Raw genomic sequence first — 144179 nt, 5'->3', positions numbered from 1 at the left:
TAATTTAGTAAACTATTTTAAATGTATATTTGTATAATTATATATATTCTAAGAAAATATTTAAATTATTTTGTACCTAATTAGAATTTATTTTAATTGAAGTTAAAATTAGTAAATTTTTGTATTTATTTTAACCAATATTTGATATGCAAATTAATAAAACTTTTGCAAACATTGGTATATCAATGAAATTTTTAGATTATAGAACTAATATGGAACTATGTGATTCCATTAGTTTACTAATAATATTTTATATTCACATAGGCTTTTATAAACAATTCAATAGAAAATTAAAAAATGCAAAATATTGCAATGTTGCATAAGTAAGCATAAGAAGTTAAAACAATGAAATACAATTTTATATGGAACTGAAACTCAAGAAATTTCATTGATATTTCTTGAAATTTACAAATTTACAAAATCGGGGGAAAACCCTAGACTCTAGAAGTACTCTACTATTTGTTGTAGAAACCACCAGAATTGACCATGGTTGCAAATTCTTGTAGCCAGTTGTTTCCATCTTCCACTTCATCCAGGAAAAACCATTTTTGAAGAAAATTCAACCCAATTCTTGCGCATTTCCTATGGTGTTGCGACTGCCCAGCAGTCAAGCCCAATAAAAATGGTTGTAGGACCACATTCTGGCCAGGTTCCAGAAGCTTGTGGACTTCACCCGCCCAAGGGATCCCCACTCCTGAAACTACATGAGCGACAATTTTAATGTCATCGCCCAAATATACTACTTTAAAAATCTTCCTCAGGAGCAGCAGAATTTTGACCCTCGCTTCTTTGAGGTCAAGCAAGGAGGCTAGAAATTGTGACGTAATGTCATTGTTGAGACGATATCGATTCTCCTTCTTCAAAAACTCACGCCCCAGAACCATTTTGACAACAGCAATAAAAAACTTCACACCAGAGCATGGAACAACCTCATTGCAAATTGACAAGAGGTTTTCCTCAGGAATGTGACCTAGAAAGGCCTTCTTCTCCTCTTCCAAAATGCATCTCAAGCGAATAGGGTTGTCCATCTTTACTGAAAAGTTCAAACTAACACCAAACAATTAACAAACAATTAACAAACTAGACCTATCGACTACCAAAAATGAGATGAGCAATGATGAAAGAATTAGCTCAAACGCTTATAAATAAGCTTGGCGGGCAGGGTGCCAGGGATTATTTGTTTGTTTTCGTCCGACTGCCAATTCAATTACATTAAATTAGCAAATATTCTCAAATCTTGAACATAATTGCAAGTACGTGCCGAAAAGGCCAATTATAATTAAACACTAATACCGTCCACTATCCTGTAATGCGTGTGAAGCCACATAATCGATGGAAAAGGCCAATTGTAATTAAGACTAATAGTAATAGTATTACTGCTAGTGGACTGTGGCATGTCCTGTAATACATGTGAAGCCGCTTTGTTGATGGAAAAGGCCAATTGTAAATTGTAATTAATAGTGACAAGACATCAATAAACTATCTCCTGCAACTTAAGTGATACACGCTGGATAGAAATGTTTCACCATTCCAGATACTAGCGAGAGAATGTCGCTATCACTGACATAGCATTTAATTCTTTCCAGGTGCACTGTACTCCGCATACAACTTACCTTGATACGTGTCAACATTTCGGTGACTACCTCGACAATTCTTCTTCCTTCAAGAAATCTTGGCCGAAATTAAACCTCAGCCATTGATCTTGGATCATCAGACGGTCTGAGTTCTCAAATAATACATTTAACATAATTACAGTGGTAGTGGCCAATAATTTATGTAAGAGTTTATGTTAGGTTAGGCTACTTATTTCCCATCTTTTGAAAATAGCCATACCAACTATAACTTTCTGAAAACCATTCGCCATAACAAATAAATTAATTCAATTATTTGGAAAATAATTTTGCCACCTTTTTATAAAAAAGGTATCGGTTATTAAAATATTCGCCAACCAATATCCATATTTCAAAACATAATTCGCCATCAATATTAATAATTTTATTAAAAACAAAAATTATAATCACCATTATTTTATAAAAATTGTCTAAACTATTAAAAAAATTGCCACCAAATATCCATCCATTGACGCATAATTCGCCAACACTATTAATTTTTTTTTCACCCAAATGACATGTGATTCGCCACAATTTTATAAATTTTGGGAGGGGGGGGGGGGGGGGGGGGGGTTCCTTAAAGTCATCCCTGCATACAACACATGCATTTCATTGTATGGGCTTGAATTATCTTGTACAAGGATGCACAAGTATCGTATTAGTCTGGAGAGGATTTATTCGATTAATGGCATTTGCTCATATAGGAGCCATCCTTGGCTCATATGAGGATTCAACCTACTTTTTTGTATGAAAAATAGTGGACATTTTCTTGCACTTTGAGGGATGTAATTTTTACTTTTGGATACCCTTTTGGGTCCCACATCTTCCTAGATCTTAATAGATCAAGTATCAAGTATATTTGGGAAAATTATCTTTGGGATTCCCATTGTGTTAATTGGAATGAACTTGTATATTTTAATCATTTAAGAATTTGTGAGTTGGGCTTAAAACTAATACTATAATGAATGTTAGCTTGTTTATAGGAATGAACATTGTATGTTTAATTCATGTCGTTGGAAATAAACATGTCAGAAAGTAGTGACACTTGGGGATCTTTGGTGGTTTCGTGTTCAATCTTTCATTGTGATCTTGTGTATTTGTATGCATGTTGTATCTTATTCTTATAAAAAAAAATTAGCCTTTGTTTATCCTTGTTTCTAAGGGTCTTTGAGAAAGGCATTACAATATCACTGACTAGAACATGTTTTGTGCACCTTTACCAATCATTGCAGCCCATGCAACACAAATTCTTGAACAAAGTGTTTGTTTATGTATCCATATTTTCATGTAAATGAAGCATTTCATGACACACCATCTTTGATCTATAAATAATTCTATAAAATAGTTCATACATTTTACCTATACATGTATGTTAGTCATGTTTTTGTAAAACCTTCAAAAGCATCTCAAAAACCTTGTTCGATATTTTCTGAGTGTCATAATTTGTTGCAAATATTACAAGCATTTCATTTGTGTACCTCTTTTATGCTACAAGAAATAAAGGAAGATGTTTTAGTTTATACTTTTACATGTTGGAAAAATCCCAAAGCTTATAGGAGAAAAATATTGATAACTTTAAAACTAATTGTTCTTTTGTCATGAAATTTTATTCAAACAATCAAAATATGATTGTGAGAAAAACCTAGAGAAAATGAACACCTCATAAACAGTAGAACCCCCAAATTTAAATGTTTATTAGAGCTAGGTTATGAAAAATATAACATTTCAAAAATTTTGATTTGTAACATCTCAAAATCCATGCACTATTTAAGGGGCCATGTTGCTTAGAGTATTGTATAAATTGGTTTGAGGAATATAGTTAAAATTTTCAAGATACAATTATAGTTTGCACTTTTCTTCATTTTGTCACCTCACTTTTAAGACTAAAGAATGCCCATTAATTCATGTTAACCCATAGATTTTAATGTTTACAACAAGTTAATACAATCCCAACAATGCTTGGGATGTTGGTTTGTCAACTAACTTAGACAAAAGATTGTGTATGTTAATTTGAGAATTTTCAAGTCATTTTTAAAAATAGGGTAACAAGATTTTTTTCCATGTAATGTAATATATAGTACACTACAACCTGAACAAACTAAACAAAAATATTGGATTTAACTTCCTTCTCCACCTTAGAGAGTTTAACCCCTAATAATTGAGAGGTTGAAGAGGCCTCATCTAAAGAGGAGGTATAACTCCAATTCAACTTGTTCAAAGGTCTAAAACACTAAGAAAACTACCTAAAAGAAATTACCTCAATAATTTGATATGTATTTTTTCTCTGAATACCAATAAGGATGAGATGAAACTTGTTGAAGAGGCATTAGATATGAATAATGCAAAATCTTAGAAAATTATTAGGAATAAAGAAATGGAGGCTATAAAAATTAATGATACGTGAGATCCAATACTATTGCTAAAGAACAAAAACATATTGGTTGCAAAAGGGCATTCACGGAAATGATTGGTTCAAACAAAGTCATTAAGAAGTACAAAGAAAAATTGGTTGTAGAAGGCTAGTCTGAGGTTGAGGGTGTTGATTATGGTGAGATATTTTCTCTTGTAGCAAAAATGGCATTAATCTAATTTGTACTTTCTAATGTCATTGATTTTGGTTTAGGGGTTGAGAAAATGGTTATGAAAACTACTTTCCTTCATAATGATTTGGAGGAGAACATGTCTATGACAGAACCAAAACATTAAAAGGTAAAATTAATTTGGTTTGTAAATTCAATAAATATTTGTATGGATTGAAACATAGTCCTAGATTATTTTATCAGAAATCTGATGTATATGTGGTGAGTTTGGAATTCAAGCATTCTAAATCACATCATTGTATTTATTATAGATTTGATGGTAATCATTTCTTATAGATTACATTATATGTTGATGATACATTATTCATTGGCGACGAGAAATGTATGATTTTAGAACTAAAGTATAATCTTGCAACTATCTTGGTGTCGATAAACATATTATTGGGATGAAAATTAGAAAAGGGAGAGAGAAACATCCATCATTAGGCCAAAGTAAGTATGTGAATTCAATTTTACACAAATTTCACATACATGTTGTAGACCACTATCAACTCCTTTAACAATTGGAACAAAGTTATTTGGTTCAAGTTGTCAAACACTCCATCAAAAATGAAACATGAGTAAAGTATATTAATAGAGTGCAGTTAGAAGTTTAATATGTGATATGGTCTACAATAGATTGGACATTTAAGAATTATTTTTAGATATATTTCTAATTCTACTAGATTTCATTAGGATGCAAGCAAAAGTGTCTTCATATATTTAAAATGTACCTCTGAGTATTTTTTGTGTTGTCATGGTAAATTGATAAGAGACAAGATTTCCCTTGATATTTAGAGTTATGTGGATTCAAGCTGGGTAGGTGATATTGATGGGGAAAACTCATCATTGTTGATGTCTTTATTGAAAAGTGCAATCAATTAGATGTAAACAAATCATGGTTTCTTTGTCTACCACTGAAATTAAGTTTATGGTAACTAGTCATGCTTCTAAATAATTCATTTTTCATTAGAGATTGCATTAAGATGTTGAAATAAAACAAAGTTTTGTGACATTTTATTTGACAATCGAAGTGCACTATGTCCAATGAAGAACCCAACCTTTCGTATCATACAATGATATTTAATATCAATTTTTTTTCAAAAATATGATCAAACATGGTATGGTGAAATCAACTAAAGTAGAGACTGGTGTTTTTCAACTATTGAACAACAAAAGCTCAATACCAAGATAATAATACTCACAAATCTAGGGACTAGCTACTTCCCATTAAAAATTATGTATGCATATTATTTGGATCCAACTTCAACAAAACCAGGACTGGTTTTCTACTCTCTAGGCTCTGCAGAACCAAGGTGTGTATACCTAGGGGATGATTCAAATGAATGGTGTTGTATGAGAATCATATTAGTTTCATTCTAATTCTCATCTTCTATCTCTAACATATACATAGTTTATCCATTCCTTGACATTTTCAGATGATATACATCCCTTATAAGTAGATTTGGTCACAATTATTCTCAGATTTGCAAATATTTCCAGCAATAGTAGCTAACTAAGGCTGAGAGATTGCATGCAAACAAGTGTTGAACATCTTTGAAACTCTTAAAACAGTAAAATAAAGTTGATTTTGATTTTAAGCTTGGTGCTTATTCATAATCTATCTATCTGTAGATTGGATTAACTAGATCAGTGCCTCTTCCATTGGGATTCAGAGTCTACTTCAATTTATAGATCTAATTGATTGCATTACAACCAATACTATCAACAATTCTTACTGGAATTCATTCTTATAAACATCCTTTCTATTACCATAGCAACCCTATCAAATTCACTAAAGCATTTACTTAATTCATTGAATCAATAGCAATAATGAATTGACATACAATCTAAGTGAATTGCATTCAATTGGACAAGTTTTGCTCACACAATATAAAAATAACCAGGTAATAACAATGGAGACAAAATTTAGCAAGAACAGATATGAGGACAATTCAATTTTGTATTAATCTCCTTTGAAGATTTGTATACAATTGTAATAAAACTTAGAATGACTCTAGAAAAGACATTAGACCCCTATAACATCAATATATTCTCAAGTATTTGCAGAGAGAATACATCATAAGTTTTGCACCAATAAACTAGACTGAACCATACTCAATATAAACCAAAATTGTATTAGAAATTGGACCCTTCTCTAGCCTTGGAATCTCACTTAAATAAAGTGAGACGCAACAAGCTTCAGGTATAGAGAACTGATAGATGTCAAATTGACAAGATATTTACATTTATCTATCACAAAAAGACAAAAATTGTATAATATAAATATTTGTATATCAGATTATTCCTTTGATAGGCCCCTCTTCTGTTACATTCTCAAATGCTATGAATCCCATAATTGGCCTTTAGTTATTCTGAGCCCTCAGCATGTGTAGCTATCAAATTCGCCAATGATGTGTTAAGCTATGATTCATGCAAATTCACCTCTACTCTAGCATTTCCACTTGCATCATCATGTACTACCAAGGTGACAGTTATATTTGGTTTCATTTCTGCCATATCATCCATTTGACCCAAGGTACTTTCCACATGAAATGGTTTCCCTTCTTTGTCTTCTTCTCTCTTCTAATCTTTTGCAGGTGTCTCAATGATCTGTATTTCATCATCATCACTCTCAACCTCTTCCCACTACTCATCAGAAGCAACATCAGCCATCCACTTGTCAAAGAGGGTGTCATCTGGCCAATTAAATTATAAAATATCTCTTTTCTTTTTTATCACATATTCTGCCTCTTTATCAATATTGATAAAATCTTTCTTTAGAGAATCAAAAAATAACTTGGCCTTCACTACTTCTTCTGTTGTGGCTGCCCACCATGCATGTCCCTTTTCATTTATGACTTTATTCATTCTTAAACAAAATAGATCATCTAATTCTTTAGCCCATTCATCTTTATTTTTCAATTTATTTTTCTTATCCAAAGCAAGTGGGAATAAATCAATTTTCTTACTCTTGTACTTATCCAAATAGTTAACAATTCTTCTTTGTAGCTCAACTCTCTTATCATCAAATTCTATGAGATCATGAGCAAGATCATAAGTTATTTTAATATGATCATGTGAAGACCTTATGATAAAGTAGCACAAGAATGTGATTTCCTTTCTTCTCTTACTCCACTTATTGACAATAAGTTTCAAGGCCTCGTCACTTGCTTTTATTTCATCCCACATGTTTATTACCTTTGCTAATTGATCATAAAACAATGGCCATTCAATTTTATCAACCAAATACATGAGATCCTTTCTCAGTTTGTCTTCATATTGCACATTTAGTTGTACATGTAAAGCCTACAATTTTCTCTTCTCTTCTCCAAAATCTTCAGTTGTGTAATATTGTGGCCTTTGTGGAGTTTTTGGTATTTCTATGAGAGGAGTGGATTTAAAAGGTTCCACTAGAGGGTGAGGATATGTAATCCTTGGCCTGGAAGATCTTCCCATTACCTTATTTTCAAGTTCAATTCTTTTATGAACCTCTTTATTAAATGCTTCCAAAACTCTCTCATACTTGGCTTGCAACTCCAATCTCTTATTCTCATCCTTCTCTGCAGTGGCCAAAGTCAATTGAGATGTCCCAACATTTAAATGTGCAGCCTCTACAGAAGTTGTATCCTCAACTCTTTTCACAATTAAGTTACCGATCAACCCAGTACTATCTCATTGTAGAGACATTGTTCTGGATGCTTTTTTGATGGACCAAATTACCAAAGCAGCTTGGTCTGTACTGAATTTAGCACTTGAGATCTCCTTTTTGTTTTGGTCCAATGTATCTAATTTATTGGAAATAGAATTAAAAATTAGGGTATCTGCTATATCCCAATTGGGAAGCAATAAAACACCTGATGCTCTCACCATTTATCTCCCTTCCTTAGGGATTAGGCTTTGAAACTCCTTTATCATCTCATCTTTTATTTGTGTCTAAATGGTTGCATCTTCAATCTCTAGATGCTCAACCTTCAATTTATTGCATCTTTCATCATCTTTGCCTATGTTTGTCCTCCATGCAAATTGGTGGAAGGCTTTGGAATTAACAAAACTATCATCTGACAAAAAATGATGACTAGCCTACTCTATCACAGGGTCTAGTTCCCTTCCCTTAAAATCTGCCACTATCAACTCAAGGCTTGGCATAAGGGGGCTCTTGGGGATTTCCCTCATCTAATTCTACCTGGGTAATAAAAATTCTTCCTTGGGACCCCAATTGTTCAATATATTCTCTAGTGAATTGTTCCTCTCCAATCCACAAAGGGGATTGTGTAGGTGAATATTCCTCAATGTGAGGACCTTTCTCTTTCATTACTTTTCGCCTCTTAGGAGAGGGCTCATCAAGTCTCTCTTCCAAGACAACACTAGTGGATTCTTCTATTTGTTTACCCTTATCAATAGTGGCCTTCTTATTTTGTATTAGAGTATAACCTGACCTCTTTTGGACAATAAAATGTCCTACCCCTACATTAGGAGTAAATGTCAATCTCCTCATAACCTCTTTTTCCTTGTTTGGGTATGTATTAATAAAAAATTTATTTTCCTCATTCATAGTTTCCATTATTTCAAGAAAAGTAATCATGAGTTTATTGATTCTATCTACATCTGTGTTGGCATTATCCAGAGGACTATAATCTCCATCAAAACAATGTATAAACTCCAAATCCCTTGAGAAAACCTTCCACTTTTCCTTCTTGGTTTCTTGCTCCTGCAAGGAGAACTCATTTCTTATTATATCCTCAAGGTAATATGGCTCATGTTTTATTTTGCCAAGCTTAGCTTTGTGCCTAAAAGTCAAGTCATAGAATCCCTTAGTGTCACAAAAATGGGAATGAGACACAACCATCTTATATTGGTCTAATATTTTGTTAAAGGATTGCCAACCACCTTTTGTAATCACAAATTGGTGGGTTGTAGTGCAAGTTGGGAAAATTGAGCCTCTACCCCTTTTCACCAGATAACTCTCATCCAATCCTCCTAACTACCACAAAATTTCAGCTACCCCTACCTTTAATGGCACCTGGTAGGGCAATACATGAGGGGTTCCTTTAAAACCATAAATCCTAAGAACAATGGAGACAGAGTATGTGATAATGTCTCCCCAATTATGTGATACTTTCAAACCAATAGGATTAGCCATGGGCTTGATAAGACTTACCAGTGCCTTAAGCACTCTAGGATTGCCACTTAATAAAAGGCACCTCAATTTTGAAACAAAGTACTTATCAAATTTGACAAAATTATCTTTTTTCGCATCCCATGTCATATTTGCACTCCATAACTGGACTGGCAATGCTTCTCCATCCTGTTCTCTATTTAACTTCATCTTCTTACCAAAATATATTACTCCTTTGAACAAAAACATATGCATTAGCAAATAATAGTGACCAAAAGTTTTCTCTACCTTGCCTTTTGCAATCCCAACCAGGCTTGTGTGAATTTCTTCTACTAAGTAGGAAGCAAAATAAAAAATAACATCAACACCAAAAGAAGAAATCTGAAAAATCATATACATAAAACTTATGGGCATAAAATCCTGTTCATCTTCACCAAAAACTCTACATAGAGTCCTGTATGCCTCCACAATCTGGATATTGAAATACCCCTTTTTGAAAGGTTCCCTAGAGGATGTTGTGATTGTTGGTAAAGTTCTAATTGTGCCTATATGTGCCCTCAATGCACCCTACCTAATTGCATCCTTCTTTGATATATATTCCTTTTCTAACCCTTGTAGGTCAATGGGCACATGATACTCTGTCAATGGATCTAGGCCAAATACCTCTCGAATTTCCTTAGGGATGATTGTGATCAGAATCTCACCATCAATTCTTCTCACTACTCTAATTGTTGAATCATAATTTTTTGCAACAGCCTCTAAGAGGTCATAATCCATAAAAACACTAGGAACTACTAACTTTCCTAAGTCAAAGTTCCAAATATTTGCATGTGGGGCAAATAAATTCCTTTTAGAAAACCATTTTTTAAAAAGTGAAAGCCCAGTTTGAGAATTCTTGGCATCCCTAACCCAATTCCCCTTATCATATAGCTCATCTGCAATCTTGAGTCTAGGGTTTAATGAGGTCAACTTTTTTACTTTAATAGTCTCATTTGTAGACTCAGGGAGTAATTCAAGAAGGTTGTCATGGATATTCTGGGCCAAATAGTCTTCTTGATTGGAGAAAACCTTCTTTCGAGGCATGACGAATATAACTTGTAGAAAACCAAAGTACTATAAAGAGTATAGAACATAGGGACTTACTTGATTTTTTGCTTGTTCTTCTCTATAACTTTGTGATGCTTTATGAACAAATGGAAATTGTCTCACGTTTTGATCAAGCCCAGCACAAATTCTCACTAATTTCTTCTCTGGAGGCCTAAAATCTTGTTCATGTGGGATGGAAATGGCAAGATTTTCTGTAATATACTCTATTTTTCACTCACACGCAAAGCTTTCATTCCTCATAAATGAACTGTAAGGGAAATAGAGTGGCACCACATTCTACATTCAAATTTGCATCGTCGATCTCAAAAAAATTGATGATCCAAGAGTGAAAATAGGGATGAATTGTCTTCCACTCGCCACATTGGAGGTCAATCCAGTGAAATTTCTCCACATGTGCTTTGCCTTCATTGCTGACATTATGAACTAGACCAACTAATCCTTGAGGACACATGTCGCCAAGTTGCTACATTGCTATGCATAAAAAGTGAGCATGTTGTCTATGCGACATAGTGACAACCATTGATTCCATCCCAATTTGATGACGAGCATTTGATTCATGGTTCAACACAACTGTGGTGGGTCCTTTTTTTGCTCCCTTTAGTCACTATGTTGCTACCCTTAAAAAGCGAGCAACTTCCCTTAGGGATGAAGCGATGATCGTTGATCTGATTTAATCGAATGATTACAGTCTCTCATCTGCTCTTCTAACTTGGGTGTGGGTCTGTGTCACTGATGACTTGGAAATATCATGTTGAACTAGCATATAATTTAATATTCTAATCCCTGTTATGACATCACACGATTGGGCCCTGTCATGTTTCACATTTTCAGGTTAGGCACTATGTCAATGCTGGTAGGGTGCAAGAACTTTTCAGTCACAACATAGCGACTTCTCGTGTTCTTGAAACTTATGGTGCATACATGTTTCCTTGTAGGATGCCAACGTGTCCAGGAGATTACGTGGCTCATTCCTGATGAGACAATTATTGGGACCCACCTTCTAAAATTACTGCCACAAAACCAATTCCTCTCAAGTCATTGTGTCGCTACTAGTGAGATTCATTATTTTTCCCGTCGTGACATAGTGACCTCATGAATACTATTTAGAATTTAGTGCTGGGAATTCCTCCATGTTTCCCTCATAATTGTTATGATCAATGCCTCTGATAGAGTAATAAATGTGCACGTCTATATTATCACTTGGGAACTTCACGGTGCCCGTCTTTTTTAAAATCTTGGCATCCTATCTATTCTTTGGTAAGGCATTATGTCGCTACTAGCAGGATGCGCTCTTTTTTCGATCACGGCATAGTGACCCATCAGGAAAACCAAATTTTGGTGATGCCAATTTGAATTTGCTCCAACTGGTCCCTTCTCTGGCATTGACAACTCTAACATCAATCACATCACCAAAATTTAGAGTAATTAAGAAAATTTGGCGCTAACTCTCCACTTTATGACACCGTCCTTCTATTTTGCAATAGTCACTATGTCACGTAGGTTAAAATCCTTGCACTTCCTTTAAGCGACATAATGACCACTATAGATCTTGCAAAGATTTGACAGTGTTGAAACTTTGGGAACATGAAATGGGAAAGTGGGACTTTAAACAAATCCAAAAGGAATATTCCAAATTCAAAAAAAATTGCTCCCAGTTAAAATTTAAAAAGCACAAGACTTGGGCATAAAGCTTAAGGCTTAATAGGGTTTCTCATAGGATTTTAAAAAAATTAAAATTGCAATAGCGAAAAATGAAAACCCTAGTAGGCAAGACACAAAAATTACTTTGATTTAATGCCTAGAACTAGGACAATCTTATTTTGTAAAAATTAGACAATAGAGACTTCGACAAATATTGCTCATTTCTCCACTTCCTTCAATATCACCAAGAAAATATACAACAAAGAATTTTATCCCTGCTTTTTGTCTTCACTCTCTCATCGACATTGTAATAACTTTTAAAACATACTAAGCTCAACCTGAGACTAGAAAAGAGAAGCCTTGAAATATAGCAAGGTCATGTTGCATGAAGCTACATAATGATTAGATATCATGTCGGGTTTAAAAAATGAACTGTGTTTGTATGTTTCCTTGTTGTCATTGATGGTTTTATTGTTATGTTCTATAGAAATTCTAGTTTATTGTAGATCATTTGATGGCTATTCTTAACAAGCCTCGTTGATATTTTCACATGATGTTAATGGATTGCTGACACGTGTTTTTTTTGTGTTGAGTCATGATATTTTTTTTAGTAGAATTTCATCACTTGTATGGCCATCAACTATAGAGAATGTTAAAAGATGTTATTGTAGGAAGTAATTATGAAGAGTGTTAGTTTTTTGTCCCTCTAAGTATGTTTCTATTTCTTAGTTAGATATGTGTTATGCTGGAAATTTTACTTGGTATCAGAGAAAAGGTTGCTAGGAAAAGAAGTGAGTTTTGATTTGCAGGTTTGATAGATTAGAGTTTGAAAGAATGAAGTTTTCAATCTTTTTTGTTATTATGTCATACGATTATTTTGAATGGAAGCCACCAATTCTTCATAGGCCCACACGAAGAGGCTTGTACTGAAAAGTTATGGAAAAAGAGGTTGGACCCGATTCTACATCAGAGTTAGGCCAAGATCATGCTCTCTTTGCATGGATCTTGTCTTCCTTTTCTCTTTAATGACACCTATTTTAGTGGACTTAGCATGTCTCTTGGTGTCAATGTTTCTTTTGCTTACATAGTTGAATAGATTTACAAATGATTCACACATGTATTTTCAATCATTAAATTATTCTTGCATGGTTGGGTAGTGTCGTTAGGGTCATGAGTACAAACTCGTGTGTCATTTGCATCCTTGAATGATAGATGTTTTTCCTTTTTTCCATCTATTCTTTGTTTGAGGGCGCTATGCAGATTACTATCTATTGTATCTTTGATTTGATTAGCAAATGTTTTGCCTTTGTTTTCCATCTGCTCATTGTTCAAGTAGTGTCCTTGGGGGCACTCATGCAGATTTCTCTTGGTCTTCACCTTGGTTTCAAACAAGGTTCTTCATTCAGCACTATAACGGTTATCATTTGATAGATGTCCACAATTTTCTCATCTCAAAGACTTTCCATTCCATCTATGTAGATTTTGAGGGGGGGTTTTAGTCGTGTTGAGTTTTCCCTCTTTCCTCCATTTTTCATTTGCTTATATTCTCCTTGGTTAGAATAAAGAGGGGATTGTTAGTTTGTGTGAAATTCCAATTAGTTCACATGAATAATTCCAACACTTTTTCTACCACCGATAAAGTGAAGTTTTTAGCAGTGATTTCAACGGTTGATTACTGTGCATGTAGTTTGCATGCTTTATTCAAGGTAGTTTAATTTGTATAAAAGCATGCTTAATGCTATTGTGATGCAATAAATCTTCTTATGGATTACAATGATATTTCTCCAAATTTTTGTTTTCTTTAATAATTGCTCTATTTTTTGTGCCTACAAGTATGTTTCTATTTCCTAGCTAGATCTTTGTTATGCTAGAAATTTTACAAAGAGGAATGTTATTATTTAGATGCAAATTTCACCATCTAACAAGTTTGGTTTGTGCTCAATTATATTTTGTTTGGTTGTATGTTCAAAAACTAGAAATGCAAATGTATACACCCACTCACTCATATCTGCACCACCATGTGTTTACTATTGCAACACCTTTTTTTAATGCTACTTGCAAAATAGTAGATACAACGTGTAAGATTTTCCATAACTCATAGTCAAAGGCCCAAAAAATGGAATTATTAAAATTAAAAAAAAGGTATTTGGAATGTACTGTATTATTGTTCGTATAGAATATATCTCTTTGTGATACGATTTGAGTTACAACCGAAAAAATAGATTAGAATAATTTTGGTTGTGCAACCTAAGGAGATCAATGGGAGCTACCTTGTGTAATTCAATCTCACAGTTAGAAAATTATACTTGAAGGTTGTTAACATTTTGAGAAAGGAGAAGCAATCACCTTCAATGAGTATTGAAGAGAATAAATGGAACTATGTTTCTTGCATGAGGACGTTCATCTTCATCTTGAGTACTTGATTTAGAAGATATAATCCACTGTAAAAAAAGTTCAAAATACATTTGTTGTTGACTAAGTCTTCTATGATTACTAGTTGATGTTTCCTTTACAAGATTTTATCTCATATATCATCAAAGGAGAGTTAATGGCTTGAGTCTATTTTTTGTGGGTTGTTTAAAAGAGATTGTTGTTTGTAGCCACGGTTGTGTAATGAGATGGAGCTTGTAGTTGTAAAGGTTGGAGCCTAAGTCTAGTTGTTGATATGAAAAGAGTTGTTGCTCTTTCTTGTATGGGGTTATAGGCCTTTTTTTACTAGCGGACTATGGTTTTTTTACTCTATTGGATTTTCCATGAGATAAAATTTTTCTCTGTGTCTCTAAGTTCTCTTTGTTATTTAGTCTTCTACAACAATTTTTTCAATTAGTGCAACTTACTCATTCGGCTCCTCCCCCTCTTAGTAAGTTTTTTCCATTCTTCAATTGGAATTAGAGTTGGTTCTCTCTTCAAAAGCTTAAAATTCTGAGAGTCAGTACATCACATGTCTCCATGTTTGCCTCAGAAGGTCTAGCTACATATCATGCTCCTATTTTTTATAGAAACAATTATGCCTTTTGAAGTGTTCGTATGAAAACCTAAATAATGTCTCTCGGTTTTGATGTTTATATGAGTATGGTCAATGAATAAATTGTTCTAGGTTGGCCCCCTACTAATGCTAATGGGAAAAAGGACATTGAAAATAATGCAAAATCCATTAATGCACTTTTATGCAATCTCTCAAAATTAAAATTTGTCAAAGTAATGCATTGTGATTCAGCCAAAGACATATAGGACATATTGTTCAATGCTCATCATGGTGATGATAAGGTTAGGAAGTCAAAAGTTCAAACACATAGAAATTTTTTTGAAGGCATTCATATGAAAGAAAATGAGAGCATTGTTGCCTATTTTCTAAGAGTTGATGAAATTGTGAATGCTTTGAAAGGACTTAGTGAGACAATTAATGAAAAGACCATTGTTCAAAAGATTCTATGCACTCTTCCTTTGAAATTTAATGTCAAAGTCTATGTTGTTGAAGAAATGTCAGATTTTGATACACTTATTGTGGATAGATGCACTACTATGATAATAGATAGCTTTTATTATTAGTTAATGGATATCTATTTGTAATCTATTGTAAATATTAGAATATATATAATATTTAGTTAGACTACCTTCTATCAGCTAGAATAGAAAGTTTCTATTTTTTGCGGTAGTTTCCTAAGGAAACATCATTTCATTCTTTTGTATATATTGATCTCTCGGTCTCTAACACTCTACTAATATTAAGCAAGTATTTTACCAATTACTTTGTAATATGGTATTAGAGCCAATACTTTAAATTTATTTGAAAAACTTATAATTTCTTTCAAAGTTATTCACTATAAAAATTTTAAAATTATTTCTGAGATTTTCTCTACAACTTGTCTAGGGTTTTCATTTTTGAGAAATTTGTTTGTACAAACCTACTTCCTAATACCTAGTTTCAGCTAGGATTTTTGGAGACAAGTGTCGACAAAATCATGAATTATTTTTTTGACCTGTGACTAGAAAATCTTCTACAACTCGCAGTCACTTGGTAACTAGAAAATTGCAACTTCTTCATCTACAAATTTGTAACTTATTTGGTTAATTTTTCTAAAAATCACAATACCCATCCAAAAATTGTGAGTTCCTAGAGTTGTCTTGTCTGGAATAGCTAGGGGGTCAATTTGACTAAAAATTGTGGCATCATTCAACTCACGCACATTCTTAGTAAGTGTCATTTTTTGGTCTTACATTTTTCACAGTTGTTTCTTCCAAACAGCACGCTTGTAACTACTTTTGTTTGTCAAAATATTCAACTCTTGTGACGTCTCTACAAGAAACAACCTTCTTTGTGAAAAAATCAACCGCTTGCTACCTAAAATCACCATTTTTCCTACAACTTTTTCCTTCCATGGCCGCTGACTAGGCTTTTGTTCAAAAACCCTAATTTTTAGGCTCAAGCTTGTTTTTCTAATTACAGATTCTTGGTGGGTTTTTTGAGATCTCAACTCGGTTGTTAGACTTTTCTAAGTGCCTCAATTTTTGATCCAACGAATCTAGATGTTGACAACATATTATTTCTGGGTTTTTCAAGCTCTCTTCTGGGTACCCCTTCAACTTTTTGGGTCTTCCATCTTTTTGCCTCGAAGTACATGCCTTCATAGATTTTCACATTTTTCACTAGCAAAAGTGATATGACATCTCTAACAAATATGATGCTCAAGGAAAATTCAAAATTTAATGGTTAGAATTATAGCACATAGAAGCAGTGGATACTAGCAATCTTGGAATATCATAATATTGATCTGATTGTTGTAGGTGTTACACAACATCTGACTGCAACTGGTACTGATAAGGATACATGGGATCTAAATAATTGGGAGGCAGTGATACTTCTCAAATTATTTGTAGCTGATGATCAACTCCCTCAGATTCCATTTGGCAAAATAGTTGTCGAGATATCAAAGAAACTTCATGAGAACTCAGACAAAAGCATAACCTTCTTTCTTAAGAACACTCTATTTTCTATTATCATGGATGAGCAAAAATCACTCCATGAACACCTGAATAGGATTCAAGAAATTTGTGATCAATTGCTTTCCGTTGGATGCAAGATGGAGGAAGAGGACATTATGTTCATAACCCTCAAAATTTTACTAGCCAAGTCCTATGAGCATTTTATCAAGATTCTCAACATCACTTCTATTGGTGTGGATTTGAAGTTCACCAATCTCTACACAATTCTACTTTAGCAAGATCGGTGGAAGAAACAATTTGGTAGCAATTCTAGCTTCAACTCCTCAGAGCAAGCCTTTGTTGGTAAATCCTTTCAAAAGGATAAAAGAAAGTTTTAGCAGTCTTCTTACTAGAAGTCTTCTGCACCGGCTTTAGAAGGCTCTAAGAAAAAGAACATTTAATGTAACTATTGCCAAAAGTTTGGTTACATGAAGGTTGAATGTCAAAAACACTTAGCTACACATTCTAAGCAATTTGGTTTGCAGCCCAAAGTGAACAATTCATAGCACACTGAGCAGAATGAGTCTTCTTTTTACGCCTTTATGGCTAAAAGACCTACATATCATGTGAAGTTGTTTGCCCAGTACATTGATTCAGGCACCTCTCGTTATTTCACCCACCGCAAAGACTAGTTCACTAAATTATTTAGATTCTATTATTTTTTTATGGTGGAGAAGAATACACCATTCCCAGCAAAAGAAACATTGAGATTTATTTTTTTGGGAGGAATCTCATTTTCCTCAATGTGTACCATGTTTTAGGGATGGAACTAAATCTACTCTTAGTCAGTTAGTTGTTGTGACATTCTCTAAAATTGGATGTCACCTTTAGTTCACATCAGTGCACCATCACTGATAAGGTGACTCATTTTATTATTGCAGTTGATCTTGAAGATCACGGTCATTTTTGACTTACTAATTCTTGTGTTTCTCAGGACTTAGCTATGGCTTCTTGGTAGTCTTCTATTAGCATACTTTGGCATCAGTTGTATGGGTACTTAAAATGTGCATTCTCTCACTCTCATCTTGCTCGAGAAGAGCTTGTCCTCAGATTGCCAGATATTCAGACTCAACAGCTTGGAGTTTGTGATGCATGGTAGGCTGGGAAGCAACATCGCACACCTTTCACCAATGACAATTCATGGAAAGCTTCTTGGGTGCTTCAACTTGTTCATGTTGATATCTATGGCCCTATAGCCACTTCTTTTGTTCTTGGCTCTAGGTATTTTCTTTTTTTTTGTTGATGATTTCAGTAGAAAAATATGGGTAAATTTTCTATAAAAAAATTAGATGCATTTACCATATTTAAGAAGTCTAAACCTTTAGTTGAAAAAGAGCCTGGGAAAGTTATTATTAATCTTATATCAGACAATGGGGGTTAATTTTTTCTAATGAATTCTCTAGCTTCTTTGATACTCATGGAATTAAACACCAGTTAACTACACCCTACACACCACAATAGAACAATGTAGTTGAACGTCAAGATAGTCCATGCTCAAACACATACATGTTTTGAAGAAGTTCTAGGCAGAAGCAGTTACCACTATAGTTTATCTTTTGAACCGATCACCCACAGTAGTAGTCAAAGGTAACACTCTGGATGAGGCCTAGTCAAGTCACAAGCCTAGAATCAGCCACCTAAAGGTTTTTGGCTCTCTTATTTTTGTATGGATCCCTAATGTGTCACACACGAAGTTAGATGCCAAGAGTCAAAAACTCATGCTTGTTGGATACATTAGTTTTCACAAAGCCTATAACTCGATTGACACTAAGACATCTCATCTCCTATACAGTCATGATGGAGTCATTGATGAGCAACGAGGATCATTCATGCATGTTTCTGATCTAGAAAACCATCCTATGTAGGCTCATGATTTGGGAGTTAGGCTTCCATTAGGTCCACCTAATGGGGGACTCTAGTAGCTTATGTAGCTCTAGTTATACCACTAATCCTTGTACAAAAACCTCCAGCTTCTCCTACAAGATCACTTGGATTTTTAAATGCTTCACCTGAGTTTGATCCAGATTCTTTTGATGAGGAACCTATTCATAGATAATATCCTGATACTAATGTAGGACATTCTCCTCTCCAGCCTAAGTGGTGGGCTAAGACACTTTTTGATCTTTGTAATGATGAGCTCATTGATGGGAGAACTACTCATAAAAAGAGAAAACTTGTAAAAAGTCCATTAACTTTTCTCTCATGGCCAAGATTAACAATGTGTTTTGTAGTGCCTCTCCCATTTGATTTGTATAAGTCATCCTGATGGATGAAACCTTGATGATCTTTCTTTTTGGGTGATCATGATTGGGACCATGAGTGGTCTACACCCTTGGGGTGATTTGACTTATATTGTTGCATTAGTTGGTGGCTATGCTTATGCCTGATTGATGAGATTATGATGTGTTAGAGGCTTTCACTAAGGTTTGTGTTAGTGGTTACCAGGATTGATGTAGTATCATGATGTTGTTTTGTGATTACCCTGAGATGTGTGCATTGATTGCATGGTTAATTGTTATCTTGTTGCACTTGACTAGGTTCTTGCAACAATGCTTACTCATGTATTGGACCATGTTAACTTATATTTTTGTGGTGCCTTTTTCCATTGTTGAGTAATTACTATTAATTCTATTATTGAATGCTTAATGAATTAGAGAACAAACTATCTATATAAGATTCATGAAATTATGTGCTACGGGTATTTACCTTGCTCATTTCAGTAATTTATGCAAAATGGACTATTTAAATGATTAGTTAGATAAAATAAAATTAAATGCTTTAATTACGTGATTTTGCATAAACATCGCTTCGGCTATTATTATTGTGCACCTACACTTGATTGGGTGTGTTTATTGTGTAGGACTTATATCCTTAGCAGTGGCATATGGAGTTAGTGATCAAGTCTTTCATGTTGAGCCAATATCATCCCTGTATGGGCAATGTATCTTTATTATTATTTTAACCCTTTCGTAATTGGTAAATCTGAATTCATTATGCATATGTGTCTAGACCCATGAGTATGTCTGTGCATTTAGGAATCCACAATGGTCATGGAAGTTATTTAATTAAATTATTTTTATTGGCTTAGAGAGATTTTATTATTTGATTGAATTATTTTAATTACTGACAGCTTTGTCATAGTTAAATTCCATTAAAGCGGAATTGCCCGATTTTGTCTAGGTTAAAAAGGGATTTAATTGAGCTAGTTATTTTCTTGTTTTAATATCTCACTTTTAAAATGAACATATATCCCAAAAAGGGAGTTCTTTTGGACTTCTCACTTTTAAATTTGAATTTGAAAGGACAAAACCTAAAACCCTCGTAAGGAGGAATTGTTCTTTTACTCATTGCAAGAGCTATGGGCATGGGACCGATGCAGGATTGATCTCATTGGATCTAGCTCAAGAAGACCTTGGTTTGCTGAGACTTTCAACATTTTTAGCATAGTAATTATTTTATCACAAACATTCCCATTTTTTCTCTTTTGGCTGTTAGGTAGGGCTCTTCTGTTTTTATGTCATAGCTATGTTTTTGAGTTTTTTTTTGGTACTAGTTTACTAGGAGACAATGAACTAGTGTTTCCCTTCGTTTCTATATGCTGGCTCTACCTGATTGGGTGGGTATGAGCATTTGTTTCCCTTCTGGAGTGGGGTTTGGGGATTTTGGACCGTTATGCTAGTCATTTTTGCATATGAACTCTGATCCCAAATTTTATTTGATATTTGGGGTTTTTATACTCAATTGTAAAAAGGGTTCTAATTTTGTTGATTTTCGTCAACGTCAAATTTTGGGCATTTCAACTTCACCTCATTTGCATGTCGCCCAATTTTCTTAGGTGTTTCTTGGCACAAATTTTGGTCATGGACTCAGATTATTCATGAGGAATCCATTCTGACCATATATGTATTCTTCTTGCATTGGGATTCATGTTGAATCCTTACTCCCAGCTATGTACTAGGTCGAGTGATTTTATAATTGGTAATTTTATTGTTTCTCATCCAACCCTTGTTGTTTATGATCTTTGTGTAGTTGGTGTACCCACACACAAGCACATGATAATGCACTTGTCAGGTTCTTGTGAAACCCGAACTCCTAGTTGCTTTCAATTGAGCTATGTTTATTGGGGTTGGGTTGGGAAACTACATTGCCTATGGGCACTCATCATGTGATGAGCATGGGTATGTAGGGTAGACAAGTGGAAGGGCTTCTCACATGACCTTGGGTCACGTTCCTAACAAGGTAAACATGAAGAAATTTTTATTAAGTGATAGCTAAATGAATTAATGGGTAATAAAACTAAGTTAATAAAAGAGAATACATGTACGAGTTGATCTGAGGGTGTGTGTTTGTATGCGTTTTCCAAGGGCAAGTGTGTGTACAAGTTTACTAAGGACACAGTGTGATGGCCTCCCGAGGGAGAGTTTCTACACGATGTTTAACTTGGGCTCCATGATGCCAAGCGATCTACTCTCCACTAAAGTCCTTACATAGTAGACTCATAGAGTGTCTGACAAGGCCCTGTTGTATTGCATTTTCTCATGATCTTGGTTCCAATCCTCTGTACTATTTGGTGTGACTGTTAGCCATGGATGATTGTATTGTGTGATTATAGTCAGATCACTATCTCCATCAATACAGTGGGAGTGGGCCTACGGGTTCCACGTGGTTGGGAGGTGTAGCTACCTATACCACTATTGGGGACTAGTGTACAGAGATGGTCTATTTCAAATCTAAGGCTGGTGTTGGATATTCACTTGGTACTTCGGTGTATCCAGAGTATGTTCTCTTGTGATTTATGGTTTATCTTGGGTGCATTGATGTCATGTTCTATATGATGTTTAGTAATTTTACTTTATGCATTCATTTATCACGATGTTGTATCATATTGTTGATGAGGTTTTTTACCACTGCTTTGGATTAGTGATATTATTGGTAGATTAGCGAGTTGTGCATACTTGTTCTTATGATGTTATTTGATGGTTATTGGTAAGAATGATTTCATGAGACAAATCAACCTATCTTGTTGGAAATTTGACGTTCATGCTTGGTGGTATGGTTAGGGCCTTTGAGATCTCGTGATGCCATTATGGTTGGGAGGAAATGAGCATAGTTGTTTTTTGTTTGGTGGCTTCATTTCTTGTGTTTTCCTTCTTGTGATAGTTGATTTAGGCACATGTATGTTCATTGTGATGTTTCTTTCTGCATGATTACATTTGATGCTATGAATTAGAGGTTGAGTTATTTGGTCTCATTTATGCTCTTGAGTGATCATTCCTCGGTTTACATGGATCTGGTACTCCCTAGTGTGGAGGTTTTATATTTTTATGCTTTGTATTCTTGCCTTGTTGATGTGTTGGTAGCATTTCTCACATGGGAAGGATAGTTTCTCGCATAAGAATGTATTTCCTCGTGCAAGAATGTATTACCTAATGCAAGCATACATTCTCTCATGCACTAGCATGTACTTCCTCATGCGGAGAAACAAAGTCTCGCACGAAGAAATGAAATCTCACATGAGCATGTGCATCTGATGGTGAAACTTGCGTGGTTCATTGGGAAAGCTCGTGTGGGAGAAAATCCTGACTCATGCAAGCATCTTGGTTGTTTCCTTGCATGGAAACCAGTGAGTGTTTGCACATTTTGAGGAGATGTAAAATATGGTTTTGATTACCCTTTTGGGTCCTGCATCTTCCCATATAAAAAAAAATTAGTTATAAGGTGAACAAAATATATCATTTTAGTTATACTTAAGATATATTTTAATACATGTGACAATTGATTTGAGATAGGTTCCAAACGTCTCTTAGTTAAGATAAATATTCTAGGAAATTTGAGGGATTCAGGAATTCAGACTTAGCCAAATTTTAGGATTTAACATTTATCTTTCAGCATGGTGTCCAATAGATGGGTGGTTATAGCTTTGTACCCTCGTCTTTTGTATTACCATTGTTGGTCTCTACTTAAATCTTGATTATATTATGATTAGTGGTGAACTTGTATGTCTAACCATGCTAGGAACTTTTACTTTGGGTTTTAGAAAGAACATACCCTTGGTATATTCTCATTATTTGTGTGATCTTTGGTTTTTAAGTTATGGATTTGTGCTTGGAGATCTTTGGAAGTGTTTGTAAGACTTTCATTGGTGTAGGTGAACATTTGAGTTTACCACATTCCCTATTCTTATTAGGTCTTGTTTAGATGTTTCATGCTTGCACTTAGTTACTTTATGTGGTTGTTAAGTAACTTATCTTAAGCAAAAAATTATTCAGTGCATTTTTATCCTTTTGTTCCAAGGATCTCTAGGTAGGGCATTACATGTTTGAACTTCAAACATATTTCAAGGCTAAATGAATTTCAGAGTGGGAATAGGCCACGACATCTGAACACCAGAGCCTATGAAGAATAACACTAGGGTCTTTTCGAATCTTCCCTAAGGAAGAAACTCATTGGCTGCAAATGAGTTTATAAAATCAAATACAAATATGATGGTTCTTTGGATAAGGACAAATCTCATTTAGTTGCAAAGGGTTTTTCTCAGCATCAAGGAATTGATTATGAGGAAACCTTTTCTCCTATTGCAAATATGAGCACAACCAAATTAATCCTAGCCAAACACATTCTGGTTGGAAGGTCCACCAGATGGATTTCAAGAGTGCTTTCTTGAATTGTGGTCTACATGATGTAGCCTTTTGGTTTCAAGGTTTCAAGTAAAGAGCATTAGGTTCTCAACTTAGTGAAAGCTCTTTATGGCTTCAAGTAGGCCCCTCGGGCATGGTATGTAAAAATTGAGAAATACCTCAGTGATCAAGGCTTCCAAAGGAGTTCTTCATACTCAAATTTGTACATCAAGACTACTGATAGTGACATCATCCTTCTGGTTATTTATGTGGATGATTTGATCATCATTAGTAGTTTGACATCTTTGATTCGAGGAATCAAGCAAAATTTACACAAATATGACTAACCCTGGGCTCATGCATTATTGCCTAGGTGTTGAGGTTTGGCAACAATCTTCTTGTATATTCATCTCTTAGTCCAAATATCTTAGGGCTTTGTTAGACAATTTATGTATGCAGGATTGCAAGCCTACATCTACACCCATGGAGAAAGGTCTCAAGTTATCAACCAAGTCTGATTCTCCTCTTGTTGATGATACTACACACAAGCAACTAGTAGGTAGCCTCATAAACCTCTATGCTACTGGGCCTAATATCAGCTTCGTAGTCAAGTACATCTCTCGCTTTACAACATCTCACAAAGTTGATCATTGGATGGCAGCAAAGTGTTGTTGGACTAACCACCACTATTCCCCTTCAAGATTCGTGACATGGCTTAACCGCCTCCTGTGTTCTATAAATCTAGTGGTTGTATCGGGCATTGAAAGGTCAATCTTTTGGTTGAAGGACAACTCTAGCTTGTAACAAGTGGTATCAAAGCTTGGTCATAGGTTCAAATCTCCTCAGGTAATGCTGAGGGGGGGATTGTTGGACTAATTGCCACCATTCCCCTTTGGGATTCATGACATGGCTTAATTGCCTCTTATGTTTTATAAGTCTAGTGGTTGTATTGAGCATTGACAGGTTGACCTTTTGGTGCAACAACAACTCTAGCTTGTAACAAGTGTGTGCTTTTTTATGTGAAGGGCACTTCAGATTATGGATTTTTTACTCTTAGAGTTCTAATCCTAGACTCGGTGGCTTCACAAATTCAAATTGGGTAGGTTATGTTGACAATAAAAAGTCCACTTATGGATATGTGTTTAGTTTGGCATTTGGTGTCGTCACAAGGACTAGTAAGAAGAAACATGGAATTTTTCTCTCCTCTACAAAGGCTAAATATAGAGGGATAATTAAGGTAGGTTGTGAAGTCTTTTGGCTTCATCGAATGCTTGGAGATATGCAAATGTCACCAATAGGACTGACAACTTTTTTTGTTGATAATGAAGGCATTATCAAATTAGAATGAAATCTAGTCTTCCATGAATGAACCAAGCATGTGGATGGTCATTGTCACTACATACGACAACTAGTTGAAAACAAGACAATAGAGTTGCAGTATGTTCCTACAATGGATCAGAGCACAGACATTCTCACCATGCCTCTTGCACTTGATAAGTGTTGATGTTTGGTAGCTTTAGTCGGATAAAACTATAGCTATATATAACTATATATGAGATATAATTACATATAAGTATATTTTATGAGAGAAATTAATATAATATATATAACTATGACTATATTTATTATTATATTAATTATCAAATTAAAGAATAGACATGTCCCATGAAGGGATGTGTCTCTTCTTAGTCTATGCTCATTATAAATAAGAGGTCATTGTCATTTGGAAAACACATAGCAAATATGATGGCAGTGCTTAGTATATTTGGAACATATCCAAAAAACTATATAATCACAAAAAGAAAAATGGCAAGTAGAGTAGATATCATTAATGTGAAAAATGTGAATTTTGCGATAAAAGACAAACGATTATGCGATCAAGGCTGGAAAGCTAGGAAGATAGGGTTTTTTGAGAAGAAATCAAAACCTAATGTTCATTCGATGCCGCATCCATTATCAGAATTTAGAAACCCTAGCAAGGAGAGGAAAAAGTTGGGGAGAATTCACACTAATGCACCCCCTTCAATAACAAACTCCCTACAAAGATCAATTACACAGTAGAAACAATGAACCCGTTTTTGGTCCTAGATGAGCAAAATGGACTGGGACATCTAGATGCGAAGTGGATAAATTTCAAAAATTCAAGAGCCACTCCAATAGAAATTTTGAAAAATAATGCAGAGAGGATAGGATTTAAGACTTTGACAATAGTAGATGGGAATGTCAACTCACGAGCCATTATGGTCTTGAATCAAGTATCTTCACTCCATTCTGAACTAGAGAAAATTAGTAAACTTATGGTAAAACCCCAAATTCCTGATTATGAATCTCCCAAACTGTTCAACTCCTTGGGTTTGCATAGTATTTTCCCTATCATTTTTTCTATGACAAGCCTTGAAAATCAAATCCAAATTTTTAATCTCACTAGATACACAGAACAAAATAAAAATGCTTTGTTTTCTCAATAGAGAGGTTTTCTATCTGAATCCTTCACGGATCCCCTGAATCTTTATAAAGATCAGCCTAGCAAGGTTGACATCACAACTCTCAATTCTCCCTTTGCTACACCTAAGACATATATTCCTCCTCCTCATAACTATGCTTCGAAATATCATGTTCATCTTGACATTCAGCCCCTCTCGGCTCCTAAACCCAATTCAACCAAATCTGAGGAAAAAATCCTTATTATTAGTAATCAAGATAGTGAAGACCATTGGTAGGAGTGTCAAAATGTTGGTTTATTTGCATTTTGGAATGGGCCAAAATCTAAAATGATCAATCTCATCAATTGGCTACAGGAATTTTGCAACAACCAGGTAAGTATCTCTCACCATTCTGATAGATTAGTATACATTCATTTTAGTGATGAATATGTGAAAAAAGACTTTCTCTTTGTCTCTAACTGTTATTTTAAAGGATATACTATGAAATTGTTTGAGTGGTTATGAGATTGTAAGGAAGAAATGTTAAACTTCTTGATCCCAAGTTGGATTTCCCTTCAATCACTCCCACCAAAACTATTGCATGTACAAGTTATCAAGAAAATAGGACTCTCAATTGGTGATTTGATTGGAATGGATGCATCTTTTAAATATTGCAATAACATCAAACTTTTGATCAAATGTAAGATAAATAATTTAGAATTCAAACCTATTAAAGTAATAACAAATAGAGATATCTATAATTTAAATTACCATAGATGTGAAGGTAAAATATTAGAGATAATTACACTAGACAATGAGAGGAAAATCTTCTTCAAGAAGTTGCAATTAACTACAGATCTTAAGAGTACATTCCCTATGATGAACATAAGGAATCAAAGAGAGTTTCAAAGGGATCTCATATATGAGAAAGGTCACCAGAAGATATGTTAGGATACAACAGGGAAAGTAGAGCTAGTATTTGAGAGTGGTGTAGTTAGAACCGATAAGACAACAAAGTCAAATCAATCAACAAAGATCAGAAGTAGCTCACCTCTAACTCCCAAGAAAGTTCAGAAGAAAGCATTAGAGATAACATACGAGGCTAAAAAGAGAGAATCTCAAAGCACAGAAGAGGAAAAACTCCCAATATCAGAGAACAACAAAGAAATTACTGATTTACAAAATATGGAGGATTTTATAGGAATCAGTCCTATTTTAAAAATATAGACTACTTGTGTAAATCAAAGCTCCAAAGAACTCATTAGAGAAAAAGGTAAAGTTACTCAAGATATGGCTAACATAAGGCAACAAGGAATTTTCATCAGCAACAAAAAAATTCAAGAAAAGATCAAAGAAAGTTAAAAAGGACAAGAACACAAGAATTATAAATGGGGGGGAGAAATCATCAGAAAAAAAAAGTCGAAACCTCAAGACAAAAAGCCATTGGATAACTTCATCATTAGTATTTAAGAAAGAGAAAACCACCTCCTATTTGTGGATAAAGTTCCAGAACATGGAAAGTTTAAGTATATAGAAGAGGAAATGGAAATCCCATAGGAAAAGATAGAAGAACTTGTGAAGGACAATAAACTGTTTCACCAAATTTTGGCAAACTCCATCCACAAGAGCATAATCCCTTGATCTTAATTCCAATGATCATAAGGCAAAGAGAAGTGACCAGAGCAAGAGAGAAAAAACCTTAACACAAGAATTTCAAGAATTTTTAAACAATGATTCAGCAATAGATGAAGACTTGGAAAGGGCAATTTCAAATGAGACTCAGAAAGATAATTTTGAAGTATTAACTGAGGAACTAATTCAAGTATTTAGCTTTGAGAATATAAATAAGAGTAGTGAGTCACGGAAAGAGGATCTATTGCGGTGAGTTTTAAAACTAGTTGGAGACAACTACACTTTTGAAGACTTAAAAAGAGATTTGCTAATTATTGAGGGTGAAGACAAAAACAACAAAGCCTTACAGACATCTGAAGATGCTCCAATGATGGCTCAAGGTAATGACTCTGAGGAGAGTGGCTTCAGGAAGTTACCATTAACAAATGATGACCTATAGAAGATCAGACAGTCCTTGTAGAACAAATATTACAAGAATTGGAAAATAAAGATAAAGATGAAAAAGAAGGAAAACAATATGAAATTACTTTAATTGCATAGGAGTACATAGAGCAGTTGGGTATTCAAATGAACCAAGAAGGGATAAATTCTCCCAAGTGTGGAAAATTAAAAGCTAAGAGAGGCAGGAAATCTCTTAAGGAACTCAAAGAAGCTGATGGGTAGGCAAAAGAGCAGTAAAAGATTAGTCAATTACTTAATCCAGGGAAGGGGAAGATTCTTCCCAAGGAAGTGTGAAGATCACTACTTGGAATGCTAGGGGCTTAAATGCCCCTAGTAAGAAACGATTACTAAAGAATAACCTAAAATAATTTGAATTTGAAATTATTAAACTACAAGAAACAAAAATGAATAAGGAAGAAGCAAACAAGCTAGAAAAGAAGTTAGGTAGTTGGAACATTAACTTTCGTGAATATAGAGGAGCCTCAGGAGGTTTAGGCATGATCTGGAATCCCAGGAAAGTTACTTTAAAATATTAAAATCAAACAATTCATGGATGAGCAACAAAGTCAAAAGCATCAAAACTAACGTACAATTCATTTTAGTAAATATTTATGGCCCAGTCTATAACATAGATAAAAAGCTCTTATCGGATGAAATTAACATATTTATCAATAATCACAGTAATGAACTTATCATCATGGGTGGTGATTTTAACACCATCTTAAATATAGATGAAAATTTTGGTGGTACCCAACAAACTTCCCAAGCTTCAAAAGATTTTAAAAACTAGTTTGACCTTAAGAACCTAATCAACATCCCGCTTAATAACAGGAAGTTCACATGAAATAATAAAAGGAAATATTTCTCTTATATAGCTGAGAAACTAGATAGATTTTTTCTCAAAGGAGAACTGAGTGAATTAAATCTCAATATCCAATCTTCAATTCTACCAATTGCAGGATCATACCACTATCATGTTAGAATTGAACTCTCTAAACCTTTTAAACCTTTTAGAAACCCTTTCAAGTGCGAAAAAATGTGGTTTTTAGACAAAAACTTTCTTGAACGTATTAAAGAATGGTGGAATCAAGGTAATTTTAAAGGTTTTAAAATGTACATTTTTGTCTCTAAAATGAAAATTCTTAAAGAAAACATACTTAAATGGAACAATGAACACTTTAATAATATATTTAAAGAAAAATTAGAGATAGAGGAAAGACTAAAAGAACTAAATTTAGAAGTAATTAAAAAGGGGATGAATAATGATAGTTTTTATCTAGGAAAAGAATTACTTGCCAAGCAAGAAAACATATTGGCAAAAGAAGTCATCTTTTGGAGGCAAAAGTCAAGGGAAAAATGGTTAGAAGAAAGAGACTGAAATACGAATTTTTTCCATAACTCCACCTTTCATAATAGAGCCAAAAGAAAAATATTAAAAATCAAAGATCCACTAGGTACTAACATTGAAAACCTAGACAAAATAGTTGAGATTTTTGTGAGTCACTTTCATAATTTATTAAACAACTATGATTGCTCAAATAGGGTAGCTCAAGCAAAAATGCTTGAAGCTATACCTAGAGTGGTTACATTAGAAGATAATAAAACATTAAACAAACCTATCTCCTTGGAAGAAGTCAGATTGGTGTTATTCAACATGAACCCTGACAATTCTCCAGGTCCAGACAGATTCCAGACATTCTTCTACCAAAAATGTTGGGACATTATTGGTGTTGATCTTTGGAAAGCCATTGAAGCATCAAGAAATGGTAGATCATTGTTGTCTGAAATCAATTACACCTTTCTCACCTTGATTCATAAAAAATATGATTCTGAAAACCTTAGGGATTTTAGACTTATAGCTCTATGCAATACTTTCTATAAAATCTTATTAAAAAAATTAGCAAATAGACTTAAACTGATTCTTCCCAAGATTATTTTAGAAGAACAAACTGACTTCGTTCCAGGTAAATTGATCCTAGATGGAATACTCATTATATAAAAAACATTACATTCAGCCAATAAGAATAAAGTGGCAAGCATGTTCATGAAATTGGATATCCAAAATGTATATGACATGGTTGACTAGAGGTTCTTATGTAAAATCATAGAAGCCTTTGGATTCTTGCACCAATGGATTAACTTCATCTATCGGTGTATTTCTGCTACTAAAATTTTAGTCCTTATTAATGGAACCCCTGAAGGATTCTTTGACACTTCAAGAGGTATTGGACAAGGAGATCCCCTATCTCCGTTCCTATATATTATCATGGCAGAAGCCTTTGGGAGAGTAATTACCAAGGCTCACAATGAGGGGAAAATAAATGGAATCACTATAACTGAAAATATCCCCAACATTACCCACCAATAATATGCAGATGATACCATTCTGTCAAGTGAAAGTACAACAAACAAGGCCCTAAACATTAGGTCTATCATTCAATAGTATATGGAAGTGTCAGGTCAAAAAGTGAATGCTAACAAATTTGAAATCTTTTTCACTAATACCAAATTTGAAATGAGCATAGATCTGTAGCATCATGGAGTATTAAAGGGGTACATTCCCATGTAAATACCTAGGAATCGAGTTAGAAAAAGGTAGTAAATCCAATAAAACATGAAAAAAGTATCTTGGATAGATTGGATACAAATGACTTACAAAAGCTGGTAAAGTTACCAAGATTGGATCAATGTTGTTTGCTATTCCTATGTATCTGCTCTCCTGCCTTCCTTTGTCTAAACATATTAATAAGAAGTTTGAGGCAAAACTTGGAAGCTTCCTTTGGAATGCTTGTGATGACTCAAAAAAATTGGCACTCATAAGATGGGATAACATATGTAAACCAAAGGAGTTTGGATGTTTAGGTATAAAAAACCTAAATTGGAAAAATGAAGCATTAGGGGCTAAACTTGCCTAGTGCGTTTTTTGCAGAAAGGGATCATAAATGGGCTAAAATTATGTATAAAAAATATCTTAATGCAATTGATCCCTATTCCATCTTTAGGATGAGGACCCTCCCTAAAGGATTTGAAAGCTAGAACTTTATAGTTAAAAGTTGAGCACTTATCAGTAAATATCTAACTTGGGATGTTGGAAAGGGTGATGAAGCCTTATTCTGGGAAGATTCATGGGATGGGTATCCCTCAATAGATAGCTTGGGGACCCCAGAAAGCATCAAAGAGAAATTAGTCAAATACTAGGGGTGCAAGGTCAGTGATTATAAAACCAAAATAACTATAAATGGAATCACAAGTTGGGAATGGAAATCTGTGGATAATATAAACATGGAACCATCAGCAAAAAAGGTATATAGAAAAATAATCCAGAGCAAGAAAACTAAGCAATTAGAAAGGAACGACAATCTCGTCTGGGTAGCATCAAAAGATAGCAGGTACAGTGTTAAAAATGGTTATAAAGCTCTCATTCACATCCAAAGATAGGAAGAAGTGGAAATCTCACTTAAAATCTGTTGGGATTTGTCTTGTTTGCCAAAGGTAGGTTTCTTTTTATGGCTAGCATTTCAGAATAGTATCCTAACTGCCGACAAACTCTACAAGTTGGGTATTGAGGGCCCATCAAGATGTGTGCTATGTAAACAAGATAACGAAGACACGGATCACATCTTATATAGATGCACATAGACACAATATTGTTGGGAGTGGCTCAGACAAATGCTAGGCTAGATCGCTCCCATGCCAAAATCCCTAGTTGGTTTTCTTAAGGGCTAGCCAACAGAGTAGTAAAGGTATCTATAGTAGGTTATGGAATATTTGCCCATCTATCCTCATGTGGGAGGTATGGAAAGAAAGAAATAGAAGAATACTTCGTGACCAGGATATGTAGCCAGATGACATTATCAAAAAAATTGAGGCATATATAGTTGAGACTTTAAACTCTAACCTTAGGAATACCCAGAAAGAAGAAGGATCATTCTCGAGCTGGGATGGGTCAATAAAAAAGAAATGGATAAACCTTATTAATCCTCCGCTTATTTATAAAAAGAATAATAAAGAGGTGAGGGAGAATTGCAGATGGATCCCTCCACCTATTGGGTGGACCAAGTTAAACTTTGACGGAGCTTCAAGAGGCAATCCTGTTTCTACAGGATTTTGATGTATCGTTAATAATGAGTCAGGCAAGTAAATTGCCAAAAGGGCTAAATCCATAGATCCAACAACTAACAATATGGCTAAAATAGAAGCCTTGTAAGAAGGTCTCCAAATTTGCCTAAATTTAGGCTTATCCAAGATTATCATTGAAGGATATTCACAGATTATACTAAATGCAATTAGGAAAAGATCGATGCCTAATTGGATCTTAAACTTGAAATTAGAAGAAGTTCTTAATATTCTAGACATTTTTCCAAAACTTCAGATTTGTCATATTTTTCGATAAGGTAACATACATGCAAAATTAGCTGGCGAATAAGGGGGTTGATGGCAAAAATATTTTAGTGTTCAATTATTGCTAGTCTTAATAGGAGCCCCTGGTTCTTATTCTATATATTAACACTTAATTGTAAGTATTCTAATCGACAACATACAATAGCTCTATCTATATCCGAATAATTAATCTAGATTAGCCTTGTAGAACAACTCAAGTTTTTTAAATAATATCCCCATCTTAAGTTAAACCATATATCCTAATAAAAACAACATATATACCTCTTAATTATGTGCTTATCTCCATGTATAATAATATAATCTCACTTATACAGCAAATATAGGGGAAGACAGAGAGTAATTAAGGTTTTGTCTAACAGGTAATAAAATTTTAATTTGAATATATAAAGTATTGCTAATTTAGAGGACTTTCTCATTAGGAGTGAAGTCTTGTTTATTATTATGAGAATGCCTATATAATATCAGTTGAATATACATCATTAGAACTAAAAATGTTCATTTTATTCCCCTATTAGCATCTAAAGTCGTCTATCTCTTCCCTGACATTACCATCATGGCGTGCCACTCAGCCCCATCATGTTTCATTTCATATTGGCATCATGAAAGTGACATCAGTTGATGTCGGCATAAATCTAGGCACTTCTAGTTCCTTCATTTGAAGATTTTGGCTTTTTATACCTATTTTTTTCCGTCCCTTTCAATCTGAGCTAGTTTTAACTTCATTATGGATACCAATATCAGTGTATTCCATGTATGGGAAGTGCAAACCATGGTGTTTCGTGACAATGTGAAACCTAATAGATGGAGCTGACTGTCAAAATCAGTGGATAACATGATGAGGATTGCTATGAGTCATGCCCTAGGAGAAGGTATTTTCAACTATGATTTCACATGGAGAACAAATAGTGACATTATAGGGGCATCCATAAGTTGTCTTGCCAGAGCCAAAGTAGAAAAATGGGCAATGATCAAACTTTGTCATAATATTTTTGATCTAGTTTGGTGCGTGGGATTGGAAGAAGCCATTATGAGTTTAGATGAGAAACATAGCACTACTCTTCTAGAAATGTACATGGCACATCCACCTGGGAGTTTTCATCTGGCAATTGTGCCCAGATGCCCGTTTCTAATTATTTAAGAGTATGTTGCCTTTAATCAAGTATGGCTGAAAATGGACACTAGCATCCAATGTCTCCTTAGATGGAGAGGGATCATAGAGGATGGAGGCAAGGCTTGGCTCAAAAACTACCTCGACATTTTTAAATCTTATATCCACCAAGGTGCGGAGCTAGAGAATCTGGAAGCACTGGAATTCTGCATCCCTAACATTGAAAAATAAAGTAGGGAAAACAACATCTTCGAATTTCTGCCTCAGTTCCATTTTGAAAATCCCAAGGACATTGCAAAAATTATTATGGTTTTCTGGAAAAAGTAGTTTGATACACATTGGAATTATGTGTGGATAACAAGTTTTTGTATTCCAGTAGTCGGGTTGAGGGATCCCTTGTTTTGTTTCCTCTATTTTACCCTTGGTCCCTTGTGTTTTGTTTTGGTCTTGTTTAGGTCCTTCTCGTCTCTTCCTTTCTACCTTGAAGGTGTTGTGTCTTAGAGATTGCCAGGTTGGTATGCCACGGGCAATCAATGAATGTATCTTAAGTTTTTTAATTTCGGAATAGTATTATCGATAGTATGCTTTGTATATAGTCTTTGAAATGTACTAAGGATAATATTAGATCTAATACAGGTTGTAGTTTGATATATCAAATTTTGACACCCATTCAAAAGAAGATTAGCAAGCTTGTCTTTATTGTTTAGTAGCTCAGGTTTCCCTAATCCAAATCTCTATAAATTCTTGATGATATTAACATATATTATGGTTTTTCTATATCAGTGGTGAGTTTAATTTTGCCCTTTTGCTTCTTCTGAATGGTGCAGTGTATCTGGACTGAATCTGCTTTGGACATATTCTCTTTTCTTAATAATTATGGGTTCTATGTTTAGTTGCAATAGTAGAAATGTTTTGTGAATGTAAGAGAACACCATTCTAATTATGATAGTAAATAAGAGCAATTTTGAATGACCTAAAGCATCCTAGAAGGGTAATTAGGATATCATTCAGAGCTATTCATAGATGCAATTCTAAAAATAACAAATTCTCAATATGGTGTTTAAGAAGGGCATTATTTAAATAAGTACGGGTAGGAATCTTAGTTCATATATGAAAGAATTAATTAATAAAAGTTTAGTGATTTCTAGATTAATATGTTAAAACCTGTTTTAGTAGGACTCAAAGTAATTAAAAATGTTTCTTTTTTGAATAAAGAATGTTAGGATCAAATTTATATTAGAAACAAATATTATGTCAAAATTAGAGAGATTAGCTTCTAATTGGATTTGATCTCAGTATTCTTGTCCCGCATGGAGAAACAAAGTATTTTAGTAATATCCTGCCACGAATTCAAGTTATCAAATGTTTTTAACTAATAGTATTAACACCTGCTTTAAGCTGTATAATTGAGTAGCAGGAGAGTAAGGTGCAAGCATCTCAGGCAGAATAGCTAAGAAGAGGTACCGACTAGGAGTACAAAGTTCCGGTCGAACCGGTCATCTCAGACATAGGATTATGATTGATTAGTATAGGAATAATTAAAGATTATAAAATTCAGAAAAGGATTCTTGTCCTTCTCCTTGTAATGATAATAAAACTTTGGAAAATGACAACTGGGGTATGCCCCTTTTAATAATGTAAAAATAAAGGACTATGGTCCCGGGCAAGACTGGAGGTTTTCTTCTTCGTTCTTTCCTACCAATGCCCGTTTGAACGGAGATAATCTATTATTATTATTATTATTATTTAATATAATCAAGGCTTTGGTCGTTTATTGATAAAAATAAATAAAAATTTGCAGCATATCTAAAAATAAACATGGTATCAGACCAAGTTCCTTACTAGGCTTGTGAGACCTTTAGAAATAATTTAAAATTATATTTAAAAAAGGACAATAGTGCAGTAGTTTGTAAAAAAATGGTATGAAAGAGGATCTACACCAAATAGATTTGTTTTAATACTCCTAGGAAGAATTTTTTCGATGCTATTGTTGGACACTCTTGCATTGTTATGTATGCAAAAATATAAGCCAAAGAGGTGTTGCTCTCTACACATAAAAGATATATTGTAATCAAATTATAGACAATGATCTAGCTCAAAATTATTAGAATTTGACTAACCACAAACCATAATCTCCAACATGCATACCGAGTACTTAGACAGGTCTCGGCAAAGTCTTAACATCAGCAGTAAGACATGATAATATTTCCAATGGTAATCTCCTTATCATCTGTAGTATAGAATCTATATAATACAAACAAATAAAGAAATGTAAGTTTGATAATTTAGTGTTGGTTAGTATGGTGCATATGTATCGATTTGAAAATGTCACTTGTAGAGGTGACATCGAACTATGTATTGAAGACAAACAATGTTTTTAACAATGGTTTGTATTAATTTAAATAGTAGAAAATTAGTCATTATTAAACTCAACGAACAATGTTAAAACATATGTTGCTAAAGATTTGTACAATCTAGTTGCATAAATAGTTCGAATAATATATGTAGTAGTTTCTAGTCTATTGTAACTTGATAGAAACTTTCCCAAAATACAATGTTATCTATTGTGCCTCATTTAATTGAATATAATGTTGTGGGATTGTAATGAGGGATTGTTTGTCTGATAAGGGAGTTATGCAAGTTGTAAAAGTGACAAAAAGACAAAAATAAATTCTTGTGAATTTTTTGTATGCACCAACTATAAGATAAGTAAAAGGTCAGAGATTGTCAAAGAAGATATGAGATACAAAGAATCATTAAAAGCAACAATACAAATAATCCAAAGTGTATGATAAAGTATTGGCGAAATAGATAATCTGAAATAGTGATTACGTTCAAGACATTGCCCATTACACAATCATATATTATGGTCAGACCTTTCTCAGCGATAATTGGTTCAAATGGTCGTCGTTCCACAATAGTGCCATGCATAGAGGCAATTTTATTATAAAATCATCACACGAGTAACGTGGGCAAGATTGGGAAAAAGAAAAGAACACACTAAAAATGGGATCTAAGTGTGGAAAACATAGAAAAGAGCCACAATTTCCACAGAAAGATGGGAAAGTGATGTTTAACGAGCTTTAGTATCATTGGGGAGTGGTCCACATGGAGTGACATGGCCTCACCCTTAAATGCTCAACCCCCATATGGATGTTAAATGAGATTGAGTAATATAAAAAGGAAAGTTTATATGTGGATCAAAATGTTGATATGGCATTTCAAACAAAATACCACCTACCCTTTTGGTTGGGCCTATTACAAAGGGACCCACAGGTAACCGGATGGGAAATGAACAACGTGGATTTAATATAAATTCCACCAAGTTACCTATCATATTAAAAGGTAGGTATATTATTTAAGTTTCTACTTTCACATTTGAAATATTTTATTTAAATTTCTTGTATAGATATACATGATAAGTATATATGGGATCATAAGGAATCCATTTTTTTTACATGTCAAAGAATTAAGAATTGTGAGGAGAATGTGTGTGCAGAATATTGGAGTGATTTTATTATTACTTATTATTCTTGACTATTATATGTTCCTTGATCTTTTCCTCTGAGAATGTTATTGGAGGAAAAGGATGACTAATATTCAGAGGGATCCTCAAACTTCTTCAAAGGTAAAGGGGTTCAGAAGATTGATGTTCAGAGGGAGTTTGATACATCAGTCTAAAGGAGCAGATAGAGGAAATGATTCAGTCAACCTTCGGTGATCTTGATCATATTGATTCAGACTGAGTAAAGCATGTTGAGATGGATTCTCCAGTGATCAATTGTAGCAGTGAAGAGGATTGTGTTGAATGAATATACCTTGTGACTATGTGATTTTAATGGGCCTACCCCCTGTGTACATCATGAGAAAGTGACGACTTCCAAATGATGTCACCTGTATTTGCAGAAGTTATTGAAAGTTGGCGATCTTACAATAACTTAATTTTCTATTATGATGGATATCTTAGGATGTCTATGCAGATCATGATAGATTATAACTTGCATGGTGGACATTTATATGGTAAGCATTATGAGAATGCGTGTGCACATACCTTATAAACATTTTTGAGTATATGGCGAATGTTATGCAAATTGATGTTCTAGAGGCCATTACATAGTATGTAGTGATTATTAAATGACTTGATATTCTAGAGGTCATTACTCACAGTATTTGGTGAATATCTTGCATCTCATTTTGGAGGTCATTATTCAAAGAGTATTTGGTGAATATCATATATTGTTATTCTAGAGACCAATACTCAAATGTGATATAAAAGTGGTAAATATCATATGTTGATATTTTGAAGACCATTGCCTCATTGAGTACATGGTGAATATCAAGTGTTGATATTCGTGAGACCATTACTTAGATTTTTGGTGAATATCATATATTGATATTTTGAAGGTCAATATTCATGAAATAAAATGTAATATCAAAATGGTAGAAATCTTCTGATTAAATATTCATTCATAAAGATTGTTAGTGGTGTAATATTTGTCTTGTGTTTATCCTCCCTAGCCAAGAGGGAGTGTTGATGTTTGGTAGCTTCAGTTGGATAAAACCACGGCAATATATAATTGTATATGAGATATAAGATTATTTTATGAGAAAAATTAAAATTAAAATTATATATATATAAAACTATGATTATATTTATTAGTATATTAATGATCAAATTAACAAATAGACATGTCCCATGAAGGGACATGTCTCTTCTTAGCCTTTGTTCATTATAAATAAGAGGTCGCTGCCATTTGGAAAACATGTATCAAATATTATGGCAACACTTAGTACATTTGCAGCAAATCCGAAAATCAACAATAAATTTTGTCAAATTCAGAGGAGAGCTTGGTGTTGTGGATAGATTAATCATTAAGGGAGGGTATTACGATAATAGATAGCTTATATTTTAGTTAATAGTTATCTATTTGTAATCTATTGTAAATATTAGAATATTTCTAATATTTAGTTATGTTGTAGATAATTGTTTGTTTTACATCAACTAGAATAGAAAGCTTCTATTCTTTACAGTTGTTTCTTAAGGAAACATTGTTTCATTCTTTTGTATATATTGACCTCTCAGTCTCTGTTAATATTAAGCAAGTATTTTACCAACTACTTTGTAATATTCACATCTTGATTGCATATGAAATGCAGACAAATGTTGAAAGGTCTTCAATAAAAGAAATTGCAATCAAGGCTACTAAGGGTGGAAACGATAAGGATAAAAACCAAGTAAAAGAAATTGCAATCAAGGCTACTAAGGGTGGAAAAGAGAAGGATAAAAACCAAGTAAAAGTTCAGGAGAAAATTCAAATTATAAAATTGCTTATCTTGTAAGGAAGTTAAAGAAAGCACCTAACAAACACAAAGGTAAGCCAACCTTAAAATATTTTAACTATAGTAAAATTAGTCACTTTGCTTCAAAATGTCCTTTGAGAAAGAACAATTGTGATGAAAAAAGCTCAAAGCTTAGAAGGTCAAGGAAATTTGTAAAAGGCAATAGAAAATCTCATAAGTTTGAGAAAAGTCTTTATCTAAAGGATGAAAATGGTACTATTTCTAGCATTGAGCATGATAATCAAAATGATGAAATTGTATTTATGGCTATAAATTATTTGAATTTTAAAGAGCATGTAGAATGTGGAGCTCCTAAGTTTGATGGTACAAACTTCATTCTTTGGAGTTATAGATTGCAGACTTGTATAAAATCACTTGGTTTTGATGTTTGGACTTGTGTTAGAGCTGATTATGTGTCTCTTATGAGGTCTTTAGATGATGCCAAAGAGAAGAAAGCCTTCGATAATAATGTGAAGGCAATGAGCACAATTCTATGTTGTTTAGGTTATTCTAAGCATGAGAAATATTTTGATTACTATACAACTAAAGAGATTTGGGAGCAACAACAAGCAACATATGCCAAAAACCTTGAGGATGACATTGTATGGATAAGGAGGACAATCAAATTGACAACCATGATGATGCAAATTAAAACAGTCAAGGACATGATAATGTGGAAGATGATGAAGTTGATTTAGAACTTGAATTAGTTGCGCCCCTTTTTGAAATTAAGAGACTTAAGAAGAAAATTGGAACCTTACTAAATTATTGCAAGTTGAAAGACCAGAAAAAAGGAAGACAACTATAGCCCTTTGTGAAGTTGAAACTTCTCGTTGAGATCTATTAGATTTCCACAATCCATACTAATGCTTTTAGATTTCTGGATTTGATTGCGTATAGTTTTTTTACATCAACGTTTCGGATCATACTACATGATCCATCATCAGGATGCTAGACAGAAAAGAACAAAAGATAGTAGACAACAGATCCATCAATCCTTAATATAGTAGACAGGAGATCAAAAATTTATAATGTTAAGAAGATTCAAGAGGATTTCGAGAATCAAAATAAGATGAAAGAAGAAAATATTGGTAAGTTTATAGTTGAAGTTGCCTCACTCAAGAATATTGGAAAATCCTCAACCTTATTTGGTCAAGAAGTAACAAATCCAAAAGAGTTGCATGTCTTTGGATAATCTTCTTGCATCTCAAAAGCAACCATTAGACAAATGCAGAATTGGACTAGAAGTTGGTCAATGTTCTATGTCACAAGGGATGGCACAATAGAATGCAAATGGAGAGCAGCCTCCTACCTCTAAGCAAAACTACATGAACAGGTCTAATACAACATTTTTTATGGATATATTTTTTTTGCAATTACTTTGGTTACAAAGCCACTAACTACATGTTTTTCCTCGAATAAAATTCCATTTCTCTAATAGGAGCATCTTTCAATCTTTTGGAAACTACAGTGTTATTATAGATGCAATAACTTTGGCCACACTACAAAATTTTGTAAGAGCAACATTGCAGGACTTTCTAACGATGAAGCTAAGAGCAAACCAAAAATTGTTGAAGTTTGCCAAAGAAATTATCAAGAGGTATCTCTTAAATCTTTAGTTGTGCAAATTACTCTTCTCGCGTGAAATAATAATGATTATTTGGTATGTTGATGGCTGCACTAAACACGTGGCTAGTGACTTAAGTAAATTCCATACGCTTTAGAAAATGAATGGTGTAAAGGTTAGATTTGGATGTAATTCATCTGCTGAAGTTGCTAGTATAGGTACTATTATGTTGAATAATAGCGAAACTAAAGTTGAGAATGTATATATATGTCAAATGTCTAAAACACAATTTACTAAGTGTGAGTCAGTTTTGTGATCAAGGATATGATCTTTCTTTTAATTCAAATTTTTGCACCTTTAGCAAAGGAGAAGAATTTATTGATAATGCCACAAGAGCAACAAATAGCTTGTATGTTTTTAATAGTACTAACAATTAAACTTCTTGTTTAAGTCAAGTTGATGAAGCATGGCTTCTGCACAAAAGACTTGAGGACATTAATTTTGAAATTTTGATTAAGCTCAGCAAGAAGGAAGTTGTTAAAGACATTCCTTTGTTGGAAATGTCAGCAAACATTACTCATAAAAACTGTCAAATGGGAATGCAAAAAATAACATCTTTCAAACTGAAGGAACATTCCAACTCCAAACCTCTCTACGGATCTATGTGAGCCAACTAGAACAACAAGTCTACAAGATGAAAGATATTTCATGTTGTTGATTGATGGTCCTTCATGTATGACTTGGATTGCTTTTCTAAAAGAAAAATCAGAAGCCCTTGATATGTTTAAAATTTTTAAAGTCTTGATTGAAAATGAAATTGATTCAAAAATTAAATGTTTTCATTCGGAAAACGGTGCTAAATTTACTTCTAATGAGTTTGTAACTTTTTGCGAGCAACATGAAATCAAAAGATAAGTTTCATCACAACAGAATAGTGTTGTAGAAAGAAAGAACAGTTCAAGAGATGTCACATATCATAATAAATAAAGGTAATATTAGTGACACTTTTTGGAGAGGAGCTGTACATATAGCTATATAAATTCAAAACATAAGTTTATTAAGAGACATGTATAGCAAGACATCTTATAAACTTTGGAATGGTAAACCAACAACGCTTAAATACTTTAAGAAAATCGATAATACTGTTATGTTAGAATAGATGATGGTAATCTAAGCAAGTTTGAATTTATGATCACATGGAGGTATTTTTTCGGCTACTCTTCTCAAAGAAAAGCTTTTAAATGTTAAAACAAAAGGCTGCATAAAACTGTAGAAAGTGTGAATGTGAAAGTTCATGAAGTTACTAATGAGTCTTGGGAGAATGTAAATGATAGCAATAATGGAAAAAGGAAGAGACCAACATTATTGTTCATCCTTCTACTCCATCAGCACAAGCTGGGACAACGAATAAAGATAAGAAAAACACTCACGAAAAGGCACTGTCATAAAGTGATAATAGTTATTCCTCCAATGAAGAAGTTGAGACTACAAACCAATCATCTAAGATGGAGTCACAAAATGAAATTGGTACAACTTCTTCTAAGAAGTCTAAATTTGTACAAAGAAATCATTCTATTGAACAAGTATTACCTGAAAATAGAACTAGAGCTACTAGAAAAAAAAATGTCAATTACTATGAAGATGATGATGTTTCTTTACTTTCTTTGTTTGAGCCTAAATGCTTTGAAGAGGCAGACAAAGATGAACATTGGATTGTTGTTATGGAAGAAGAGTTAGAATAGATTCAAAAGAGTAACACATGGGAAATTGTGCCTAGACCCAAGGACAAAAATGTTATTGGCACTAAATGGATCTATAGCAAGAAAGTAAATGAAGAATGACAAGTGATAAGGAATAAGGCACGTCTAGTTTGTAAAGGTTATGCTCGGATTGAAGGTGTGGATTATGATGAAACATTTACACCCAAGCAAGTTTAGAAGCTATTAAAATTTGCCTTACTTTTGTTTCATTTAAAGGATTCAAAGTTCACCAAATGGACATTAAATCAGCATTTTTGAATGGTGATCTAAATGAAGAAGTATATGTTGAGCAACCTAAAAGTTTTTCTTTTACTAACAACTTTGACCGTGTACAAGTAAAAGCGCTACATGGTCTTAAACAAACTTCAAAAACTTGGTATGACACATTGGATAAATATCTAAAACAACATGGTTTCAAAAAGGGCTATGTTGATAGCAATCTGTATGTAAAAGAAGGTGACATCATTCTCATTGTTGTTGTTTATGTGGATGATTTTAATTTTGGAAGTGATTGCATTAAAATGACAAAGGAGTTTGTTTCTAGTATGAAACAAGAATTTGAAATGTCTATGTTGGGGGTGTTTATCTTGTTTTATTAGGCTGCAAATTCATCAATCAGCAGATGGAATCTTTATTTCTCAATCAATCTATTAGAGAGCTGTTAAAAAAGTTCAAAATGGATGATTGTAATCCAATCAGCACTCCAATGGAAACCAATTGTAATCTAAGCAAAGAAGATCAATCTCCATGTGTTGATCAAACAATTTACAAATCTATGGTAGAAGTCTATTGTTTGTTATTGCTACTAGACATGACATAATGCAAGTTATTGGTTATGTTGCACAACAACCTATACTGATTCAGATTGGGGTGGATCAGTTGATGATAAGAAAAGTACAAGTGGCGGCGTATTTTTTTCTTGGTGGTTGTCTTTTTTTCTGGTTAAGCGATAAAAATCCTGCACTTCACTATCCACAACTAAAGTCAAGTATATAGCAGTCGTGTCATATTGCACTCGAGTAATTTATATGAAATGTATTTTGCTCGATTTTAAAGTTGAGTTTGTTGATCCCATTTCTATCTACTATGATAATAACAACATTAAAGGCATTTCCAAGAATTCAGTTATGCATTTATGAACTAAGCACAATCCAATCCGATCTCATTTTTTGAAAGAACAAGTTGTGTAGTAAGGAACAGGAGACTGATATATTCACTCAACCATTACCTTGGGAACACTTTGAATACTTCAGGAGCAGACTTGGTGTACTCCTACTTCACTAAGTTGGTTTTTTCAGTTGGGTGCTCAAATGTTTTATCCTCTACCCCGATGTTTCAGATTTGTATCAAATTAGCTTGGTGGTCATTGATGTCAAAGGGGGAGTAGTACTTTTCAGGGGGAGTTTATGCTTTGCTGAGTATTTCAAATTTGAGGTTGCCATCAATGAAAAATAGGGGGAGATTGTTGGTATTTTTCCTTGTGTCATTGATGGTTTTACCGTCATGTTTTGTGGAAATTCCAGTTCACTGCAGATCAGTTGATGACTAATCTTAACGAGCCTCTTGCCTCTTTGACATTTTCACATGACCCTAATAGATTGTTGGCACATGTGTTTTCATGTGCTCAAGTTTTACTGCTAAGTTCGATGTCATCACTTGTATGATCATTGGCTATAGAGAATGTTCAGAGGCATTACTGCAGGAAGTAATGATGAAGAGGTATGTTATTATTCAAACGTAGTTTTCACCAACTATTCGGCAGGCTGGGCTGGCATTCAAATATATTTTGATGTGTTGTATGTTCAAAAACCAGAAATGCTTGTCTGCACCTGCCATGTGTACACCAAAAAACACTCATGTTTGCACCCGCCATATGTTTAGTAATGTAACGTTTCTTTCTTTCCTTAGTAACCACAAGTAGGTGGGGTGTGGAAACAATAGTTTAAAAATAACATCGACATTGTTGGAGAGGAGAGAATCATGGTTATCTTTGGGAATATTACATACAGCAACATTAAAATGATGCAAAAAGCCCATTAAGATGAATAGTTGGGGTATTGACGGCATCTATCATTAACAAACTATAATGTTTGTTGTTGAGGTATTCATTACATCTATCATAAACAAAAAATTTATGTTTGTTTCAAGTAAGCAACGCGCTACCTGTTTGCGGGAGTTTTTTTCAGAAATCTGTGATTTGATTCCGACGCTGCTTGCAAACTGGCAGGTGTAGCATACAAGATTTGCCCATATTCAAAGGCCCAAAAAATGGAATCATTAAAAAAAAAAAACGCTATTTAGAATGTATCGTATTACTGGTTTTATAGAATATATCTCTGTGATAAGATTTGAGTTAGCACCCGGGAAAACAAAAAAAGATGTGGAATACTTAAGGTCTAGGTCATAAGGATCGAATTCAAGTTCAAGTTCATTGATCATAATTCAGACAAATTCTGCAATGGTAAAAATTTGAGAAATAAATCAACATTAAATTTATCTTAGATATAAATTTATCTATTTTAAATATAAGTAATATATCCACAAAATTGTCAAAATAGTTTCACGTTGCTAAATAATTAAACTAAATGCCTCAACATTATTGTTCAATATATTTAAATATCTTAAAATTTGGATGAAGTTCGTAAAGGGTTAAAATTCACTGAAATTTCATGGATAAAATTGACATATTTTGTGACTTAGCTTCAGGTTTGTGCAGCCTAAGGAGATCAACAGGCTACCTAGTGTTATTTGTTCTTGCAATTAGCAGATTATAGATGAAGGTTGTTAACGTTCTAAGAAACAAGAAGATGATCACCTTCAGTGAGTATTGAAGAGGAACTGTGTTGCTTGCATGAGGATGTTCTTCAGTTTGAGTTGATTCAGAAGATGTAATACATTAAAAAAGTTCAAAATACATTTGCTGCTGGACTAAGCTCTTCTGTGATTACTGGATGATGTTACTTTTCACAAGCTTTTATCTAATATATTGTTGTAGGAGAGTCTTAATGGCCTGAGTCTATTGTTTTGAGTGTTTCTTAAAAGACAATGTTGGTTGTAGCCAAAGCTGTGTAATGAGTTGGAGCTCATAGTTGTAAAGGTTCCACCTAAGTCTGGCTGCTGTGGTGGAAAGAGTTGTAGCTCTTTCTTGTAGAGGTTATAGTCCTTTTTCGTTTAGTAGTGGACTGTGGTTTTCTACCCTGTTGGATTTTCCACGATATAAATTTTGTGTCTGTGTCTCAAGTTCTTTTTGTGATTCAATCTTCTGCTGCATCATTTTAAATTAGTTCAGCTTACTGATTTACCCCCTCCCCCTCTCAGTGAGTCTGTTCGTTCTTCACTAGGGCTCAAGATTTAAAATAGTCCATAACCTGAGTTCAATACAGGCCAAATCTTTAAAATGTGCATTTCTATCTTACAAGATGGCCATTTGGCTAAATTGTGGGCCCATAAAATAACTGTTTTTGTGGTTTACTAACAAAGTAACATTTTTCAACAAGCCCATCGTATTGACTCCATTTCCAAGTTTCATCGTTACTACCATGTCCCTTAAAAATCCCAATGCCCCTGGTAGATATGACTAAGGCATATCACCCACGTGATGTTGTAATGGGTATGCTAAGCCAAGCTGGCTTGTCTTTCTGCATGCCATGTCAGCGTTATCAGTCATCGAGCCAATGTTTAATATTTCAGAGGTTTGTACAACACCGTGTATTCCAACTCCTATTCTTAATATTTCAAATTAGATTTGCATGTCTCCCAAATAAAGTCCACTATTTTAGGGCTAGCATATGGGTAACTCTCAACATTAGGGTTCCTTTGGCGCCAAGTGCAAATACAAATTTTGTGATATTTTGTTGTACTTCTAGTTTATTATTTAGGCAATCATAGTGGGCACCTACATTAGCATTGTGAATCTGAGTGAGTGGGGTTGGGAATTGCAGGGGCATGAATACTATCATAAACTGGAAAACTAAGGCTTTGTATTGCAGTATTTATTGCTTTGACAATTTTCAATTTTGATGAATATAATCGAAGATATTGTCATTTTCAAAGTGAATATAACTTGAACATGGGACTTGCTCCAAATTTTACCCTCCCTGGTTGACTTAGTCGACTACCGTTTGTGATAACTACAGGTGAATCTTTATGGTATGACATTGTTTTATGAGTAACAGATTAAAAATCTGCTAATGCTGAGAAATCCAAAACCCTTTAATTTCATTAAATGTAGATTCTTGAGAATTCGTATATCTAATTATATTTAACTTTTAGGACTCCATAAATATGTCTGTTGTTGCTTTTTTCAATTTACATTAAGTGAAAGCTCCCTAGTAGATATTTGTGCTATGGACTGGTGCTCTTCTTGTCATCATGATACATTACAAGAATTCGGAAACAGGAGTCCCAATTTCTTTTTTGATAAATGACATATATAGTTCTTAAGATACAATTGATATTGAGAAATGCACATTACAATGCTGGTTTTGGAGTACTGCAAAGGTTTTTAAGGGGAAAAACTTCTTACCACCTCTTATGGCTAAGAAAATTTTCACATTGATTGACAAATTCAATAATAGTGAAGATGGCAAGCTATTCAGCAGGTTATCCTCTAGCCTGAAATCAAACATCCGTATGGATAATAGCACTCTGTAAGAAAAGAAATGAATCGCTTCACCTAGTCCTTAGCTGCATTGCATGCAGTTCATTCTTTCCATTCATAAAATCGACAAATTGATTGGAGAAACTTTACTGTACAAAATGTAAATATATCTATTGAAAGTTGTGGCTTAGGCATGATTGTTTTTGACACCTCTAAAAAAGTCAGCCTACCATGTCATGTACAACTACGTGGGCCTACCAAAATAAGAGTTGATAGGGAAATCTGCCAGTCAAGTACATCAAGAGCAGGACCAGAATTCAACAAGAGAGAGGCCACAAACCAATACAACAAGATAAATGCTGAAATCTATAAAAAGGGCATTTATCACTTTGGTCCAAATGAGTAGAGTTTGCAAAACATTTCCAGCTGTATTTACCAGTTTCCAAACCCCTGACGTTGGATAAGTTCCTTTTGAAGATAGACCAGTTGCATCCATGGGATTTGTACCTTTTGAACTTGTAAGCATGATTGCCATAACTAAAGTCATGTCTGTCCCTATTAAAAAAGAAACTGGCCATGGAGGAACAAACCGGTCAAAGGCTGCACCCATAGAGTTATTGGTTGCCAAAAGAAAGCTGTGAATGACCAAAAAGATGGCTATCCCCAAAGCGCATATAGCACGAGCATTTTCAGAAGCATCAATAGCATTACTGAATCTGCTAACCGTGAATAGACTTGAAGGAGATTTCCTCTTAATATCTCCTTCCTGGTGAGCCAAACTGGAGTAACCAGAAGCTATCACTGTTGAAGATTCACTTTCTACTCCAAAATCAGTACCACTATTAGCTTTTGAATTGTCTTGATGAGCTTCTAAAAGATTGTTATTCGTACTGCCAATGTCAACAGCAGGTTCATCTGCAAAACAGGAAAAATAGGGAAATTTTAATAATAATTTATATATCAAATTTTCAATTTTTTTAAAAGCATCTAGAAAATTTAGAAACATTTTTCCCTATATCTCTTCTCTTTTTTTAAACAGATGGCCAAATCTCCAGAAGAAGAATTGTACTATTTATTTTGAAATGGTGAAGAAAAATAGTAACTTGCACAAATATTAACTGCTGGAGTTTTCCTAGCAGGACTAGATGAGAACTGGAGATGTTTTTTATTATTTATTAATAAAAGAAAAAAAAATATTAAAAAAAAAAAAAACTTAATGCATTTCAATATTTCAATCTACAACTTGCTCCTATTTCTACACATAATCGACCATATTGTTCAGATTCCAAATGAAGAATATCAATACATTTTCTATTTTCCGTTTGGTTCGTCAATTGGAATAGGGAATAGGAATACATATTCTCATTTTGCCTCTAAAATGCGCTTATACCCATTCCAAAAAATAGCTGTTATTGGAATAGCCATTCATATTCTCAATATTGCATTCCTATTCTCCATTTCTATGCCCGCAACCTTATTAGTTACCTAATTTACATCTGGAGCACATCTGCAAGCCTTGATGCGCATTCAAACGAGCACATTTGCAGCCCAAACTCGAAATGCCACTTAAAAAACATAAAACTAAAGGGCTTTCCTTTTCTAAAGCCCTAAAACATTCATGAGGCCATTCAACCTAAAAACATATCATTTTGTTTGCTCGTTTACTATCTTCTCATTTTGTCTCCATTTTGGCATTTCGAAGGGCCGGTAGTTTTTTCCAAAGGAGGTTGTTCATGGAGTGCTAGATAACTTTCATAAAGGAGATTTAAGCATCTAAGGAAGCATTTGACCCTATTCTTTAGTCATTTAATGAATTTTTTAGTCTTGATGAATTATTTTAGACTTTGCTCAGTTTTTCCAAGTTTGAGTTTAATTTTTTCAAAACAAAAAATCTATTTTTTGTTTTAGAAAAAACAAAGAAACAAGTTTAACTCTTTGTTATAATATTTTTATAATTTTATTTTGCACTTGTATGCTTGCATTTATTTAAAAAAACTAATTTAAAGTCATTTAAGTTATTATAATAGCGAAAAATCAGATTGCAAGAATGGTCAGTAGTTAAAGTTCAATAGGTGGAGAAGGAAATCAAAGATTCAAAAGTAATAACAAATCTCCTTTAAGGAGACATACCACAAGGATTTCACAAATCGCAAGAAGTGGGGGATATATGTTTAGAAGTGTAATCTATGTAATTTACCAAAAAAATAGCTCATTCTCGATTGAAACTTCACTTTATAGCTACGTACCTTGGGGACATGTCCCTACCAAAAAGCCTCAAGTTTTCGAGATGGGGGAATAGGTATGGGCCATCCCCCCATCATCCCCAAATTCCCATGAAAACTAGGGTATGTTTCTGGTACGCAGGGACTCCCAGGAAAAAATAAGGGGAAAAAACTAGGACCGTACTAGGGACAGTTGATCTTCCCCTATTTGTTTCATGCAAAAAAATTTAAAAAGTCAACAAAAAAATCATAAAAATAATGCATCCTATTTGGTAGCCCAAGTAAAAGAGACCACATTCTGATTGTTTTGTCATTTGCTTGGTTTTGCTAGTAAGTTGGATTGTGTTGCAGTTGGCTGGGGTTTTCATTTTGCAAAAAGAGGAGGTGATTTTTTTGCTTCCAAAAGCTTGAGCAAGAGTTTGAACTTTTATTTTGTGCGCTAAGTATGAAACTCTTTCTATTTTAAAAATAAATTTGCAACTTGAAAAGTTTGATTTTAAAAAAAAAAATCATTGTTTCAGTTCATATTTCCATTACATTTTTAAATCTCAAAACAAACCACAATGAGCAGCAATGGGAGTACTAGTGGTGGTGGTGACGAGGAAGAAAATGTGGTTGGGGATGATGTTGCTAGTAGTGGAACTAAGAAAAGAGTTGATCCTAAATCTGATTTGTTTAAATGCACTTCCACCATCATGAAGGATTTTGCAAAAGGTCCTTTCAATAGGAAAAAAACCTCTTCTCCAATATGTCACACCTAGGCCAAAAGATAAAAAGAATTCAAGAGGAACTAGGGTGTGGGATTGCCATGTTTGTTTTGATGATTTTAGGGGCAACTATGTAAGGGTGAAGTCACACTTTTTAGGCATTACATGCCATGGAGTCAAAGCTTTTCGTAACTTGATTGATGAACAGAGATTAAAATGTCTAAGATTGCAATTAGAGGCTGAAATGGAGGGGCAAAATTTGACAGTGACATCATCATTTATTATGTCACAACCATCTAGCCATATGTTTCCGCCATTGGTACTAGTGGCAGCCCTACTGAGTCTAGAGGGAAAAGAAAGATGAGTAGTGGTGAGAAGGGCTCGGTAGAAAGTATGTTTAATGCACAGGCAAAGGAAAAGTGTGAGGCATCCATTGGTAGACTCTTTGTTGCTAATGGTATCCAATATCATGCAACCTGTTCCACTTATTTTAAACAAATGGTGAAAGATATATTGAATATGAATCCCTCATTTGTACCCTCTAATGAACATAAGCTACAAACCACCATCCTAGATGAAAAGTACTCAAAGGTTTCTTTGTTATCCGAGGATGTGAAATTCACTTGGGTTAAGACGGGTTGCTCTATTGTGATGGATGGGTGGACTGATGTTAGACATTGACCACTCATCAATATCATTGTCACATCTCCTGCTGGCTTTTATCTTTTGAAAGCCATTGATTGCTCAAAAAGAAGGATGCAAGATTTCAGTTCACCATTTTGAGAGATGCCATAGAGGAGGTTGGGTCGGCTAGTGTAGTATATGTTATCATAGATTCTACACGTGTGCAAATCAGTTGGTTTGATGATAGAGGGTGTTTATAGGCACATCTTTTGGACCCCTTCTTGTGTTCATGCCTTCAACAATGCATTGAAGGACATAGGGAAGATTGAATGGGTGAAACAGGCGGTGTTAGAAGCTAGAGAAGTGCAATTGTTTATATGCAACCACCCCACTTCACTTGCTCTATTCATATCCTTCTCTAAGGAGTTCCTCAAATCAGCCGAGACAAGGTATGTCAATTTTAATTATAGTTTACTTTTACTTTGCTTTATGTTTATTTTTATTTATAATTGTTACAAACTTACATGTGATGTTTTTAATCATTAATGTTTTTTTATTTTAATGTATGATTGTCACTATAGGTATTGCACATATTCAATCTTGATGGAGAGGATGATTGAGGTGTATGAGGCCCTTCAATTGATGGTGGTGAATCCAAAGTGGGGACGATGGTCCAATTCTAAGTCCTCTGAAGGAAAAGCGGTGAAGCAAAAGATCCTTGATGAGAGCTGGTGGTCCACAATAAGGTAAGTTGTTGATTTTCATAATAAGAATCTTAAAAAATTTAAATTTCTAATTTTGATTTTAATGTTTGTTTGCATCTTACAGATACATTTGCTTTATCATAGCACTCATTGTAGATGTCATTAGATATGTTGATACTGAAGCTCCTTGTTTGGGAGAGATATATGAGACTATTGAAAGCATGTTGGGGAAGATGAAGAGACTTGTTGCAGCAAAGGATCCTACATTGGGATTTTATGAGAAGCATATTAGGCCTATTGTGACGCCAAGGTGGAACATGATGAATACCCCGCTTCATATGGTAGCCTTTGCTCTAAATCCCAAATGGTATGCACAGTTGGGTGGAAGGGGCCTCCCATGCAAAGATCCCGAGGTATTGGATGACTTCACAAGGGTCATTGATAAGATGTATTTAGCTCAAGAGGCCTCTACTTTTCGTACATAGTTCCTTGACTTCACCAACCTTTATGGCCCAAACTTGGGTAAGCCACAAGCAAGGTTGGATAGAGTGGCTTTGGCACAGAGAGATCCTATTGGATGGTGAACCTGGCATGGGAGAGATACACCTGAGTTAAAAACACTTGCCACTCGCCTCCTTGCACAGGTTGCTAGTTCCTCACCTGCAAAGAGGAATTGATCCACATATTTGTTTATCCACTCCATCAATAGGAACCAACTTATCTCTAAAAGAGCGAAGAAGCTAGTGACAGTGCATCATGCCCTTCAACTTGCAGATTGTCAAACTCCATAGTATAGGTAGACAGTTCCTCACCTAGAAAGAGGAATTGGTCCACATATTCATTTATCCACTCCATCAAGAGGAACCGACTTACCTCTAAAAGAGCAGAGAAGCTAATGACAGTGCATCATGCTCTTCGACTTGCAAATCGACAAACTCCAGAATATAGGTAGACACTAGCTTCACTAGTGCGATGTTGAGCCTAACGATGTGACCCAAATAGATGAGGATGGCACAACACCAGGATTGGTTGGGGTTCCATTAGATGAGACTATGCTTCATGTGCAGGATGATAGTGAGGACTCAGATTTTGATGCCATGGCAGTAGAGGCAAAATAGGAGCAGCAATCTACTTCATTTTTCTATGTTTTGTTTTCTACATTATACTTGAACATGATGATGATACACTGATACTTTATGGCAGCCCTCTAGCCTTTGGGCATATCTAGATTTTCAGATTTTTATGATATTGTTCACTGCTAAACTTATATTTAAATATTTTTGTTCACATATATGATATTGATATGCATATTGACAATTGAGTATTACAATCGGTTATTATTTCCTAGATGGCATTCAAATGTTGTATGTTAAGGTTCTATAATGTTTAAATGGAATGCTTTGTGCTTAGTTTCATATGATTTACATGTATATTTGCAAATTTCAATGTATATTTTAAAATTCCCCTCTCTCTCTCTCTCTCTCTATATATATATATATATATATATATGTGTGTCCCCGTTTGCCGCAAAGGGAGTTGGGTCAAATGGTTATTAGCAACCAATGAGGTGTGTGGAAGTAATCAAATTTAGAGAGGGCGCAAAAAGTCAAGCCATTGTGTAATGTCCCCTCTTTAGTTTGACATGACATTGATCATGGATTTTGCCTATTCCAGACTCTCGTAGGCAAATGGTGTGGAGAGAGAGTCAATTCTGCGGATCAGATGGTCATATCTTGCTCTTGAAGAAGTGTTAAGAGGTTATATTTTATTATTATGTGTTATTGGGGCCTACATGTTATAATTTTAAGTTGAGTTGCACTTTTTATTTTATAAAATTACTTAATTATAAAAAGTGCATTATAATGAGATTTTATAAAGGATGTTTCTAGAAGTTCTAGAAAAAGTGCATTATAATGAGATTTTATAAAGGATGTTTCTATTAGTTCTAGCAACTTCTTAGAAAAGTGAATAAATAGAGGGCTGGGCCTCTCATTTTGGACATGCTTGGATTTGAGATTTCTTCTACTTCTTCCATTGTGGAGCAAATTTGTAGTCTCTTGGGTCTGCAAATTATTATTTGATCTTTGGGAACGAATCACTCCCTTGGATTGGCGACTTTGAGGGTGTGAAATATCACCTGAATTGTTGCATTTGAGGAGTTGGTAATTCAGCCATCTCATTTGGACTTCATTGAGATTCAGTTATAAGGGTTTACTTTGGTTGGAATAAGGGTTTCAGTTGTGCCCTAGCATTTGTGGATTGATTAACAGGGTTTGAAGACACAGTTGTGCATTATTTTCAGGCTGCCAGTCCAGGGTTTGGACCCACGTTTTTGCTCATAACTCCTAATTGGCTTGACGGATGAATTTCATATTTTAGGGGATTATTCAGCAACCCTAGGCGCCCAGATTTATTGCTTTTGGAGTGACAAAAAACGCTGCAATATTTTTATCTCGCAGCCGTACCAGGCCGTACCTGCACGGCCCTGTCAGTTGGGCAGCAGCTGCAATTTTGTGAGTCGGTTTGGGGCAGATTGTGAGGTCTTCGTGTGGCATTAATTCAGCATTCATATCCGGCAAAATTGGAGCTATTTCAGCCTTATTCGGTTACATGCCAACTGTTTGACAAAATTCCTAAGTCCAGTTTGAGGGTTTCAGTGGCCTTTATAGTAAGGGTCATTACAGTGGTATCAAAGCTATAAGTCCTGCCATCCTGTGGAGGTCTTATAGGGAATTTGGAACAGCTGGATAGACGAGAAAGTGTTTGACAAAATGTCAAAACACTAAAATCAGAACATTTATGTTTGAGCATGCGACAGAGGCTTTATAATTTCCGCAATACCAAAGCAAGACAAGATAGGATTTCAGACCTGCAAAGCGAACAGTCTAGCTCATCTGTACAGGTGGACATAGAATCCAATCATACAGACACAGGGGAGGTATTCGTTGATCAAGACTACGACTACAATATGGATAGAGGCGGGAATGCCGGTCCAGATCAGCGAGAGGAAAGATTTTTACAGTTATTAGACACCTTGGCACAGGGACAGCGATTAGCCGAACAAAGAGCACAGGAACAGAATCAGAGAATGGAGCTTATGATGCAGATGATGGCTCGTCAAATGGGGTTGAACGCTAACATAGGTGGAGGAAATAATCAGAATGGTAACAATCAGAATGAGAATAATCAGGATGGGATACATAATGGAGGCGAACAAATTGGGAACAATTTCGGTCATGCACCCCAGCAAGCTAGGACAGTGAGTTCGAGACCTATGATTCCCACGTTCCTTCCTAGAGCTCCAGAGCAGCCAGTACCAGAACCCCAGATCACTGACATACAGGATCAGCTGAGGAGAGATTGGGAAGTAGGAGGTCCAGATTTTACAGCTGCAATCACCTTTAGAGAGTATATGGATGTGCGGATGAAGCATATGCCCCGTGGACATGACAGGACTCAGAGATATGAGCTACGAAAGAAAGTAGGGAAACTTCAGTTACCATATTATGATGGCTCGGGGAAGTCTACAACAAGAGCTTGGGTTCAAAAACTTGACACATACTTTCAATTGAACCCTATGTCTGAGGAAAAAGCTATTAAGTATGCAGCAATTCACCTAGATGGGTTAGCACACGAGTGGTGGCATCATGGTATGATCACTATGGGTCATGCACACATTACCTCATATGTGGAGTTTACGGAGAGACTGATTGAACGTTTTGATAAGAAGGATCCAGAACTCCATTTCAAGGAGTTAGCTCAACTTAAACAATGGGGATCATTGGAAACATACATTTCAGAATTTCAGAAACTTGCAGTGTTAGTAACAGATGAATCTGAATGGAGGCTATTGGTTTTATTTATGGATGGGCTAGTTGATCCGTTGAGAGGGTGGATTAAAGCTCTCAACCCTCCCACTTTGCAGGAAGCCATTAAGAAAGCTCGTGACATGGATTCCTCTTCAGCTTCTAAAAATAAATTCCAGGCAAAGAGTTTCCCTTCAGGAAAAGATAGGGACAGGAAACCCTTTCATAGAGAGGCACAGCTACCTAAGGAGGAAAGTAAGAGGTTGGACAAGGAGACACTTAATGACTTGCGTAGGAAGAAGCTATGCTTCTATTGCAAAGGCCCGTATGAGTATGGCCATGACTGTCCTATGAGGCCAAAAGGGAAGACCAACCGAGCAATGTGGGCTTATTACGAAGGCTCAGATTCAGATAGTTCAGAACATCATGATGAGGATCCTGATGAAGCAGAGGGAGAGCAGGAGATAGACAGTGCAGGGCAACAGCAGGGAACAGAGCTACATTTACAGGAAGCACAACTGTCTAGTATCCAGAGAGAGGGATCTTTCAAACTTCGGGGAGTTTTGGCTGGGCAGAAGGTTATTACATTATTGGACACAGGTGCCACACATAATTTCATTGATGCACGATTCGTGGAGAAGCGTGGACTCATTACTGAGGAGTTCGTGGGACTAAGAGTCAAGGTAGCTGATGGATACACTCTTCGTTGTGACAGGATGGTACGAGACCTACCTTTGCGCCTGAACAACTATGAGTTTAAGGCGGACTATCATGTGGTCAACATGGGTGACATGGATATAGTACTTGGAATGCAGTGGCTACATTCATTGAAGGTGGTTACCCTGAGACTAGAGGATATGGAGATACAATTCGAAGTGAATGGTAGGACTCATGTGCTTAAGGCTATCCGTAATGGAGACATCAGGACTATCTCATTTAGGCGGCTGGAGAGATTAACTAGGCATAATGATATAGAGTGGGCAGCAGTTTGTACTTTGACACCTACACAGGAGGAGCAACATAAGACGGAATATCATCCTGATATTCAGAAATTGAGGATTAAGTACGAAAAGGTATTCAGTGAGATTCCACCAGGCAGGCCACCGGACAGAGGCATTGAGCATGTTATTGAGCTGGAGGAAGGTGCTAAGCCTATCATGATCACAACATATCGACACCCAAAGCGACTCAAGGATGAGATCGAAAGGACCATCGAGGAGTTGCTAGCTATGGGGCACATCCGACCAAGTAAGTCACCTTTTGCATCTTCTGTTGTTTTGGTAAAAAAGAAGGATGGAACTCTTCGGATGTGTGTTGATTACAGGGAATTAAATAAGAGAACCATTAAGAACAGGTATCCTATTCCTCGCATTGATGAGTTGATAGATGAATTGCATGGGGCTTGTTATTTCACGAAAATTGATTTGAGATCAGGATATCACCAGATCAGAGTCCGTGAACAGGATATTGAGAAAACTGCTTTCAGATGTCATTGTGGGCACTTTGAGTTTGTAGTCATGCCTTTCGGCCTGACCAATGCACCTGCCACTTTCCAGTCCACTATGAACAGAGTTTTCCACCATCAGTTGAGGAAATTCGTGCTAGTGTTTTTTGATGACATTTTGATCTATAGCCGATCATGGCAGGAGCATCTAGAGCATTTGGAGACAGTGTTGAGCATTTTACAGAAGGAGTCCTTGTATGCAAAAGAGTCCAAATGTGACTTAGGGATGACCGAGCTGTTATATTTGGGACACATTATTAGTGCAGATGGAGTGCGGATGGATCCTGAAAAGATTCGCGCTATTGTTGATTGGCCTCCACCAAAGAACCTTACACAGTTGAGGGGGTTCCTTGGTTTATGTGGTTTCTATCGCAGGTTTGTCAGTGGCTACTCACGACATGCAGCTCCCATGACAGATCTACTGAAAAAAGGGGAATTTGTGTGGACTCAGAAGGCACAGGACTATTTTATGAGATTTAAGGAGATAATGACTACGTGCCCAATTCTAGCATTACCTGATTTCACGAAGCCATTTGAGCTTCAATGTGATGCATTTGAAGAGGGAGTAGGTGCTGTACTTATGCAGAATAAGCACCCCATAGCTTATGAGAGCAGGAAGCTCAGAGGCCCCGAGCGTTCATTCAGTATATATGATAAGGAGATGTTGGCCATCATGCATGCTTTGGCCAAATTCAGACAATATCTTGTGGGTAGCAAGTTTTGTATTAAAACTAATCATAACAGTTTGAGGCATTTCTTGGGACAGCGGGACCTGAATGATCGCTAGCAAAAGTGGGTAAGTAAGTTGCAGGCATATGATTTTGACATCTCATATGTCAAGGGAACTCAGAATGTTGTTGCAGATGCTCTTTCTCGAAGGCCACACCTCACTCTTATGGTTCAGATATCAGAGGATTGGCGACACTTGATTATAGCAGAGTATGCCAGGGATACATGGGCCTCCGATATAGTAGAGGGAACAGTGATTGATACCAAATACACACTTGTAGATGATTTAATCATTTACAAGAACAGGATTTACCTAGTCCCAGGATCGAAGGTTAAGCAACTGATTTTGAGAGCATTTCACGACTCACCGACAGCAGGCCATCCCGGGTACTTCAAGACTTACAGGTCAGTTCGAGAGCGGTTCACTTGGAAGGGGCTGAAAGCTGATGTTTTGCAGTACGTTCGAGAGTGTCTTGTTTGCCAGCAAAACAAACAAGAACACACCTATCCGGCAAGGTTCCTACAGCCACTTCCGATCCCTGACAGGAAGTGGGAGTGCATCTCCATGGACTTTATCACAGGTTTGCCCAAGGTACAAGGACGGGATTGTATTTATGTGGTGGTAGATAGATTAACAAAATATGCTCATTTCTTTCCTATCACCACTACCCACTCAGCAGCTCAGGTGGCAGAGGTTTTCTTTCGGGAGGTTTTCAGATTACACGGATTGTCTCAGAACATTGTGAGTGACAGGGATAGCCGTTTCATGAGTCATTTTTGGCAGGAGGTATTCCGGTTATGTGGCACGGAGCTTACACCCAGCACTAGCTATCACCCACAAACCGATGGTCAGATGAAGATTGTGAACAAATGGGTGGAAGGGTATTTAAGGAATTATGTGGCAGCTCAGCAGCGAGCTTGGGTCAGATGGCTATATCTCTGCGAGTATTGTTACAATACTACATATCACATCACTATACAGATGACACCCTTCATGGTACTTTACGGTTATGAAGCACCTAGTTTCTTGGATTTGTTGTTGGGCGACAGCCGGGTACCTAGTGCAGGAGAATTATTACAAGAGAGTAAGGATATAGTTGCTACTCTCAAAGATAATATTGCGAGAGCTCAAAACCAGCAGAAGCAGTATGCAGACCAGAAGAGGACTGAGCGTAGTTTTGAGGTGGATGATATGGTTTACCTCATGTTGCAGCCATACAGGCAATCTACTCTTAAGAAGAGTGGTGCAGAGAAACTCAAGCCACGCTATTACGGACCATTCAGGGTTATCAGGCGAATTGGTGAGGTGGCTTATGAGTTGGAGCTTCTAGCAGACAGCAGGGTGCACAATGTGTTTCATGTGTCCCGCCTCAAGAAGGCGTTGGGTCAGAATGTGGTGCCTTTCGCAGTATTACCTCCTTTAGACGATGAGGGAAAATTGATTTTAGTGCCAGAATCCATCCTGGAGAGCAGAGAAAAGCAGCTTCGCAGAAGAGTGATCAGAGAATACTTGGTTAAGTGGAAAGATCTACCTGTTGAGGATGCTACTTGGGAGGGGGAAGCTATTTTGCAGCACCCGGTGTTGAGATTGCTTGAGGCCAAGCAATTTCAGGAGGGGCGGACTGTAATGTCCCCTCTTTAGTTCGACATGACATTGATCATGGATTTTGCCTATTCCAGACTCTCGTAGGCAAATGGTGTGGAGAGAGTCAATTCTGCAGATCAGATGGTCATATCTTGCTCTTGAAGAAGTGTTAAGAGGTTATATTTTATTATTATGTGTTATTGGGGCCTACATGTTATAATTTTAAGTTGAGTTGCACTTTTTATTTTATAAAATTACTTTATTATAAAAAGTGCATTATAATGAGATTTTATAAAGGATGTTTCTAGAAGTTCTAGCAACTTCTTAGAAAAGTGAATAAATAGAGGGTTGGGCCTCTCATTTTGGACATGCTTGGATTTGAGATTTCTTCTACTTCTTCCATTGTGGAGCAAATTTGTAGTCTCTTGGGTCTACAAATTATTATTTGATCTTTGGGAACGAATCACTCCCTTGGATTGGCAACTTTGAGGGTGTGAAATATCACCTGAATTGTTGCATTTGAGGAGTTGGTAATTCAGCCATCTCATTTGGACTTCATTGAGATTCAGTTACAAGGGTTTACTTTGGTTGGAATAAGGGTTTCAGTTGTGCCCTAGCATTTGTGGATTGATTAACAGGGTTTGAAGACACAGTTGTGCATTATTTTCAGACTGTCAGTCCAGGGTTTGGACCCAAGTTTTTGCTCATAACTCCTAATTGGCTTGACGGATGAATTTCATATTTTAGGGGGTTATTCAGCAACCCTAGGCGCCCAGATTTATTGCTTTTGGAGTGACAAAAAACGCTGCAATATTTTTATCTAGCAGCCGTACCAGGCCGTACCTGCACAGCCCTGTCAGTTGGGCAGCAGCTGCAATTTTGTGAGTCGGTTTGGGGCAGATTGTGAGGTCTTCGTGTGGCATTAATTCAGTATTCATATCCGGCAAAATTGGAGCTATTTCAGCCTTATTCGGTTACATGCCAACTGTTTGACAAAATTCCTAAGTCCAGTTTGAGGGTTTCAGTGGCCTTTATAGTAAGGGTCATTACACATTGATCGTGGATGGTAGTTGGTGGACTTCTGTGGAATACGTATTAGAATTCACTGAGCCTCTCATGGCTATGTTCCAGTTTGCTAATACAAATGCACCATGTTTCAGGGATGTTTATGATAGCATGGACAAAATGTTTGAGAAAATAAAAGTGGTAATACAACAAAAAGAAATAACCCCAAAGAAACCTTTTTCAAAAGGGTGGAACACTCGTTCCTAATCATTGGAACATCATTGGAACAAGATGAACACGCCATTGCACCTCCTTGCATATGCCCTATCTTTGAGATAATATAACAATGTTGTACTTTCTATCCTAGGGAGATCACCAACATAGAAATTCTGAAGTTGCCAATGGGGACAAGTTGACATTTAGCACTCTTCCAAAATCCATGTGGAGAAAATGTTAGGAGAGAATTTGGCTTGTTTGTCTCAAGAAGAAATCATAGTCCTTTGTTGTTATTATCCTATTCGAGATGGATGCTACTACATGGTGGTACCGCCATGGTCAAAAATTATATGTACTTCCAACCTCTTGCAATCAAGATCCTCTCACAATTAAGGTTTTTTTTCACCATTTGTATTGTAGAATTTAGTACCGAACATTCTTTAAATGATTTTGTTCTTTTTATTTTTTATTTGTTTGTTATCACTCCAAGTTGCAAGTACTTTAGGCACTAATCACAATTGGAGCATATAAACCTTTATCCACTCAATGAAGCCTAACTCATTGGCTGCAAATGGAGCTGAAGACTTCATGTATATTCATTCCAATTTATGTCTTCTGCCATGTAAAGATCCCCAATACAAGAATAGGACAGCGAAGCTTTAGGATGTAGCCACTAGGTGTACCGACTTAGATGCAACAATTGAAGACCTTGCTAGATGCGCTATGAGTGATGATGATGATGATGACATACCTACACATGGTGCATCTAGTGCGAGTGGCGCTGCTTTGGGTTCAAATGATCTTGAACTTGCAGCAACTGAAAACGAGATTGATGATTTTCTTTATAATTCTCTCAATGACTCATTAATCATCAACTACAGCTTGTAATTGTAATGATTTTCATTGGAATCTTCAGGATAGACATCTGTGATATATCATATGGATTATTTGAATATTTTTGAACTATCAATTGGCATTTAGTATTTATCTTTGGCATTTGGCATTGATCAATGATGAAGTATCATACTATCACATGATTTAGTTTTACAATTCTGTATATTTCTTTAATTGTTTTGTTCACACGTATTCCACATATCAACATACCGGGTACCCATACCCATATCAGTAACTTATCAATAATCCGAAAAATCATATAGCAACAATTCTAGATAGTTCAACCCAATTATTGAGAGTTCATTTTTAATATTTTTGAAAATAGGATGATCTATCGACTAATAAGAAAGGGTGCCTACTATTATAAAGGGTTGTCATGATAATTATCTGAAGTAATTCTATAGAACCGACCCATTAACATTTAGCAATCTATCCATCTCTAATTTTTCTGGTTCATATAGCAACAATTCTAGATAGCCAATTCTTCATTAGTAGACATTCATGTTTAAGATGTACTTCTTATACCAAGATATAATTCAAGTATTACTCTTAAATGATTGGATACACCGCAACAAGTAATCATAAAATGGATCATAAAAAAGGCAGATCATTACGTCTATTGTCATAAAAAACTCAATTATAGCACCTATCACAATAAATTCCGAGTCACCACTCAAGAAGTCAAGCAATTATGACTTTATCTTCTTGGCAAGGACAACGTTTTGCATATGCATCATCAGCCACAACTATGATAAGGAATTTCATGCCCTAGGACAAGAAAACCCAACCAACGGTGGCATTATTACCTAAACAAGGAGTTCATCTTTCAAACAGTTCACCAAGCCCTTACAGTTTATGAATTCCCAACCCAAAATTCACAAAGATTGATACATATGATGAAATATAAGGGTATATCCTTAAAAATTGTAAAAATTATTTGTCACCCTTTGTCTGAAGTACTAGTAATCTTGGATATTCAAGGTGCATCTTATGGTAGATTAGAACTCTTTAGTACAGTTTGGAAGCCCCCTAAAGTTTGAGAACTTCCAGTCTAAGATTCGCAGAAATTGAAATTTGAAATGGGCATTTTATATTCAACAAATCAGTTGCTGTTCAAATATAAGGGTATACCCTACATAGCTTAGTTATCGATGCATTTGCCTAGGCCTGGGATGTGGAAGTGGACGTGAAATCAGATGCTCTGTGGTGGGCACAGGATGTGTTGCTGTAGAAATCATAGGGTTTGTGGAAAGCATTTTGAGGTAATTTTTTTTTTAAAAACAATGCAACTTCACAGCAGAAGAAAATGAACAAGGCATTAGCTCTATTTTTGCCCGTCCATTGATTTTCTTCCTGAGCTGCAAAACCAAATCTCTCGTTAATCTAGAGCATAGGCTTCACATCTTGTCATATGTTGCCAGCATCTGCATGTTGTCATATGTTGCCAGCATCTGTCTTCAAGAAAATGGATAGGGCATTAATATTTTTGTTGCCGGTATCAGTCTGGCAGCTCCTGTCTGCCTTTTTCCCACTCCCGTCTGCCTTTTCTCTCAGCTTCCACGACCAAGCAAACCTTGGAAAAAATAAATTAATCTCCTTTTTCTTATTTATTTATTTCTTAGATTTATTAAGTATTTTAAATTCTTAACACCATATGTTCCTAATGTCATATTATTTTGGTGATATTAAATTATTTTTAAAAAATAATGTTTAGTCTTTAACTTAACATATATGATCTATTATTTTATTTTGTTAACATTTTTCTTCATGTATAACCTTTACTGGTGTATTATAACTTTTTAATAAAAAATGTTTAAAACATTACAACTATGATATCAAATATTATTTAAATTAAATTAAATTGCTATTAACTTCAACATTTTCTATCAGTTAATTTTATTTTAGATTTTTTATACTAACATTCATACACTGAATTTTCATATTTTAAAATATTCAATTTAGATTTTGAACTACATATAAAATTGAATAAATCTAGTATTTAATTTAAATTTAACAAATATATTATGTCTAACACACACACACACACACACACACACATATATATGCATCCAAATTCATCCGCATCCCCCCAAAAAAATTTTGCATCCATGCACTAGCTTCTCACATTCACATCTAGATCCACACCTGAATCAATAACTTAGCTACAAAGTGATAAGACTTTTTAGTCACCTTTCAATCTTGATTGCTTAGTATCGTAAAAAATTCGGGTCACATCCTATGATGGATAAAGAACTCTTTAGTTACCAATCTCCACTTCCATGCGCTTACTCTCAAAGGAAAATCAAGCCCCGAGCCTTTATTAGAATTCTAAATTCTTTGTGCCCCTCTAGCCAACTCATCCTCATGTAATGTGAACATTTTGGTGTGTTATCCCAATAATTTGCCTCCTTAAATTGATCAGGAGCGCCAAGTGTTGTCGGTAAACATTGTATAGCCGACAGGGTGTGTGTCAGGATGTATGTTGTCAGTATCGGGAAGGTTCTTATTCTTAGCCGACATGTTGTATGTGGCCGACAGACCCCTTCGGGAAGGTTCCTCGGGATGTACATATACACCCTCTGGGTAATCACTGTATTCATCATCAGAAGCATAATGTAATGTCTTCAGCATATGCGAATAATACAAGGAGTACTATTGTTCTGCTCTATTGTTTGTATGCATTGATCTCTTTACCCAGTACAGTAAACATTTGGCGACGTTGCCCCATGAACCTGAAAGGAGGGAGGAATGAAGATTAATGCCAAATCAGCTTAACAAGGATCGAAATAAGGTAAAGGGAAAAGATGAAATACGTACTGCGCAAGAAAATTTAATCTTGGCACAACAAGCCGAATGCAGAAGGAGGTTTTAGAAGATTGCCGACGGACACAGAAGCATAGAGGAATTGTTGGAAGAAACTCGATAGCGGGTGGAGTTGGTGGAAGAAGCAAGGGAGGAGTTTTTGAACCTGCATTCGCCAAGGGAAGAGAATCCAGACGGAAGCAACTCGCACGGCTCGAACTACCGAGGAAGCAAGAGTGTGGAGTGAACTCTTTGTTCGCGATACACTTCCAGAATGGATAGATTCTCTTAACAGAGACCCTTCTTCACCAAAAAGCATAGTTGTCGGAGTACAAGGCGTTGGTGTTGAGATACAAAGCGTTGGTGCCGGAGTGCAAACTGTTGGTATTGGGATACAAAGCGTTGGTGTCGGGATACAAAGCGTTGGTGCCGAAGTGCAAACCGTTGGTATCAGGATACAAAGCATTGGTGCCGCAATACAGAACGTCAGTGTTCCTACACATCTAGTAGTAATGGCGGGACCAAAAGAAAAATTGCCAAAATTTGATGGTGGAGCAACCGATCCGATCCGACACTGTAAAACATGAGAAACAATTTGGAGAGCGAACGGCATGATAGATACAAATGAATGGGTTCGACAGTTTCCGGCCACCCTATAGGGTGTTGGAATTGATTGGTTCGCCGATGAAGATCCTCAGAAATTAACCACTTGGGACAACCTTAAGGAGGAGTTTACTGCCGAATTTCAACTGCTCTGTGACAACAATGAGATCGTAGCCGAGATATACAACACAAAACAAGGGAAAAATAAAACAGTCTGTGTCTACGCCAGAAAGTTGAAGGACTTGATCAATAAAATGGAGAATAAGTCGGATGATGGGTTGCAAAAAAGATGGTTCATTGAAGGCCTACACCCAAAGTTGCGAAAGAGGATGAAGATCGTCCTGCCATCGTCATACACTAACGTGTACAACTGGGCAATGAACCTGGAAAGTGAGCAAAAGACGAAGAAGAAGAAGAAGAGTAGTTCGTCTGATTCAGATGACGATGCATCTTCAGAAGAGGAGAGTAGTGATGACGAAAAGGACAACAAGAAGGTCCACGCCCTCCAAAAGGATATGATTCAGATGATGAAAGAATTCAAGAACATGCAGAAGGAGACCAAGGGAAATGAGTTATGGTGCACCGAGTGCAAGAAAGAAGGCCATATGAAGGGATCATGTCCAAAGGACCAATTTTGCGAGATTTGCCAGATCATGGGACATTCCACAAGGAATGCCCTTTCAATATGAAAACAAGAGGTCCTCAGCAAGTGTTCCTGACACAAGAGGCTTTCACGTCAGTACGGAGCGGGAACACCTGTACGGAAGGTGCCACGTCGGAAGGATACAGAAATAATCAGCGAGGTCAAAACAACAACAGCAACAACAACAATAATGGCAGCAGGAGTCGAATCCAATATGATGCAAACAGTTGGCCCATAGTTCAATGCCGCGCATGTAATTTGTGGGGCCACTTTGCCCGTGACTGTATAATGGCAAACATATCGAAATTATTATGTAGGTGGTGCAGACCCGGAAATCATGAAGATGCTAAGTGCCCAAAGTCGGGAGTTAATTTGATCATCGTCAGGACAGACGAAGAGGAGGTTTTGGCCATCACACAGAAGCAAGCGAAAGTGTACCCTAACCTGACGGAAGAAAAAAAGAGACTGGAGGAAGCGTGGGCAGAGATTCAAAAGGCAACGTAGGCAGAGAAAGCACATCTGAAGGACAGTACTGGTACCTCCGCACGAAATTGCACAGAACAGAACATCGTACAGCAAATATTACAAATCGAGGTACCCGTCAAAATAAATGATCTACTGCTCACTATGCCCCAACTCCGTACAGCACTCACGAACATTGCTCCAACTGCTAAGTTACCAGCAGAACAAGGGAGAAAGGTGTCACAAGTGCAGAAGACCCGATGCTGCTAGCTCTCTCATCCGGATGGCATCCGGCAATCATCGAAATGGGAATTCTCGGGACTGTTTTGACGGACACGATTGTGGACGGAGGGTCCGATGTCAATGTGTTACCAGAGGATACTTGGAAAAGGTTGGGACAGCTGACATTGTGGCCACCTACATTCCAGCTGCTAACGGCCGACCAACACGGAATCAAACCATTGGGAATCCTGACAACACAACCAGTGATGATTGGAACACAACCATTCCTACTTGATTTTGTTGTGATCCCACTGAAAAGGAAAGGGTATGATGCCATTATGGGCTAGGGGTGGCTGATACAAACCAGAGTTAAACACGACTGGAAGAAAAACACTTTATCGCTTGAGAGCAAAGGGGGGAAATTCGTCATTGATTTACACACCCAAATGGTGGGGGAAGAAGCTCTATCATCAGATTCTAAAGAAGAAGATGAAGGGAGGCAGTGTATGGAACCAAATCAGGAGGGAGTCCTGCGGTTGGAAGGAGGATGAACAGACGACAATTTGGATTTTGTAAACGATCTTTACCACTGGTAGATAGAGGACTATGAACTCTTTCCGAGCTGTAATATGTTAAGGGTGGACGAAGGTGAGAAAAAAGAGGAAAATGAATGTTTGAAGGAATACAGAGAAGCAAAAGAAGGAAAGGCAGTTACGGCTGAAGTTGAGGGGAAGAACATATAGTACGAACCAAAAAAAAAAAAAGATCCCACCGTACGACTGCGCAGAAAGAAAATGTTACATCGAACCACGAATATAACAGAAAGGTGCCGGCAGCATGGAAGAGACATCATACAGTCTGCACAGGAAACAAGGAGGAAGGTTTTAATAAAAGTTGCAGCAGTACAGAGTGAAGGTTCTAAAATCAAAAATACAGTTATGGACAGCAAGGAGTGGCACTTGACAGAATTCGTGGTACCGAGTGTCGAGAACAAATTGGGCAATATGGAAAACCTGAGGGAGGGATCGTGTAACTTGAATAAACTAGATGAGCGACGATTGCAGGCACAATGGGCCACGAAGGTTACACAAAATAGGCATAAGGCATGGTACTACAAGCACTTGAAGTTGAACAGGTTTCAATCGAGACAACTAGTGCTAGTATAATGGGCGCAACGAGATCAGACCAGGTAGATTTAAAATAAAGTGGGTCGGGCCATATAAAATCCCCGAAGTGGGCGATAACAGAGCGATAAAATTATGGATGCTCGATGGGAAGGAAGTAGCCGATGCATTGAATGGGTTGAATGTCTACCATGGAAGAAATAATGCACCTCCGTGGACGAACAACTGAGAAAAGAATGACTGTAAATACTGTATATATGTAAATACTGCACATATGCAAGATAAGTAAAGGTAGATAAAAGAGAGAGTCGAACATCAAAAAAAAGACAAAAAGCACCACCATACGGCATTTTAGTCACCACCGTACAGCCTGCACTTGCAATAAGACCGTACGGCATTTGTTGCATCACCAATACTTGTTTGGAGGCTAAGCAGACACCGTACAAACACAGAAGGGAGTACGAAGATTGCTAGTGATCACCATATGGCAAGAGCATTGTACCGCCATACAGCGTTCCCAATTCATCGTACAACAGGAAGGTGGGTCACCGTACGGCTTGAAGGTGTCACCGTACGACATGCAATTGTATCACCATGTGGCATCAGAATGTATCACCGTATGGCGGGAGAGCATATCACCTTGAGGCTTATACCGTACGGCCTGTGGAGTGACAGCATAACATCAGTTGTACGGCATTTTATAGCAAGTGAATGCATTCCTTTCACTCCATACAGTTACAACTTTTGTGATAAAGGTAGATATGTATCAATGAAGGTATCAAGTACGGCAGCTTCAAAAGGAAACTTGGCAATAACTTTCGCTCTCTGTAACGCCTAGGTTTTTAACTTGATGATTTGAAGACTAGAGCGCAGCACAAGAGTCTTGCAGAATGGGGGAGGACAATTTATGGATGCTTCGAGTTGGAACTTACAAGGGTGACAGGAGGTTTTCAAAAAAGAAAAAAGGAAAAAATGACGACAGATTGAAACACTTTGGAATGAGTAACGCATGATGCCGAAGGGAAGGGAAAGACACAAAAAGGTAGTAAAACACAAGCCATTGCTAGAAAGAGCATGGAATCGGAAGAAAATCACAAAAATGGTGTTTTTTGTGGCTTCGAAAGTGCTAATTTGGTCTTTGCAAGAGGCGATGCCCCATAGAACCCTAGTCGATGCGATTATCAGTCGTGGGAAGTGTGACCAGTTGATGAGACCTAGAGTTGTTGCAAGCATAGTGTGCCAAAGGTGGAGAGATCACAAAGCGAAGCAAGTCCCTGGCAGAGTTGGTGCTAATAGAGAGAAGACGGGCAAGGGCTGGGCAGGAAGCTCGGGAGATGACCGAGAAGGCTCGAGAGGAGATGGCCGATCGACTTGCCACCCAGCAGATTGCATGGGAAGCAGAGCGAACAGCCTTGTTAGCGCAACTCAAGGGAAGTGCACGAGGGAGGCAGCAGGCAGAATAGCAATTAGTAGTAGCGGAACAGCAATTGGCAGCAGCACTACAGGAGGACTCAACAAAGAAGGCTCATGATCAGAAAGAAGTTGAGTGCCAGGAGGTCACCTTGATGCTGAAAAAATTAGTGGAGAACTCTCAGATCAGAGCTGATTTGAAGGTCCAGACGGAACAAGTGTATCAGCTTCAATGCAGCCGATCTACACAGTGTGAGACACAACTTTTCGGTTCATGATGTCTATGTTGTTTTTATGAATAAATGTAATTAGTTGTTTTGAGTTTTGTTGTGTTTTCGTCCAAAAACGACTTTTCTTTTTGGGGGGGATGATGTCGTCAATAAACATTGTATAGCCGACAAGGTGTGTGCAGGATGTATGTTGTTGGTATCGGGGAGGTTCTTATTCTTATAGCGAACATGTTGTATGTGGCCGACGGACCCCTTTGGGAAGGTTCCTCGAGATGTATATATACACCCCCCGGGTAATCATTGTATTCATCATCAGAAGTATAATGTAATGTCTTTGGCATATGCGAATAATACAAGGAGTTTTACTGTTCTGTTCTATTGTCTGTATGCATTGATCTCTTTACCCAGTACGGTAAACACCACGTGGACCAACTTTTCAAGCAAGCCAACCCACCCTGATGTAATGTGAACATTCTGACGTGCCATCCCATTTAAATGCCTTCTCAAATTGATCAGGAGCAGCAAGTGGGACTACTTCCCTCCTCTATTGTCAAGGGAGCTTTCCCTTTACTTAACGTACAAGAAAAATACTAGTGATGAACATGCAGGAATATTTAAATAACTACAGATACTGTCTAAAAAATATATTACTCAGCAAATGCAATCATAGAAGCAAAATTATATCACTCGGATAGAAAAGAAAGTGAAAGTTGTTCGCCCAGCTGAAGGAATGCGTGTTAGTCAGGTTTAATCCACATTAGAGTGCCTCATCTTAGAGGTGAAGGCCCTACTAGAGAGAGAGAGAGAGAGAGAGAGAGAGAGAGAGGGCCGACTAGCTCAAGGAATAACACCATCAAACATGCAATGCTCCAACTATAACATTAGCCATAGATAATTGAATTGATGCATAGCAATATTGAATCTGGATGGCAAGATGGACTGGCAAGTGCCAAATGTGAATGGATCTATTTCATCAACCAGCAATGCACTATAGTCCTGTAGAAATTAACCAGAGAATGTAAAATATTGCATTTATAGAAAAATAGACCTCCCTCGTACCTCAAAATGCTGCAAGACATTTTCATTCTTATTGAAGAGAAAGTATTTTTCTTTACAAGTGTGGAAGCTCTCAGTGGCCCTCATCTTGTTGACTGCAAAATGATCCTTTAAAATGACAAGGAACTTCTGAATTAAAGCACCTTGGTTAGTTATAAATTATAACCAACTTATAACCACCTAGGAAAAGTTGAAACCTAAAGTGACTTAGTCGCTCAAGTTGCTTTGAAAAATACTAAGTGGAACCATATGACATGAAACTAAAAGCTTGTGTCAGGTCCATGAGCTCAACAAAAAATACAACACAATCTTAATTCATTCTTCATCAAGCTCAACAACAGAATCCTTCTTGAAGATGATGTGTTGCTTGCACAACACTCCCATTTACTAACAGTTTTGCCTATGGAGGTCAGATCAAGTGCCCAGAGCTCTTTTGAATGAAGGCCTTGCTGATGGGTGAGAAGAACAGTCAGCAGCCTCTTCATTTCCACTTCTTCCTGTTGTGTGGTTTTCACACCATCGCCACATTGCAAATGGGGAGCCCCTCTTTTGGCTAGTAGGCTCGGGTAGTAAGGTATTTTTGCAAGATTCACATTTGCATCAGCAGCTCCATGAGGAATATGTTCTACAATTATTTGATGATATAGCGAAATATTATAAAGCCTAGGAAGGACACTTGAGGCACTTGGATATATATCGAGTTTTGGAACATTTTTGCTTCTCTAAGAAATCCAAGAGTGTTTGGGTTTATAGAGATTTTGTACTTGGACCATGTCATTAGTGAGAAGAACAGTCATTAATGATTTTGAATACAATCTCCCCTTCAGAATTTTTGCAAGATTCACATCTGCATCAGCAGCTCCATGAGAAGGTTTTGGTTTCACATGACAATCTCTAGCATAGTGGCCAAACTTATCACATCTGAAGCACTGAATGCGAGCAAGACTTCTTTTCCTTTTTTTGAAGTCGGGAGAGGAATCAAGGCCTTTCTCTCTGAACCTTTTAAAATTACTTTTCTTCCCTTTTTCTTTGGACGTATGAGCAGCAAGTACATGATCATCTTCAGAGAAGGATTTTCGATTAATACCTCTTGCTTCCAGCCTAAATTCTTCTTGAATACAATCTCCCCTAAAGTGATCAAACTTAAGAAGCTCACCTCTACCACTGATGCCTTGAATGAATAATTCTCACAAGTGAGGAAGCCCATCCATAGCAATCATAACCAGATCTTTATCACTAAAAGATTCAGCTATGGCAGCAAGTTGATCTTTTACTTTTGTAATTTTCATGAAGTAAGAAACCATCGATTCTCCTTTAGACATCTTAACATGTGGCAAATGACTTCTCAGGGCAAGAGCCTTGCTGGTGTTATTGATTTCATATACCTCCTTCAAGGTATCAAACATCTCTTTAGCTGATTCTAATTTGGAGATAACCGGAATCAAATTATCTTTCACAGAATCTATCATGATCTTTCTGGCCAAAACTTTGTTTTTCTTCTACCGAAATGAGCAGCCTTATCAGAAGGTTCAAAAACAACAGAGTTAACATAATCCAGTAAATCATTTTCTTCAAGAGCAACTAGAATTTTGGGTTTCCAAGATGCGAAGTTTGAGGAGCCTTCCAATCTATGCTCAACTTTAAGTCGGTTCACCATCTTTAAATACTAAGAGACTTAAATATATAAGGATGGAGCAAACTGCTTCAAATCAGATCTTCAGCAGCCTGGCTTTGAAACCATGTTAGATTTGAACCAGATTAAGAAAGATAACAACACTAAATCACATAGAGAACCTTTTTATCCTGGGAAAAACCCTCCTCTCCGAGGGAAAAAACCCAACCCCACAAAAATGATACCTTTACTAAAATAAAGAAGAGTCTTCAAAGTCTTCCACAATTTCAGAATCAACTTAAATGACTTATGTCAAATACAAACTCCCACTGAGATATACAAGATAAAAATCTCTTCTGAGCTTAAATGAAATATGCTGACAAAGACTGAACAACAAAAACCAGAAGATTGATCTGCTACATGCAATAACTCCACAATCTAAAACACAATATGGCAACCTGCACGATTACTTACAAAATAACAATATAGATGCAAGAGACTTAGAAACAGCACAATCTCCTTTAGGCAAGCCAAGACTTCTCTCATAAAAAAGAGAGTATGAGATATGTTGATATGCAAAAGATGGCAACACTCAGAATAGTCACATGATGCAACGTTGAGTGAAGCAAAGTTCTTCAGATATCTAAATGCACAGTAATGAACCAAAACTCCTGAATCGAGCACACTCTTAGATAATCATATGCAATGGTAAGAATGAAACTATAAACATCAACCACTGAAAAGCATGAGCACGCTGATGAAATCAACACTTCTGATAACACGAACACTCTTAAGGCACTAACTCACTGAATGCACGAACACCCCAATAATATCTAATGCCGCCGCAAAAGATTTCATATGTTCTCAATGATACGAACGGTCCTTGGGAAGAACGAATGTCGTAACTGAAAACCTTGGGCACATGAATGCAAGAGGAGGAAGACAGTTACATTGGAGCAGCTGAATAATCATAACCAATATCTTTGAAAGAACATGCGATGCCAAGAATGATCGATTCCAGCAAACAAGTCCACGTGGAAAACCAAATAGGCAGTCTGTGTGAGGACGCAAACAATAAGAAGGAATAACCAATAAGATGACGTAGATGAGAAACATCATAACTGCCAAGAGATAACCAATATCTAACAGTTATCTTCGGCAGAGCACAACCAAAAATACTTGAAGCTTATATATTGGTGACTTCACATAATGATGCAGCAAGTACAAACAGAAAGATCTCTCTTGAAGCTACACCAGATTTTCAATAAAAGAAACTTCTCACCTATGTCAAGGGGTACAAGTTGACCAATATAAGATGGCTTGGATATTTTGGTAATTTAATTGGACCAACTTATGCACTACTGACATGGTCCAAGTACAAAATCTCTATAAACCCAAACACTCTTGGATTTCTTAGAGAAGCAAAAATGTTCCAAAACTCCAAGATATATATCCAAGTGCCTCAAGTGTCCTTCCTAGGCTTTATAATATTTTACTATATTATCGAATAATTGTAGAAAATATTCCTCAACTAACCACTAAATACTAATTCATGGTTGACTAAATAGTGGTCAGAGCATTTGTCAAACTATATGTCATTACCAAGAATCCATAGTGTACAAAATGGCACCAAAAATGTCATTGTGTTCATGTCCTTATAGTAATTGTACACAAGTCTGATAGTAATCTAATCTCAAGTCAGTCTTTGAAAAGTAGATTGTTCCATGCAATTCATCAGTAATCTCTTCAATCCTAGGAGTAGAACATTCTTGATGGTCTTCTTATTGAAGGCTTTGCAATCTATGGCTCTACATACCATCCTCAATGTGGCATCCATTTTCTTCACAAGTACCATATATGATGCAAAAGAATTAAGCCTAATGTGACCAATCTCCAATATGTCTTTTATAGAGCCTTTTCTAATTTCCTTTAGCTATCTGCTAGTGGCAGTATGAAGTAATTGAGACAAGCTTTGAACCTAATTCCAATTATATAACAATTGAAATATCCTTTATCCAACAAAAAACTATATTTATCCAAAATGGTCCAAAATTAACATGGTAATATTAAATATTATAATGTTTCTATCATGATCATCTTACTTTAAGTGTTTAGGTAGTTTCTATTTTGTTAGTTTGCTTCTGTTTTAGAAACTCTTTGTTTGTAATTTCTATATTTAAGGAGATTGAATCTCCACTATTTAATATTGAAATATCAAACTATCATGGTATCAGAGCATGTTTAGGTCTAATTCCATCATGGGAGAACCATGGTTATGTGGCTTGAATGTTGCTTGCATGTACTTTTTCTAAGTTGCATGTTGCTTGCATGTGCTTTCTATGAGTTGTTTGCCAACATGTGGTTTATATAAGTTGCATGTTGCTTGCACGTGCAATTTTCCACACGAAGTGCTTTCATGTTTATTGCATGATGAAGCTTGGCCATTTTTGGGGGTAGTTTACCATGCCAAGTTTGGTATTTTTTTGCCTGAAGGTTTGTATGATGGGTTGTTTTGTGGTCTCTTGGATTTTCTAATTTTTTTCCTTAAAAAATTAGTAGGCAGGTTTTAATAATTTTTACCCTTTTCTGTCGCATTTTAATAATTTTGTCCTCAAAAATGATATTGTGGATTTTCATGATTTCTTCCTTAAAAGATTCTGGATGAGTTTTCATAATTCTCTCCATTTAAAAATTTGGAAATTGTTTTGTAAAAACGTTTTACTGATTTATTTGGTTAATATTAACAAAGCCCGAGAGGTCAATATATATAAAAGAATAAACGATGTCTCCTTAGGAAACAATCGTTAAAAGATTCTGGATGGGTTTTCATAATTCTTTCCCTTTAAAAACTTGGAAAATTGTTTCGTAAAATGTTTTACTGATTTTCCCCAAAAACAAAGCTTCGTAATTCTAATCCCTATCTTGGATTTTTTTTATCTACTTTAATCCGCAAAATGTGTGGTTTTGATTGACTTTTCTCCTCAAAATTCATGTCAGGTTTTTCTTATCCTTAAAATTATTTTCTTTTATTTTGCAAAAATATGAGTGGTGTTGTCCCAAGGTTTTTTTTTTCTGAAAAAAATATTGGGGGCTTTAGGCATTTTTTCCACAAAAATGTGGTTTCTTGCAATTGTACTAGATCACATCTATGGCTGCTAGGGCAACAGTCTACACAAGGGTTTGCCAAGTTGTAAGAATTGTGGTTATTTTGGTCATGTCTAGAAGTCTTGTAGATTCAAGGAGGGTCTCAACAATAGGCCCATATGAAGCGAAAATAATGAATGTGTTATAATACAAAGATCATAAATTATCTATATATACAAGTATACACAAGAATGTTTCTATAACGAATAAAGAGAGAGAAATAGAAACATTCTGAAGAGAGAAAGCGAGAGTTTCCATATTGAATAGAGAGAGAATGTGGAAACATAGAAGAAGAGTGACCATTAGAAATAGAAGAAAATCTATGAAAGAGAGAAACAAAATTAAAGAGATTTACTCTAATACTCTCCCTTAATGGTCAATCCAACTTCAAAACAAAAAAATTGCAAGAGAATCTTCAAAAGGCGTAAAAGGTAGAGTCAGGTTGATCAGTGAGCTCTGAATGTTCTATAATATTAGTATGTGGTAACATTTGTAATACCCCTAAATTGGAACATTGGCATTCTGAACCAATTCCGGTGCATTTATCTTACAACATCAATTTCTTGATCAAGTAAGTCCATTGTACTAGGCATTTCTGACTCTCATTGGCTTTACTTGACCTAAGTGTCAAATGCAAAAAAACCCTGATCTGTATTAATCACATTCTTTGTTTAATTCCTACATATCGATCTAAATTGGCTAAATTAACCTTCTAATCGAATTAATCTAATTACAAGTCCTAGCACTTCAATTAAATTAAATTCACCCCCTTTAGCTAATACACATGAAAATGTACTTAAATATATTGATTTAATTAAATATCCTCATCATAATTGTTGAAACTAATTATTTAATTAATTAGAATATTAGATTATGAGGTCATATTTGAATGGATCAATATTCTTTCCTAATTCATCTCTCATGAAAATGGAATTAAATTTATTGACTTAATTAAACATTCTCATCATAATTGTTGGAACTAATTATTTAATTAATTAGAATATTAGATTATGAGGACATATTTTAATGAATATTCCTCCCTAATTCATCTCATTCAACTCCATCAAAAATGGAAGACTCAATCTCTCCTCCAATCTGAATCGTACATCCGATTTAATCTTGATTGTTGATTGGATCCAAGATTCTATAAAGAGACCCTCGGCCTCTCATTTGGAGAGGATGCAAGTGAAGAGTATCGAACTGTTGTTGGATTAAGCACTCAAGCATTTTGCATTCACATCTCCATTGCTTTTACATGCTTATCATATAGATTACAATGAATTCATTTAAATTGATTTGCTTATCATTGTTCTTAGATTAATTTGAATATCACCTAGATTAATTTGTTTATCATTGTTCTTAGATTAATTTGAATATCATCTAGATTAATTCATATCTTTGCATACAAATTCTCAAAAACATAGATTAATCTTGCATTTGCATTCATTCAAATCTTTCATACTAATTGGTCTGGTTATTGCACTCTCGATTTTGAGAGCACATAGTAAAACCCTGTCTAGTTAGAAGGCAACAAATCGCCTTGTGCAGACATGTCGAATGAATAATCTCATGTTCATTTTGGGATGTTCTTGACAAACAGTGATCATGTTGAAGTGTGTAGTTGAATTAGAGGCCCATATTTAACACTCACATTTAACAATGGTAGGACAAGTCTCGGTACCCAAAACAAGTGCTTCAAGGTGATGGTACTCGAATATCATCATCATTCTTTGCTTCCAGGTGTTGTAGTGTTTTTCATTGAATCGTTAACTATCTTCCACAAGAAGATTGGTGAGAGATGCCATGACACATTTTTTATGCAAAAAAATGTGAATATCTAAAAAGGCACAAACTTCAAGGTAGATTGACAAAAGAGTAAAGACCCAAAAAATGAAAGGAATCTAGAAGAAAGCACAAAAACGTAGAAAGAATCTAAAATTAGATTACGAGTCTGCTGGCTCAAAAATTGAGGTGTGAAAAATAATGCACAGAAAAAATGGTGACCAACCCAATTGAGATCTGGAAAAACCCAATTCAAATGTGCAATTAATATAAAATTTTAGCTTGATCTTAAGGGTAGAAAGCGTAGCCGCAAGTGCAAGAACCAGAGGCATTCATGAAAGCTCAAATATTTGCAAAAAAATAGATTCACAAAATATATATATATATATATACACACAATAACCCTAGACAGGTTTTAGAAAATATCCTTGCAAACAAATTTTTTGAACACCCAGGCAAAGGATGTTGAAAATCTTGGGTCTAGAAAATATGAAGAAATTAAAGTTTTCAAAACCTATTTCAAAAAATAAATCAAAAAATTTCAATCATGAAATTATTATTTTTCGATAAAATAGCCCGAAACCATATTATGGTAAAATAATGAATGTGTTATTAAATAGAGATCATAAATGATCTATATATACCAGCATACACAAGAATGTTTCTATAACAAACAAAACAAGAGAAATAGAAACATTCTAGAGAGAGAAAGAGAAAGTTTCCATATTGAACAGAGAGAGAATATGAAAACATAGAGGAAGAGCGACCAATAGAAATAGATGTAAATCTACATAAGAGAGAAGCAAAATTAGAGAGGTTTTACTCTAATAGCCCATGTTGTAGAGTGTCTAATGAGAAGGGGTAGCTTTCTACGCAATTGTGACCAAAAAACCTACAGATTGTCTTCTGCAGGGTAGCTAGAACGATGACCATTAAGGGAGGGTATTAAATATATAATGTTTCTATAATAGTCATCTTAGTTTAGTTGTTTCGGTAGTTTTTATTTTGTTAGTTCATTTATGTTTTAGAAACTCTTTGTTTGTAATTTCTCTATTTAAGAGAGTTTGAATCTTCATTGTGTAATATTGAGATATCAAACTATCAAGTTTTATAATAGGTAAGAAAGATGCTTACCCAAAGATGAAGAGTTATGCATATGCCTTTCGTTGCAAAGTAACTAACTACCCATGCAATATGTCCCTAGCAAAAGTTCCTCTACATACTCTTAGGTGTGATCACTTGTGCCAACACATTATGAATGCCTCCAAGCATCATATGTTTCCTTTGAGATTTGAACTTTGATTCCATGGCCTAACAATTTTGTAAACATACTTCAAAAGGAATGCAACTACTATAATCCTAATGTTTCTCATAATCCACCACAAAGCAATCATCATACACCTTATAATCAAGGAAGAGTAATTTGACTTGAATTATCTTAGTATAAAAAAACGGTGCACCCATCTAAAACAATGATATTAAACCCAATTGAAAATTTAACCTTCATCAATGAAGTTGTGGGGTAGCCCTAACATCGAAAAGCACCATAATCCATTGCTCGAATAACTCCACACAAACCCTAAATGGGTATCATAGTGCTTCCAAAATAGTAGCAAAAGTGTCTCTCGTAGAGTTTGGATCTTCTTCTACCACTTTACTAGATTTATGCCTGGTGATTTCTCAACTATAGCTCAATACAGATTTGATTTTTGAATATAACTATCTTCATCAAACACTACCTCACTATAGTGAACTCAGCCCTTGTTCAAGCGTCTATGACCAGACTCCCATCACTTTGTACAAAAGAAGCACAAGTTATTCCTTCATAGCTCAATTTTGGCACTATCATCAATCTTCTTTGAGTAAATCGTAGTGGTGTACCATTATGAGGATTTGAATTGAACCCCATTCACCGAAATTTCTCTTTTGAACTCTAAAAGTGGGCAATTTTTGGCTACAATGGAAGGTTGCTCATTAACACAAATGGCTCAGGTTTTAATGTTTAAAAAGTTTCTTGGCCAAACATGACACAGGCAAAAGGATGAATAACTAGGGCCAAAGGCTCACCCAGCTATCCAAACCACCCTACAAGAGTTAACACAACGGAAGCAAACACAAAGAATAGCAACTAGAGGAGGAGGAAGAGTGAAATACTTTTATTGATTCATCAAAATATCTTCGTACATGCCCAGCTGTAAGGCCTTCTGGGTTACGGCCAATTGCAAATGCATTCACATTCAAAGATCCAACTGCAAATTCGCAATTTCAGTTCTGCTCTCTAATCTTCTTCCCAAAAACTTCTTTTAACTCTAAGCCTAAACACTCTATATATACTTGCCAAAGTGGCTTACAGATTATTCTAGAACATTACATAAGAGGAAGGCCGACCCAACAACGGTCTAGACGAATCCCAAGAAAATATCTTAACATAAATGTCGCAAACAAAATAAATCCCACAAGTCGGCTCGCAAAAATCACGTCCAAATGCTGACACTCGGCATACACTATGTAACTCGGTGAATAAAGAGTCACTTGGCGTACATTGGGTAACTCGGCGAATAAAGAGTCACTTGGCGTACACTGGGTAACTCGACGAATGAAGAGTCACATGGCGTACACTGGGTAACTCGACGAATGAAGAGTCACTTGGGGTACACTGGGTAACTCAGCGAATGAAAGGTCACTTGGGGTACACTGGGTAACTCAGCGAATGAAGAGTCACTTGGCGTACACTGGGTAACTCGGCAAATGAAGAGTCACTTGGCGTACACCGGGTAACTTGGCCAATGAAGAGTCACTTGGCATTTACTGGGTAACTCCGCTAATGAAGAGTCACTTGGCATACACTGGGTAACTAGACAAATGAAGAGTCACTTGGCGTACACTGTGGCTACAGTAACTCGGCATCCACATGCAGAATGAACAAAAATGAGAAGGATAACAAGGCAACCCAGGATGCTCCTGCATTAGACAACCAGGGTTGAAAGAAATGATTCTCCTGAATCATTGAGACGTCACAATCTAAGCAAAATCCAACTTAGATTGAGAAATCCATGAAGCATCTTCAATAGGCCTATTCTTCCACTTTACCAAATATTCATGGTAATTTTTTCCTCTTGTGCTCCTGCCAACTCTCTGATCGAATATCTGTTCAACTTCTTCAATCTACTTGTTAGGATAATCTTTTAATACAACAACTTCATCATCTGACTCATGATACTTATACCAATCAACAATATTGAATATAGTAGATATATCCATGTCATCAGGTAACTCAACTTCGTACGCATTACCACCATCAAACTTCTTCAAAATCTTACAAAGTCCAAATTTCTTCATCTTCAACTTACTGTATGTTCCAACTGGGAATCTTCCTTTCTTTAGATGAACCATCACCTCATCACCAACTTGAAAATCATGGTGTCTTCTAGACTGATCAGCATTCTCCTTATACTTTTGATTACTTTGTTCCAACTTCAACTTCACTTCCTTATGCAAAGATTCCATAAGATCAGCAAATTCTTCTCTTGCAGCGCTTTTCTTTCCTTCACCAGCAACATCTCTCAAATTTGATATACCTCTAGGATGCATTCCGGTAACAATCTTAAAAGGAGTCTTCCCTGTACTCCTATTCACAGAATTATTATATACAAATTCAGCTTGTGTCAATACCATCTCCCAGTTACTTGGCTTATTCCCAACTAAACATCTCAGCAAATTTCCCAAGCTTCTATTCACAACCTCTGTCTGTGGATGGAATGTAGAACTGAACTTCAACTCAGTACCCATCTTCTTCCACAAAGTCTTTCAAAAATAACCAACAAGCTTACTGTCTTTGTCTGAAATAATACTTCTTGGTAATCCATGCAATCTCACAATCTCTTTAAAGAAAAGTTTAGCAACATGCTCAGCATCTGATGTTTTCTTACATAGTATGAAATGAGCCATCTTAGAAAATCTATCCACTACAACAAATATAGAATCATACCCCTTCACTGTCTTAGGCAATCCAAGAACAAAATCCATACTGATGTCAGTCCAAGATTTCTCAGGAACAATAATAGGTGTATACAAACCAGTATTTTGACTCACTCCCTTTGCAACTTGACAAACTCAACAACTCTTTACAAATTTCTGAACATCCTTATACATTTGTGGCCAATAATACTTCTCTTTCAGCAAACTCAATGTCTTATCAATTCCAAAATGTCCAGCTAATCCACCACTATGCTTTTCCTTAATCAGATTCAACCTCATAGGACTTTTAGGAATACACAACTGAATACCTTTGAACAACATACCTTCTTGAATGAAATATTCATCATACTTACTTATGTAGTCTGTCAGATTTGGTACTCTACACTCTCTCCACGCCTCAGAAAAATCAGGATCAGCATCATACAATTCTTTCATTTCATCAAAACCAAGAACTTCAACCTTCACTTCAGTCAACAAAGAACGTCTTCTACTCAATGCATCAGCAACTCTGTTAGTAACTCCACTCTTATGCTTGATCACAAATGTAAAACTCTGCAAGTACTCAACCCACTTCATATGTCTTTGATTCAATTTATGTTGACTTCCCAAGTATTGTAAAGTTTTATGATCAATATACAACACAAACTCTTTAGGAATCAAATAATGTCTCCACTTCTTTAAGGCTTGAACAATAACATAAAACTCTTGATCATACATAGAATATTTTCTTTTAGCATCATTCAACTTTTCACTAAAGAAAGCAACGGGTTTACCTTCTTGACTTAATACAGCTCCTATTGCATTACCACTTGCATCACATTCAACTTGAAATACTTTGTTGAAATCAGGCAAAGCCAATACAGGTAATTCAACAACCTTTTGTTTCAAACTCTCAAAATTCTTATCAGCTCCATGTGTCCACTTGAATTCATTTTTATCTCCCCTCATTGTTTCAATCATAGCATTACAAACAACACTAAAATTCTTTATAAACTTTTTGTAAAAACTAGCCAAACCATGAAATGATCTTACCTCACCCACATTCTCAGATGTAGGCCATTCCAAAATTGCTTTAACCTTCTCAAGATCCATCTTCAATCCATCAGTTGAAATCACAGAGCCCAAATACACAATCTCCTCTTGCATAAAAGAACAATTTTTCAGATTAGCCAACAACTTTTCCTCTTTCAACCTCTACAATACTTGTCTAATATGCTTAAGATGTTCTTCCTTAGTCTTGTTGAATATCAGAATATCATCCAAATAAACAATAACAAACTTACCCAAGAATTTTTTCAGAACTTCATTCATCAACCTCATGAAAGTACTAGTGCATTAGTCAAACCAAAAGGCATAACCAACCATTCATACAAACCATCTTTTCTCTTGAAAGCAGTCTTCCATTCATCACCTTCTCTAATTCTGATCTGATGATAGCCAATCATCAAATCAATCTTGGTAAAATACTTTGCTCCACTCAAACAATCCATTATGTCATCCATCCTTGGCATAGGAAACCTATATTTCACTGTGATTTTGTTAATAGCTCTGGAATCAGTACACATTCTCCATTCTTTTTAGGTGTTAATACAGCAGGTACAACACATGGACTCAAGCTTTCTCTGATCAAACCTTTCTGCAACAACTCATGCACTTGTCTGTTAAGTTCTTCATTCTCTGCAGGTGTCAATCTATATGGTGCTTTGTTTGGCAAACTAGCTCCAAGGATCAGATCCATACAATGACTTATACTTCTTACTGGAGGTAAACCATCAAGAGTATCATTAGCAATAATTTCTTTATACTCATTCGGTAATTTCTACTAGCACTCGGCTATCACTATCTGCTATCACTCGGTCATTACTAGCTTCTACTGCTCGGTCATTACTACCAACACTCGGTCCTCTAGGAACTATGGCAAAATAGACTTGATTCTTTTTCATTTCCTTTTCAAATTGTTTACCATTAACCATGCAAATTTTTACAGCAGTACAATTAACCTCATCTGGACTTTCAATCAAAGGCAGCAATATTTGTTTCTTCCCATTTACCCAAAGAGTATACCGATTCAATCTTCCATCATGTACAACATATCTATCGTATTGCCAAGGTCTACCCAACAAAATGTGACAACAATCCATGGGCATAATATCACACAAAACTTCGTCAAAGTAATGTCCAATTTTGAACTTCACAAGGCATTGCTCACTTATCAATATCTTATGCTCATCTTTGATCCATGAAACATGATAAGGTTTGGGATGTTTCAGCCTCTGCAACTACAACTTGGTAACTAGCTCTTCTGATGCCAAATTTGTAGAACATCCACTGTCAATAATCACCTTATAGCATTTTCCAGCCATCTTACATCTAGTCTTGAAAAGACTTCTCCTTAAAACAAGTTCCTCGTCACTTCCCTTATTACATAAGGTTCTTCTCACCATCAGATTTTCTCCAGCCTCAGGTCCACTTGGTGAACCCTCATCATCTTCTTGAATCACAGCATTTCTGTTACCTTGCCTACTTTCAAAAGATCTACATTCAAAAGATCTATGTCCCTCTTTACCAAATCTAAAACAATTACCATGGAATCCACCTCGAGAATAGGAATTACCTCTTCCTCGATAAGAATTAGTGCCTCCTCGGTAAGAATTACCACTTTTCCATTCGGTCTTGCCTTTGTCATCATTCTTCCATTCAAATTTGCCTTTATCCTGCATAGAATTGTCAGATCTGCCACTTTCTCCATAAGATCTACCTCTGCCTCTCTAGAATCTACCACGTCTACCTCTTTGTCTTTGTTCATGCTTCATTGTCAAGATCTCCTCAGCGTTCAAGGCACATTGATATGCTTCTTCTACACTTTCCAACTTCACATAACTTATTTCATCCTAAATTCCAGATCTCAATCCATTAATGTACCTTGCAATTTTCTCAACATCATCATCCACATGTCCAGATCTAATGTCCAATCTATAGAATTCCTCAATATATTCTTTCACAGTCATGTTCTTTTCTTTCAAATTTTGCATCTTTCTCAACAAGCTAACTTGGTAATCAGCAGGAAAGAATTTGTTCTTTACCTTATTCACCATCTTTGACCAAGTTTTGATCTTCTCCTTTCCTCTCCTTTCTCTATCAGTTTGCAAGTGCTCCCACCATAGTGATGCATGACCTTTCAACCTAGTGACTACAATCTTCACCTTTCTATTATCAAGAGTGTTTTCATACTCAGAGAACTTCTCCATATCAGAGATCCAATCCAACACAGCATTGGTATCTAGTTTTCTATTATAAGGAACAAATTCTACAGCAGGCTTTGAATTTGCCCTAGATAATATTTGCAACAATCTTTCCTCATCTTGATCTTCTTCAGGTTCTGGATTATGGTTTGGTGTTGCTACTTCATCATCACTTACATCATCAAGATGTGCTCCTCTCCTCTGAGCTATCTCCACAGCATCTAATCTGGCTGTAATTTGTCTTAACTGATCCAATATAGCATTATCAACATTATTTCCTCTACCACGAACCATCTTTACAAATCAGGTTCTTGCAAGATCGTAATCGTTTGCAAGTTATAGGTCAATCCACAAATCTGCCACCCTACAACCAAATCCCAAATCAAGGTTCTACATGATCCAATCTCCACGAGGACAAACCTCAAGCTCTGATACAAACTGACGCAGGCAAAAGGATGAATAACTAGGGCCAAAGGCTCACCCAACTATCCAAACCACCCTGCAAGAGTTAACACAATGGAAGCAAACACAAAAAACAGCAACCAAAGGAGGAGGAAGAGTGAAAACTTTTATTGATTCATCAAAATATCTTCATACATGCCCAGCTGTAAGGCCTTCTAGGTTACGGCCAATTACAAATACATTCACATTCAAAGATCCAACTGCAAATTCGCACTTCTAATTCTGCTCTCTAATCTTCTTCCCAAAAACTTCTTTAACTCTAAGCCTAAACACTCTATATATACTTGCCAAAATGGCTTACAGATTATTCTAGAACATTACATAAGAGGAAGGCGGACCCAACAATGGTCTGGACGCATCCCAAGAAAATATCTTGACATAAATGTCGCGAACAAAATAAATCCCGCAAGTCGGCTCACAGAAATCACGTCCAAATGCTGACACTCAGCATACACTGGGTAACTCGATGAATGAAGAGTCACTTGGCGTACACTAGGTAACTCGGCAAATGAAGAGTCACTTGGCATACACTGGGTAACTCGACGAATGAAGAGTCAATTGGCATACACTAGGTAACTCGAAGAATGAAGAGTCACTTGGCGTACACTGGGTAACTTGGCGAATGAAGAGTCACTTGGCGTACACTGGGGCTACAATAACTCGGCATCCACATGCAGAATGAACAAAAATGAGAAGGATAATAAGGCAACCCAGGATGCTCCTGCATCAAAACATGGGTCAAAAAGCCTTAACTAAACCCTTGAGTTTCCTCATATTGGTCAAAAGAGGTTGCAAAACCCTTGTGACAAAATGTGAGGTTGATTGGGGCTTTAAAAAGGCCAACTTTCAGCAGTTTTGGACCTTTAGGAAGACGTCTTTTTTTTTGCAGCTAGATTGGCGATTACTGTAGTTGGTATTTCAATTCACTTGTTATGATTTCTTGGTATGTGTCTACCCGAAACCCAACTATGTATTAATTACCAATTGGCTAGCGAGTAGTTGCTAGGAGTCGGTTGTAGATATGTAATGACTCTTTTATTATATTTGGCAACCATTGAGCACTTTAAATATGCCTCTAGTAGTCAGGAAAGGCCGTCTGATTTGGTACACTATCCTCCCTGAACTACAGTTGGATTATACAAGCACTGCCTTTAAATAAAGCATTCATTGATCTTAATCTACAGTTGTCTGGAATGTATTCTTATATTCAATTTATTTTACAAAAATAGTGTTATTAGTTGTCAGTAACAATTATCTTTGTAATTAAAAACAGTTCAGTTGAGTAAGAAATTTAAGGTTCGGAACTAATTACTTGCAGGCAGAGGTCCACAGCAGCGTAAAGTCAGAGATTAAATCCATGTTTATCTCAAACATTTCGGAAGTTGTAAAGGGCATAATGTGATAAATGTCTTAGCTCGGAGTTATGTGAGGGAAGATTCAAAGGAAGCTTAAAGGCTGTTTATACCACAAAGTTGCAAATTTTATTGACCATTTGCCTGTTTCTGTAGGCAAATTCTGTGGTCATGTCTCTATGTCATCCTTGAGAGAACTTGCGACCAGATTTTTAACCTTGGCATGAGCGGTGGAGAATCTGCAGTGTTCTATGGGTGGCAGCAAGGAGGGCTTAATCCCTGCTTTTGACATCTCCAATTTGCGCTGCCCTTTTCGAATCCCCTCACCACATCAAGAGAGTGAACAAAAAGGAAGGCTTGCAGGGCCATTAAGTTTCTGATGAGGACAGCAGGTGTGATTCCAAAGGGATAATGGTGAAGCTATAGAGGTACCAAGCATCTGAGATGTTGTGTTCAAATCTTTTCCTTTCTCAGTTGTAGCCTCTCCAATTTATAGAACATGCATAAATAAACAAATAAAAAGAAAGAGGAATCGCATCTAAGATTTGGGTTTCCCTGGCCTAGAGTTGATTGTATTCACGTCAAGGGCCGAGATAAAAAAAGAGATTTATTTTATCTTTTCTAAAACGGATTTATATGTGAATCGGGGAAATCGTCTCTAGTAGTCATGTTCATGTTTTCACTCACCTAGGTTTTAAGTTTTACTAACATAAAAATGGATTGAATGTTTCAAATTTAAAATTAAATCAAATGAAGAATAACGGCATTTGAACGTAAGCGTGAACGAGAATTACCGATAATTTCGCCAGAGAAGCCTCCATTAACAAGGCTGCTGTCATCCGGAAGAATGGAATGAGAGGGCGCTCGTGGGGGCTCAAAAGACTTGCGGTCGCCAGAGATGAAGGCCAGACGATCTGTTCCCCTCTCCAAGAGTTTCCTGCGGCGAGCCTCTCTTGCACTGTTGCTCTGCATTGTTATTGTGCTCTGCTATTCGTCTGCCTGACAATTTGTCTAATCAGTCAATTTATAGAAAAGGGAAGGGTACGTGTTTTTTTCGTATCCAGATGTCTGAGTGCCCTACTTTATAGGTTGTTCATAGCATCCATGGGATACTCCCTAAATCTCTTGCAGAAAATTCTATATTGAAAAAAATGTTTGAATATTTGTTTTGTATTTTAAAGTTAATTTTGTATTATATTAATAAAAAATGTAATATTTTTAAGATATCTATTGTGATAAATGATAAAAGATTTTCACAATCTATAATATAATATAATATAATGGACATAGTTTAAAGAATCATAATGACATTCAGGGACATTGTTACATTCTTATTATAAAATTAATTTAGTTTAAACCTAGTCAAATAATTTACCCTATTAAGACTAAAGATTAGCTAGAATTCGAATCCTAATTTCCTAAATAGGACATAAGAAAAGTGACCAAGGAATATATCCACCATCCATACTTAGAGATAGGGCTTGAATGTGTTTTTTGTGCTCATTATGCCCCTACCCCTACCCCTACCCCTACTACTATAAGGGTAAGGGACTCCTTTCATAATATTGTCGAGACACATTCTTTCTATACGAAATACCCTACCATATTTCCTCCATCTTGTCCTCCAAACCTTCCTTCCTTAGGGCCCGTTTGGTTGAAGGCATAGGAATGGAGAATAGGGATGCAATATTGGGAATAGGAATGGTTATTCCAATAACAACTATTTTTTGGAATGGGTATAAGCTCGTTTTAGAGGAAAAATGGGAACATGTATTCCTATTCCCTATTCCATTTAATGAACCAAAAGGAGAATAGAAAACGTATTCCAAAATTTTTATTCCTATTCCAATAACCATACGGGCTCTTAATGAATAGGTCAGGGTAATTGGCTATTAATGTTGTTGGTGCCTTGTGGACCATCAAAGCCCCTTGAGAGAGCAAACCTCTCAACTAGTGAACATAACTAAACCTATTATTTCATTCCATTGTGCGAAATATATTCTAGGTAACTTATAGCATATGAAACTTTACCATGTACTCCTATCATATAGAAAGCATGTACTTGTGCTTTAACAAAGGCATGCATGTCTTTCTTTATGTAAGATTTGAATTTGTGTCCTTGCTTTTTGTAAAATTCAAATTTGTGACCTTCCTTTTTGTAAATTAAATTTTGTAACCTTTCTTTCAAGCATAATTATTTTTACCAATAGATGGAGTATATTTCCTAGTATCTTATAGTACCATGTGTATGTTTCTCATTATTTTATTGCACTACTTTCTATAACTTTTTCATCGACAATAAAACCCTCAATCAACAATATCATTCTTTAAAAGGCTTGTAATTTTTATCCAATAATGTTATGTTATACTATCTGCAATTTGTTCATCTATGCAATTACTAAAATCCATAATTGGGCAAAAGGTGTTGGAATAGTGATTCACCCACCCCACACCTACCCCCTTTCCCCCACCCCCTCGATATTCTCTTTTTCTAATAATCGATATTAGAGCACAATTACTCAGTTGAAGTTTAATGGCTTAAGGAAGATCTCAATGGATTCAATAGATTTGCAAAGCAACTATGAAACAACACTTAAGGAATTGGATTAGGCGAATGATGAGAAGGAAAGATTGAAAACTAAGCTCAAAGATCCATAAGATTATATCGAGAAGCTTAAAGATTAGGTAGGTGCTTCAAGAGCTAGGAGAAAAGAGATAGTTGAATGAATCAAGGAACCATATTTGGTTGGAACCATATACCTTACAAACCAATCTTGCTTTGTTCCTTGTGACTTCACCTTTCTCATTCAACTTGTTTTTGAATACCCACTTTGTTCCAATCACATTCTTATCCTTCAAACTTGGTAACAATGTCCATGTCTTGTTCTTCTCTATTTGATCAGTTTCTCCATTCATTGGTTTAATCCAATCTTCATTACCAAGTGCATCTTTGATTGTTCTAGGCTCAAACTCACATAGTAAGCATGTATCATTCTTCAAATTGTTTCTTGTCATGACTCTTGAATCTTTGCCTCTAATGATTTGATCTGGTGTATGGTGTCTTCTCACATATTTTGCTAAGACATGACCAAATCTTCTTTCTCTGCAATATCCCCTCTAAATAACGAAATATAATATTGATCATAATTTATATTCGTAATTGTTTACTAATTAAATGATTAATAAAAGACAAATATATTGATTAGTAAATAAATAACTTTTAATCACAAATCAATATATAACAAATATAAATAATTAAGTGTAAACTATTAGTAATGTGTATTACAAAGGTCAATAGACAAATGGATAAAATTAATAAATCTTATTACTCACTCCTAACCTCAATACACAAAAATTACTTATAAATAATAATAACTATTAAAGTGGACAAAAGGATGCAACCAATTAGCATGGTTACTTATAAGTACCATATTGATCGAAGAAAGAGGGACGCAAAAAAAGTACACGATATTACCATATTATATATAGGGTAAGTGCACAAAGTTGTGGTGCCAAAAGGGGGGTATAAGTGGACACCTTTTTCATGAAATCTGCAAATTTTGAACTTCAACAAGAATTTGAAGATAGTTACGCTCAAAATTTTCAAATATGACAAAAAAAAAAAGTCGTAGTCCTTTGAATCTAGTTTCTAAAATACTAATTTTTTTTCAAAATGGTTTAGTTTTAGGTCCTCGAAAAAGGGGGCCACAAAAAGTGGTACTGTTTATTCCAAAAAAACATAGCACAGTACAAAGTGTGGCCCCCCTAAAATTTTAACTTTTTTTTTGAAATTTTTTAATCGCTCTGGTCAAAAGTTACTTAACACTATGTAGTTTATCCCAGATTTTTTGAGTAATTTTATAATGTCTATTTTTTTTTTAACGAATTTTTCAACTAGACACATCCCAAAAACGTGAAATATCTGTGTGCTCCCCCTAGAAATAATTGAAAACTAATCTAAAATCAATTTTTTTTTTTTTCAAAGTGTGTAGAATGGAGTCTAGTTTCTAAAAAACTAAGTTGTTACAAAATTCGATGAACAAGCTAAAATCTATAGCCCAATTAGTATGTGGTGGTTTTTGACAAAAAAATGAACATACATTCAAAAGAAATTATAGATGAAAGGCTTGAAATAGTTCAAATTAAAAATAAATTATATGGTTAGATAGCTAACACAGAGACCTATAATGCTATGTAACCTGATCTTATCGATACCCAACCACGAGAAATCTTGAAGGGGAGCACAGAAGAAAAAAAAATCATTTTTTGTATGTTTGCTGGAAAACACGTCTCAGGCATGTTCATCAAATCCAAACCTTTGGGTTGAATCTCCAAGGCAAAACCAAGCCTTAGGCTTGGGTTTGATTAAGGTTTAAATAGCACGTGCACCCTATAGCATGTACGCGCTATAGCGTGCACGCATTATTTAAACCTCAGCTCTAAATAGCGCGTGCACGCTATAGGGCGCAAGCACTATAGTGCGCGCGCACTATTAAGATGTAAGTTGCAAAAGAGAACTAGGTGGGGGGGGATAGGGGAATGGCTATGTGTGTGCATGAAAGAGATAGAGAGAAAGTAGGGGATAGGAGAGGGGAGAGAGTACAGGATGGGAGAGAGAAAGTGAGAAAGCATAGGGGTGGCAAAGAGAGTATAGGATGAGAGAGAGAGAGTACGGGTGGCAAAGAGAGGAAGTGTGAGAGAGAGTACGGGTGGAAAAGAGAGAGTGTGGGATGGGGGAAAGAGATTTAAAGTAGGGGATGGGAGAGAGAGGAAGTGTGAGAGAGAGTACAGGTTGGGAGAGAGAGATTAAGAGTAGGGGATGGAGGAGAGAGAGAGTAGGTGATGGGAGACAGAGTGGGAGAGGAAGAACTTGAGAGAGAGGAGGATGGGAGTGCATGTGTGTGAAAGAGAGAGAGTATGGAATGAGAGAGGGGGAAGATAAAGTAGCTCAAGAGAGAGTAGGCGATGGAAGAGAGAGTAGGCGATGGGAGAGGGAGTGGGAGAGGGGAAGACAGGGGGAATAGAAATGTGTGTGTGTGTGTGTGTGTGTGTGTGTGTGTGTGTGTGTGTGTGTGAGAGAGAGAGAGAGAGAGAGAGAGAGGAGGGGATAGGAGAGAGTGTGAAAATTTAAGAGAGACTAGAGGGTAGCAGAGAGAGAGAGAGAGAGTGGAGAGGGAGAGAGTAAGAGTGAGAGTGAGAGAGAGAGTAGGCAGTGGGAGAGGGAGTTGGAGAGGGAGAGCAAGTGAGAGAAAAAGTAGGGGATGGAAGAGGAGAGAGGGGGGATGGGTGTGTGTGTGTCAAAGAGAGAGAGTCAAGAATGAGAGAGGGGAGAGAGCGATAGAGAGAGTAGGCAATGGTAGAGGGATGGGAGAGAGAGGGAGAGAGCGAGAGAGAGAGAGAGAGATAGTAGGCGGTGGGAGAGGGAGTGGGAGGGAGAGAGAGGTGGAATGGAAGCATTTAAGAGAGATAGAGTAGGGGATGGGAGAGAGTAGGCAGTGGGACAAGGACTGCGAGAGAGAGAGAGGGGGGGGGAATGGGAATGTGTATTTATTTATAAGAGAGATAGAGTAAAGGATGGGAGAGAGTGTGAGAGTTTGAGAGAAAGTAGTAGGGGATGGGAGAGAGAGTGAGAGTAAGGGATGGGAGAGAGAGACAGAGAGAGTAGAGAGGAAGAAAGAGAACTTGAGAGAGATAGACAGTAGGCAGTAGGAGAGGGAGTGGGAGAGGGAGAGGGAGAGGGAGAGGGAGAGAAATAGGGTGGATGGGAGTGTGTGTGACAGATGTAGAGAGTAGGGGATGGGAGAGAAGAAGAAGAGTGGGGGGATAAGAGTGTGTGTATCTATGAAAGTGAGAGAGTAGGGGATGGGAGAGAGTGTGAAAGTGTGAAAGTAGGGGGTGGCAGAGAGAGAGTACGATGATGGGGGAGAGAAAGTAGGTGATGGGAGAGGAAAAGAGAGAGGGGGGATGGGAGTGTGTGTGTGTAAGAGAGATAGAGCAGGGGATGGGAGAGAGTGTGAGAGTGTGAGAGTAGGGGGTGGATGAGAGAGAGAGTACGATGATGGGGGAGAGAAAGTAGGCGGTGGGAGAGGGAAAGAGAGAGGGGGGATGGGGGTGTATGTGTAAGAGAGATAGAGTAGGGGATGGGAGAGAGTGAAAGTGTGAGAGAGTAGGGGATGGGAGAGAAGAGAGAGAGTAGGGGATGGGGGAAAGTGTGAGAGTGTGAGAGAGTAGGGGATGGGAGACGAGAGAGAGAGAGTAAGGGATGGGGGAGAGAAAGTAGGCGGTGGGAGAGAGAGTGGGAGAGGCAGAGAGAGCTTGTACAAGATTGGAGAGAGAGAGAGAGAGAGAGAGAGAGAGAGAGAGAGAGAGAGAGAGAGAGAGAGAGAGAGAGAGAGAGAGAGAGAACTTGAGAGAGAGAGATAGTAGGTAGTAGTAGTGTGAGTGTGAGAGAGAGTAGGGGGTGGTAGAGAGAGTACGACAATGGGGGAGAGAAAGTAGGTAGTGGGAGAGGGAGAGAGAGGGGGAATGGGAATGTGTGTAAGAGTGACAAATTAGGGGATGGAAGAGAAGAGAGAGAGTAGGGGATGGGGGAGAGAAATTAGGTGGTAGGAAAGGGAGAGAGATAGGGGGGATAAGAGTGTGTGTGAGAGATCTAAAGAGCCGGGGATGGGAGAGGAGAGGGGGTGAGAGAGGTAGAGAGAGTAGGTGGTGGGAGAGGGAGAGTGAGAGAGAGTAAAGGATGGGAGAGAGTAGGAAGAGAGAGGGAGGGGATGGGAGAAAGAGTAGGGAGGATGGGGAGTGATGTGTTTTGAGAAAGTAGGGGGTGGCAGAGAGAGAGTACGATGACAGGGGAGAGAAAGTAGGCGGTGGGGGAGGAAAAGAGAGAGGGGGGATGGGAGTGTGTGTGTAAGAGAGACAGAGCAGGGGATGTGACAGAGTGTGAGAGTAGGGGGTGGCAGAGAGAGAGAGTATGATGATGGGGGAGAGAAAGTAGGCGATGGGAGAGGGAAAGAGAGAGGGGGGATGGGGGTGTATGTGTAAGAGAGATAGAGTAGGGGATGGGAGAGAGTGAGAGTGTGAGAGAGTAGGGGATGGGAGAGAGTGAGAGTGTGAGAGAGTAGGGGATGGGAGAGAAGAGAGAGAGTAGGGGATGGGGGAGAGTGTGAGAGTGTGAGAGAGTAGGGGATGGGAGATGAGAGAGAGAGAGCAGGGGATGGGGGAGAGAAAGTAGGCGATGGGAGAGAGAGTGGGAGAGGCAGAGAGAGCTTTTACAAGATGGGGGAGAGAGAGTAGAGAGGGAGAGAGAGAACTTGAAAGAGAGAGATAGTAGGTAGTAGTAGTGTGAGGGTGAGAGAGAGTAGGGGGTGGTAGAGAGAGTACGACGATGGGGGAGAGAAAGTAGGCGGCAGGAGAGGGAGAGAGAGGGGGAATGGGAATGTGTGTAAGAGAGACAAAGTAGGGGATGGGAGAGAAGAGAGAGAGTAGGGGATGGGGGAGAGAAATTAGGTGGTAGGAGAGGGAGAGGGAGAGAGATAGGGGGGATAAGAGTGTGTGTGAGAGATCTAAAGAGTCGGGCATAGGAGAGGAGAGGGGGTGAGAGAGGTAGAGAGAGTAGGTGGTGGGAGAGGGAGGGTGAGAGAGAGTAAAGGATGGGATAGAGTAGGAAGAGAGAGAGGGAGGGGATGGGAGAGAGAGTAGGGAGGATGGGGAGTGATGTGTTTTGAGATAGTGCGTACGCACTATAGTGCGTACGCACTATCTCAAATCACCAAAAAAAGTCAAAAACCAACCTTGGGGCCCATTTCATCCATTTTAAACTTTTGGTCTATTATGCTCTCTGTTATTCTGACAGAAAACATGGGTTTCAACATCTAGCAAACACTATTTCAACACTTTTGGAAGCTAGCAAACACCAAATTCAATCATTGGATACGTGATTTGAAGAATTTTTTAATATTCTTTTAATAGAAAAGGTTAGTGCAATCCATTTTAAATATTGTTTGTCAATATATAGATACAAATTTGATTATAATTTGATATGTTATGTAATATATAGTGAATTCATTAAAAATTGTATATTTGAATGAAATGTTATTTCGAAATGGTTAGAAATTTGACAAGTTGTTTGATATATATTGTGTATTCATTCAAATAATTATAATTTTTATATGTAATTGAATAATTTGTAATTTACACATTTTAAGTAATTCGGATGTTTGAACAATTTGACATGTAGAAATCATCATCATGCCAAGGAAGAAACCAAAGATTCAAACAAATGCAGATAGGGAGAGAGATTTGACAATTAAAAGAGATAAAATGAAATTACTGCGTGGACAAAGAAAATTGCAAAGCAATGATGAAGAATTAACTTTCGAAGAGGATCAAGAAACACCAGTACAAAGAAACAAGGAGGAAGAATTAGAAAGACAAAGAGAACGAATGAGATTGTTACGCTCAAGAAGACAATTGAATTGTGAAGCTACACCATCCTCCAATGTTGGAGTCATATCGTCCGCTACACCATCTTCGAATGTTGGAGTCATATCATCCACTACACCATCTTCCAATGTTGAAGTCATATCATCCTCTCATGTTGAAGAGACGCTGATTTATAGATCTGACGATATACACACTCCATCATGTCATGTTGAAAGCACAACATCAACACATCAAGTAGGTGATATTCCATCTTTTACATCTTATTGCCAAGACACATCATCTTCAGTTCAAGGTACGCAATACACTCAACCTTATATTGATGTTCAAAATGTTGAGAGACTTGAAGAGATTTAAAGAACACCTTCTAGAATTCGTTTTAGAAAACCAAAATATTTGATTGATATTGATACTAACATTTTGAAATCAATGCCTGACAATATTAGCAAGCGTACTTGTCAAAGAAAAGTTAATCATATGTGGAGATTATTTTTTGAAGAATTAAATATTACAGATCAATGCCAATTATTTGTTGAAATGATGAGGAATTTGAAATTTAGGCTTATCATGAAGATTCTTGGGCTAAGAACGATGGATGATTCAAATGAAAGAAATATTGTAAAGAATCTAATGAGTGCTTATGACAAAGTGGGTTCTAAATCACGCACCAAAGATAGTAATATCACAAGATGAGTACTCACATCGACAATAATAAGTAGCCAAATGAAGAAAGCTCGACTCATGAGAAAGACAAGCAAAACATTAAAAATTGGTAGAGGTGCCTTAAGGAGAGTCATGCTAAGGCGTGAGAGATTAGAAGATCCAACAAAAAATGAGTTATGGACATTTAGCGGTAGACTACCGCAAAAGGATAAAGAAATTAGTGAAGCCTTAAAATCATTGATCGAAGATTTTTGGAAAAATAATACACGTGTTTCTCCTAATCAAAGAGATGTTGTAAGAAGGAGGATTGGTAGCCAAAATCGCGAGCCACATGCGAAACATTTTTTGGACTCAACTCAGACAAAAAATTTTGCAAAATTTATTGGTATGTATCCTCAAATTCGAATAAGTCAAAGATTTTTTGAGATGGGTAAGCCTTTTTATGTGAAAATAAATCACACACGCACAACTTGTTGTTGTAGGATACATATTGAATTTTCTAACCATTTTGATGTTTTTAGGCACATATGCGTAGTTTTGCATTCTCAGTTTGTTTTGCAGGATTGTGACATAAAAGAGCCACCAAGATCTTCAAGGGAATTCATATCCAACATTTTATGTGAAATAGGGGATGACCAACAATTTTACAAGACATCATGCTTGGATGGTACGTGCTTATTTTGTGGTTCTTTGCAACTTTTATCAACTTGTCAACATATGGATAGTACACATGCAATTGGAAATGAAATAGTAGATTACGAAAAATTCAAGACAGTGACATATGCTCTAAAAGATGAGAAACATGGTAAAAGATGTGATCTAGTTATTGAAAAGATTCCAGTGTATGAGTTCATGAAGATTTTTCATGAAAAGATTATGTACGAGTATGCAAGGCATACCCATAGAGCTCGATGGTTGGATTTGCAATTCAAGTTGTGCAAGAATACGTTTCCATTGGATACCATTGTTTCGGTTGTAGATTTTGCAGAGAACTACACACTACAACCACAAAATGAGGTGCAAGCAAAGTATTATACATCTCAATAGGTTTCTATATTTGTTCACATAACATTCATGCATTCACCTACAAGTACAGAGGATGACAGGAAGATTTTGAGGGAGTACCATTTTTACATCAGTGATGATCGATCACATTCTACGAAGTTTGTACATGGTTGTTTTCAACTATTTTATGGAGATTTGGCTAACAAGGGCATATCATATCATCAACACATTATTTGGTCAGACAATTGTGCATCTCAATTCAAGAATGCATGGATGTTCTATTGGTTGAGCAGGATGCATAGGTTGTGTAGAATTCAATATATGTGGAATTTCACAGAGGTTGGTCATGGTAAGGGAGAGCACGATGGTGCAAGCGCATGCATTAAAAGAGCCTTGGCTCGTGAAGAACTAAAGTACAAAGATGGAGCAATATTGATAGATGCAAAATCCATCGTCCAATGGTGTAACGCTACAATGGGTCCTGGTAAGGAAGGTGAGTCTACAGTTCGTAGATTTTTTTGGTTGATAGATAATACTAACATTGCACCATATCAAGATTGTTGCACACTAACAGGGTCTAGTGAGTTACACTCTTTTAGAAGCTCTGATGCAGGTTCATGGAGTATCCACACACGAAAAATGGCATGCTATTGTCCATCATGTGTAGAGGAAAATTGGGATGACTGTGAGTCAACTGAATGGGTGGACAAATGGGATATACGGGTTTTGGACCCAATTGACACCTATCATCCCCCACAAGCACTGGAAATGGTAGAGATGGATTCATCTGTTGACTTTGACCGCTTGTCAAATTTAGTGCAACCTGGTAATATATATATATATATATATATATATATATATATATATATATATATATATATATATATATATATATATATATATATATATATATATATATATATATATATATATATATATATATATATATATATATATATATATATATATATATATATATATATATATATATATATTTTTTTTTTTATTTATATATCTTTGTAATTTCAATATGTAACTTTATAACTTTTACCCAAGTATTTTCTGAATTAATGACCGCATTTTGTACATTTGTCACTGCAGGCCATGTTTTTGTTGTTATTGCACCTAAAGACAATGAAGAAGGGACAGATTATTATTTGTGTCGTTGTGTTGAAGCCAAACAAAAATTAGATCACTCGGTTATAGATGGTGAAGGTTTAGAGTACCATGTCGGTGCGGTGGTTGTAACAGGCACATGGCTTAGACGATATCCTATGAAGAATCCTAACTTGTGGTTATTCGAGGATTGGCAAACAGAAAGGAAGATTCTTCATTATTCAAACCTTGTTGTCGCATCAAATGTCCACTTGATAAAATATGGTGGAAAACCACATAATAAGATTCTTTGGAAAGTTCGCGAGTCAGACCATGAGGCAATACTTGAGACATTAAAATGTCGAGCAGACCCAATTGGCTCATTAGATTGAATTGGGAGAGAGAGAAAAAGTGATCAATTGGATCCAAATACAATGTTACAACCTCTTCCCCAAGACTATCACATGACTAAGGTGGACCGTATTGTTATGATGTGTAAGTGATGAGATTTAGTTTTGATTTGTTTAGAAAATAGATACATTATTTGAATTTATATTAGATTCTTTAATAGGACCCATTTTTTTAATCTTATCTTAGATTTGTTATTGTGCTAATTCTTCATTTGTAGGTCACCAAAGAAGAGGGCTAATAAAGTTGATGCACAAGTGATAAAGGGTGAGATGCCAAAATCATTTGCGAAATGGTATTATCAATTCACATCCTCAATATTTATTAGTGTTCTTTGTTCAAGTACCATTGTATGATAATCATCTTATGCCTGGAATTGCAGAGGTTAAATTATGTCAATACTAAGGTTTGTAGCATCAATACTAAGGTTTTTAGCATCAATTGGTCACGCTAAGTATAGTAGTTGTATCATGAATCCTTCTGAACCAATATGACTAAGATTCTTGGAAGAAGACTAAACCATATCATCTGTCTACTCCCTCTTTATATAAGAGTTTGTCAAACAATGAGAATGAAACATTGATTATTACTCCCCCCCTCAATGTAAAATTCTCATTGATTGCATTTTGTAAAGTTTTAAGTCACTATCAACCTCTATATCATTGTATTCTTCTTATCATCAAATTACACAACAATGAGAATATGAACGATGACTTCTTCACATGAACTTGCCAATTATAAATGCTACACCTTAATAAATGTTTGGGCTTGGTCTTTACCATTCGAGCTTATAATACAATACATTGGCTTCATTTTTATTTGGAAGTATTTATTATGTTTGTTTCAAAAGTCATTCTTCATTTGCCAATATGAAAATGTGACTATCATGAAAGGCATAGTCTTATAATTTGTAATTTGTATAATGGTGTTGAATTTGATGCTTAACAGATTTACATACATGTGTAATAAATAATAAGTGTTGTAGCTTTGGGATCAACACTATAAAATGAAGGATGTCATACTACATTCACAGAGGTACCAAAATATTTTATTTGATATGGAGACAAAAGAAAATGTGTATTCTTCATAACTACATTTGAGTCTCATGTATTATCATTTTCAGCTATTGACATCAGAGATACCTTTACATCTTCATCATTGTATTGATCAACGAGTCCTTATTGCACTCACTAGTTCTAAGCCAATGACTAAGGTATGAAAGAGTTTACATTAAAATTTCATTAGTACTAAAATTCATAGGCACAATCGAGTGGTAACTTTGATAGTTTTTGTAGGGTCTTATTATTCCTGACCATCAGTGTATCCCTGAGGTGTATATACAGAGGAATTATCAGCTAGCTGTAAGAAAATATTAAGTTTTATGTGTAAATTTGTTTTTTTATATATATAAAATAGTTATTTATTCATATATAATTTTGATTGTAACATGTCAAGTTACAGAAGATTCTAGACTAATGGACTAGTGAGCATGTTAGGAAGACCTCGTTATATACACTGGTCATCTCCCACTTGTTGGCAATTAAAGACAATTAGGGATTTATTTTGTTCCCCTAGTAGGAAAGAGTATATATCTAATGATGTACATTTTACACCTATGTGGCATTATTGGGCATATGTTTTGTATAATTTTTTCTATGTATGTCATTTTTTACATATATTTCATGTATGACATTATTAGACATATGCTTATGATGTTTCAAATTATTGATAAATGAATTATATGATATTGTTAGACCTTATGGAATCAACTTTGATTTTTGGTTATCACATTGGTTTGATGCTTGTATTCAATCAATCAACATATTTTCCTTTTAATTCTTCCACATTTGGCATATCCATCTAACAATGAACTTATGATACTCCCATCAAGAAGTGCATGATTGCATGGTTTTATGGTGGATGTCCCTCTCTTTTTTAAATTCCAATTTTATTCATCTACATGAGTAAGGGAGATCAATTTTATTTAAAGGTCATTAAAGTTTTTTCAAACAATGTGATTAAATAAATATTATTCAGCATTTACCTCTATCATCAAGGTTGATTCATTCCTCCTCTTATTTTACCAAATAATTTGGATGAATCACCCATGGCTCCTTACATTTCTTGAAGAAAATTTTCAAAGACTTTGCAACATGTCTTCTCTTCTTCCATAAAGTTCATGTTCATTGAAGACATTTGGTCAAACAATATATATGCTTTGTATATTCTCACAACACCAATAGTCATGGTACAATGCTTACAAGATCCATAGTTGAAGAGAAGCTATGTGAAGCTTCTAGAACCATGGACCTATACTTAATTTAGTATTATTGCATCCATGTTACTTATGAAAGTGGAACTTTCACATAGATAAGTAGCGAAACCAAAATTGAAAGCCAAACTTAACATAGAAAAGTAAAGCAAGCCTCAACTATATTCTCATTAAACACTGTGAATTCAAATATCTTTGGTAGAGCATATCTCGGAGATCGTGCAAGATATGGATGAGGTTCCAGTTCCTACAGGACCGTGTTGTAGAGACCTACAATAACCTCTCTCTCTTTTTGGAGATCGCATTCCATTTTCATTCTACAACGCCATCTCGGGTGATGTTGAAACTTGCAGTGTTGGCCAGTACAAAGTTGCCAACTGCCAAATCTCTCTCATCTTTCATTGTGGGATCAAACTGTCTGCTCCATTAGCTCTAGGTGGTTGGGTAAACCCTATCCCCAACCTCGTCTTGTCCCCTTCAGTGCTCGAACGTTCTCAGGCACGCTAAATCGGAATGTCCCTAAGGGTCACTAAATGCCACAGGGCTACAATCTTTGGTGGAGCATATCTCAGAGCTCATGCGAGATATGGATGAGATTCTAGTTCCTATAGGACTGTGTTGCAAAGACCTACAATAACCTCTCTCTCTTTTTAGAGATCGCATTTCATTTTCATTCTACAACGCCATCTCGGGTGATGTTAAAACTTGCAGTGTTGGCCAGTACAAAGTTGCCAACTGCCAAATCTCTCTCATCGTGGGATCAAACTGTCTGCTCCATTAGCTTCGAGTGGCCGGGTAAACCCTATCCCCAACCTCGTCTTGTCCCCTTCAGTGCTCAAACGGTCTCAGGCACGCTGAACCAGAATGTCCCTAAGAGTCACTAAATCCCATAGGGCTGCAATCTTTGACGGGGCATATCTCGGAGCTCGTGCGATATATGGATGAGATTCTAGTTTTTACAGGATTGTGTTGTAGAGACCTACAATAACCTCTCTTTCTTTTTGGAGATCGCATTCTGTTTTCATTCTACAACGCCATCTTGGGTGATGTTGAAACTTGCAGTGTTGGCCAGTACAAAGTTGCCAACTGCCAAATCTCTCTCATCTTTTGTCGTGGGATCAAAATATCTACTCCATTAGCTCTGGGTGGCCAGGTAAACCCTATCCCCAACCTCATCTTTTCCCCTTCAGTGCTCGAACGTTCTTAGGCACGCTGAACCGGAATGTCCCTAAGGGTCACTAAATCCCACAGGGCTGCAATATTTGACGGGGCATATCTCGGAGCTCATGTGAGATATGATGAGATTCTAGTTCCTACAGGACCATGTTGCAGAGACCTACAATAACCTCTCTCACTTTTTGGAGATCGCATTCTGTTTTCATTCTACAACGCCATCTCGGGTGATGTTGAAACTTGCAGTGTTGGCCAGTACAAAGTTGCCAACTGCCAAATCTCTCTCATTTTTCGTCGTGGGATCAAACTGTCTACTTCATTAGCTCCAGGTGGCCAGGTAAACCCTATCCCCAACCTTGTCTTGTCCCCTTCAGTGCTCGAACATTCTCAGACACGCTAAATCGGAATGCCCTAAGGGTCACTAAATCCCACAGGGCTACAATCTTTGACGGGGCATATCTCGGAGCTCGTGCAAGATATGGATGAGATTCTAGTTCCTACAGGACTGTGTTGTAGAGACCTACAATAACCCCTCTCACTTTTTGGAGATCGCATTCCATTTTCATTCTACAACGCCATCTCGGGTGATGTTGAAACTTGCAGTGTTGGCCAGTACAAAGTTGCCAACTGCCAAATCTCTCTCATCTTTCGTCGTGGGATCAAATTGTCTGCTCCATTAGCTCCGGGTGGCCGGGTAAACCCTATCCCCAACCTCATCTTGTCCCCTTCAGTGCTTGAACGTTCTCAGGCACGCTGAACCGAAATGTCCCTAAGGGTCACTAAATCCCACAGGGCTATAATCTTTGACGGGGCATATCTCAGAGCTCGTGTGAGATATGGATGAGATTCTAGTTCCTATAGCACCATGTTATAGAGACCTACAATAACCTCTCTCACTTTTTGGAGATCGCATTTTGTTTTTATTCTACAACGCCATCTCGGGTGATGTTGAAACTTGCAGTGTTGGCCAGTACAAAGTTGCCAACTGCCAAATCTCTCTCATCTTTCGTCATGGGATCAAACTATCTACTCCATTAGCTTCAGATGGCCAGGTAAACCCTATCCCCAACCTCTTCTTTTCCCCTTCAGTGCTCGAATGTTCTCAGGCACGCTGAATCGGAATGTCCCTAAGGGTCACTAAATGCCACAGGGCTGCAATCTTTGACGGGGCATATCTCAGAGCTCGTGTGAGATATGGATGAGATTCTAATTCCTACAGGACCATGTTGTAGAGACCTACAATAACCTCTCTCACTTTTTGAAGATCGCATTCCGTTTTCATTCTACAATGCCATCTCGGGTGATGTTGAAACTTGTAGTGTTGGCTAGTACAAAGTTGCCAACTGCCAAATCTCTCTCATCTTTTGTCATGGAATCAAACTGTCTACTCCATTAGCTCCAGGTGGTCGGGTAAACCCTATCCCAAACCTTGTCTTGTCCCCTTCAGTGCTCGAACATTCTTAGGCACGCTGAACCGGAATGTCCCTAAGGCTCACTAAATCCCATAGGGCTGCAATCTTTGACGGGGCATATCTCAGAGCTCGTGCGAGATATGGATGAGATTCCAATTCCTAAAGGATTGTGTTTCAGAGACATACAATAACCTCTCTCACTTTTTGAAGATCGCATTTCATTTTCATTCTACAACACCATCTCGGGTGATGTTGAAACTTGCAGTGTTGGCTAGTACAAAGTTGCCAACTGCCAAATCTCTCTCATCTTTCATCGTGGGATCAAACTGTCTGCTCCATTAGCTCCAGGTGGCTGGGTAAACCCTATTCCCAACCTCGTCTTGTCCCCTTCAGTGCTCGAACATTCTCAGGCATGCTGAACCGGAATGTCCCTAAGGGTCACTAAATCCCACAGGGCTGCAATCTTTGATGGGGCATATCTCGGAGCTCATGTGAGATATGGATGAGATTCCAGTTCCTACAAGACCGTGTTACAGAGACCAGAGATCAGCCAAGGATAAGGATAGCATAGTAAGAAAATGATTATTTATCTGGTGGATATAAGTCTTTTATATAACAAACCATTTATATGCATAGTAAAAGAATTGAATATAGATTTGAGACATATTGATCACCTGCAGTCTGATCATCTTCACAAGTATGCAACTTTTGTTTCACTATTTCATGCGGGTTTATTGAACTTTCTTTATGAGGTCATTTACAGATGGGATGTTTAAAGGTTGAGTTCCTATGGGCCGTCAATACTTTGACTATACTTTAAGTCAACGATTATCAATATGGGAAAAAATGGAACTCGTTGTATTCTGAAGTACTGAGAAGATGGCCTTGCCCTTCCCCAGGAGTTTTAGATATGGGAGACATTAGGTAAGAGAGTGAAAATGTTTCTATCACTTCAACGCACATGACACAATTGGAAATGCAAATTTTGATGGTAATCATTTTGTGATAAGGGAGAGACTAGGGATGATCATTGTTACTATCTCTTTAGTAGTGGATTTTTGTTTTCTCTTGAATTTGGTGGTGGGGGATCAGTGGTAATTCTCCTTGGATATTCCTTCTTATGATGTTAGTGATAAGTGTTGCTCTTTGAAAACACTTGTACAATCTTTTTTAAATTATTAGATAAAAACAAAGAATTGTAAGTATTAAACATGATTAGCCTTTAGTTCCTAGAAGATCTTTATTTCCCCATCAATGCATTTAGAAAGTTAAGTTTTAAGAAGATCATAAATAGAAAAAATTAGAGAAGCAATTTAAACATTTATATTGATTGGAAACATGTGAGTCTTGAGTTTCCTTTGCCTTTTAAAGAACGTTCCTTAGCTAGCATACCTAATTCCACATTCCATAAGAGTGTCATTGCGCTAAAGATTTAGGAAACCAACTGCTCTAAGATAAAGCTTCCCGGTCAATAATAATCTATCCTATTGAGGTACATAATACTTCTCAATTAAACTTATGTTAATCCAGTATTAATTTTGTAATTAACTACAATTTCAGTATCTGTGTACAGGGGGTGACTGAGAAAACTATTTGAGGTCCAATTTGAAAATATATCTGTAAGGATCTCGACCAAGGTTCACAACTTCGATGATTAATACATTCATTTAGGCTAGAACCTCACTACAAAAAAATATATATAAAAAAGGTAGTGAATAACGTCATGTCTAGACCCAAATCAACCAATGAAAGTCAAATCAGCATCATGTGGAACAACAATATATGCATTGAGTGGGTTGTCATAGAAAAGCTTCAGAATAAAATTCATGTCTAGAATTAAAAGACCTTAACAAAATTTTATGCTTGTAACACAAATGGCCATTCAAAATTGAATATGATTACAATATGTGAAATAGCATTATGAGAACTTGTAATGCTCTTGTGAACATCATGTTAATTCTTGTAAGAATCCCTAAGATGCTTGTTATACTCAAAATTTTGTTGAAATTGAATTAATTTTTATCCTGTCGGTTAATTGGCTTAGGGTGATATATGCTTCTTGGATGGAATAATGAGTTCATGATTAACTCTGTATTAAGATTCATAGCATCTTCTAGTTATTTGCAAAGGAAATTTATAAATTAAGCTAATGTCATATGCCTTGCTTGAGAAAGACGTATGTGTTCTTATTGATGGGTACTAATGACTGTCCACATTTAGTTCTTCAATATCCTATTTGACAAGCTTTCCATAGACATTTCTTTGCCATACTTAGTATTTTTGAAAACATATTTGAGTAGAAGCACTATAGTAGATACTACATGATGTTTTAACAAATAAAGTAATGGGTTAAAGACTATTATTTCCAAGGTATTATGTCATAGTATTTTAATTGTAATGATCTTAGACTAATGATATTCTTGAAGGTAACTTTGACATGCAGCAAGAAAGACAACCTACAGCCAAGGCTATATTGTGCCTACAACCAAAGCCATAAATGCTCACAGCCAAAGCCACTAGTGCACATAGCCAAAACCATGGATGCTTATAGCCAAAGTTACAAGTGTTCGTAGCCAAAGCCATGAGTACATGAAGTCGATGATCACAATTGTTTACAACTATTCACCAGAAACAACTTCTTTGCAGTTTTTGAGAAATACTAATAAAGCAAAAAAAATAACATCTACTAGTTCGTAGACATAATGGAAACTCTCTAGCAATTGAATTTAATTTCATACATGCACATATCTAATTTAATGTCATACACGAACATATCTAATTTAATGTCATACATGAACAAACATATAATATAAAATGATAACCAATAATGTAATATACATTAACAAACACATAATATATTATGATAACCAATAATGTCATATATGAACAAACATATCATATATTAACCAATAATGTCATACATCAAATAAATGTCATACATCAAATATAGAATGTCATATGTACATCAAATGTATGTCAAATATGTCTCTCTGATGCCTATATATATACATGGGGAAGGAAACAACTCTCTCTCTCTCTCTCTCTCTCTCTCTCTCTCTCTCTCTATATATATATATATATATATATAGATGTATCGAATATCTCAACTACATCTTTTCCTTCCCACGAGGGGAAGGAAACAAGTCTCTCGACATCCTCTGCCGTCGTGTGGAGGGAGACAGTGGAGATGACGGGGCCCTCCTGACACGCTCACTTGACCTCTTATTGAGGCTCTTCTCCAGGTCCAACTGATACAAAGAAAGTAGATATGAATCAATATTTATTATATGTTGAAATCAAATATATGTACACACAAAATCAATTATTTTCTTACCGCTAACAAATAGTCACTCTGTAAGTCCACCTCAAATGCTCGTAGACGATCAAACGTGACAAGACCCTACAACAATTCAATAAATATAATCACTTATAAATAACATTAAAAATTTTGAGATTAACTATTATAAACAACAACTAAAATGAAGAAAATTCTTTCATACCTCCGTCAGTGGTTGTGAGCTAGCCACAGCTGCGGCCACTCCACTATCAACAGACTGTTGCAGATGAGGAGGTGTGTCTGGCATCATGAGCTGCATGTCATACAATACACATTATATCTAACATGAAACATGGAATAAATATAATCAAATGAATTAAATTAACATGAAACAACTATACCTGTGTGAAGCTCGTATGATGTCTCTGCTCTGTGTTTGTGGTAAAGGTTGAGGGTCCTATGGAGAACTAATGCACATGCATAATTTTTTTTGTCAATCCTTAATATTATTACGTAATAAATATATATATTAATTAAAATGATTAAATTGATACATACCTCAGGACTCGTCGAAGGGACAAAAAATGGGCCTGGAGGATCACTGCTAGGCCCAGAAACACTTTGACCCTAAATTTTGAACAATGTCAATAAATGCTAATTAATTAATCATTCACTATACATATGAAATGTGATCAAATTAGTAATTTACTTGTGTGTCAATGCCAAATGTCTCATTCAGGAACTCATCGGTGACAAGCCCATCATCCGCAACATCTCTGGCATGAGTGCCAAATGTGCATAGGGATCCGCATGAAGTGCACATGTGACCACGATGCATAGAAGGCTCCCCCTCAACTAATGGGCTCATGGAATGGATGAGGGTATGCATCAAAGCATTAATGGTCCCTAGAGTGTTGGCCTCTACATGTTCCTTCACAACTGAAGGAATAATCACATGCTCGTGCTGTGGATGGACCACAGGTGCTCTAACTACATTAGGGTCACGACATGCTCCTGGCCTCTCAAATGATGACCCCCCACCTCTACCCTGGGAGTCTAACATATCAAAATAATTGGGGATCTCCCCAAGGACAAACTCACAATATAATTTCTTCAAAAAATACACGGGGACCTTGTGATTGTTGCAAGGAGGGGCATCAAAAACCATCCACCATCTATCCCAAAAATTATTTCTAATAGCATCGTGTATACACCAATGGATGGGGAACCGTTTATTACCCTCTCTAACAGTATTTGGCTCATCGAGTTTTCTAAATAATGCACATATACTACCTTTTGATATTTCTTTTTTTTTAACATCTTCATATGACAATTTATTTGCATAAAATCTTTTTTGTTCATCCCTCTTAGCCCGCCAAATATCTAACTGACCACTAACTGAGGCTATTTGAGTGTTAATGGATTCGAGGAATGATGCCAATTGAACCCTCATTGGATTGGTTTGTCCGGATTCTTTCAACCGAGCAATGAGTCTTTCTAATTCAGTTTTGCCTCTCTGTATTTCATTTCTTATATTTTCTTGTGTGCCTGGCGGAGGTCTTGCAATTGGTTCGGGTTGTGGAATTTGTTGTTCTTCTTGAGGAGGGTTTTGATTTTGAGGTTCTTGAGGGTTTTGTGGATTTTTCGGTTGATTATGGACATTTCCTGATAAAAAATCAATTGAAATCCAACTAAATAAACAAATCTAAATGAAATTTGTAAAAACCCTACAAAAGAATATCAAAAACCAATAAAACAATATGGAAAACATATTAAACAATGCAAAGTTAAGTTTATATCACTTACCTCGTCGTTGTCGGTGTGCTTGTTGTCTTGGATTTCGTCTGTGAGGAGGCATTTTGGCAAATGGTGGTGAATTTTTGCTACCAAACTCGCGTACGCGCTGTTGGAGAGCCAAAAAGCAAAATGAAAATGATGGGCCGCGGGTCTGCGACCCATCATATAACTTTTTTCATATCAGAATAGTGTGTGCGCGCTATAGTGTGTACGCGCTATTGAAAATTAGAAAGAAAAAAAAAAAACCTTGTCATCTTTTTGGCACCACAACTCGGTGCATACACCCTATAAGCAAAACATAAAGACAATACATGTTTGCACAAGCTAATTTTCAGCAACAATAATATATGATATTAAAGGAAGTGTTGAAGATCAAGCAAGTCATAAAAAAATATGAAGCTATAGAAAATTGCAGTAAATTTGAAACCCTCTTACATATGCCAAAATGGGGAGTATAATGAATGAGAATATTAAAGACATGGTAAGTCATAGAGTAGAAGAGTATTAAGAGGTAAGTACTTTTTTTAAGTATATGAAATTATTTTATTCATTTTTTTTATCGGTAATGGTTCGAAGCCTAGATTAAAATTATTATTAGTTGTTTTATTTAATTATTATTATGTGTTTTGTGTTTTGTATTAAGCTTGAGTAGACTCGAACCCAAGACCTCCCACATGAGAGACTTACATGTTACCGTTGTGTTGTAGGCTCTTGCCTTATTTTATTCATTTCTTATTAAATAAAGTATTATATTATTTTTTCATAAAATCAAGAACTGTTATATATATATAAGCATATATAGGATTGTAAAATCAATAATATATTAATGTTGTTACATTTATTAAAATATTTGATATTTTATATGGGTTATTCTAATTATTTATAATGGAAAGACTGATCCAAGTATACTTGGCAGAGGCCATTCTATGTGAATGTCAAACATGATATGAGTTATGCTCAATGGAGAAAATTCCTAATGAATGATATTGTGTTAGTCTATAGAACTAATACCATGGAGATTTAGGGGATCCATACCATGGGGTATGAGAGGCGTTATGGTCTCCATCTAACTACTATGACAAGGATCAATGTATAATCTCCATGTGCCAGAATATTCATATGATGTCAACATATGCATATGTGATTGGCCTTGTATAGAGGATGTCTTGTCCAAGAATAATCTTAAGGGGTGCGCTGGGAAGACGACAAAATAACTATGAGCTAGAAAGCCTAATTTGGAAATGTCCTTAAGATTGGGGCTAGGATAGAGGATAGAATAGTGCAGTTAGATTTATTATTGTTTAAATTCTAAAATTTATTTTGCACGTATTACTTGTCCTAAACTAACCCTAATAATGAGGACATTACATTCTCCTTGTGGTAATTCACTTGGTCCATCTTGCTCATCTACTCTAGATATCTCCTATCATAACTTGGCTTCCTTTGTCTAGTGTTTGATTTCCTCTCTCAGTGACTTGGCTCCTATAGCCTGATGCTTGGCAATCTGTTGACACTCAACAAAGATTTTTTGTTGATGGCCAGAAGTGCCAACTTACTAATGCTCAGTAGTTTCCTTCTCAGGTCTAGGTAAGGTACTAGGTTCTCCTTCATATACATATGTAAAAATTATGTGATCTTTAGGTTCCTTCTTGCATTCTTCTTCATTCTTTTTTGCAAATTTATCAACTCTAACATTTGCACTTTCCACAATTTTGTTAGTGTTAGAACTCAAACAAATGTATGTCTTGGTTTTAGTGGAATATCCTAAGAATATGCCTTCATTACTCTTTGCATCAAGTTTTCCTTTCCTTGCATCTTTAAATATATAACACTTGCTTCCAAAAACTTTGAAATATTTGACATTAGGTGCATAACCATACCATGGTTCAAAAGGGGTTTTTTTGTACCTTACTTGACTTGAACTCGGTTCAATGTATAGATAGTAGTACTTATAACTTCTCTCCAATACTTTTGTGAAACATTCTTCTCCATCATTAGTGTTCTTGCACATTCCATGATTGATCTATTTCTTTTTCTAGATATTCCATTTTGTGGTGGAGTCCTTAGTGCACTCATTTGTCTTTTGATACCTTTTTCATTGCAGAACATATCGAACTCCTCAGGATATGAATTCACCACCTCTATCTAATCTCAAGCATTTTAGACTTTTACCTGTTTCATTTTCAACTCTAGCCAAATACCACTTAAATATTTGAAAAGCATCAGATTATTCTTTAAGAAACATCATAGTCATCATTCTAGAGAAATCATCAACAAATATAATAAAGCACTTGTCACCATAATAACTTTGTATGCCCATAGGACCACATAAATCAGCATGAACCAACTCTAAAATATCATTAGAAGAATAGGTCTTGCTCTTGAAACTAGACTTTGTCATTTTTCCCATTTGACATTGGTTGCACATCACTTTATTAGGTTTTCTCGATCTTGATAACCCTCTTACTCTTTCCATCTTACTAATGCTTACCAAATTATCAAAGTTCACATGACATAGCCTCTTATGCCATAACCAAACATCTTCAAATTGTGCAAATAGACTTGTATCTTCAGATAGGTCTAGATAGAACAAGTTATCTCTTATTTTCTTTCCATCTCCAATTAGTTCACTAGTAGCATCATAGATTTTGGCCTTCTTATTTTGGAATTCAACTTGGTAGTGTGAACTGTGTAGTTGTGACACACTCAACAAATTATATTTCAATCCATCAAACCAATATGCATTGTCACATCCAATCTCGTCATTCAATATAATGGATCTTTTACCTTTCACATAACATGGTGCATCATTTCTAAACTTAACACAATTGTCATGATAATGTTCTAGCTTTTCAAACTTACTTTTATCACCAATAATATGATGTGAGTAGCCACAATCAATTATCCATTTATCATTCATACTCACATGTTCATCAGATCACTATCAAAACCATATTATTCAGTAATGTAACAAGATTTCTTACATTTTCCTTTGTAGTCTCTATTACCTCGATTGTCTCTATTGTCTCTCCTTGCTCAATGTTTATTGTCTTTCTTTTCCTCCTTATCATCTTTTTTACGACATCTTGGAGCAATATGACCAAAATTGTTACATGTAAAATAGATTATGGGAAGTTTACCATTGTATTTTCCTTTCCCTCTTGGTGGCCTTCTTGCCAGTAAAACTTCTATACCATCAAGGTCATCATATGATTCACTGTCACTGTCCACAGGCTTACTCTTTGAACTTTTCTTTCATTTGGATCCATCAAGGGATAGTTGAGACTCGAAAGTGCATCAACACTAGAAGGTGTGTACTTATCAAAACTTGACAATCAAATGCAGTGAGTCTACCAATTAGACTATCTAGGATCAAATCATTACCAGGTGTACATCTTAGTTCTTGTATTATAGATACTCCAATTGCATAGATAGGAAGTAAAGTCCTCAATACCTTTCTTATCACAGTCTCATCATATATGTCAGCTCCATCTCATCTAATTACACTCACCACCTCTTTGATTCAACCATAATTGTGTGAAATCGTTCCCCCTTCTTCATTCTCATGTCATCAAACTTGCCTCTCATACTTTCTGCTTAAGCCCTTAAAATATTTTTGTCTCCTCCATAGATTTTTGCAAACTTATCCCATGTTTTCTTTGCAGTAGTGTGATCCTTCACATCATCAAATTTAGCATAACTTAGGGAAGATGTCAGATCTATCATCATTTGATTATGCTCCCACTTCTCTTTGATTTGCTCAATAGTCATGGGTCTCGGAACTTTAATGTATTCATTGTCCAAGTAGTATATTGTAGAATTTGCAACTCTAGATAGATGCAATTGTTGATCTTAGATTGGTTTTGACGAGTGAGATTCTATACACTTAAGTCATTTACTTAGTACATGTTGAACAAGTAGTATATGCTAAGCACAACATGTATAAGATAGAGCATACTGAGTCCACTGTGAGTGCCGAGTCACTCAAGTGGCGAGAAAATAGTGTATGTTGATTGATTCAGGAGTCGAGTAAGTAGTGCATGCTAAGTCATTCTGATGCCGAGTCATAGTACAGAAATTAGTATATGCCGAGCATCAAAGATTTCAAATGCCAAGTAACACAATTTTGTCATAGTTGTTTGTATTGGCACAAACTACTATGTAAACTATTTTTGAGCCAACTCACAGATTGAATTGCGATATTTTGGTGATAAGGATGAATCTCAAGTTAAAATCCCTATGCATTACATTCATCAAATCAGGTAAAGGGAAGGTTTAAGCAAAAAATGGATGAATCACAGTCGTTGATTTATATCTAACCCTAAGTCACCTAGGTCTTCTTAAGGAAGAAAAACCCTAAAATTCTTATGTGTATGGAAGGAGAGAAGAGAGAAGTTTGCATGTACAAAAAAATTATTCATGGTGACTAAGTATTGTGAATTGAAATTACATTACATAATCAGTTAAAGGAGAATAAAGGAAGGAAATAATGAGTGAGAAAGAGACATCTGATCAAGAATACATTAGTTTAGAGGTGATTTGTTATCAAGCAACAAATTTCTAACCACAGGATCAATGCTGAGATATTCTAATAGGTGAATCAGTTAAATCTCTTAATACAATAGTCCTAAAAGGCTGTATTGAAATCCTCTAACAAGGTGCTTACTTTATTGTGAGTTAAAGTCCTTTAACAAGGCACACTTTTAACAAGGTGTTGAAATCCTTTAACAAGGTAAGACCTAATATTCTTTGTAAGGCTTTAACAGGGCAGACTTTTCATAGGGTAGATCATGTCTCATGATCAAACAGTGTAACCTTCATTGCATACACTTTATTATTGTAGTAATGAAGATTTGTGGGTGTTATCCCAACCCCAATTTTACCTTCTCACTGGAGGGTTTATGAGGAATCATATTTGGTGTCATATATGTGTGAATGCTTACTTGTTTACATGTTTTTGATGTACATGCTTTACATGGTATTTTAGTTTACTTAATTAATGTATGAGATGGATGTTTGGTGAATGTTTTATGGGTCAAAGTTTAAACTATTGATTGACACCCCCCCCCTTCTTAGAAGTTTACCTTTCCTATTGTAATTCCAACAATTGGTATCAGAGCCTAGTTCTTTGAAAAAGAAGCTTTACAGCGTTGAGGAAAGATCTTGGAAATGGAAGTCTACAAGTTGATAAAGATCATTAAGAATCAGGGAATTGAAATACAAATCATTCTACATCAACTGAATGAAGCAAGAGAAGACTTAAGGAAATCTTTAAAAAGAAGGAAGGAAATTGGTATTAAGGAGAATGACACACAATACAAAGAGATGGACACTACTAAGCTATTTGCTAATGGAGTCTCCAATGAATTTGATGCAGCAGTTGCAAATCTAATGGAAAAGAATAGAGCCCAAGTTGAAGAAATCAGAAATCTCAAGTTAGAGCAAAATCACAAGCCATACTACTATGTGAGGTGACTGAATAGAAAAATAAAGCTATGGAAGACAAAGCCATGATTGAAGATGACAAAAGAGTTTTGACCAATAGACTGGAAGAAAAATTGTCAGAGCTAACTAGGATTGCTAACATGCAATTGGATACTTTGAGCCGAATGATGAATGCCAACTATGAATTAAATGTCAAGGACATTGAGATAACAACATTGAAGTTGTAGAATGAGCAATTGAATAACAACCTAAAAAGGGAAAAGGAATTTGCTGAAAGTTCCAATAAACCAAGTGAAGCCATCAAATACTTTGAGCAATTAATGAGATCCCCTAGACCTAACAATGATACATCTAGACTGGGATACACAAGTACTGAAGAAGGAGAGTAATCCAAAAGTGTTGAAGAAAGGAGTAATAAAGGTAAGAATTCTAAACCTACTTGTCATAATTGTGGTAAGAAAGGACACATTGCAAATGTATGTAAAAGCAAGAATGCAAATCAAGTGTTAAGCAAAAGAGCATAGGTTACTACCATAAGTGCAACAAACAAGGTCATCAAGCACATGAATGCAGAACTAAGATCATGCACACTCAAAGATTTGAAGGATATTGTTATAACTATCAGAAGTATGGACACAAAGATTTTGAGTGTAGATCCAAACCCATGTGGTCGTCAAACAAGCAAACAAAGGTAAAGAACAATGACAACTCTTATAATTGGGATTATAATACAAGGTATAGTTGTCATTATTGTCAAGAGTATGGACATGTTCCTGAGAATTGTATTAGAACACACTTCAGAAGTGACTACAAAAGGTGGTTGAGTCAAACCATATGTTTTAGCTGTTTGAAGATTAGTCACATCAGTCAATATTGTCCAACAAGGTCAAAGGCACCAAGTTGTGAGTTCAATAAAGGTAAAGGCAAAGGCAAGGTAGAGATTAAAAATGTTAGAAATGAAATGAACAAGACATGGAAGAAAAAGGAGGATTGCAATGCATCAAGTGGAGAACTAGGGATCACTTCACTCAATGGGTTAGGTGATCACACCTCATCAAACTAAGCAATCAAGAGTTATGTGGGATTGATATTCCAAAGTTATATCATACATCAGTTTCAAAGAATTTAGTTTTGAACAGATTACACAAGTATGAACAAAGATGCAAGATGTTATTAGGAATCAAAGAAAAATTGTTAAGTTTTCCATGTTACTGCCAAGCATGAAAAGTTTCTTATGATTTTCGAGTGAAATGCTAGAGGATACCGAGCTAATAGACTAGCTAGTTGTTGTTGAGCTTGTAATGGTTGCCGAATGACTGGTGGATGCTGAGTGAGCCATAAATTAGTTGATGTCAAGCTTACAATTGTGTAAGCACTCAACATTGATTACAGTACTTCAAAGGGGTATTTGATCGATTTCTGCTCATTCAACATCGTTAGAAATCAAGAGAGAGCAAAAAGAGCTAGAGGTGATCTCAAAATTCCATCTGAAGTGATTGTAGGAGATTTGAATAGCTATTCAACATCATCTCATTAGATTTTGCAAGGTATTTATCATGTGTCGAGCTACGTTGTTTCTAATTTCATAAACCCTAGTTTTGTAAAATGGTGTCTAGTTCTTCAAAGGAAAAATGTGTAGAGGGAAAAGAGGTTTTGAAAGTTTAATTGGTCAGCAATGAAGCAAAACAACCTATTTTCAAAGCCATACATTGCAAATAAACAAGATCCCTTTGGTGTGCTATCTATGATACCACAGAAAGTTTTAATGATTCAAGATGTCATAAAGTGTTACAATTGTAAGATTGGTAGTATTGGTGACATGGAAATAAGAGAAGCATATGGAAAACATTGTGAAAACGGTGTCACTAATACATTTGGGGTGAAATTGTGATGGCAATTTGCGACGGCGGACAAATGTTATATGTTTTTGGCTCTTTTTTTTTTCAATTATAATTCAACAACATCGCAATTGTGACACTAACGGGATATAAGAAAAAAAGAAAAAGAAAACATTGCTCATTTGGGTAATTTGTATGTTCAGAATCCACAGGCATCTCTACGGTGAAAGGGCCAAGGTAACATTCGGCAGAAACTCATGAATTCAAGGCAGGAGAAAGAAAACCAAAAAAACCTTGCTCATAATATTGGCATTGTAGTTTTTATTTTTGCTTTGTTGTTCAAAAGGAGGCACAGATAGACAAAGCACAGGCATCTATAATTGTATTACACATTGAGATAGAGGGTGGGGGATCTTCATTTGCAGCAGCAAGGGAGGAATTCCTCAGAGTAGAGGCTGCTAATCACAAGTTTCCTTAAATCCTCCTCCTTTTCTTGCAGAAAGAAAATAATAGATAGCAGTAAAAATGAAACTTTTCTTTTTTTCCATGCTCTCTCTCTCCTTGTTTCATTTTGTGGAACGTACTTATAGGTAATGCGTATCTTAGGGTATTAGGGTTTTCATTTTATGTGAGGGAAACCATAGAGAAACACCCATAGGTTCTAAATAATTTCACCTTAGAGACCAGTTTAGGGTTAAATTGATAGTGAATATCACCTATTATCCTCTTCGTCCATAGCAATGCAACATACTAACAACTCCAGAATTTACTCCCATTATGCATTGTTCTTAATTCTTACTAAGTACCCTGTAGTTTGTATGCCAAAATGTTGTGTTTATGAATGAAAGCATTTTGAATGAAAACAGACCCAAACTGACAGACGTTGAACTCTTGAAGCATATTCCCCCTAAAACTAAATCGAATGCTTGCTGGTAATGAAGTTATGGATGTATTGCTATGGTGCCTACATCGGTGACAACCTGTACTCTTGTTGGGTATACATATATTATATAATGTTGTCTAAATTTCATAGAGTAGGAGATAAGGTCTATGTATAACGAAACCCCAGGAGCTGAGGACTCCATAGAAACTAAATCTTGCATAGCTATTAACTGTGGGTTGGGAAGATGGCACCTGCTGTATACACCTGGATTGTAGTTGCGTATAGAGTGACTATATATATTTTTGTGTTGTGTTAAGATCTGTTCAAAAGAGACTACTAGTTGTATATAAACCATGCATCATGAATTGGGATTGTGATGAAATAAATTTCTGCAAAAACTTGCTAGGTTCTGTTGTTATAGTTCACTGTGTTTTTAAGATGGAATCAGGCAAAATATCATCAAACTTGAACAGCAAGGAGAATTAGTGAAAATTACACAAATGTTAAGGATTTTGCGTGCTGGCTATAGGATGCTCAATACTGAGATTTATACAAATGATAATGAGTTGTACCATGTACTGCAGATCTTTTCTCTACTATGTTTGTACTGCTATACTTCTGTATGATGCTTAATTATATGTCTTTGTACATTTACTTGATGTTGTTGGTATGAAACTGTGAAGTATTTCTTTTCGTTTTTGGTTCCTTGTGCTGCTGACTTACTCTTACCTATGTTGTAAGTTCTAGTGTTACCACAATCAAAGCTGTATCTCATTAGTTAACATTAAACTCAAGAAAGCATGCTAAAATTTAGTAGTAACATAGATTACACAGAAGACCCAACTAGAACTAGACAAGCATTACAAATGTTACAAATTAGTCCATCAATTGATCGAAAATGCTTGGCAAGACTTAGAGTAACGGAGACCTAAAATGTTGTCTATATGCCAAACACAAACAAATACAATTTGAATGACATAATAAATTATAGTCATTTCATTTCATGTTGTGTTATCTATGGAAACATCTGAATGTTCTTTACGCTGCTTGTGATATGACCTGGGTGTGTATTACTCCTTACGATATGGGTGCAATGTGGCTTAAGGGAGGGTAGGGATAAAAATATTGTTATGAAATGGTGTTTCATGTGTTGGCCAAGGCTGGTTTGGAGGCCACCCACTTTAATACCCTGCTAGCATTTATAGATACGAAGTTCTATAATATCACGAAAAAAATCAATATAAAAAAGCTCATTCTCTTTGTAACATTTTTGGCTTTCATTTTAATTTCATCTTTGCTTCTATTGTGAGAGGCAAGCTGGAGAGAAGTGCTATATTGAAGGCCATATGTGCAGGATTTAAAGAAACTACCGAACCTCTAATTTGTTTGACTAGAGGTAGATTCCTGACACCTTTTATATGTAGTCTCATAAGATATAGGTGTTTAGGATATAGGTGTTTAGGCTTTCTTAATCCAATTCATGGTAATTGAAAACCTCCAAATTGATTTCTTAAAAACTACTGATTTTCGTAAAAAGAATATAGTATATTGTTTTATTCATTTTTTTGACTCAATTTATTTTACACGTTTATCTTGGAATGCCATATTTTTACAAACTCTCGGCTAATGTAATCCATTTTTGCCATTTATAAATACAAATATAGAGACAAATGAATGCTTGACAAATAATGGTGGCTGCTGGCAACACACAAACGCTAGTATGAGTGCTTGCAAGGTATATACTTATGAATAAATATTACATCCTAATTTAAATGTATGCATAAAAATTTCATTCCTTTTAAGCTTCATTCATCTCGAGGTGCAATTCACAAACTCAAGAATAGTGGCTTTTGTTCTTCAGGATACCTTTAGGGGAAGAGTACGTGAATTCCCCCTTGTGTCTGGAGTCCAGTTTAAAGGAGATGGCTATTTACACTATGAAGGTTTGTTGAATATAATTCTGAATAACATTGCTTGCTATTGTATCATGACAGAAACGAAAGCAAATGTTTTAAGAGTTAAAAGACCAAAATGGATTTTTTGAAATGCTTAAACATTTAATGTCATTATGGTCATATGAATGGATTCTTTGCCTTAGAACACTATCATCTTCAAAATCCTATATGAAATCTATATGGCCATTTCATTTCTTCAATATGCCCTATGGATGTCCCTATCTAACTATATATCTTTTAATTGCATATAATAACTAATTTATGTGCTTTTTCATGACTATGTTTGACATATTTACAAATTTGCGGACAGGAGCACACTGCATGAATGTCTCCTTGCTAGGGCTTCATTGCAAGATTTTGAGTTGAGCAATGAGTTGGTAAATGACAAGGATCATGGGTTGGTGAGCTTTTGTGTTTGGCTAGATATGAAAAAGGCATTCTACACAGGGGTGTAAAATTTATGCCATTACAAATTGTAATGGTAGGATAAGATGATATCGTAATTGTTTTTGTTGCATAGTTATTTGATACATTGATAAGAAATCATTAAATGATAGTTAGAGTTAGTGAACTACATCATTACATGATGACGATGAAAAGAATCTAGGAACATTTGGGTTTGGTGCTATAAAATGAACCTATAGTTTAAGCAAATGATATTTAAGGTTCTTATTATGTGATTTATTAATGTACCTAGATGGTTAGATATGTTATTGTAGCGCTGCTCATGTAGTGAGTTTAAGAAACCCATAAAGGACCTAGGATTAAGTTAATTATTTTCCATTTATGTTTTATGAATAGTTATGTTATGTGATGATATATCCATAATTTCACTTTCTTAGAATGTAAATTGAACTTAATGTTAAAATAGAAGTTCTAATCATATGTAATGAATATGTAGTTGATTGTTTAAACAAAATATTTGCACCTTTATTTTGGCTAGATTAGTGTCATCGTCTTGGGTTCCTTAGCGGGGTGTTGCACAAATAGTCCAAACAAAAGAATGGAAGCAATCTGATTTTCTGTCTTCCAATATTTTGTAGCTTGAACATCTATCTGAATAGTACAATGGATCAGCTTTGACTCTTGTTGAATCTCTTTCCAGGTATATTGGCTCTGTGTTATATTATAAAAATTGACATACTTTAAATGTAGCACACACATCAGGCAGTTGTTCGCACCAACATGATGTATTTTTAAACATGAACACAGTTTTATTTTCTAAAGAAATTAGTGAAATTTACAACAAACATGGAAATGTTGTTGATATTGGCCTCAAATAATTTGACTTACCAATCATTGTAAAAAGGCAATGATGAATGTAGATATGCATTTCTTTGGACAACCCAATCAATACAAATGAATTGTTAACTATATCAATGTTGGATTTAACAATTAAGGGACAAGACAACATAAATTTATATTTTTGTTTCCAGTTCATGAAAAAGCTGATTAATACATGCGTTATTGCCCATAGACAAATGCTTATGCTGCTTTGGAACATTTCTGACAGAGTACACTGATATACATTGTAACATTTGTGTTTTGAGTTTTAGCAACATGCCTTAATCATGTTGCTAAAACTCAAAATATATGTTTTGAGTTTGAGTCTTGCTGCATCAGCTACTTCAAATAAACCCCAAATGGATAACCAAAACATATACAACAATGTTTATATTATGATCAGACAGATAAAGAAGAATGAATGCAGCATATAAGGAGCAATACATCAACAAATAAACATATACAACAATGTTTATATTATGATCAGACAAATAAAGAAGAATGAGTGCACCATATAAGGAGTAGTACATCAGCAAATAAACATATGATACTGTCAACATTTCCTTTAAATGAGAGTAGAAATATTTCCATATCTCTCCTATCTCCTCCCTAAAATTAATTCTTTCTCCCTAAACCCAGCAACAACCCCTATAATAAACATAAACAACTATCCTTAAAAGAGAAAAACTCAATTTGCAGTCACAAAAAAACTCCTAATAACAAATCAATCAGCAGTTAATGGTTCATTACACCATCCTCTTTATTTTTACAAAATTTTGAACTCCTGGTTCAAAGAAATCATGAACCCAAGTGCCATGGCTTGCCCTTCCACCACGTTAGGTACTTCTGCAATCTTTCATAATATTTGTTCCACTACTTTCAAGGCTATAAATTACTTTTCTTTTCCAAAATGTTCCCTTTCTATTTTCTCAGTTTCTTGTGGGCTCAGACCTACCACTACTTGTCCTCTATTGAAATCCATTTCTAGTTATTCTCATCCCTTGTCCAACTTTTTATTGCCCCTGTACAAAAACAATCAAAATCAGAAATCAAGTAAAGGGATCATAGGCAATCAAAAATAGAAATCAAGTAAAGGGATTAGAAATGCCCCATAGTGTTTCCTCCTTCCCCGTTGCATGTTATTTACATAAGCCTTCCAATTATCCTTTATAGTTTGTATCTTTCCCATGTCTTGCTCTATATAGACAATCAGGAGTCCATTTTCCTCTTCATCTATGTATGCTAGCATATCATCTTTTGGCATGCTCACAATATTCTGCCACTCAGACACAACGAGCTGATAATTGATTCAGATTCAAACTCCACACTGAGATTTGTCAAATTGAAAAAACCATGAAATCTTCAGATTTCTAAGGATGTAAAATTTGTCTCAAGCACCTTTTACCAAATAAACTTCGAAAACACAATAAACTAATCAAATAAAAGCTACATAAGTATGCATTGATCACATGAGAATAATTAAAAGATTTTGATCACATATTAACTCTATTGAGGGTACTACTAGCTTCCAATTCAACTTGGAAGAAGTTTTGTTAAAGTTCATAATGGTCTTGACATTGTTTATCACCACACTTATCATTTTCCTTTATGGTACCTCTAGTTCTTGTGTTGAGACCAACATCCTCCTTAGTAGTCATCATAGAACCAAAACTACTTGCGACATGTATGCAAAATGTGGAAATATAGACGAGGCACATGAAAACTTTGAACAAATTCATCTAAGAAATGTGGTATCATGGAATGCCATGATTGCATGATATGTACAAAATGGATTTTTTGAAAAGGCTTTAGAAACTTTCAAGCAAATATTATTGCTAATGATTTATTGTTGTTCTATTTTGGTATTTGATGATTGTCCATGCTTAAACATTTAATGTCATTATGGTTATATGAATGAATTCTTTGCCTTAGAACACTATCATCTTTAAAATCCTATATGAAATCTATATGACCACTTCATTTCTTCAATATGCCCATGGATGTACCTATCTAACTATATATCTTTTAATTGCATATAATAACTAATTTATGTGTTATTTCATGACTATGTTTGACTCATATAATTGTGATCTCTCTGGCACTATGATGTCATTTAATATGTCTTGCTAAAGCTTGTAAATTTTGTTCCTTTTGCCATGTCATGTAATATGTCTTGCCTTGTAGCTTATATGTTTTGAAATTGTTGTTAGGCCTTGTAGCTTATATAATTTGATTGCTGGAGAGCTTCTAGTGCTAAGCAAGAAGACCATTGCATGAGTTATAACCGCGCACTTGGGTATGAAAATTGTATATTTTTTAATCTAATGTATATTTTAACTAGACTTTTAGCTTGTATGTTTTGAAATTTCTTTTAGTGGCTTAATGTTGTAAGGTCTCTTGAAATAAGACCTTCAAGCAGTTGGTCAAAGTTTCACAAATAATCTTATCCACAAATTTTCCTATAGTAATTGACTGAATGTTATAAAAGGTGATTGGGTTAAATGTCTTAGGAATAAAGTCAAAGAAAGTATTTTTAAAATATTAAAGTATTTAACTAGGTCTAAGAAGATTTGTGTACTTTTGACAGTTTTGCTTAGTTTGTGAAAGTTGTAGACCAAAGTTTTCATAGCTCAATTTTTGCTTCTTGCGAAGAACGATCATGTCAGATAATATAAGTGATCAAGAACAAAATAGGGAGACAATCGCTAGATTGTGGTCTAACTTGAAAAGAAAAGGTGATGGAAAATTTTATTGTCCTTGCAAAATTTGTAAGGGCTTAAACCGTAGAAGATTGATAATCAAAACTGTTAAGAGACATTATACAGAGAATGGTCACATTGAAGGGGAGCATGACTATCATCCACTGGTAAGTTGTTCATTATATCATTTTAACAATTTATATACATATGGAATCACTTGATGATGAGTTGATGATCATGGTTTATTTATGTTAATCAATTTTATATAGGTTGATCTCCCTAGGGAAGTACATGATATGAACCACAACAATTTGAAGAATATGGTTTTTGAAGTGGAGTAACATGGAGGTGCGAATATCCAAGGTGAAGATAATGATCCCATGGAAGATGATTATCATGTGCTAGAAAACACAATTGAAGATGATGGTATAAATACATTGATCTATGTCACATTTAGTCCCAGCGTATCTGATCATGATGATGATGATAGCCTCGATGTACCTCTACTTGAGAAGGCATACGAGCCCCTATACAAAGACTCCCAAAAAACTCTTCTCTCTGTTGTATCGTTGTTGTTGAACTTGAAGGTTATGAATAGTTTATCCAACATAACAATTTCACGTGTGTTAAGATATGTCATATATGTCTTTATAGTTAACAAAGGGTGAATAATGTACCACTAATATTGTTTATATTAACAACTTATATTTTTTGCTATAGATTGATAGGCGAGTTTCTGTTACCACCATCAAATATTCTACCTCACTCATATCGAGAATTATCTACTGTTATGAAAGATATTGGAATGGAGTATGAAGCAATACATGCTTGTCCCAATGATCATATTATATATTATAAAGAACATGAATTTGCAACACAATGCCCTGTATGTCATATGAGTAGATATCCAACAAATTGACTAACAAAAAAGTGCCTCAAAAGGTTCTTCGTTACATCTCCGTTATTCCACGGATACGACAATTATTTAGGTGTAGTAGCTTGGCTCAATTTATGGATTTTCATGCACCCAATAGAAGTCGAGATGAAATTATTCGAATCCCTGTAGATGGTTCGACATTTATGCAAATAGAGAAAAAGTGGCAACACTTCAAAGAAAACCTCATAATCTCAGGCTATCATTGGTAGTGGATGATGTCGATCCATTTAGAGAGATGAGATCTATTTACTTGGTGTGGCCTATTTTTGTTATCAACAATAACATTCCTCCGTGGATGTCAATAAAGATGGAGCACATTATGTTGGCAATGATTGTTCCAGGTATCTTATCATTTGATAGTTATTAATTTACATGTACTTATAAATCTTGCAGTAAAATGGTCACAATAGTTATGTAATGTTACTGTTCATTCAAGTAGGTAAATATCAAGTTAAAGATATGAATGTATATATTGAGCCTCTTATCGATGAGTTGGTGGAGTTATGGAACGGTGTCACCATGTATGACGTGTCTAGACCAATAGGAAAAAGACATTTTCAATTCCATGTAATACTTGCATGGACAATACATGATGCCCCAGGGCTAACACGTTTTTGTGGTATGTTATAGTGAATTCAAGTTGTGCACGATAATTCTAATTATAAAAATCAACATATTTAATAATCCAATTATATCATTATCTTGTAGGTCTTCAAACAAAGGGAAAAATTTCATGTCCAGTTTGTGGTCCAAAGATGAAATCTCATCATTCAAAAAGTTTAGGAAAGCAGGTGTTTGATGAGTGTAGACACTTTCTCCATAGGAATCATAAGTATCGAAGTACGGAAAAACATCTTTTCAATGGGAAAGAAGAGACTACATCAAAGCCACGAAGAATGACACCTCGCCTATGGAAGTTGGAATATAATATAATTAATTGTCGAGGTAATGTCATTCCACCTAATGGTTTATGTTTGTAATTTATATATTTCTATTGTGATTTTTGTTTACTAATTGCGTAATTGATGATCGTGAAGGTCATCAAGGCAGTACTGACAACCTTCCAAAAGGACTACAAAGCTATCCCAGACAATTTAGTAGGTTGCCCTACTATGAGCACTTACAAATTGTGCATTTGTTTGATACTATGCATATTGGAAAGAATATAACAGAGACAATGTGGAAAATATTGGATGGAAGGCATGACAAAGAAAAAATTGTCAAAATTTGTAATGACATTCATGAATCCAATCATGCATTGAAAAATTTCATTCACTCAAATAGCAATAGAGATCAGATTAATATAAGTGCCCTTCCTTGGTTATTAACAGAGCAGCAAAGTGATGCCATAAAAGAAGTCATACAAAAAATTTGATTTCCCACAGGATTTGCTGCGAACATAAACAATCTCATATAAAAATAAAATGAATTTGGGCCAGGGCTCAAAACGCATGATTGGCATACTTTCATCAAGGTAAATTATGTTCTTCTGTATTTATAATATATTCATAAACTACGTGTACCATTCGTTATGTTATGTTAGAAAACAATGAAATGATTGGTTTATAATTACTGCAGTACGTGCTTCCTCTATCTCTCCTAGAGCACTTCAACAATAACATCAAACAAGTGACATACGATCTTGGAAAATACATGAGGTAAGTAGTAATATCTGTTCAATTTGTTGTATATATTTATTATATTCACGATTTGTTTTTCTTGCTATGTAATCTATTGTATTATTTTGTAAAGTCTCATATCTATATATTTTTTGTGACTTGAATCTCTTAATGTAGGTGGTTGTCATCTAAAGAAATCCATAAAGAAGATATAAACTATTGGAAGAGAAGAATTCCTCATTTACTGTGTGAAATGCAAAAGTGTCTCCCTCCAAATTTTTTCAATGCACAGGAACACTACTTCATACACCTAGTTGAGGAGATTGAATTGTGTGGACCTGTATACACTAGGTCAATGTGGATGGTTGAGAGGCACTTGAAATCTTTGAAGGTTTGGTTCGACAAAGAGCACATCCTGAGGGTTCTATGGTAGCGGGATATATGGTATACCAGAGTATGGTGTACATTACTGAATATCCTCCTAAGTTTGCATCAAATATCCATGTAGATCGCATTTGGGATCTTGAGCCTTTTAAAAAATTACAAGGGGAGTAATTGATGGGGAAAGGTACATTGAGGAAAGTGAGAGGTAATAAATTCTAAGATGTTATTTTAATAAATTATTTCTTAATCTTCAAAATAAATCGGTTGTAAGTTGTCTTTTTTTTTTGTACAAGTGCTCGAGAGTGGGATACACTACATTTGTATATTGCAAACAATCTTGATTGGATGACGGTATGGATTGAACGATGTCAACATTCTGGTCACACATTAACATGGGAAGGTGTATCTTCATTGGTTAAAGAAGCTCATCATAATAGAGATTCTAATGTTACACAAAGGGAAATAGATTTAGCATGTGGTTTAAGAGATTTCTAGGTACGTACAAATTTATTAATCACCCATATGTTTATCAACTCACGATACAATAATTTTGACATGTTTCACATATTATTGTAGGTTAAACACCATAAGGCTATGTTCTATAATGCTCAGAAATTTTGCGTCAAAGTGTTGGATGACACGAAGAAAACTTGTGATTTAGGAATAACTGCAGTATTTCAAGTGACTAATATTTCATCTAGAAATGACTTACATCCTCGAGAGTCTGAAAATCGATACTATGGCATTTTGGATGATATACTTGAGTGTGACTTTAGTTCCTTCAAATTAGTACTCTTCATTGTCAAATGGTACAGGCTACAACTTAATCCAAATGATCCTGATAGAACTATTATTGAACATGATAATGGATTTACAATGGTTAATACAAGGTCATTTGAGCCAGTTGGGGATGAGCCGTATGTTCTTCCAAGCCAATGTGACTAGGTATTTTACTCAAAGGTTCCACATAAACCGGGTTGGTCATTTGTTGTTAGACATGAACCGAGAGGAAGGTCGATAAAGTATAATGCAATGGAAGAAGAAGATATCGAAGAAGTAGAAGATGATGTAGATGGTGATCACGATCGACAGTTATTGGATGATGTTCCTGACACAAATTTTCACGAAGAAGAAGAAGATGATGATGACGATGATGTTGCTACTGATGATGATGATGAAGATGAAGATGATGTTGATGTTGATGATGATGACGACGATGAAAATGACGATGATGATGATGACGATGATGATGGTGAGGATGATGATGATGATGACGGTGATGACGACGACGACGACGACGACGATGACACCAACCAAGCATCTTCATAAGATCCCTCTCCTTGATCCAAGCCAACTCCATAACCTATCAGAGTGCACACCAGATCCTTATGCCACCTTAGGTTCTACATCTTTGGAATAATCCCATGAATGTCCCTCAATCCATCCAATGGATTCATCCAAGCAATCTAATCAACAAACTATCAAATGCTCACAATGCCTCAATAGGCGCCAAACTTGACTTCACCTTAACTAGGTATTTCCTCCACCTCCACACAGATCAAACAACTTCAAATAGCATGTCCCCAAGGTGACTAAGCCCTCAACTCATCAATTGATACAAAAACCCAGTTTTAGCCCTTCACTAGGCCTACTTCCCTAGTAGGCTTATAATGTGAGCTTGATTTAAGTGTTATATTGTGTACCTTTTAATGTTTTTAATTTTTATGTGATGCTTATGATGGATGTGATTATTATTATGATGTGATTATGATCACAATAATTGAATTACATTTGCAGGAAACTGAATCCCTTTCAGGAGCATCCCGCACAGTCTCATGGATCGATAGGTATAAGTCAATACTCCTTATAGACAATCTATTTAATACACTTATCGATAGTAAGATTGATGTCTTCTAAGATCTCTCCCATTTGTAGGTACCAACGAATAGCTATTTGTCAAAAGTGTCTTCCTTGAGTGAGGGAAATATAGGAATAGAAGAGGAAAGTGAGACATGCAGTTTATCTAGAACAGGGAGATTAACTAGAGGTCAAAGGACTAGAAGGAAATTCAATAAACACATGAAATTTTTCCTTGCTCAAGGGGGGTCATGTTCTTATGATGATGAGATGGAAGGCGACATCGAGGTGCCCTTGAAGTACCAACATCTACAGAAACATTGGGTACCCAAGGAACTTCCTCCAATAAACACTGATTTTTGTGTTAATGAGAGGATATATCACATAGCACCATCATCATTACATGGTTTGGGCCTATTTTCTATGGACGCCATAAAGGTGTCTTACAAAAAAGTTTTTGAATTGATGGAGTATGTTGGACCATGTTATGATTACAAAAGTTGGATGCATATTGTTCAATATAAAAAAAGTATGCGTAGGTATGCCCTCTCGGAAAATTATATACAATAGCAAGACAATAATCAAAGTAAAAGTGTGGCTATATACATTGATGGAAGGCCAAAATCAATAGGGAATATTGTGGGTTTTATAAATAGTACACGACTTGGGTCAACTATAAAGCAACCCAATTGCATATTTGAGGCGTGCGAGGGAAATCATGTATTCATCTGTATGATAAAATCAATACGTGCAGGGGAAGAGCTGCTTATTGATTACAATTTGAACTACATAGATACAAACGAGGCTACTATCATGGGGGTGGTACATACTACTAAACCAACTTCTAATAAATGACTCCAACATACCATTTAGTTAATAAATTTTTGGCTAACATTTTTATACTTGATCTTTGACATAGGGGCACAATATGGAGCAACCGCCTGGAGGGGATGCTAGCGATGTTCCTGACTCATCTACACATGAGTAGGTAAAACTCATTTTAATTGTGCAAACTAGATAGAAGGAAAATGCTATTTTTTTAATGTTGTTTTCTTCATTTTTTTGGAGTAATTTTGATAATACTAATACTATTGTTGTCACAGAGGGCCAGTGGTCGAAGGGAGGGAAAGGAACCTGCAATCCCTCAACAACCCCCCCCAGGAGGACCCTTTCTATATTGATTTAGCAGAGATTGATGAACCAATTGGTTCAATTAAAAAGGTGCTAAAGAAAATTGGTAGAGAACCATAAAGCCTACTACTCAGGAAATAAAAGATAGGGGATCTAAATTGTTGCACACCTCTGAAACCTTAAAAGTAAGTATTAATGAAAATTTTAATTATAACAAGAGTTCACTAATGGTTTTTATGTTATGCTCTTTTATGGTATTAATTAAAATATGGATGTGTTGTCTTTAATGAGTTTTTTGCGTGATTTCAAGCCCCATTCCCATGATGAGGGTGTTGCAGGTGGTTCAGGTAGATCGCATGTTCCATTCCCCACTCGTGTTTTCCATTGAATATATATAGGAATGATCATAATCATTGACAATACATGCTTGAACAATCCTTTTTTTTAATGCTCTAACAATCTTGTCCATACTAGTCCACGCGTTCTATATTTATGCATGCTCTAACAATTTTATTCTTTAGCTTCAAATCAATTGTATCCTATGGTGACACCACCTCCATCCAGGACAACCACAAATCTCTTTCCGACTGCTGAGTCGACAACACGCAGCTTATAGACATCGACTGTTGCACCATCTATTGGTACACAAATCCTTCTTTTTCTCTCTTTTGTTATGTGTTTATGATGTAGATTGTAATGACCCCCCTTTGGTAGTCACTCAACGTTTAAACTTTTTCATAATTTTATGATTCCAAACCATAAGAACTCAACTCCATTCATAGCTTGGATATACAAGGTTATGTTATAGGTCAAACTTCAATTAGCTGTCTTTAGTTATGAAAGATTATAATATTGAAGATCATCTTCTCTTGTAGTATATTATCACAATTATATTCTGATGCAAAGTTTAGTAGCCACTTCTTCTACTAGCCTTCAGAAGGCTTTCACAATCCAATTTTTGGATCTAGGACTTCGTACTTTATACCCTTGAGAAGTGAAAGAGGAGAAGTGGGTTACCGCTCCTCTCGGTTGTGTGACATCTTTTTGATTTCATCTACAGATTTGGGCCTCACGTACCTTGTGTATATCGAGGACTCCCTAGCTATAAATTTTTTTATCCTTGTAGAAAGCTTCCTAGGATGTTGGTGTGTTTGACATGCTTGCTCAAAACTTTTGTCTGCTTGTTTGTTCATAGCTTTTGAATGAATGTTTGCCAATTTTGGTCGAAATCCCAAAAAAGCAAAAATCTCCCAACTCAAGGCATACTTAGCGTAGTCACTGTCTTATCAGAAAATCATCCAAGCTCCCCCGATGCAACCGAATCTATCTACTTCTTTGCCTTAGAATAATCCCAAATCCAAAGTCCATCCAAATCATCCCCCCAGCTAGCTCGTAACCCAATCCAAAATCACCCAAGCCTTTAAAGAGTTGTTGTCACTTTGCTAGATTTTGCTATCCAATCAATCCTACCAATCAACCAATCTCACCAAGGTTATCCCTTTGATAGAGCATTATCTAGGGTAATCCAGCTTTGTCACTTGTATCCCTCATCACCTCTAGCTAAAGGTTGGGATCCACAAGTGGTCAATCTCATGTCATGCCATAGGATCATTAGTTTATTCTTAGGTTGACACAATCTCCACCAATCCAGCGCATAGGAAAGCAAAACTCTCACTTTTTGATAGCATGCCCTTGAAGTCTTCCATCCACAGGAAAGCCAAAAATCTCCAGCCAATCCTCCTTAGGTCTGTCATGCAACTTTGACTCTCCCTAGGAAATCTTTCATCAGCCAATCCAAAATCTGTGCTTAACCCAAATCCAACCATGAGCTTCCGTGTTCATCCATACGCAAGACCCCATCCCCATCAAACTCATCATCAAAGCATGAAGTACCAATCCTATCATGATGTGTTTGGTCGCATTGTCCTTGCTCCCGCCACCTCCTATTCCAATGATGATGAAAATCTTGTTGACTATGACGGGTATATTGAAAGCCTTAGAAACATTCCCCCAAGCATCCCTCAAAATCCAAGAGTTATTCCAAACTATCTAGTCATGCCATCTGATATTCCAGCTTCCCCTCCATCACCCCATCAACCAAGCTTCCAATCTTCCACCCCCATCACACTAGCTATTCCTTTCAATCCACCTCCACCTTCGACACACGAGTCTCCAAGGAATCTCCTAGAGGAAATACAAGAAAAGTTGCCTCCAATAGTCGATAAGCCATGTCATCTAATCCAACCATGTGAAGTAGTTAGTGATGAAGCTTCCCCATCTATAATATCACCTCCATCTCCCATAGCTATCATCCCCATACCATCCATCAAATTGCTTAAAATCCTTCCACTTCCCGCAAGCATCAAAATCCCACCACCTGTCAAATCCCTCCAAATCCTATCCACATCGCCTCCAAGCATTTCCCAAATCTCTCGTAATGACCCTTATGCATCCATCTTCTACTCACCCATCTCCACTACTGAATCTCCCATCTATCCATCCGCTGCCTTTGAAGAATCCATCCCTTCACCTCCTATCGCACCATCCACTCCAAACCAATCCTATCAAGATCCTGCCCAAAAGCATGTTGACATCCCCCAAAGCATAAATGAAGATATCATCGTACCATGTCTTCCATCCATAGTGCAGTCACCATCTCCTCCATCTCCAAAACCTCGAGCCATATCTCCTCCACTACAAGATATCTTGTCATCCCACCAGCTACATCAAGATCCTATCCTTCCATCTCCCCCGCTCCATGCTTCCATCTTACCACCTATCCAAGCTATTCCACCATCTATAATCTACCCTCTTGGTTCACTTACATTAATCCACGGTGGCCCTCTCTCAGCAGAAGAATTAAGAAAAATATCTCCCCATTGCAATACACCTAATAAATCACTTCTATTATTTTCTGCAAGCAAAAAGTTTCCTCAGCTTGTTCAAATGCTCAATCGATGGCATTATCAAGGTCAAGGTTTAGGACCACAAGAGCAAGGAATCAGAGAGCCTATTATTGCACAAAAAAATCTAGGATTTCATGGTCTTGGATATGTATCCAAAGGCTCACCATCTAAAGGTGTTGGTACACCACACCCCCAAACCAAGCCTATCTCCAAGCCCACCATGCCAGCCTCCCATCACTCCTTCAAGAAATCTTATGTCATCCCCCCTCCACCATCTTTGCAACCCAAAACAACCTACCATATCCCCCCTTCATCCGCTAAATCCATTTTGGGTCCCTATGTCCCAAAATCTACCATCCTCCATCCTCCTATCAACCATCATAAAAATCCTATTCCATCTATTTCTATGAAAGATCAACAAAGGCACATATCAGGGCACATCATCCATCATCATCCCCCTACATGCTCTTTCATATCCTCTCCATCTCACAAAGCTTCTCCTAACCATCTTCCCAAAGCTTACCACAACAATGTGAATGCCAACTTCAAAATGCATAAAGCTAAAAATCCACATCCTAGGCAATCATATGTCTATTCTAAAAGACATACTCCAAAAAGGCAAAATCCAATCAAAGAATGCAAAACAATGCAAAAGCCTATGAAAAGAAAATCCATAACCATGTGGATCCCCAAGAAAAAATTTGAAACCCAATGCATAATGGCATCCACCATTGCTAATCCCCCATCTAGTGACTCATGTCCCCCATCTCCTAACTCCATCTTGGGTACCTATATCCCCAAGCACGCTTCCACAAATCCTCCATCATGCCCGCATCTACCATCTATCCCCCATATGCTCTTTTCACACCCGTTCCAACATGTGCCAATGTTGCTCTTGCAAGCATCCCCATCTCATGCTCCTTTCCAGCATTTTCATCCCTCCATCTCCTACCATCAATCCCATCTAATCTGATCTATTGCATAAATCACACATCCGGTGTACCAACAGGTGGCAAAAAAATTGTACATTCCAACAGCCAGTGAAAAATCCCAAAAAAGCCAAAATAGCTGAAGAAAGCCAAAATCATTCCAGCTAAGTCCAAAGTCAAAAAGTCAAAAAAGAAAAGAAAAATAAAGCGTCCATTGGTGAAAAATTGGCAATTCAAGCGCCTTGGACAAGTACCATGATGAAAACTTGGCAAACAAGCGTCATGCGTAATCCCGCCATCCCCAGCTTAGCCTATCACCCTCATGCTTTTGGTCATCTCTTGACATCCAACTCCATCTTCCAATCTATCCACCTATCCTCCATCCTCCAGCTTCCATCTCACACCATCCACTAATCTTATGCAGCTTCAGCCAATCATCTCAGCTATCATCCATCTACCTAGCCCCTTTAGCTTTTTCCATCCTAGCTTCAATCCTATCACATCCATCATAAGACCTCCTTCCACATGTTATCTTCTGATTGGGGGCACTATATTCCTTGGAGATCTTGTCTTGTCCATCTTCCCTTGTCATTGGTATCTAGCTCTAGGCTATCCTCATGCAAACCCAATGTCATCTCTTTATATCCATCATAATCCTAGCTATCTACCATCCTATCTAGCCATCTCATCCTGCTCCTCTAGCTATCCTTGGTCACAAAATTTCTCATCATCATTGGATGCATCCTACCAAATCCATATCTTTCGCTATCACCCCACCCTTAGCTTTTGCATCTTGCACAACATCGAACCATCCCGCTATCCTATCATCCTGAGCTTTTGCCTACTTGTAACTATCTTGGTCAGCTTCAGCTTGTAAATATCTTGGTCTGTCAGCTTGTACATCCTCTTTAGCTTAGTACCATTGTATCTATCCAATTTTTGTGTCAAATCATCCTTGCTCAACATCTTGCACACATCGCACAACCCTTGGTTAGCTATCCCAATGCATCCTTTAGCTAGATTTCCTGTCACCAAAGTGTTATCTTTCTTAGTTTAGCTAGCTAGATGCATCACTCATCCAAATCCACCAGCTTAGGTGCTCTCCGATAGGTCCTTGCAGGATATAGCTTTCCTCATGTCTGATCTTGGTCCGTTAGTACCTTGTCCTACCCATCTCGTTGGCAAACGGTTCTCTTTTGGATTTTTGCTTTTTTTTGATTTGGACTCTTCCCTATTGGGTCTTGAAATATCTTTTCCAAACAATCTCCTTGTTCCCTCCTCAAGGTTGCCACGATCTTCCATATCATGGTATACTCTGAATGGGGCAATCAGAGCGTAAGGTCTTGATCATGTCTTTTGCTTGTTTTCTTTTTTGCTTGTGGGTTACCTAGTGTCATTTCCACACTGCTTCCTCTGGGATTCATGTGTGATACTGGGGCAATCCTTGCATGTTTGTTTTGAGTCAGTTCGTCAGTCCTTTGGACGGTTGGTGAAAAGGCCTTGATGTTCTTGGTAACCTTGGTAATTAACCAATAGTCCTATAGCAAATCTAGTGCTCAACTACATGGTGGTACTTCTCTTTGAAGTATCCCCCCGCTCAAAAAGCTTCAATGGTTTTCCTTCATCTCCATTATCCCCCATCCATATCTAGCATCCATCTCTCCTACCCCAGCTTATGCATCAGTATCTCTTTGAATCACTCCTCACCTTTAGCTTTAGGGATCCACAATCCTAGTCTTAGGGATCCACCAATCCAAATCAATCCACCAAGCCTCATCTTTCGAGATCCACAATCCTAGTCCTAGGGATCTCCGAAACCCATCTTCCACCAATCTGACTCTTTGAAATCCTGTTGCATCAGCTTTTTAATCCCCTCATCCATCTCCCCATCCTGGATTCGTTTTATAGTGCTCCGCTCCTTCATCCTCTGCAATCCCTGAGATCTTAAGCTTGCTTTCTCTTATGCCTCCGATTCTCCTTTATCATTCTCCCATAGTGAGAGTTTGAGCTAATTCAGCCCCTTCTCTTTGCCAATCTGAGTTTCCTTGCTCATCCGAGATTCTTGTACTTTTCAAGAAGCCATCGAGCCTCGCTTTCTCTCCCCGCTACCTTCTTGAGGGGGCATCTCACAGTCCATTCTCTCCTCTTCTGCTCTAGCCTTGGGCATCTTATTTTCTTATCTTTGATGCCATGCCACTTGCGGCATCACATCAAAGAGGGGCAAAATGTAGACACCTAAAAACCTTTAGAAAATAAAGTATTTTTATTTTTTGAAAAAGTCCTGATGACATCATCATTAATTAATTAATTAATTAATTTTTATGCCATTAAATCCCTTTATCTTAATTAAAAATATTTAATTAAGGAATCCCTCCCAAAAATGTTTAAATCTTATTTAAACATTATTTTCTTATTTATTAATTATTTAATTAATAAATTGACCAAAAATCCTAAAATAAATAAAAAATTTATTTTTTGGCCCAAAACTTGGCCAATTTCCTTATGACCAATAACCTCTTCCAAAATCTTCTAATCCTTCTTTAATTTCGATTAAAGGCTAATCCCATCATTTCCTACCTCTAATCCCAACTCAAAATATTTAATTAAGATTAAATATTAATCCTCATGTTTATTAAAAAAGTTTTAATAAATATCTCCTCAACCCAAACCCTTGAAATAAATAAAACTTTATTTATTTCCTAAAAATCTAATTTATCCTCATCCTAAGAAGTTCTGGACTCTTCTAGAAAGTCTTCATCCTCATCCTAGGAAATTCTAGACTATTCTAGAAAGTCTTTATCCTCATCCAAAGTCTAGACTCTTCTACAAGATGTCTTTAAACCTAATCCTAATCCCCTCCTAACCTTGTCACATTCCCTAAACACGAGTTAAGAATTACTAACCCAAGCCAAAGTTAACAAATATCTCCTCCTTCACCCACCCTCACTAAATGCCATCCACTTGCCTATCCCTAAGCTAATCCTAAACCATCCTAATCCATCCTCTAATCATTTGCACAAGCCTAAGCAAGCTTAAAACCCTCCTAATCAAGTCCAAGTCGAAATTGCTCTCATCACCCTCAAAATATCTCAACCATAAAACTTTATGAAGCCCACTAGGCCATAAATGACTCTTCCAAGCCCTTTTATTGCTATTACAAGTCATTATGAGGGTCTTTATGAAGATTTTATCCCTTGAGCCTCCTTTGTTGACTCATCCTTCCCCTTTCCTCCATCCTCTCACCCTGTGACATGTGTCACTCTCTGATTGGTTGTAAGGAAGCACAATCCATGTGCTCCCCTCTCATGCAATCTGACCCCTCCATGAGCTTTTTCCCATCCTTGCATCTTAGCCCTCAATCCCTCAAGCCTCTTGCCTATAAATTGGATCCTTCCCCTTTTCAAAATAACACAATCCATGAAGTAAACTTATAATGCTATTTTGAGAGCCAAATCCATACTAAAGCCATCTATCCACACTAAAAATCCACAATCATCCATTGAAGCCTTTGGAAGCATATTGAGCATACATCCTATCCATTTAGATAAAGCTACTCAACAAGAGAGCTTCTTATTGAGAGAGTCCATTGATGGCTCATATTCTCAATTGAGAGTTCATCTTAGTCTATCTTGAAGTTTATGAATTTTGTTTAGTTTGTAGAAGCTTTATTTAAATTTGGTTTCTATTAGCATACTAACATTGCTCATATACATTCTTGACTACAACACTTGTGTCTCATAAAGACCTTTCTTTTCAATCCTTTTCCCCATCTAAATAACTCATCAAATTGAACAAAGACTCCTTGGATGCCAACTGCCCTTCATAACTATCTTATGACAGCAACAAACAATTTTTTTTTTACAACTTTTAAACATCAATTATCATTTGTTCTTTTATACTTCATGACAAAGACTTATGAAACTTATGAAACTTTTTACAATAGGAGCTGCAACATCATTTCTTGGATGTTCCTATGTTCCTAGTACGGGAATGGTGAAGGATGTCATATTGATCATCAGCAATGATGAAGGCATTCCATTAAAAGTAGCCAAAATTCCAGGTACTTTAAAGTTATTATTATTCTATAGTGATATAATAGTAATTTAGTTTTTGATCACTCTTCATCAACTAATGATCCCATGATTATTTTGTAGGGAATGATGTTTTTTGGAGAAAACTTGGTGATGAGTGTTTGCGAATATTCGGGCCCACCCCGTGTACCTGGTGGAACATCATATCCTAACTAAAACCCCAAACCACTATTTTGATTTCATATCATTACTAGAATAGTTTTCCTTTTCATCCATTTCTTGAACTATATTAAAGGTAGCTTCACTTCATTTATGAGTTTGACATGTTTTTTTTTTTACTTAAAAGGTGGAATAACCAAGAAAAAAAGTTGAAGGATGATGTTATAGAGAACATGACCCAACTTTTTGGACCTCATGCATTCGAGAGAAACAAGCTCCTTGAAAAACCTAGTTCATGTTTGAAGTATATTAGGGACTAGTACAAAAAAAATTTACAGGTTAACCCCAGGTATGAGCGTCCGCCCTATGTTCTTGAGGTTGAGTGTTAGGCTCTGATTTTGGATGGAAAGTATAAAGTTGACATGAAAAAAGGAATTACACCAGTAGAGAGTAGAGCAAGGTATGTGATACTGTTGAGAATGTAATTATGTACTAATTAACCTCTATATTTATACTATCTAACATATTTCAAACTTTTCATAGATTGACTGACACATCAAAGGCAACAAAGGCAAGACTAGAAAAGCACGGGACACACAAGCTCGGCGCTGGTGGTTTTTCGAAACTTCAAGCACGAGTTGTAAGTATTAGTAAATGAAAAATTGTATCAAATTTTTCTATATATTATGATGGGAAATGCTAGGATAGACTAGCTTGTCTATGCTTCTGATCCTCAACTTGGATCTTAGTGTTCCTCCACACCAATATATGATGTAGAGTAGGACGCTTTGGAAGCACCAACAAATTCCTAGCACCTTGGAACAACTAAGCAATTCAAGTTATCACCCCAATCCTCTGTTCTCCACAAGAAAATTCAAGTCTTGATTCACCTTCAAACAAGGAACTAATTTGCTGTTACAATTGCTCCTTTAATTCATGAACCCAACTCATCACATAAGGCTGCATACTAGTTACTTCTCCCTTGTACCATTCAAGGCCTCATACACCCAACCTTGACACCAAGTGTTTTGGACAACTCCAACCCTCTAACATAAATGAAAAAACCAAAACAAACATCAACACAACCCAAAACAAATTAGGTCTAAGGAAAACTTGATGTTACCAGTCACAGGGTAGATTGCAACACTTGACTTTTATTCTACACACCCAACCAAGAGTGCAATTGGATCCTCTAGGACTCCCAAACACCAAAGACAGTTTAGAACAACTCCAACATGACCAAAATAAGGTGTAACAAGGGTTGGAAACCCTGCTAACTATTTACCATGCAAATTGCTGCAACCAACCTAACAAGCACTTAGGTTTCTTAACACTGTTTTTCACCAACAACTCAAAATGTTTACAAAGGACAAGGAAAAAAAAATAAATTCAAACACCCTTTTCAAAGTGCCAAAAGACTCCAAAGTTTCAAAATTTTACTCCACTCCAGCATACCCTAACCTCAATCATGCACTCAGGCCTAATTAGCAACTTTAGGCTTGGTCTACAATGAAAGGGTTAAAAATATGGGTGCATGGGTCAAATATTCAACTTCAGTATGTCCTCCTAGCCAAATTTGAGATGCCTTGCCTCCACACCAAGTCCCAACTTCCCTTTTTCACTCTAACTCATCAAATTGCAACAAACAAGGTCTAATACATGGGTCTTATTAGACCTAGGCTTGCTCTTAAAATTACCTGTTTTAACCTCTTGCCTCCAGGATTTTGAAATATGATAAAACATTTCCCTAGTTTTCTCCATACCAAATTGGAGAAAATTCCAATGGTGGGAATTCAAGCTAGGGCCATTTCTTTGGCCACAACCCTTGTTTTGAGGGTTTCACAGGCAGCAAGAAAGAAAAATGGATAACTTGCAAATGCAAATAGATCTTTCCTTGAAACCAATGCCAAAACTTCTTAAAATGCAAACTCTAACTTTTCAATGCAAAACAACCACTCTACAACCTTCAGGAGTCTGTACAGTATGAAAAAAGTCAAAATTACGCAGAAAGAATAGATTTTATTGATTATAAAGCAAGTACATAGATTTTTATTCATCCCATGGATGTTTAGAGCCTTTATAGGCTTTTACAAAGCGGGTAGAACCACCCCATGGCAGTTGCAGCCATTGGGAGTGGTTTCTATTAAGAGTTGTAACATTTTGCAAAAAGTTGCTAATGCAACTTTGCAACTTTTGTATTTCCTTTTGATATTTTAACTACCCTCCATTGGTTGATGAAACAATGAAAGTAAAATTCACCATACCACAAAAAAATGCAGGGCTCAGAGTTCAAGAGATGCCTCACAGAAGAGGATAAGAGAATTGGCTTCCAACAAGGCTATAGAGTCGTGGCTGAATAGCTACAAGCTGAAATCAGTGTGGAAGGTTCTAACAATGATGCATCTGAGCCACAGGTAAATAAGCTAAATGAAATTTATTTCAAATTGAATACTTTACCAATTAGTCTATTTAATGTTAAGTTCCAATATAAAGTGAGTATATCTATTTTAAGCAAGCAATGATATCAATGCGTAGGATGTTGGAATGCAGCCTGACAATCCTTCTACACAATCTGTGGATGCTGAAGGCTCGCATGATGTGCATCCCAGTGGTGGAGGTATACATTTGCTATTAAATTTTTTATATGTAATTACAATTGGTGTTTGGATTAATGCAACATTTTGTATAGCAATTGTAGAGGACTGAGGGGTCGATGTTCATGAGCGTGTTGACATTGAGTCTAGACAAAATGATGTGGTTAGATCAGGTAAAGAGCGCCACAGTTATGTTATTTAAAATAATTAAATACTTGTAACAATTATAATAATTTTTTTTTAATCTAACTCTTTCATTTTTTATTGTAGAGGACCCCCTTTTGCAACAACATAGGAATTTGAGATCATCAAGAACATAGAACAAAACAACTGATGAGGGTGGAATTGATGATGACATTGATGCTCCTCTTACAGCTTACATAGAAAAAAGAAATAGAAAGAAAATAAAGAAATGATTGTCATCTACATACCTTAATTGATAATGACTGAATTTTATGTCTAAATGAATTTAATTATGTGCTAATGAATGTTCATGAATTATGTGTTAATGCAGAATATTGATGAATGTTGCGTGTTAACGAATCTAATGAGTTAATGAATGTTATCATGTGATATTGATTGAATGTTATCATGTGATATTGATTGAATATTACATTTTATTAATGGTTGAAAGAATGAATGAATGTTAGATCTTAATGGGGAATGTAGAGTGATGTTAGGGGGAGGGGGGTGGGGCCACATGAGCTTCCACCTTCACGTGGTTGGCCCTGTTTAGTAGAAAATATTAAACTATTCTCGAAACAAAGTGAAGCTCAATAAGATACTAAACATTTTTTTATTTCTCTAAAGTAGGTTTCATATCATATGTTTTTATTGCTTTGCAGGTAAAGCCATTGATATGGGTTGAAGCTCAAGTAGAAAAGCATTCAAGAAGCCGAGTTGAATAGTAGGAAAGTTGGATTGAAGAGATTGAAGATCGCTCTTAACTATTAGATTATGATAGGGTTTGATTAAAACTTTCTTTAATGAAAAGATGCAAATCTATCCTTATTCAATTTATATACTCCACATTTTTAAAAAATTACGGATTCAATGTTTAATCTTTTCTAGCCAACTATCGTCCCATTCAAGCCTGTCCTAACTGGATTTGTATCCTCAGCATTCAACAAAGTTATGAATTGTATCCTCATTTTTTTTTCTAAATTTCACCATAGCTTCCTAGTAGGGTGTTTTATATAAGATATTTCTTGCAACTTTTACTTAAAAGAGCTATTACTGTTCATGGCTTTCCTAAACATTGTTTCTAGTTTATTTACTGAAGTTAGCTTGGGTTGTATCTCGATATGTTTTGTGTATTTATTTTAGTGAAAGTTGCAAAGGGCTAATATGAAATTACATTTAAAAAAAAGCACATGTAAGCCAAATTTCATGGAGCTCCCTAATCATTTGTTGTTATGAAATTTTTCTATTTCAAACCGTGATAATAAATTATAATATCTGAATTTTGTGTTATTTTGTCATTTTGTCTATTTATGGTCTCAATGTTTCTTTTGAACACAAACTAGTTTCTTATTTCAGTTCTAAGGTGGTAGGGAACAAATTACTTCCCAAGCATGCCCCTCTGGATTTAGGGGTGTTCATGAAATTCGCAAAACAGATCTTTTTTTTTGTTGTTGTTGTGATTTAACTTCTGAAATGTGAAGTCAAAAGCTAAATAGTAAATTTTTAAAGTATGATCATGATAGTTTGATGGTTGGGCTTTGTTTTTGATAGGAAGAATGTAGAAAGGTCTCAACAGAAGGGCAACAGAAATGGTTGAAACTTTCAAATAAATTTCATGATGCAATTAAGGTTTGTTCTATATCTGAATTTGATTTTCTAATATACAAATAAGACATCTACGCATCTGATTCTCAACACGATATTTATGTTTTATTTGCCCCAGGTTGATTGCTAAGTACAGGCCTACTATGCTAGTAATTTCTGTTGTCATCCCAAAATTGACAACAAATCAACTGAGATGGGGCTTTACAGGTGCATTTCGGGTATGCTATACATATTAAAAAAGAAAGTTGTTCTATTTTTCTTCTACCTGAGTGACATGGATTAAAAATCAAAGTAGCTTTATTATTCTATGTAAGTTTTTGTTCAAATCATTCAAGTAACGTTAACTAAATAAAAAATGATGAGATCAATACGCACATCTCAGAAAATTATGATGCTACTTTACTGGCATTAATATCCAGAGATATTTTTGACCCAATTACATATATCGATGTATTCAATCTAATGCCACATCATTGCAATCTTTCTTCATAATATTTGTTTTCATTGAACCTTCCCAATTTTACTGGCTTTTGCTTCCATGGTTTCATTACTTCTATATTTATATAATCAGTTTCACTACATGATATTGTACTGCACAAAATATATATTGCATATTCCTAGTCCACCATAGCCGAAAAAGTGTGTGCATGTTCAAGAGATTGTTTCTATCATAGTTTATCTTTATAAGAAAGCTTCTGAAAAGAGAAATGTAAGGAATCAATTTTAGCAAAATTGTCAGTACTCAATGATTTAAGCAACATAAGTATGACATATTAAGGCCTGAGAAGGAGTGAGGCAAAGGGAGGAGACAAGGGAGGTGAAGCTTCCAGCTACGTCATTCTCAACTACCTCCAACATCAAACCAAATCAAGAATCTTAAACCCTACGTAACTTCATTTGGTCACATCTTATATTTGAGCAGGATGGTGTCTTATTGGTGCTCCTTCTATTATTTCATGTTATACTATTATCAAGCCATCCAATCGGCTATAGGACAAAGATGATTCTTGAACAATCGAATTAACAATACGATCGATTTGCATTGCATTTGGACACTTGGCTTGAGGTTCATCTCATCGATTCCCATTCATCACAGGATCTTTATCTAATTAGACCTCGATAGAAAATATTGAGATTTCCCAAGCCCCAAGCCCAAATCATGTAGGCTTCAATCTCCACATATCATAGAGCTTGTATATAGAGCTAAGCATTCTCACGCCATCCGAGAGCTGATGTAGGTAAAGCTTCCAGCTACGGGATGCTCAACTCTATATATAGGTTTTATGATATGTGGAGATTGAAGCCTACACGATTTGGGCTTGGGGCTTGGGAAATCTCAATGTTTTCTATCGAGGTCTAATAAGATAAAGATCCTATGATGAACCTCAAACCAAGTGTCCAAATACAATGCAGATCGACCGTATTGCTAATTTGATTGTTCAGGAATCATCTTTGTCCTATAGCCGATTGGATGGCCTGATAATAATATATCATGAAATAATGGAAGGAGCACCAATAAGATACCATCCTGCTCAAATATAAGATGTGACCAAATGAAGTTACGTAGGGTTTTGGAGGTTTGATTTGGTTTGATGTAGCTGGAAGCCAACAATTTTTTTAAAAAAAGTTTTACTTTGTATTTGTCACTATTGCGACGTCAGCCACAAGAATTGTGATGGGGTTGCTGTAGCGATGATGCCCAAGTATCATCGCAATTGTGATGTCACCCATAAGAATTGTGACAAGGTCGTTGTAGCAGCGACATCCCATTTGCTATTGCAAGTACCTGGATGTTCGTCGCTATTGCGATGTTAGCCCCAAGAATTGTGACGAGGTTGATGTCATAATAAAGTGGTTGCATAGCAATGGGTATGCGTCATAATTGTGATGACAGAGGATAGACATCATAATTTGTGACTAAAAAATATCGACATCTATTACTGTCGCAGTGGCGACACATTGTTGTCATAATTGCGACACATAGCCGTTGCAAATCAATGCCAAATGTATTAGTGTGTGTTAAGGGAAGAATTTAAGATTGTAGAAAAGAAACAGTTAACTCGTGCTCTAGATTTCCCTAACATTTTCAAAACTGAATGGATCAAGATTGTTTTGAGTAGGATTCATGATAGTTCACTATGGTTAGATAATGAGCCAATCAAAATTGAAAAGAGAATAATCCATAGGGTAACAAGGTATCTAACCCTAGATCGGCCAAATACTATGAGGATTGAATCCAAAGAAGTTATTGAGAAGAACATAGAGGCTATGTGGAATAAGAGGGGAATGATCATAGACACCATCACAGATCCTCTGATAGATTTTGCAGTAAGGGCAATTGCATGTATAAGTTTTACCAATTAAGTAGATCGAGTAGTGTACCCTGCATTGCAGTGGATGTGGGTTAAAAGATTGTGAAGAAGGATCATACATTTGATCTTGCCAAGCTACAACTACAATAATTGATTGAAAACCTAGGAGCAATAAGGAAAACAAAGAGTGCTCAATGTAAATTTGGATCTATTTTGGTATGTATCTTCTTTTATGTTCAGAACACATTTCCTACATTTGACATTGTGGTAAGGAAGAAAAATAGGCCTATTGCAGTTCAAATAGGAGAGTTCATTGAACAATTAGGTGAAAATTGAGTCAGTAATGACTAGTTACTTTGAGGACTTCAAACAATCTATGAAGAAAAGATCGAGGATGCCAGTATCATTAGTGGAAAAACATTATGATGATGTTTGTTTTCTAGTTGATGTTGATTATACATTTGTTCAAGTAGCAACTCCAAGAGTAAGATGGCTAAGGCCATTAGGCTATGAAATTAATGTAGATGAGCCCTCTACAGCAATAATAACATTGCTTGCTAAAGAAATAGACAAAGATTCCAAAGCATTTGGTAATTATGAGATGGCTAAATCTAAGATTACCATGGAACAAAAGATTGCCTTTGTCATCAAGAAGAAGGAGAAATTAGTAAAGAAATTGAAAGAAAATTTTGGTGAAGGTGTTGAGCAAGAAGAGGATGAAAAGAAAGAGGATGAAGAGGAAGAAGACATTTAGATTCAAGCCCCACTTGCATTAACATAAGGAAAGGATGAAGATCAGAAAGAGGAAGAAACAAAAATTGCAAAAGGTGTTGAGGAAGAAGAAGCCAAGGAAGCACCTATTTCTACTAATCAAAAGAAGAGAAAGGCTAAGACAAAAGCAGTAACAAGACCCAAAAAGATTGTTAAACAAAGCCAGCCCAAACCTACTGCACCTACCACAAGGGCTAGCGCATGTGTCATTGCAAAAAAGGCTATCGAGAAAGCCAAACCTACAAAGCAGGAAGGAGGAGCATGAAAATGACCAAGGAGAAAATACATTGCTTAGGCTGAATCTCATGAGGAAAGAATTGAATCTAATGACAATAGCCAATTCTAAGTGGTGAGTCATAATCCATTTTCAGATCTAGACAACCTATGTGAGAATGTTAGAAATAATGCAGATTTATCATGATTTTCTCACATTGGTTTTGAAAATCTTGGAAAAGTTGAAAAGAATCAAGTGGAGGAGGCAATATATGCCATGATGGCTACTTTCAACAAAACTCCTCTAGAGATTTCCAACTCCATAACTAAAAGCCTATGTGAAAGAGTTGAGCAGAAATGACACTTTTGTTTGGATAGTGAAAGGCAAATAAGAGAAATTGCCCTCGCTCAAGTTATGCCTAAACTTAGCAAGGCACAAATGGCTAAATCCATAAAGAAATATGTTGTTAGATTTGTTCCTAAATATAGAACCTTCAACATATTACAAAATAACATAGAAGATGTTGTAAAGAAGATACATAGATGTGAAAAGTTACATATGGGTTAGCTATAGTCAAAGCAAGAGAACAAGAGCCCATTGAGGTTAAAGATGATGAAGAAGATGACAATAATGAAGGAACAGTCAAGGGACGTACTGAAATGAATATAGATCATTAGGTAGTAGCTGAGAAAGAGTAACAACAAGAATAGAGTGTACAAGATATACAATTGCCAAATGTCAGCCCTCAACAAATAACAAGTGTGAGTACTAAAATTGTCATAGTAAAGGATATTTCTAATCTTAGTACTCAGAACATCAATCCCCTAATAGAGGAAGACTTGAAAAAGATACTTGATCAATCTACACTACAGGCTAAATTGTGTGACAACCCTGTATTGGTGAGTGTAGATGAAATTTAGAAATCAATAACTGACACTACAAGGGAGGAGGTGAAAAAATAAGAACTACCTACAATAACCCCTCAAGTCACTAGTGTACACCCTTTAGATAAAGTATCAGAAGTTACACCAGAAAAGGTTGATACAATTGGAGAGTATAAAGTGGAAACTGAAGCCACTACTGAAGCAAAAAGTCAAACAGGTCAGATAGATTTATTTGCACCTCCAGTATAAGTTTAAGGTAAAATTCAAGGTAATGTGGTAGAAAAGGACAAGCCTAAAGAAACTAAGTTGACACCAAAGCTGAAGGAGCTAAGAACAATTCAAGCACTGGTAACTTTACTGGAATTTGACACTCCTTCTAGTCACACTCTTCATAGGTTGAGCATAGATGCAACACCTTTGCAATTCTTAGTGTCGAGTCCAAGTTCATCAAAGGCAGAAGAGGTAATAACATATGGAGATGTAAGCCTGGATGAAGAAGTTGTTTTACCAAAATATGATTATGCCACAATGACAATAGAGCAGATGGGTATACTTCAAGAAGCCTTAGCTAGAAAGAAACATCAAGAATTGCTCAGAAGAGAGAATAGGAAGAAGCAAGCTTTGCTTGATATTAAAAACATCTTCCTAGATGCATTTATTCTGCCTACTCTAGATTAAACCAAGCCACTTATTGAACAATTGACAAAAATAATGGAAAAGGTAAGTGGTGTCGACCTTAATACTAATGCAAAATTATTAGAATGGTCTGAAAAGAAATTTCAAAGTAAAGTGAATGAGAAAATATTTGGTGATATTAACATTTACACAAGTTGCATTGGCAATTAAGATAGAAAGTGTGAAGAAGGTACTTGAGAACATTTTCTCTCTGTACACCAAACTATATAATTCTACACTCTTCACACAAGAGCTAAGGAGTCACATTTTGAGCTTGGAAAGACAAATTAATTCA

The 144179-nt window shown here is 36.1% G+C and overlaps 1 protein-coding gene across 1 annotated transcript; it reads right to left on the bottom strand.

The window, feature by feature from the left end:
- Positions 1–47073: 47073 nt before the first annotated feature.
- Positions 47074–86045, bottom strand: LOC149553284 (uncharacterized). The gene is made up of 2 exons (XM_089788757.1): positions 85843–86045; positions 47074–47843 (listed from the first exon to the last, which is right to left on the bottom strand). The coding sequence occupies exons 1-2, from the start codon at positions 86018–86020 to the stop codon at positions 47227–47229; spliced, it is 795 nt and encodes a 264-aa protein (XP_089644883.1). The 5' UTR covers positions 86021–86045; the 3' UTR covers positions 47074–47226.
- Between the last annotated feature and the right edge of the window lie 58134 nt (positions 86046–144179).

This window comes from Cupressus sempervirens, chromosome 6, assembly GCF_028749045.1.
Source record: "Cupressus sempervirens isolate cs-2001-9-10 chromosome 6, ASM2874904v1, whole genome shotgun sequence".
NCBI lineage: Eukaryota > Viridiplantae > Streptophyta > Pinopsida > Cupressales > Cupressaceae > Cupressus > Cupressus sempervirens.
This window is presented reverse-complemented; position numbering and strand designations above follow the sequence as displayed.

Bases quoted from the DNA above. Each gene is read 5' to 3' on its own strand.
- LOC149553284 (XM_089788757.1), bottom strand. From the start codon at position 86,020: ATGCAGAGCAACAGTGCAAGAGAGGCTCGCCGCAGGAAACTCTTGGAG. The intron at 47,844-85,842 runs GTAATTCTCGTT...CCTGTTTTGCAG, and splicing joins CTTCTCTGGCGAAATTATCG to ATGAACCTGCTGTTGACATT.